This window comes from Xenopus laevis, chromosome 6S (assembly GCF_017654675.1).
Source record: "Xenopus laevis strain J_2021 chromosome 6S, Xenopus_laevis_v10.1, whole genome shotgun sequence".
NCBI classification, from domain to species: Eukaryota; Metazoa; Chordata; class Amphibia; order Anura; family Pipidae; genus Xenopus; species Xenopus laevis.
The window spans coordinates 77,244,317-77,388,495 of record NC_054382.1 but is presented as its reverse complement, the minus strand read 5'-3'; the positions used below and the strand labels follow the sequence as shown (position 1 = coordinate 77,388,495).

At 38.0% G+C, this 144,179-nt stretch overlaps 3 protein-coding genes across 14 annotated transcripts; 2 read left to right on the top strand and 1 right to left on the bottom strand.

Moving 5' to 3' along the window:
• Nucleotides 1-6,988: 6,988 nt before the first annotated feature.
• LOC108704451 (small integral membrane protein 13) lies at nucleotides 6,989-18,404 on the top strand. Of its 8 annotated transcripts, none has more exons than XR_001933594.2 (5): nucleotides 6,999-7,250; nucleotides 9,409-9,494; nucleotides 11,808-12,699; nucleotides 16,952-17,024; nucleotides 18,209-18,404. XR_001933594.2 is itself a non-coding variant. In XM_041567743.1 (4 exons), the coding sequence occupies exons 3-4, from the start codon at nucleotides 9,419-9,421 to the stop codon at nucleotides 11,999-12,001; spliced, it is 270 nt and encodes an 89-aa protein (XP_041423677.1). In that variant the 5' UTR covers nucleotides 6,989-7,250; nucleotides 8,251-8,398; nucleotides 9,409-9,418; the 3' UTR covers nucleotides 12,002-18,404. The 8 variants fall into 8 exon arrangements, 3 of the variants coding, with proteins under 3 accessions (XP_041423677.1, XP_041423676.1, XP_018096494.1); XR_001933592.2 differs by having other exon boundaries at nucleotides 11,808-12,901; XM_041567743.1 differs by adding an exon at nucleotides 8,251-8,398 and having other exon boundaries at nucleotides 6,989-7,250; nucleotides 11,808-18,404.
• A 17,457-nt stretch (nucleotides 18,405-35,861) lies between these two features.
• Nucleotides 35,862-66,314, top strand: elovl2.S (ELOVL fatty acid elongase 2 S homeolog). Its single transcript, XM_018241002.2, has 8 exons — nucleotides 35,862-36,047; nucleotides 51,428-51,491; nucleotides 54,705-54,892; nucleotides 57,136-57,213; nucleotides 59,609-59,774; nucleotides 62,313-62,437; nucleotides 64,822-64,956; nucleotides 65,951-66,314. The coding sequence occupies exons 1-8, from the start codon at nucleotides 35,862-35,864 to the stop codon at nucleotides 66,074-66,076; spliced, it is 1,068 nt and encodes a 355-aa protein (XP_018096491.1). The 3' UTR covers nucleotides 66,077-66,314.
• Nucleotides 66,315-69,138: 2,824 nt separating this feature from the next.
• On the bottom strand, nucleotides 69,139-123,204 carry sycp2l.S (synaptonemal complex protein 2 like S homeolog). 5 transcript variants are annotated; one of them, NM_001088657.1, is given in 36 exon segments: nucleotides 69,139-69,345; nucleotides 69,455-69,527; nucleotides 74,958-75,016; nucleotides 76,595-76,694; nucleotides 77,139-77,233; nucleotides 78,043-78,164; nucleotides 79,347-79,463; nucleotides 81,961-82,042; nucleotides 82,130-82,224; nucleotides 83,292-83,433; nucleotides 83,514-83,566; nucleotides 84,076-84,232; nucleotides 84,515-84,569; nucleotides 88,760-88,809; nucleotides 89,718-89,775; nucleotides 90,901-90,962; nucleotides 92,180-92,222; nucleotides 92,602-92,677; nucleotides 94,720-94,789; nucleotides 96,533-96,642; nucleotides 104,209-104,284; nucleotides 106,496-106,641; nucleotides 106,880-106,940; nucleotides 107,017-107,109; nucleotides 107,185-107,230; nucleotides 109,559-109,611; nucleotides 112,871-113,013; nucleotides 114,490-114,524; nucleotides 115,452-115,540; nucleotides 115,644-115,729; nucleotides 117,199-117,226; nucleotides 117,897-117,992; nucleotides 120,326-120,442; nucleotides 120,535-120,672; nucleotides 121,912-121,962; nucleotides 123,073-123,193. In NM_001088657.1, coding segments are annotated over 36 exon segments (2,934 nt in total). In that variant the 5' UTR covers nucleotides 123,079-123,193; the 3' UTR covers nucleotides 69,139-69,294.
• Nucleotides 123,205-144,179: the final 20,975 nt, after the last annotated feature.

Here is a 144,179-nt window from a genome sequence, read left to right as displayed (position 1 = left end):
TGCTAATAGGAGCACCTTCCTGGGGTATAGGTAAGTGATTACAATTCTGGGGTGGGGGTGCCCAACACTAGGCACCCCCTACATGATCAACTTTTTCCTTCTCCTATAAAGGTGACAAATACCATGTTGAAAAAAACAGAAGGTTTTGTACAGTTGTTACATACACACACACATGTACCTATCCATCCAACTTGCTGTGAAATTGCTCTGCAGGCTCTTCTGAGCACACTTGCAATTAACTTCAAACTAGATTTCATTTTAGCAGCTTTAACACTGCTAATAACATGAATGTATAATAGGAACCACCACTGCTATTCAGTTCAAGCTATAAAACAAGCATAGAAGCTTAATGAGATGCTTCTTGCATCAGTAAAAACAATCTTTTGTGGGGACAGGTGTGTGTCCCTTCAAAGTTATTACTATTCTGCAGTGAAAAATTATTCTGCCATGGGTAAGGGCACACTCTGCTATTTAGGGAGATTAGTCGCCCAGCAACAAATCAATTCTTCTATCGGGCGACTAATCTACCTTAACTGCCTTCCCACCTGCTAGTAAATCGCCGGCGGGGTGGCACTCAGAGCGCTTTGTTTTCCTAAATTGCAGGAAACTTTAGGCGACTTCGGAAAGCCAAAGTAATCCAACTGCTATCCTGCTGCGATTTACATTCTAGCCGGTGGGAAGGCAGTTTGGGTAGATTAAACGCCCGAAGAAGAAGCAATTTTTCAATGGGGAACTAATCTCCCTAAATAGCAGCGTGTGCCCTGGCCCTAAATATGTCTAAGCAGTTAAGCAGTACTAGAAGTCAAAAAATGAAATGCTCTCTGCTTCTTCAGCAATCATGCTTCTGTCCCAACTACATATTGAGGAATATATCTCTTGCAGATAAACAGAGGTTCTAATGGTGGCCATACACGGGCCGATAAAAGCTGCCGACAGACCGAGTCGGCAGCTTATTGGCCCGTGTATGGGGGCCCCCGACGGGCTTCCCCGATCGAGATCTGGCCGAAAGTCGGCCAGATCTCGATCGGATGGGGTTAAAAATCCCGTCGGATCGCGGCCGCATCTGTTCGTTGATGCGGTCCCGCGATCCGACCGCCCGTTTGCGAACGCTAGAGACCTACAGTGTTTAAATGATGGCACAAAATGATAGTACTGACATACTGTACCTGTCACCTGCAAAACACAACACATTAATTGGTAGTAGGGAGGCACCGAATCCACTATTTTGGATTCGGCCAAACCCCTGAATCCTTCGCAAAAGATTCGGCCGAATACAGAACCAAATCCTAATTTGCATATGACAAGGAAAGGGAAAACATTTTTTACTTCCTTGTTTTGTGACAAAAAGTCATGCGATATTCCTCCCCGTCCCTAATTTGCATATGTAAATTAGGACTCCGATTCGGTTCGGCTGGGCAGAAGGATTCAGCCGAATCCGAATCTGCTGAAAAAGGCCGAATCTTGGCTGAATCCCGAACCAAATCCTAGATTGGTGCATCCCTAATTGGTAGCAACATCAAGATAGTTACTTGAAACTTGTTATGGGGTACACACTGTTACTCATATTCTCTGGTGATGTCCTAGAGACCACAGATTTGAAAACTTTTTTGGTGGAAGACCGGTTTCCAGTAGTTTCTAGACATTTTTGAAACCTCCAATCACCCCTGAAGTAAATTTTTTACAGAAAAAAAATATATCAACATACTTAGATGTGATGTGACCTCTGTGATGGGTACCTCATACTGAAGTAATAAACTTTCTAAATACAATCAATTAAATATTCTGCATTGTTTCTGAAATAATCAAGTTTATCTTCACTATTCCACTCTCAGCATCTGTTTCTCTCCATTCTGTCTTCATGCAGCAGTTGGGTGTCAGATGAATGATCCAATATATCTTATAGGGCGCTCCCTTTCCTAGCAAATGTTTTAGAGCTCACTCAAATAACTGTTTCCAGTACAAAAAAAATCTAACAAAATAACTGCCTTTTGCAGAAATTCTGCATGTAGACAGACATGATGTCTGGTGATTTTAATAGAGTGAGCTCTAAAACATCTATTAGGTAAAAGGAGCCCCCCTATAAGACATATTGGATTATTCATCTGACACCCAACTCTTGAACGAAGACAGAATGAGGAGAAACAGATGCTGAAAGAGGAATAGTGAAGATAACCTTGATTATTTCAGAAACGGTAAAGAATTTTTAAATTTATTGTGTTTAGAAAGTTTCTTATTTCGGTATGCTGAAGCTAATATTACATTTTAATTTTTGGGATAGTTCCCCTTTAATATCAAGACTAAGCATACGCCAGGTGTCCAGCTTGCTCGAATACAGAAGGGATCATACTTCAGGGTAGACTGTTACATAAGAAAAGTTTTCATTTTTTTCATGGTCATTGGGGCTCAGTAAAGTAGCAGCTGCAAAGGCAAGTTCCTGCACAATGTTGTGATTCTGGAATAAATATTGTCAGACTTGCCTACAGCAGCCCTAATTAGTGGTTTAGCTAATAGGTGGAGCAAAGAGTTAAGCAGAGAAGGCCATGCACCATGAATTGTAATTGTACATACTCTAAACCAGTACCAATGTTGTCATTTAAACTTTCATTTTTCAATGAATATAGTCTGTGTCGTGGGGTCAACTCAATTGAGCCATTTTGTGTAATATTTATCACTACTGTGGTAGATGCTATTACCATTTAAAGAGGCAAAATGAAGCATTTTGACACTGAACTGGAAAAAATCTTATTGTGAAGTTATAAATCCTCGCTCTGATCATAATGCCCATATCTCTAGATCAGGGGTCCCCAACCTTTTTTTACTCGTGAGACACATTTAAATGCAAAAAGAGTTGGAGAGAAACACAAGCATGAGAACGTCCATGGGGGTGTCAAATAAGGGCTGTAATTGGCTGTTTGGTAGCCCCTATATAAACTGGCAGCCTACAGGAGGCTCTGTTTGGCATCACACCTGGTTTTTATACACCCAAAACTTGCCTACAAGCCATGAATTCAAAAATAAGTTCCTTCTTTGAGGCCACTGGGAGCAACATCCAAGGGGTTGGAGAGCAACATGTTGCTCACGAGCTACTGATTGGGGACCACTGCTCTAGATACTTTATACAAGAACATTTTAATCCCTTTTATGCAGAATTCAAGTAAATGACTTCTGCTCTGGAGAACAGAAAGTGATATCTAAATAAATCAATGAGCAACTAAAGTACAAACAATCAAGAGGTCAGAGCAGAATTTTACAAGGCTATGCTAACAAAACTGGTTTTGTTAGCTGACGTTTCAGAATCTGAGAATGAGAATCATAACTGCCGCTAGATGAAAATCCAGATTACTTCTATATTTCAGATAATTGCTCATTTATGCTGAATTGACTCCCCTCTGGCTCAGTTTCAGGTTTCTGATTTTAGCTGATTTTAGCGAAACTTTAAGTGAAGATGAGCAGTTGGCAATATACTGTATAAAGTTTATCTCAAAGAGTCTCAGGTGGATTTTGCTATGTGATCTCATGTAACTTTTCTTTTATATTGAAATAAAAAATAAAGTTTAAATCACTCAAATTTTTTTTTTTGTTTCAGCATTTTAGTAAACTGATGGACTTACTAGAACATTTTATGACACTGTCTTCCTGTACATGACAGATGTGTCTTTCTTGGCAAATCCAAAGCTGCTTCTCTTGCAAAAATGCAAATATACTGTAAATGATGTGACCTCTTAGATTCCAGTTGGAATATTTAGGAAGTATGTACATATGTTTGTTCCATTATAACTACCAAGGGTTTCAACATTTTCTTTCACTCTTATCTTCTCTGTCAGTTTCACTGAGGATGCATAACAAAACACAGTTGATCAGGTCATGAATATTTTAAAAGCAATACATCTTTCTTGTTGCAGTTTATCACTTTGTGCTTTTCATAACTTTCATAAGCTTGTGGCATTTAAAAAAATGTATCTCAGGGTATATTCAGGGTCTGATAATTAGCTGGTCATTATGTATCTGTCGTATATTTTCTATTAGCATACTTTAGATTTGACAAAACAGGGATAGTACTTTGTTAATTTGACCATGTTTTGATAAAATGTGGCCATGGCAATGCTCTCTTTTACATTTAATTTATAAATAAATATATTAAGTTAACTTCTATCTCCTGCATAATAAACAGAAGTAGTGTTATGTACATAAAAATACACATACTAACCAGCCTAAACATTTAACTGATACAGTAGTTTATTCACAAGATTCTAGTGGCCTCTAGTGGACAGGAATGTGACTGCAATGCAACTTCAACAGGCACATGTAGAGGGAAACATACATACTGCACTAGGCACATATAAGGCACTACCCATCAACTTTGTGCCATTTCTTGGATGAATTTGCATAATCCTCAAATAATCCAAGAAAAGTTAAAGGGATAGTACACCTTTAGGTTAACTTGTACAGGGGGTCTATAGCAGGTCTGGACTGGGAGTCAAAATAGGCCCTGGCATTCCAATACAGAGAGGCCCAATCAACCCACTAAATAGTGACTTTCAATGGCATCTTATGGCAGCCCATCTGGCATTTTCCAGAACCCACAGATTGCCAGTCTGGGCCTGGTCTATAGCATACTCTAGCAAATTAATTGTAGGAGTATGCTATAGACCCCCTAATGTAAGTGATGAGGAGGAGGCAAGGCTCTTGATGCAAATAGAAAAGGCTGCTAGTTTGGGTAAAGTAATGATAATGGGAAATTTTAATTACCCAGATATTGACTGCAGCAACAGTATTACCAGATCAGATAATGGGAAAAAGATTATAAACTTGTTGCATGACAATTTTATGGCACAGGTTGTTGAGGAGCCAACCAGAAAAAATGCTATTCTGGATCTAGTGATCTCAAATGACCCAGAACTTATAGCAAATGTGCAAGTCATTGAACCCCTGGGTAATAGTGACCATAATGTTATATCATTTAATGTCTGGTGCAAAAAACAAATAAACACTGGGGCAACAAAAACCATGAATTCATACAATGTAAGACAGACCTGACTATGCTGGGGAACCAAGACTTTTGCAACATTGTTTAAAAAGTAACAAGCACAAGTTAAGCAAATGCTGCTTTTAATAGCAATTGTTTTTACAAATAACTTTAAAAGCACTGAAATGAATGTATATTGGAAAGTTGCTTAGAATCATGTTTTCTTTTATAGGGCAAACTTTTATTTTGGGGTTGACTTGCCCTTTAAGTACAAGACTGATTGGCACCCATTCTTTACTATTACAGTTTATACTGCACCCTGCCTCCGCACCGTTGAGATGGCTCACCCCGGAGGAATAAAGGTCTCATCCAGAGCAAAATTTAGGGTACAGTTACTACTGTAGAGTAATGTGGCCACTCATTTAACTATACGCTTACATTTATATATAAAATCACAATAGACTTGGCTATAATGCTTTTTCAAGAATTTATAAAAGCCACTCTATTATAATTGCATTAATTGAATCTGCCATCACTACATCACCAGGGCATTCCATAAGCCGGGTGTTTCTCACCACTCTCAGATGGCCTTTTGGGGCAGAAATCAGTAGTACAGAGAGCAAAATTACACTCTCTGTACTAAAAGAGCTTAAACTCAGATTTAAAAATTTGGCTTTTAAAGTTACCAGGAGGCAGTGGAGTAACTAAGGATGAAGCAGACCCCGCAGTTACAAGGGTAAGGGGACCCTAATCATAAGCTCTGCTTCCTCTATATTCTTAGATATTCCCCTCTCACCAGCCACTTTCTTTCCTTACTGGCGTGAGCAGGTAGGAAGCAGGAGAAGCAAGCAAGTGGGCAGGTTGAGGGAGGGCCCAGGAAGGAGCTACTAATAACCTGGACCCCTCCGAAGATTTTTTTGCAAGGAGCTCCCGGCATACATTTTTACACCACTGCCAGGCAGGCCGCCATTAGAAATCGTGGGGCCCCTTACAACAAAATTTCCGGGGCCATCTGGGCCCCGCCCACACTAGCATCCAAGCCCCACCCCAGATCCCACCCACTACACCCAAGCCCCACTCCATCCCACCCAAAGACCACACAGACATCAGCGCTAAAAAAGTAACCCCCTCCCCGCACAAGTTATAAAAAGCTATTGATGGTCAGGGCCCCCTTATAAGTTAAAAAAAAAACATTGGTGCCAGGGTCTCCCTTACAAGTTAAAAAAAAATTGGGGCCCCAAAAATTTATTTTAAAAAAAACCTTGGTGCAACGGCCCTCCTTACATTGGCACCAGGGCCCCCCTTACAAGTTGAAAAACAATTGGGGCCCCCATTTTTTTTTAAAAAAAACATTGGTGGCAGGGGCCTATAGAATATTAAAATTATACATTGGTGGCCAGGGGATTAAAAAAAAACCCACATTGGTGTTCAGTAGAATTGAACTCATGGCTTCAGGACTTCAATTTCGGCTGTTTTCGTGACTTTGGGTCTTTTCGCCGCTTCAAGACTTCAATTTCAGCTGTTTTCATGACTTCGGGTCTTTTCTAAAAGTTACTTAGATATAGCCATTCTGTAACATACTAAAAATTAACTTAAAAATGAACCGCCCCTTTAAGGACCTCTCCTTCTTTTAGCTTTTATATAGGAAAAAAAACCCTCAGTGCTATTAGTGCCCTTTCATTTTGCGTTTCTGTGCACACGGGCAGCATCCCTCATATGGTTTCCTATGTGTGTATAGCGAGCAGCTGTGACTCTGTAAGTGGCTATTTAGTTTGTGGCTGGGTAAGATTCCTGACCTTTTGTTCGACTCTTTGTGTTAAATTTCATCGTCTCAACACGCTACACCGCAGCCAGGTTATGAAGTGTATACCATTCACCCACACTTGCTACACTAAGCCTATCTAACGTGCTTCCTGATGCGAGACAAAGCTGCTCTTTACTCCCGCCCACTTCCCCGCATGGCCCCGCCTTCTGGTCGATCTTGTCCAGTCCAACTCTCCTCCCCAGTGCTGCTGCCGCAGTGACAGCGTTTCATAAACTACTCAAGACAGGGACAACGGGGAGTGGCTTTTTTGGGTCTACCGGCTTTGCCACGTAGCGACTCTGATTGGCCGTCAATCTTTGACGGACCAATAGGCATGAGAGAAGGGAGGAGCTGCGCGATGAACGTGAGATGAGCGGCCCTGGGACAAGGTTCCGTTTCATTGTTTGCGGCTGTTGGACCAGGGAAAGTAGGGATACCAGACGCTGCCGGCGCCTCAGCTCTGATCCAGGCTTCCTTGCTGTGAGTGCGAAGGACCTATTCATCGCCGGGCACCTTACACGGAAACACCGTCATTATGGGCATGTGGCACGTACTCATATACACTCCTGGCGCTGCCCGCGTACAATTTGAGGGTCGCAAAGTGGGATTGTATTTCTCTTTACAGTAACATAGTATCCACACCTCATTGATTCATAGAAATGGGCACCGGTGTGCTCATTGTACAGTCACATACGTGCGAACATGTCTCCCGCCTGCACCCCAACTCAGCAGCAAACTCTATGGACCAGTAGCTGTTTACCACACTGTCGTGCTGCGTTACAACATAGCTCGTTATGAGGGCTAACTATACGTTGTGGAAAGTTCATCTAATATAGAATTTAACGAGGGACGTGTTTAACTGCCTTGTCACATTAAATGCAATACCTATTCTTTATATATATGATAAATATCAATAACTCTGGTTAATTCCCACACAGACTGGATGTAGGGATTCCTTTGTCCTGCCTGGTTTTGTCATAAAGTAAAACTGCTGGCAGAAATGTACAGAGCAGAGAGACATCACATAACTGCACAGTCCAATGAAAACAAGTCAGGGCAGTGCTGTTTGTTAGTCATCCTAGGCTAGAACATTATGCTTTCTCTTTGCCACATTCCATCTTTCTGTGTGGCACGGAGGAATGGCAGCCTCAGGCACTCCATAGCAGGTACATCATAGGTCTAAAGGAGGAGTATTTCAACTTAATATTAACTTTTTATGTTGTGGTAGGCGACAAATGGTCCTCAATTATTGTTTGTATTTTAGAAGTATTTGCATGCTTTGTTCTGCTGCTCTCAGGGGGACTTTAAACTTGTATGTTGTTGCTAGGGGGGTAATTACTCCAGCAACCAGGGAGTATCTTTGATATAAAAATGGAACATGAATAGCACAGGGCCTGGAAAAAAAATAAGCATTATAAAAATAAGAATAGCTCCACAAATGAAGCCTTATAGTCAATCTGGTTTTTTCATTGGTTGCCAGGGATCAGTGGTTCCTGACAAGCAGACAGTATTTTCAGCTGAAGGCTGGAAATACGCAGATGAGGAATGCGAAACTTTATAGCGAAGGGCAGTTGAAATGTTGCATACTATAATCTGTAACATACTATACATTGATATGAACATTTCTGGTATGTATTAGAGGGTGATTGCTTGTGTTTATCTTAAATGGGAATTTACCTAAATTATAGAAGTCTAAAAAGCTTTGAAACGGAATTATTTTAGTATTGTACAAATGTGCTGGGTCCCAGTAACTAGGGATGCACCCAATCCACTATTTTGGATTCGGCCCAAACCCACAAATCCTTTGTGAAAAATTCGGCCGAATACCGAACCAAATCTGAATTTGCTGATGCAAATTATGGGTGGGAAGGGGAAACATTTTTTACTTCCTTGTTTTGTGACAAAAAAACACTCAATTTCCCTACCCATCCCTAATTTGCATATGCAGATTTGGTTTGGCCTGGCAGAAGGATTTGGCTGAATCCTCCTGAAAAGGCTGAATCCTGGCCGAATCCGAACCGAAGCCTGGATTTGGTGCATCCCTACCAATAACAAATAATCACTTGCATGTGTTACAGTGTTATCAAATCCATACTACAGTACTTCTTCAGGCAGTTTTAAAGGGGTAGTTCAACTTTAACTTAACATTTCGTTTGATGTAGACTGTGAAGTCCTGAGAAAATTTACAGTTGTCTTAATTTTTATTTTATAATTTGTGGTTTTTGAATGATTTAGAATTTAGATCTGCCGCATTCCAGTTTAGAATTTTAGCAGCTATGTAGTTGCTAGGGTTCTCTTTACCATAGTAACCAAGTAGTGTTTGAATAAGAGACTGGAAGATAAATAGGAGCAGGTGTGAACAAAAAGACAGGAATGATAAATAACAATACCATTGTAGCTTCACAGAGCAATATCTCTTTAGCTGCCGTGGTCAGGGACTCCCATTCGAAAGCTAAAACCGGCAAAAGAAAAAACAAAGACCAATTAAAATTTTTCTGAAAATATGTCATTCTATAATAAATTAAATGTTAAAGGTGAATTTCCTTTTTAAAACAAATAAGTTGTACTTCACATTATAAACATTATAAACAATATATATAGCACTTACATTCTTAGTAACAATTGCTTTCTCTTATAGAAAAGTCAAAATGTGGCAGAGCGTCGGCTTAACGTTTCTGGTGTTTGTGGCAACATTAATTTGTGTCCTGCTTTTTATGTTATGTGGTAAGTATACTATTTGCCTGTGTTCTATTAATGCCTAAAAGGGAAGGTATATTAAATTTAAAATGAAGGAATGTTGACATCACTGTGGGGTGCCATATGCAGTAGAGTGAAAAGCTGGACTTTAACAAAAAGCCCACTTTTCCCCTTTGCTGCCCATGTGTAAGGCCTAGTGTTCCTCAGTTAACTGCTGTGATGCATGATTAATGCAACCTTTTGCAGGTTGGCAGATCTGTGTAGCATACTTCATAAATCTGCATGCCATGTGCAAAAGGAGTATGGTATTGTACTTGTTTTATGAACTTTTGGGGCTGATTTATCAGAACAACTCAACAAGCAAACTCAGATTATGATACATCTGCCCTTAATAGTAAGTGTGACCGCAAGCATACATTATATGGTATTTTACAGCAGAAACTGGAGTCTGTTTGTTGAGGTTTGCCAATCTTAACGCATGGTTTGTGGCAGAATAGCCATTCTGTTATAATCATCTTTTACAGGATATTACTATTTTACTGATGCATAAAACACCTTCAGCCATGTTATTGTTGCTGTTCTTGTGCACCCCTAATGAGAACTCCATTGTAATAAAGAATATGGTTATTAAAAATGTAATGTAATTGCACTTTTGGTTCTGACTCCTGAAACAATGTAACAAAAGCCAGCTGATTAACAAACCTAGAGAAGTGATTTCGAACCAGAGAACAGAAAAGGATAAATAAATATTTTAATTTGCAGTTACAATTACAAATAATATAAAAAGCATTGACAGCGGAGGATTGCTTAGAATAACATTTTCTTTCATTATGCAAAATACAGTTTTTGGGTGGATAGCCACCACTTCAATTAAAGCATAAGTAATGCTGCTTTGAGCCCTCTGTCAAAAGAAACACTGAATTTCTTTCCTTCCAATTGTGTACACATGTGCTTCTGTATCAGACTTCCTTCTTTCAGCTTATAACACAGCTTGAGCATGCTCAATTTGTTCTTCTCTCCCTCCCTTCTCTCCCTTCCCCTCCCTGCTGTAATCATATTTCAGAACTATGAGCACTCAGGCAGGAAGTGATGTCACACCAAGCTAATATGGCAATTGCTATCCTAAACAAACAGAGAGAGCTTCTAGAGCTGTTTACTCAGGTATGGTAAAGCATTCTAGCTTGCACTATTGTGGCTAATGGAATGGAAATGGAATACAGGTTTCAAAATTCTTACTTTTTTTTACCATTTCCATAGATTGCACAAAGTTTGCAAAGAAAATTACATCCATATTTTATTATGAATGCGGAGCTGTTTCTGGCCATTTCTATCTAAGTAGTCATTGGAAGAGGATGGGGATTGCTTGAGCAAATACATATGGTGCAAGTGTTATTTAGCGTGCCATAAATGTACTTAAAAAGAAAAATGTGTATCTGACACACCTGTATCAGCAACATTATCACAGTTAGTTAAAGAGGAACTCCTGCTTCCAAACCAAAATTTGATGAAGAGGCCCACATAACACAGAAACCCCTAATATACCCAACACAGTTACCGGTTTCTTCAAAAAGTATGAATATGCTGCAATCCAGCTTGTTAACCGTTTTTCTCTTTCTGCATCATTTGAAATCTTGGATGGGGAGGAGGGACTAAACACTGATGTTACAAATTGTAACAACTTCTCCACAGCTTACAGACAGCATGCAGGAACTACATAACCCAAAATGCATTGCACTGTTCTTTATTGAAATCGAGTGTGCAGGGAATTGTGGAGTTTGGAGGATGCTGATACAAAGTAACAGTAGTCAGGCAGCTCAGCAAAGTAGTCAGACAGATGAACTGGAGAGCAGGGGACTAGGCTTGGGGAACTCTTCCAAACCATTAAAAATCATTAAAGTCTGCAAATTTTTTAACTGATGTATATTGCAAAGTTGCTTGAAATTATGTCTACTTTTCAAAAAGCTTAAGTTATGTTTGTGTGGAGTTCCCCTTTAATAAAAAGAAATTGGCACTTGGGATAATCTTATTTCCTACATATCAGAATAGAGGAAAGAATATATGTCATAACTGTTATACATGTTACTGTTTTAGGAACTTGTCTTTTTATTTATTTGCTGCTGTAATCAACTGCTGTTTTCTGCTTGAAAGTTGTCTAAATACATTTGTTTATACTGACCCAGTAAATCAGGGTTCTGTGTTTTTTTTGCCCAGTATAAAGCTTGTTGGCTCGGCAGTGAAGTATAAAATAACTTCTCTTCATCTGCAGGGCAAACAGCTTGTTATGTACATTCCCTGCCTAATTTATTAAGAAAGTGTTTCTTCTTTTGTTTCTTTTCTTAGGCTGGTATGTGGTCTGGCACCTATTCTTATCCAAATTCAAGTTTTTAAGGGAGCTGGTTTGTGATAGTGGTTCACTTCAGGGAGAAAGTGAATCATCTGAAACACCCAGCGACTCAGATGCACCCTCCACTCCTCAAAAACAGAAGCCAAAGTCAACACGACAGAGAAAAATTCCAGCCGAAGAGGCAACTTAAAATAACGGCAATATTGAGGCTTCTCCATGGGGAACTAAGAATTTTTTCAGCAATTGCACTGTAGGAGACAACACTATAACTTTATGAAAATACTTAACTTTTACTATGAAGCTGCTTGATCACATCTAAATATATAAGCTGCCTCATCAATCAATAGGAAACCTTTAATGCATGGCCTGCCTAAGATCTGAAGAGGAAATAGTTTATGGCTGAACCTGCACCAATTGTCTTGTAGGCTTTCACATTTGAATTAAGAAGCATAAACATTCTTTTAAATAATGCTGGCTTGCAGGTAGTTGCAATTGTAGCCTATCTAGTTATGATCACTCTGATTTGCACATCAACATGAACATCAGTAAGAACATTAATGTAATATTGCTGGCATCTATAAGCATCAATTTGTACTCCATGGTTACTTTTGAATTTAGCAGCATCCAGATTTCCTATTGGAAGCACAAAGTGCTGGAATCCTGCCTGGTCTCCTGTATTGTTTGTCTTAATACCATTCTTCACATAAAGGATAAACCGTTGGCTTATCCATTAGAATTATGAATACAGGAAGCATACATATTTTATAAAGCTAATTTATAAGACATTCTACAGGTCTTACGACTGTAGGAAAACATTTTTGTCTTCTTCATAAAGTCAGTTTTTGAAACCGTTTGCTTCATCCCCCTGTGATGGTTGCATATTGAAAAGTAAGAGGATTCTTCTCCAAAGCATTTCCATGCACATGTTTAACAAATGTCTCTGCTCTGAGATCTTGCACTTTATATAACTGAAGACGCTGTAGCTTAATATAAAAAAGTCAGAATACAAAAAAAATTTACTGGATTTAAAAGTGTCACCAGGGAAAAGGATGAACTTTGACTTTGTTATACAACATATTTCAGAGCAGAGGTACTTGTTTCTATATTTCTATTGTATTATTTCCTGTTATAAGGTTTCACTCAAAACACTAGCAGAAAATGACTAGTTTATGTTTGGAATCATGTGTATTATTTGCATCCTATGAAGAGCTGTTTAATTCTTTTATAAATTAACAGGTACATATTGTTTTATGGTATTATGGTTACATACCGTACTCAGATGGATATGAGTAATTGATTCTTACCTAGGACCTCTTTTAAGTTGCAATGGTTACAAAAGATATCTTTATGACTTGATATGATTTCTAAAGCTGTACAGTTCTTATCATAATACTATTTTCACAACTTGCGTTTCTGTAGCTCCTAGTAAGTGAAAAAACATAACATTGAACATTTAATTGAATGTTCCTTTTTAGCAGGATCAATCTGTTTGTTTAACATTCTTCTCAAGCTTCAACACCTGCATAAATGGACTCTTTATGTTTAATTCTCTCTCTTTATTAATGCCTTTTTAAATCCAAAACAATTCACTATGCTCATTTGTAGATACTTACTAAACAATATGCAGAGGAGCATTGAATCAAACCTACCTGTTTGGCTTACTTGGCCAAAGAAATACTGGTTATCAGCATTGTTCTTCCAGAACATGGTGGAATTTCCAGAAAAACCTACTTCTCTTCTAGAGTGACAGGTTTGAAACAGTTGTACTTATTAATCTTGCGTTAAGCAAGACTAGTGTCCAAAAATGAATTGTAAATTAGTCAAAACATTAGTCTTGAATTTGAGAGCTTTATAATAGCATTGATCACAATAATACACTGCTTAGTGCATATAATATTCTTTGTGTTTAACAAGGCTGACATGACTCATACCCTAGTAACACTTATTTCATAATCTCACTGAACCAGATTGTGTTTACATATAGTTTTGTACCACTAGGGCTAGACAGAAGAGCCACTTCTCTAGGGTGCAATGGTGTGGGGTGTTGGGCACTTACCTCTTTTGTCTGCCCTCCCCTAATTCAGACCCTGGAGGATCTCAAATGCCGGTGGTTTTAACAAATCTGGGTTTTTCTACAGGGACATGCACTGGTTGCCTGGGGCGCCCATGTAATTTGGCCTAGCACAGTGTCCCACACTATTTTTGTGGAAGCTTACAGATTTTTGTATAATGTGTTGGGATGGGGGCGTTAAGGTGTTTAGTTTGGTAACACTACTAATGAGAAATCAGCACTTGGGACGCATAGGAGATTAAATAGCTGTTGATATTTCATGCATACCAAATCTCCAGTGTTCTGGACCCAGAGAGTGAAACTTGAACAGTGTAAAGATGGCCAGACACTGGCAGATTAAAGCTGCCAATATCTGTCCTTTAGACCAATTCGGCATTTTATCTGCTAGTGTATGGGGGCTTCTGACGGATCTCCCTGATCGATATCAGGCCAAATATCAAGCAGATATAGATCAGGGAGGTTTGATTTTTTTGGCGATCGAGGACCGCATTGGCTAGTTGATGTGTTTCTATGACCCGTCAGCACCCAATATCTTCTTGTAATCAGATCGTTAGGCCCTAGGGCCGAATATTCAGATTAACCGGATATTGCCCTGCCGTTGGCGGGCATATCTGAGAAAGATCTGCTTGTTTGGCTTATTGTGTATGGCCACCTTAAGTACACACAGGGGGTTGGGATCAACTAGTGGTGCCAGGTGTGTCTGGCCTAGGGGCCACACACTGTAAATACAGGCCTCAGTGCATTGAAAATTGCTGCCCCATGCTGGAATCTGCCAATTAAATCTGGGGAAATCTTTCCGTGACTCACAGCATGAGTGTGTTTGTTTGACCCAAAATAATATTTAAAACGTTTGTAAGGACAAAATGAAAACAACTTGTGAAGTGGATCTATTTGACATCCCTACAGTTTAATGGATTATAATAACAACAGTTCTTGCTCATGCTCTGCCTTTAGCTTCCACAAAGAAAACAAATGAGAGAAGATAAATTAGTGTGTTCACTCTCTGAACCATGATTTATTTAAAGTTGTAGTTCACAGTTCAATTACTTTTTAGTATGTTATTGAATGGCCTATTAGCAAATTTACAGTTAGTCATGTTTTATATGTTTAATTATTTTTTGCTATTCCTGTCCTCTTTCCAACTTTTGGGGCCACTGACCCCAGTAGCCAAAAAAGCTATTGCTCTGTGAGGTTACCATTTTATTTTTATCTTATTATTCAGACCTTTCCTATTAATCTCTCCAGTCTCCCATTTAAACCACAGTTATTATAACTTGGGACATAGAAACCAAATAGCTGCAAAAATTCCAAACTGGAGAGCAGCTAAGCAAAAGTAAAAAAACGTAAAAACCATAGAAATGTAGGCCAATTTCATATTATAAAAGTCTACATAATACTAGGAATTAAAGGTGATTTATTCCTTGTACAACGTCTGGAAACATCATCAGCTAATTATAAAGAGCTATTTACATGTTCCCTCCATGTGAATAATTTTTCAAGACTAATCCAGAAAAAAGTAATTTCAGTCAGTGATGAATGCTTCGTAGTTTTTATTTGCAGGTTTAACTAAGGAATTGGCATAATCTGTTTATAAAAAGCATTGAGATTCAGAAGCCATACTCCATATTGTGAATGTGAGTACTTCGTTCCAGACACCTATTAAATTGAAGTAACTAAATTTTCCAGACAAATCTAGAGTTCAATTTATGCCAATTTCAAGTTGGTGTAAGTATTTCTACGGTATTAATGGTGTTTTGCTGGTGTTAATACAGGTATGGGATTCATTAACCAGAAACACGTTATCCAGAAAGCTCAGAATTACAGGAAGTAAATTTTCCATAGACTCCAATTTAACTAAATAATTCACATTCGTCTTTTCAATTCCCCTTTTTTCTGTTGCAATAAAACCGTACCTTGTACTTGATCCCAACTAAGATATAATTAATCCTTATTGGAAGCAAAACAATTCTATTGGGTTTATTTAATATTTTATTGATTATGTAGCAGACTTAAGGTATGCTAATCCAAATTAGGGAAAGATCCCTTATCTGTAAAACCCCGGTACCTAAGCATTGTGGATAATAGATCAAATTCCGAAACATGTCAAACTGGCAAATTTGCTTCACTGCAGTGAATGGTGCAATGTGGTATAAACAAAGAAATGCCATTTAGACAATTGCAAAATTGAAAAGGAACATATTCGTTCGATTTAGTGCCACATTTGTGAATCGCTCCCAATTATGTTACTTTATTTCCTCTTTATATGTGGAATCTCATTTGAATAAGCTTTCCACTGTTCTATACCATGTTTTTTTCAATAAGAATTCTAATCTATACATAATCTATTTTATTTCACATTAGTAATGTTAAATGACCCCATACATTTTTTGTACGGTATGTATTTTTTATGGCAGAATTTTCATTTTGCTGTAACTTATACTGTATATGTCGGTTTGACATCTTATATTTTGCGTGAGTTACAATATCAGTCTTCTTGTAAAAAAAGTGCAATATGAGATTATGTGCTACAGTTTTTGTAAACCTTGATATGGGTTTTTTTTAATGTCTGCATTAATTATAACTGAATTGCTTGCATTATCTAATATCCCGAAGTCCCAAGACATGCAGAATAAGGGTTTATTTATTGTTAAACATCCACCTCCTCAGAATCTGGATTCAGCTTGGTAGGGAAGCGGTGAGAACACAGTGGCCACTTTCTGCTAGATGTGGGAATAAGTTTGAGGAGCCCTTGTTTTGGAATGTTCCATAATACCGGGATACAGATACCTGTACCAATCCAGAAGAAATATATTTGTTTTAAGCTTTCAGCATTTTATCTTAATACAATTAAAATAAAAATTTTATTTAAAGGGATACTGACATATCTGCTGACAAAAACAGAAGCAGTTTGTAGCAAGGGGCTTTTTTTGCAAACAACCCCACCAGCAGTTGCTTTTAGTTTTCAGTATGTGTCTCCTGTAGCTTTTTGATTTTGTGCCTGCTAAACTTTCATTAAAAGTTGAAAGTACAGGTATTTTCTTATTTTGCTGTATGTCTCACACACTATAGATGAGCACCAGTGCTGAATACAGAATAAACTGACCTCTTCTACTTTATGCATTCAGCATCTGTGGACCTTCATGTGAGTACAGAGTTCTATAGTTCATTCTTTAAGTAGGTGTTTTTAGCTTAAGTGTAAAGAAACATGACACACAGTGGTGTCACCACAAGCCATCCCATAAGTATGAGAAAGGGATGTATGCATCTTGGGTTCTTCAGTGAGTAATTGGAGGCGAGGGAGTCCCCATCAAAATACAAACCAAGAATACTGTGTTCCCAGCTCTCTGGATGCTTAGCCAGGTAGGACAGTTGCACAATTGTAGAACTTCAGTATTGTAGATGGTATCTAAGATTTAGTTTTTTGGGGTTTTTTTTATGTTACTGGGAACTCTGCTTGCTTTAATTATATTACAAATACAAACTGTTTATAAAACTGAATAGTTATCCATTAATTTTCCCCTAAACAGCACTGTGCTGGACAAATAGCCCTCCTTGCTTTTATACAAGTGAGTGGAAGCTACTATATAACATATCATGGCTTAAATCTGACATGCAACTCTTAACATGCAATACCGATAAATTGTTAATCATAAATTAATGTTGTTTTTGGAAAGTTTTTCACACAAGCACCATATACCATTTCTATGTAAAATATGGTAAAATACAAGGTAGGAAGTTTTTTTTTATGTGCTGTATGATCTTTGTGTACAATTGTCAATGCCCTTGTTCTTATTCTATTTAAGATAAAACCAGATCCTACCAAATTTTTCATAAACATCAAATTTAGATGACTGTGACCAGTTCTAAGAAGAATCTCCCTCTATCAAATTCTTCTGCAGATTTTCCCTATGAAGCACCTGTTCGATGTCTTTAGATTAGTAGAGACTGGCACAGTGCTTTTATAGCTGCCTGAGCACATGTAAATCTAGGAGGGAATTCACAAAAGTGGAATAGACTGAAAGTAGAGTAAGAAATAACATTTGTGTTACAAGAACGTCAAATTCACAAATGCCTTAATCTATTTCACAAATACAGTGGTTTTGTACACTTCAGAGTTAAAATGTTATTCCAGAAGACAACTATTACAGTTGAAGTACCTTATTGATGCATATAAATCAGAAGTGCAACTTACACCAACTTGATGTTGGTGAAAGTAAAACTGACACCAGCATAAGCTGGTGTTTTTATCTGATGTACACAAATGACACTTTTGTGAATCTTCCTCCCCCCAAATGGAGTACTTTCTTTTTTTTTCTCTTATTACAGAAGCAACCGTTATTCTTCAGCTGCTAACTGAGGATGCTGGGAGTTGCAGTTTAAAACAACCGAAAATATGCAGAATATGTTTCTTTGTTTATGGTTGTTCTCTCCTAGAATGTTGGGCATTTTGTGTTACTAGGTGGAACATTTGTTTGTCTTTGCCTTGTCAGTGTTATAAACCATTATTAAAGATGTTATGAAATTCATGTCTCATTTTTAAATAAACCAGTGTGTGTGTGAGTTAAGCTTGAACAAAGTAATCTTGTATAACTCACCATGGGCATCAAGCGAGAAATAAAGTACAATTATGGGACCTGTTATCCAGAATGCTTGGGACCTGAAATTTATGGATAAGGGGTCTTTCTGTAATTTGGATCACCATGCCTTAAGTCTACTAAAAATCATTTAAATGTTATATAAACCCAATAGGGGTTTGTCACTAATATTCATGCTGTTGATTTCTGGATAACAGGCTTTCGAATAACGAATACAATTTTTGATTTGATAAAACAGTGGTGAATTTAAAGGGCAACCCCCAATTAAAAATTTGCCTAATTAAAAAAAAACATGATTTTAAGCAACTTTCCAACATACATTTATTAAACTTTTTAGTGCTTTTGAAGTTGTTAGTAAAAACAATTGCTATTGAAAGCAGCATTGGCTTAACTCCTGGTTGTTACTTTTTAGACAATGTTGCAAAAGTTTTGGTGGCCATACACGGGCTGATTAAAGCTGCCGATATCGGTCCTTTAGACCGATTCAGCAACTTATCTGCCAATGTATGAGTGCTTCCGATGGCTCTCTCAGATCGATATCTGGGCAAGATATCGATCGGGAGGTTTGATTTTTCTGGCAATCAAGAACCACATCTGCTAGTTGATGGTGTCCTTATTCCGTTGACGCCCATTCTCATAGTTGTAATCTGTTATCGCCCTGCCATTGGTGGGCATATCAGGGAAAGATCCGCTCGTTTTGGTGACCTTAGTTGCAGTCCATATACTGTACAAATACCATATAACATTTGTAATTAATATATATTGCAAAGTTACTTAGAATTATTATTTGACAAAAAAATATTTTTGGGTTGACATTCTATTTAATACTAACCTTGCCTATGGATCATTAATAAACCTTTTAAAAACCACAACAGAAATTTACATCCTGGTACACTAGTGCAAAAGTTGATGAAGCACTTGGCTACTTCTGTAAATTAACTGTATTTGTACTGGCGCATCCTCCAAACTCCTACTTGCTTGATTGCAGTGGGCTGCCAATTTTAGAGCACCGTAGGCACTGTATGGCAGGTATTCCACTGCTTTAATCCCCATAGTAAAATTTTCAGTGGGCACCCATGCATAGATGTTTGAGGCATCCTAATCTTGGAAGAGGAGTATGTGCAGGTGTGCACTGAGAATGCAAGTAGTCCTAGACAAAGAAACAGAAGCAGAATGCACAGGACTTTTTCTGTGGGGAACAGTATAGAAGCCCGATGCATTACAATAAACAAATATAGTATAGGCCCTTATTTTCAGTAAAAACATGAAAGTTGAATGCAATAGTATTCATAGAAAATATTGATGCCATGATTTTTATGATGTAGTTTTTATTTTTAAATGACACTGTTTACACTGCAAATAATTCACTCTACAATATAAAATTTCATTCCTGAACCAGCAAGTGTATTTATTTTTTTTTAGTTGTAATATTGGTGTGTAGGCAGCCATCTCAGGTTATTTTACCTGGTCATGTGCTTTCAGAATGAGCCAGCACTTTAGGAACTGCTTTCTGGCAGGCTGTTGTTTCTCCTACACTATATAACTGAATGTGTCGCAGTGGGACCTGGATTTTACTATTGAGTGCTGTTCTTAGATCTGCCAGGCAGCTGTTATATTGTGTTAGGGAGCTGTTATCTGGTCACCTTTCCATTGTTCTGTTGATGAGCTGCTGGGGGAGAAAGGGAGGCGGGGTGATATCACTCCAACTTGCAGTGCAGCAGTAAAGAGTGACTCAATTTTATCAAAGCACAAGTCACATGACTGGGGACAGCTGGGAAACTGACAATATGTCTAGCCCCATGTCAGATTTCAAAATTAAATATAAAAAAAATCTGTTTGCTATTTTGAGAAAGATTTAAGTGCAGAATTCTGTTGGAGCAGTACTGTTAACTGATGCATTTTTTAAAAAAAAAAATTCCCATGTCAGTATACCTTTAACTTCTGCATGAAATGAAAGAAACAATGCCAGGACCATGGCTTTTAATTCTTATGAATTGGCATTGTACCCATGAGCAGGTATTCCAGATAAAGAATTTCTTCCAGTAGGTCCCCAGTGCCACCTACCTTAATAGAGACCATTCATGACAGGTGCAGTGCTACCTCTATATTGTGATTGTGCATCAAACTTCAGTGTTATTGCATCCAGAAAAATTAAAGAAAACTAGTGGAAATCAAAAGAGCATTCTGCAGTTTATTTATAAATGACCCTTAATTTTTTTGCTGCAAAAGCGTAGTTTTGTAGAACAATGTTTTCTTTGCTATAGCTAACTATTGGAATATCTAATGATTGTGCAAAATATACCAGTAACACTACAGTACCTTCTCTCACCACTAAATCTACAACTGATTAACGAACTGGTTATCTTATTATAATTCTTATTGCAGAATTTTAGTTTTGATACAATGACCAACAAGCCCTGATCCTGAGAATCACATGAAAAAACGGAGGTGCACAAGCGTCAACCAAATAAGCTAAACAAACAGGAGCAAATCAGCTTGGAAGAATACGCCAAAATCACTTCCAGACAAAGCTGGTACTTTGCCCAATATACTTCAAGTTGTTATTGCCACAAAAGTTGACTCTACAAAAGATTAAAAGATAATTAAACCTTTAAGAATTGTCAGGTACTTTTTTCTTTCAAAACATTTTTATTGAAAAACAATGTCATATTCTCTAACATATCTTATTTTTCTTTTTATGCAGATGGAATATAATTCTCCTGCGCAGAGGAGAGCAGTATTGTCACTTTTCAAGCACATTACAGAAAGCAAAAGAATCAGAACTGTTAGAGTCCTTGTTTTATATATAAGTCTCTCAATGTAACTATAGCAAGGATTCAAATTACATGTCAACAATAATATTGAAATTAACAAAAATAGAATAAAATTTAAACCGTCTAAACTCTTATCGTCATTCTGTTACATATCTTAATGTCTCCTATTAAAATATGTTAGTTGGTCCAGGAATCTCCCTTTTATAGGTTTCAACTCAAATAAATAAATACTATTACTTGTTCTAAATAATTCCATGCCCAGGCTCAATAAACTATCCCATACCGATTGCCAAATCACAAAGTGGTATAAGCAATCCACGGTGACCATATTTTGGCATAAACATTATAATTATCTGTTGTGATACTTAACAATTTTTCATTAACCATTATCCAGTTCATTTTGAGGCGGAACACCGCTATAGGAATGGAACGTTTTTTCCAGGATGTTGCAATGGACTGTTTAGCAGCTATAAAGATAAATTGAATCAATTTTCAAGTAGACTTATCCAAATTGGGTGTCAGGTACTTTTTTAACACTTTTACAATTTACATTATTTATATATTTTTGTTTCAAAGCTGCTGGTCAGTTCCTGTAACTGTATAGTCTAAGAGATATACCATCAGACCGAAAACAGAGAAGCGTTCTGATGTTATTCTGCTCAGGAAGGAGATGGGAAAGGACATCTGAGACTTATTATCGCTTTCCAGATCAGCGCATCATCAGAACACTTCTCTGTTTTCCTTTTAATGTTACAGGAACTGGCCAGGCGGTGGTGCTGTTGTTACAAAATTCACACTAGCAGTTAAAAACATAAATAGCTCTGAAACTGAAAAAAATACATAACAAATGCAAATTGCAAAAGTGCTTAGGTAAAAACCCTAAGCAATTTCACTGTATTTCAGATTTTTGTTAAAGTGTGGGGATTCAATTTATATGCAAGTGTATTTCACTTTTTCTAACATAAAATTGTAACCAGTACTGAGAGTCTTCTTAAAACAGAAACGATTCACATGCCGCATGCTACACACATAGCACTGCTTAAAACCAAAAATGAGAGGCTTTAGCCATCACTTAAGGAATTACTGGTGGAGGAATGCAAATGACTCCTTTATGTCCCTGTGGCCAATTATGTGTCCATGACTGCTAATTCAAAAGCACAAATCCAGCCTGATTCAGAACCAGGGACCCAAACTGTGGCACTCCAGTTGTTTTTCATTTCAAAAAATTCATTTTCATTTTTCATTTCAAAAATTGGAAATTTTTTTTTTGAATTGCTCAAAATTATCAGTAAATGTGTCTGTACCTGTGTGTTTGTGTGCAGTGTTGAATTGGCCCACCGGGATACCAGGAAAACTCCCGGCGAGCCCAGTTGTCAGTGGGCCTTCATGGTGCTAAATATTTCACCTATTTCATTGCCATGCCCTATTTCTATGAGAACAAAGAGGTTAAATAGATGGAATAATAGTTTATAGAATGTAAAGAAAAGAGACTAGGAGAAGAGAGGTTGAGTGAGGAGGAAGAATAATGGTACTGAGAGTGGCCCCTGGTCTAAGGTTTTTAGGTCGACCCTTGGTGTCCCAGTCCGACACTGTGGGGCAGATTTACTAAGGGTCGAATATCGAAGTCGAAGGATTTTTAGCGTATTCGAATTGAACAATTCAAACTATTTTAACAATCGATAGAAGGATTTCTATTCGATGTGCAAAAACTTAGAAAAGTCCTGTGGAAGGTCCCCATATTATTATACACTTCGGTAGCTTTAATTTGGTGAAATATGAAGTTGAAGCTTTTTTTAAAGAGACAGTACTTTGATTATCGAATGGTCGAATACTTGAACGATTTTTACTTCGAATCAAAGTCTAAGTAAATTCGAAGTCGTAGTATCCTATTCGATGGTCGAAGTATCCCAAAAATTACTTCGAAAATTCAAACTTTTTTAACTTCGAAAATTCACTCGAGCTTAGTAAATCTGCCCCTGTATGTGTGTAGATAGAGGGAAAGAAAGATTCACCAAAGAAACTTGGAAAAAAACCTTTAGAAACGTTTTAATATTGGTCATAAAATTCTATTTGTTTCGGTATTCTGTGTGATTGCTTTATTTGTCATTTGCTTTAGAAAATGATAGTATTAACGAGACTGGATGATAACATTGTTGGTTTGGAGCCAGATGGATTGGTTCCTAAAAAGTCCAACCATTAGTGATTAACAAATACACCTTGTTTTGGTGAAAAATTTGTGAAATGGTGCATTTTTCCAAGCTGTTTCCAACCATTTTCTAACAATGAAACCTGGTGACAAATGTTGGCACATTGGCTTTTTTTCCACCTGTAGAAGTGCAGGCAGAGAAATGACTAATCTGCTGCTATCTGCTCCATGATATCAATGCACTTCCAGACACAGCACTGGCCTGTGAGCGCTCACTTGGAGCAGATTTCACCGTGACTATGCATAGTTTTTTTGCATTGTTTTTCCCCTGTGTAAATTTTTTTGTGCATTTTCTTGTAGTGAAAATGTTTGCAATTAAATTTTGCAACAGTTTCATGGAAGAATTACTCGGTGGCTAAACATGGAATTTCACTGCGAATCATGCCTGGCCAAAAATGTCACTCATCGCTAGTTACCAGATTTGTATCAATTGCAAAACATGCCCATATAACCAAAGACGTCTCATTTATAGAACCAAATGTATTTCTTTTTATTTAGGCTTATTTTCAATCTTAAATTCTTAAGTATTTGTTACTTGTATCAGGAGTAACACCTGGTAGATTCATAATCCTTCTTTAGTGGGTTAGATAATTGTTACATTATACTGACATTGTATAGCTATGAGTGCATATTAGTAAATGTATATTGATTAATCAATTTCAACAACTGATGATCTGGTTTACATGTAAGCTGTATAGAATGCACATGTCAGGCCAGAGTTGCTATGGTTATAATAGGGAACAGATCTGACAGATATTTAATTGCTTGTTACATAATTACAGACAGATAAATCTTCCTGTGTAGTGAAATGTAACAGAACAGGTTTGGCCTTGCCTTGGCGCTATACTATTCTGCTAATACAACTACAAAGATAAAGTTATGAGAGTTAAGGTGGCCATACACGATAAGATCCGCTTGTTTGACGTGGTTGCCAAATGAGCGGATCTTAACCCTATATGCCCATCAAAGGCAGGGCGATATCAGGTTAATTGGCCCTAGGGCCAAACATTCAGTTTATAACCAAGTAAATGGGCACCGACCGGTCTTCAACTATCCATTGTGGTTCAGGAAAAATCAAAACTGCCCAATCAATATTGACAAACCCCCATACACAGACAGATAAGCTGCAGAATCGGTCTAAAGGACCAGTACTGACAGCTTTAATCTGCCCGTGTATGGTCACCTTAATTCTATGTATAAGTACGCTTTCAGCTTCCAGGGTGATTGTGTTGTGTGTGTATGCCCAGTGTAGTTGCTTTCTCAGTGACTGAGGGGTGTGTGTCTCCAAGGTAACAGAATATTTTTTCTGAGTGAGTTTCTTCTATGTTTAAATCAAGCACAGTTAGCAGGGTTTGTATCTGTTACAAAACAGAAATTGGTATTGAGCAGATAATCACAGAAAGGAAAATAGCATGCGATGCCCCTGTCAAATGCAAAAAAAAGTAGCTGTAGGGGCCTTTAAAAGTGAGTGTGGTCTGAAAAAATGGAAATGGATCAGTAAAGATTTTCTTCCTGGCAGTAAGTAAACAGCCCCATTCCTTCCCCAGCAACCCTTGTAATGGATCTGCATAAAGCTTCAACCCATACCAAGTGTGCTCTGTAATGGACCTGTGCATATTGTTACCCAACAGCCTCTGCAATGGATCAGCACTACCCATTAGTAATGGAACAGAACTGTTTACTGCCCATGTACAGGTATGGGATCCGCTATCCAGAAATTATGCATAACGCTCTTTATTATGGAAAGGCCATCTCCCATAGACTCCATTTTATCTAAATAATCCAAATTTTTAAAACGATTTCCTTTTTCTCTGTGATAATAAAATAATACTTTGGACTTGCCCAAACTTATCCTTTTTGGAAGCAAAACCAGCCCATTGGGTTTTATTACTGTTTCATTGTTTTTTAGTAGACGTAAGACATGAAGATCCCAATTCCAGAAAGATCATTTATCTACCAAACCCCAAGTTTGAATAGCAGGTCCCATACCTGTATCTCTATAATGGATTAACACAGATTCTACCCATGCAATCCATATAATGAATCAGTACAGATTATTTTTCAGATATTCCAGCTTGTTTTTTAGCAGCCATAGGTTATCTTCTCCAACAGATAAACACCAATTGTGTCCTCTAACGTTTCTTGTAATAGATTAGGGTACTTACTGGTAGCCACATATAATGGGTCTGCACAATTTCAGCCTCACCCTATCGGTAATTTATAATTCAAGTTTCCAGTTCATTGCAAGTTTATGGGGCATGGTTTTGGGCACTTTGGCACTTGAAATGCAATACATAGAGCGCTTGAAGCACCCCAGGTGCCATTAACCTAAAGGATGCCAGCTTACCCTCACCATTGTCAGTTTAATAGCCCATATTTATTATGTGCAAGAGACATCAAGATCTTGAAAACACATTATGCTACTGAGCTGCAATGAAGTCTCTACTGTCCCTAAGATGTATTTTTCCAATATTGTCATTGGAAGTCTAATAAAAAGGCCTGATAAGGATCAGCTCCTACTGAGCATGCTCCCTGACCTCAGGCCTGGATTTGTGGAGAGGCCACCAAGGCCTGGGCCTAGGGTGGCAGGATTTTAGGGGGAGCCATGCTGCCCAACCACACCCACATTGGTTATGAAACACTGGGGATGCACAGGAGATACGATCGTTATTTAAATTTCCTGTGCACCAATGCCCATTGCTCTGGTCCCAATAACATAAATTTGATCAAATAAAATGGAGGGAACGGGGCAACGAACAACAGTGGGCCTAAGGGTGCCCACCATGTAAATACGGCCCTGCCTGACCTTTACTAACACCTGTCACAGAGCAACTGCTCCAACTGATACATTAGTTGCTGACATTCCTCTAATGCTGCTAATAAATGAATCAACCAATGCAGACAGACAGGTATTTCGAGCTAATTATTGATTACCTTAAATTGCATGTATAGAACCTATATATGTTATTAACAATTATTAAAATTGCAAACTGCAAGGTTGTTTACACCTCATGCTAGGAAATAATTTATTTATATTAATATTGTTTTTTACAGAGAGGCTTCCTTTTTACTTAAAGGTGAGTTGTTCACCTTTAAATTAACTTTTAATATGATGTAGAGATAAATATTCTGAGACAACTTGCAGTTGGTCTTTAGTTTTTACTATTTGCATTTTGTTTTAAAATAATTTAACTTCTTGGTCACAGCTCTGCAGTTTAGAATTTCAGCAGCTATCTGGTTGCTAGGGTCCGATTTAATCTAGGAGCCAATCAGTGGTTTGAAAGAGAAAATGGCATATGAATAGAGGAGGGACTAAATAGAAACATAAGTAATAAAAAGTAGTTATAATAAAAATAATATAATAATAAAAAATAAATAATAAAAAGTAGAAATAAAAATAAAACTGTAGCCTTACAGAGCAATAGATTGTATTGGCTTTGAGGGTCAGTAACCCCCATTTGAAAGCTGGAAAGGCAAATAATTAAAAAACTATACAAAACAAAGACCAGTTGAAAAGTTGCTAAATTATTCTATAACATACTGAAAGTTTAACCACTCTACACTGTAGCTGGATTTCTTGCCTTTCAATGCTAACCCTGCAGAATTAATTGCTTTGTTACATAAGAGTCAGGGGGAAAAGAGGTCATTACAAGCAATTTCTGTCCTTGGTTCAGCCTCTTCATCTTCCACTGCTGAAAAGTTCTGGTGAGTGTAAAATGTGTCTGGAAGAGGTGACAGGTTCCAATAGGTTCTGAGACATTGAAGTAGGGCTTTGTACTGTGCCCTTAGGATGCAGTGGAAAGCAGGACCCACTCTAAAGCTGGATATAGATGCAAAGATCCGATCGTTCGGACTTCCCCATCTCCAGACCTGCCACTAACCTTTCAGATCAAAGTAGTAAAAGAACAGATCCGCTGATGTTCTGGCCATAGAGCAATCGTATGGAATTTATGTCCGACAAAAACTAGTGACAATCTCCCACTGAAGATCGTAAGATTGGCAATACACACAGAGATATTATTGGCAGCCGACAGAAATTTTCTAACCTGTCTGATCGACCGAACAACCAATCGGCATAGCACGACAGATGTCGGGTCAATCCACACAAGATTCAAAAATCGTACGATCGGATCTTTGTGTCTATCGCCAGCTTAACAACCAATGAGATTAAGGTAGGGGTAAATGCTTATTTACTATTTTGACTATCACAGGAACTACTACTGCCATTTAGTAGTATGGGTAAAAGTTATTTTCTTACTAGAAGCTTACATACAATTGGTGCATTCTGTCCATTTAAATAGTGTTATAGTGGAGTAGTGTCATAATGAAGTTTCAGGTAGTAATTTTTTTCAGTTATTTGGGGACCCTCTAAAAAGTTAAATTTGCAAATTCTGTTGGAACCCAATGACTTTTTCATGTGGCTAGCATGAAACACTGCATTTCAAAATGTGCCGGACGCGTTCTCATTCCGAATGTTAGCATAAGGCTTCTGTCTGGCTGTTCGCAGGGAAACATAACTGGGATAAAACGTTAAAGTGATACTGACACAAAAAAAATTATTTTCAAAATATTAATCTGCATTAAGGGGAATATTTATCAAGAGTCGAATTTCGAATTGAAAAAACTTCGAAATTCTAATTCAAACCGAAATTAAGTTGAAGTTTTGTTTTTTTGGTCGAATAGGTCAGTTTTCGATCGAATAGGTCCGTATTCGGCTGAATTTGAATTGTACGAATGGATAGCGCATTCGATCAATTTCGATTCAAAGTTTTTCCCCAAAAAAACTTCGAATTTTCAAAGTCAATTGACTCCAGATCTAGGAGGTCCCCCATAGGCTAAAACAGCAATTCGATATGTTTTAGATGGTGAATGGTTAAGGTTGAATTTTTAAAGAGACAGTACATGATAAATTTCGATATTCTAATTTTTGAATTCTTCTCAAATTCAAATCAAATTTGGACTATTGCCTAGTCGAAGTACACAAAAAATATCGCTAATTCAAATTTTTTTCATTCGATTATTCACCTCAACCTTTGATAAATCTGCCCCTAGTTCTGCATTGACTGTTATGCGAACCTGACTGTCCCTTCTTAACCTGTCAGAGTTTCTAATGCTGACGGACTCCTGCTGCACAAATAGTAGACGAAGGGAATACGAAAGGTCATTTAAAAGCATCAGGCAAATACTTTTATGGCAAAATTATAAATAGCATTCAAAGACAATATTATGACAGATAATAAAAAAGATTATTTTCTGATATCGGTATCCCTTGGTTGTATACATGCAGGTGATTATCATCTCAGAACAGAGAGATGGGGCACAGTATAGAGTGTGGCTAAGCCAAGCTGATTCTCACAGGCATTTCCTGGCAGTCAATTATTTTTTTCCTGGGAAAAGAAGTTAAAACCAAACGCCTGAAATAAAGGGTTTCTGCAGTAATACAGAGTTTGCGCACGGGGCGCAATATGGCTGGTAGGTAGCCGTGGGTTACTTTTAGTAGAATGACTTCAAAAGAGGCTATTGCAGCATTTGCATTTTTTCCGCTAAGGTTACGGCAGAAATAAATGTGTTAATGTGAGTTTACTGTGCTACTGTCTAGTAAGGACAGAAAGACGCCCGCAGACGCTTGCTCCCGCTTTCCCAAACACAACCAGCCCTAACTCTGATCGCGCTAAATTGGCCACTCCTCTAAGGAGACGCCAGTCAGCGATGTTTTGCTTTGCTTTGCCATTGTCACACTGCGATTCCTCTACAGGCCAAGCGGTGGCCCCTCCTTGTGAGTTAATACCCTGGACAGCGCTCTCTCTCTCGCTCGCATTTCCCTACACTCACGGCCGCTGCGAGGGAGTCTGCACTGAAACTCCAGTCATCATGGTAAGTACATTGGGGAGGCTGATGATTTTACCCACTTCTTGAATTAAAATATACTTTTGTCTGCTGTGCCAGCACCTTGATGAGTAGACATCTCCCTTCGGCTCCTTTATCTGTGTCAACACAAGATGCTTCACTAGGAATGTACTATTCTCTTGCTCCCTATTTGTATAAACCTGACAGTTACTCCATTCAGCTCCGCGCCGGTGCAGGGGGGAGCTCTCTACAAATGCACCCACAGGGGTCACCAGGTTGGGGGGCACAGAGTCAGGTAGAGAGAATTAATAGGTGCAGATTTAACAAGGGTTGGATTTCAAAGTAATGGGAGTTTTTTTTTAAACTCCCATAACTTCGAAATTCAAATAAAAAAAAGACCAATGGAAATTTATTTAAAAAATCGAAATTTTTAACTTCAAGTGAATAGGCTGTATTCGAATCATGCGAATTATAAGTTTTAGAGCATTCGATCAAATTCGAAAACAATGTATTTGCCCCAAAAAACGTAGATTTTTCAAAGTCCACCAAATGACTCCAAATTCTAGGAGGTCCCCCATAGGCTAAAACAGCAATTCATCAGGTTTTAGATGGCGAATGGCCAAGAGTTGAAGTTTTAAAGAGCCAGTAAATTTCGATATTCGAATAGTCCAATTATTTTCAAGATCAAATCGAATTCTGGACTATTTGAAGTACACACAAATAGCTTGAAATTCGAATTTTTTTTACTTCAAATTTTCACTTCAACCCTTGATAAATCTGCCCCTAAGCATTTATCCCATATATGTGCCATTTTTTTTTGGCAATGCAAGATACAGCAGTACCCGACTTTGTCATGTAAGGAGCACATGAAAAAGTCTCCCTCATCGGTTTGACTGGTGGTGGTGCCACCTTACTGAAATCTATTACTAACACTTTTGCTGTACAATTGTTTCCTCTTGAATTCAGAGAAACCTATTAGAGATAGAAGAGAAGATGCACCCCCTAATTTAACAAGGAGAGGGGCATATCTTTACATAGCCAGTCTTGACTTGCAGTTTACAAGGTGAATAATAACAAGAAAATGCATTAGATTAGGATCCTGACTTGTAGCAACTTAACAGAATACTTATTTCTGCATGTAGCCATTTAATTTATTGGGGGTTATTTACTAAACTCCAAATGCAAAAATTGGACTTTTAAAAAATCACGAACATTTCAGAATTTATTAAACCCCGAGGATGGAAAAGTCAGAATCAGAAAATCCGTCATCTCGGACCTGTTGAGGTTGCATATAAGTCAATGGGAGAAGTCCCCATGATTTTTTGATATGCGCTGGGTTTCGTGCAATACCCCGAAATTCTCGGAGTTTTCGGGTGAAAAATCCAAAAAAAGCATATGAAAAATCAGAAAAAAATCGTGAAAATCTAATTTTTACCCACAAAGCAAATTTTCGGGAAAATGTTATTATAAATAAGCGTAAAAAAAACAAGCGGATTTGATAGGGAGTTTGTAGCAGAAAATACTGAGATAAATTCAGACTTTGATAAATAACCCCCATAGTGTCCAGCCTGCAAACCCTCACCTTTAGTCAGCTGCGGAAACTGGGAGTCGTAGTTTCTGAACAGTGGGAAAGCCACCGACTGGGTATTCATGGCAATTCAGTAGTATGAAACCATTAGGGATTTGACTTTGTCTAGATTGGGCCAGGATTACTAACTCACTGGGTGCCACTGTGTAAAATGAAAGCAGATCCTTCAGACCAGCAAGCTGTCCCACTGAGCTGGAAGATACTTGGCTTGTGCTAAAGCAGGAGAAATCCTACATAAGTGTAGCCAGCAAATTCTTGGCTTAAAGGAGAAGGAAAGCTACGGAGGCATTTTATTGGCAATAGATTAGCTGCAATAGTGCAAGCTAGAATGCTATATTTATTCTGTAGAATAGTTTACCATACCTGAGTAAAAAGCTCTTGAAACTCTCTGTTTGTTTAGAATAGGAGCTGCAGTATTAATGTGGTGTGACATCACTTCCTGCCTGAGTCTCTCCCTGCTCTGGGCTCAGATTACAGTAGAGAAGGGAGGGGTGGGCGGAGAGGAGCAAACTGAGCATGCTCTTGCCCAGGGCAATGAGGTTTAAGCTGAAGGCAGGAAGTCTGATACAGAAGCCCATGTGTACACAATAGAAGGAAAGAAATGCAGTGTTTCTTTTGACAGGGGACTCAGAGCAACATTACTTTGGGGGTTTACTGGTATATTTAGATGGACCTTTCTGAAAAGGCTTACTTAGTTTTAACCTTTCCTTCTCCTTTAAGAGAGTCTTGAAAATGGGAGGAGAGCATGGTGGGTTTAGGAGAAGGGCTAAAAATCCTTGGCTTTATTCAAATTAGAGAGATGCCCAGCAATTTATAGCAATGACCCAGAATGTCTTTCTTCGAAAACGGTTAATGTCTCTATAAGCAGGGACAGCATATGTATAGAAACGGATCCGCACACACTCAAGTTAATGCAGTCAGGGAGTATCCCCTTTTATTTAGTCACCAAACATTCAACGTTTCGGGGGGAGGGTGGTTGGCGAGGGTGTTCCCCCCGAAACGTGGAATGTTTGGTGACTAAATAAAAGGGGATACTCCCCGACTGCATTAACTTGAGTGTGTGCAGATCCGTTTCTATACATATGCGTTGCTAGGGGACCCGGCCGGGTCGACGGAAGAACGCACCACCATTGCAGGACTGGTGTACTACAGGTGTGCGGTAAGAAAAATTACATTGTCTATAAGCAGGGAACGACACCAGATTCTGAAAGCAAAAGCATTTAAATGTCACATTGACGTGCCAAGAGTTAAAGGCACAAACAGTGCTTTGATTTTCATGACCAATACGTAAAGCTCACTACTGATATATAACTCCAACAATGTCTCGTTAGCTAAAACCCTTATTTCCTTAAAATGCTAATTCAAATAAGATCCTAGCTGGATTGCAGTGTCCATTATACAAGGAGCTTTCTATCAGCTGAACTGTAACTTCCAGCATGCTGAGAGCTAGGCATCCTTGATCTTATAAAAGCTCTAACTTTTTTTTTAGAACAACCAGATTTTACTACGACACCAATATAAGAACTGCATTGTATTGCATTGTAAAATATATTTTCTGATCATTAATATCTCTTTTCTTAATCTTTTTTTCCCAAGGCAGATGCATATACCTTTGGACATAATTATTTTTTTTCTAATCATAAAAGTCATTTGTGTTAAGTTATTATTTCAGCATCCTGAACAAAATATCAAGACAATGCTGATAGACAATAGTTAATGTGATATCAGGAGTCAATCAGGGTGAAGATACATGTAATAACAAGTGCAAAGTTTGCTTCAGGTCTTGAAACCCATACCAACCAATCAGATGTTTGCTCCAAGAGCAGACCTCTAAATGCTTCTTGCTGATTGGTCCCTCTGAGTTACTAGACATGAACCAAACTTTACACTTGTTATTACATTTATCCATAGAATTTATTTTTAGTCTGATTGTCTCTAGCTACTGCTGAAATACATATTTTAACATTCCAATAACAGTTGGCTGATTGCTCTGCCCTGCCCAGTCATTTACATCAAGATATACAAGAATGCAATAAAACATAAGTGAGCAACAAACTTAGACAATGTGTCCCCCCAGCTCTGTGCTTTTAGAACTATAGTAACAGCAACCATGCTCCAGGCTCAGCTTTAGTTAGATTTAAGTGATTTAATTAAATTCGCTGTAAATTTCCACGGATAGCCGCCGGCGAATAAATTCACTGAAATTCAAAAAAAATTTTGCACACACGTCGAAAAAGTCGATTGCGTCAAAACCGGTGCGCGTCAACACTATTCGGACACCCATTGACTTTAATAGCGGTGTCAAAATGGATGTGGGTGTCGATTTGCGAGTTTCGCAAATTTGCAAAATGGGAGAAATTTGGCCATCGCTAGTTAGATCGAATAAAAAGTATTGTGCAGTGTGTCACACAAATACACAGCAACAAAATATAGGTCACACACGGTGGTTTAGTGAATAAAACAGGAGCTGTAACCTTACCAGCCAATCAACAAATAATTCTCATAATTAAAGCAGCAGTTAGACAAATGAAAGCAAAATAATTAATTTTGTTTTAAGGGGTGGTTCAACTTTATGTTAACATCTAGTATGGATATATAAATCTAATACAGAATGGACATTTCTAAACAACTTTTCAATTTGTCTTATTTTTTTTATAACAAATCACATTAGGCAGGCACCAATCCGGAACATCCAAACGAAAGTAGATTCCGAGAGCCAGAAAAGTATATATAAATTATGTAACTTTATTTTACATCACATCTAAAAAGGAATAACGCCTGACGTGTTTCGTGTCACACAGGGTCACTTAATCATAGGCTAATTTTTTGCAATTCAGACACAATATTTAAAGAATAAAGAGCCAATAGAAAAACACTTAGGCGGAGTTAACAAAAATAGCCTAAAGCATAGTGATCTCTAGTGGCCACTTTGTAGAACACACAAAATCTATTTAATAAAAAATAATATAAGTTACAAAAGGTGTAAAAAATTCACTAGTATCTCCAAAGGTTCACATGCAAGATGTAAAAATGTTCAAATATAATCAATATAATCAATATGATATTATAAATAGACTGCAATATATATACATCAATAAATACATAAATAAGTAAGTAAAGGGTTTCGTTAGATAAAGCAAGAGATATCAAATTCTGAGTTTAGCCCATTAGGTTGTCTAGTAGCTAGGTAAAAGATCCATTTTGCTTCTTTCTTTAAAAGATCAGAAGTAACACTTCCTCCTCGACTATTTCGGATTATTTTATCTATAGCTGTTACACTTAGAAAGGATAAGTTTCTATTATTACAATTCGCAAAATGTTTAGAATTTTTGTTATTTTTTTATAGTTTTTTAATTATTTGCCTTTTTGCCATCTTTGTTTCCATCCATCCATCTTTTATTATAGGCAGAAAAACATCAGATTAGTTTGTTTCCAAAGCCTCCCTTCCTGCATAACAACATACAAAGTTATAGCAATGGGATATATTGGCAGATACAGGAGCTCTTACTGAGCCGGCTCAACAGAAGTTTATTCCCCCTCCCTTTTTGTATGGGAAAAAACTTGTGTACATCTCAATGCAGTTCTGTTTTTATGACCTAGACCGGGCTGCAATGGGATATATTGGCAGATACAGGAGCTCTTACTGAGCCGGCTCAACAGAAGTTTATTCCCCCTCCCTTTTTGTATGGGAAAAAACTTGTGTACATCTCAATGCAGTTCTGTTTTTATGACCTAGACCGGGCTGCATGGCTTTACATAGAGAATAATGAACTGTAACTAAGGGCTTAACATACTTTAAACACGGGTTTGAGCACAAACACATTCGCTAAGTGAATCCATTATGTTCTGTATGGTTGTACTCATGAGCATTCTGAGTTGTGTTTTTGCGTTTCAGTGTGTTTGTTTAGATGTAGCATGTTTCATTTTATTGTGCTGAAACACATTCCGCTATCAATAGAACAGAAGGTTGCCTTTTGGAACTGGAAAAGAAAACGTATTTAAATGGAATATATGTGGTTTTTCATGGCATGCTTTTCAAAAATGCAGAAATTCTGCAAGAACCCTAAACAAAGTGCTTCTGTGATTAAGGTTTGCACCAGGTACAGCCTGTGGAAGCCTACTGGATGCCCTGATCTATCAGGTTGTGTACAATCCTGTCTTTATATCTAATGGTTATGAGCAAACATTTTAAAATTTTTGTTTTATTATTATTTTTTTTATTACTTATATTTCTATTCATATTCCTGTATTTCATTCACACCACTGCCTGGTTGCAGGGTAGATTGAATCCTAGCACTCCAATAGCTGCTGAAATGGCAAACTGGAGAGCTGTTGGACAACCACAAAAAACATTTTAAATAAAAAATTAAGACCAAATGCAATTTGTCTCAGAATATCACTTTCTATATCATACTTAGTTTATTAAAAGGTGGACATCCACTTTTTTGTGTATGAACAACATCCCTATGTATTACCACATATTTATTACTTTAAAAACTTTCTCTATACGATTGTATAGACATATCAAGTCTCCCTTCAAGTAGTCCACCCGAATTTAGGCAAAGTCCAGTATTTGAAGTCAAGTGGTTAGAGGAGAACAAGGTGCGCCAGAATTAGTTGTAAAGTAACTCACCAAACAGTGAAAGTGGTCCGGGTGCACGAGCCCCAGACCCCCAGCTTCAGGGAGCGGTACAGCAGAAGATAAAGAAGCAGGGCTGACCGGCACTCAAATGGATCCACAAGACCAGAGATATTCAGTTAAAAAATAAATTTATTGGTAGAAAAGTTAAAGTTGTAGCTTCATCTCCATCCACCCTACGCGTTTCACACCCCTCAGGGTGCTTAGTCATGGGCTCCAAGCCCAGTGTTGTTTTTACTCCACGCCTGTTATCTTCCCGGCACATAGGGATATCAAGACTAACCAAAGTTGTGTGGTTGGCAGGTGGGAGCTGAAATGCATGGTAACGCCATGTTTGGTGTTAGAAGAACCAGAATATGGGAAATGTGCTCAGAACGATGTTTAATGGGTAACTTGAAACTGGAGGTGCTGGTGAGGCAGAAGACAAATGAGAAAGAGTATAATCTAAAGATAAGTCAGTATAACAAACCAGAGGTTGGGGGCAGGCTGCAGGCTGATGCAAGTCCGTGTACACAGGCAAGAGGTCTTAGACAGGTGGCAGGCAACACAAGAAAAAAGGAACAGGCAAGAGGTCTTTGGTGATCAGCAGGCAACACAAGTCCGTGAAACAGGCGAAGGGTCAAAACCAGGAGTTCAGATCAAGTAAGGGAGCAGGGACAAGGTATTAACAGGACTGTGGAACAAGCAGGAACAGGGCAAATCAGGAATCAGGAACACTGGCAAAAAGAGAGCTAGAACACAGACATAGGTCAATGATCCATCAATAGATGGCAGGAATATAATAGCTTATATAGGGCATTGATGATAAGATTACGGGAACCTGACCTTAATGAAATTAGGCATGGAGACAAGGAATAGCAGTAGTCTATAGGGACAGTCCAAAGTGTGACCTCCAACTGCCAACAGTGGCTCAGCAGGAGAGCGCACAGTCCAGTTAACATGCAGACCAGGGATTGAATCCTCAACAGCCCTGACAAGGGATGTAGTCACAGTGCTTTTGCCTGACGCGTTTCATCGGAGTTCTGACTTCCTTAGAGGCCTCAGCTACTCTTAAGTGGCCGGTTGCCATAGTGACACGTTCACCCTTTCTGCTGTGAGTGAGCATATCTCCATGGCAACCACCAATTCCGATAGTTTTAGATCCCAATTTAACAGGATATGTAGCTATACCCACAATTCAAACAAATCACCCTCTAATATATTCAACTGTATCAGCTATATAAAACACAATTGAAGTGTCTTATATGAATTAATAATTTAATCAAATAAAGTTAATCTATAATAAATTATCCGTATCTAAAATGAATTATTTCATAGATATTGAATTAAGTATTTTAATACATATATACTTCATAATTTTTAACTGATTCCATCAAATTTGTATCTCAAAATCAACAGACTTTGCATTCACTATTATTAATTCATATCACACTGTACATAAATAAATTAATTCACAATAAATCACAGTAGAATACACTGAAAAATCTTCTGTTCAACCATGAGGTATTAAACGTGATTATACTCTCTGGCTTATACCCACTAAGATAATTACAATTTCTGATAGACATTTTTGTTTTTTGTTACAAAAAAGCCCTAAGATTGAAATCTGTATTCAAAGCCTTAGGTTCTAAAGTGTGTAAAGTATGGATCCATTTACTTTCCCCACATAAGGTGTTGGTCCCCATGTCTCCTCCTCCTCTGAATTTCTCATCCATCCTTTCTATACTCCAATACACCATGCCTTTAGGATTTTTTTCATGAACTAGTTTAAAATGTTTAGAGACACTATGGGGCATATTTATCAAAGGTCAAGGTGAATTTTCATATGAAAAAAAATTGGAATTTCAAGTTATTTTTGTGTAGCTTGACTAGGGAATAGTCCAAATTCGATTCGAATTTGCAAACAATCAAAAATTTGAAATTCGAAATTTACTGTCTCTTTAAAAATTCAAATTCGACCATTCACCATCTAAAACCTCCCGAATTGCTGTTTTAGCCTATGGGGGACCTCCTAGAACCTATTTGGAGTCAATTGGTGGTTTTGAAAAATTGTTTTTTTTTGGGAAAAACGTTGAATCGAATTGGATCAAATGCGCTATTAATTTGATTCGTACGATTCGAATTCGTCCGGATATGGACCTATTCAACCAAAAAAAATTCGACTTAATTTCAGTTGGTCTTATGAAAATTCAAATTTCGAAGTTTTTTCAATTCGAAATTCGACCCTTGATAAATATGCCCCTATGTGATTCTTTTCCTTTTTCTATATTATTTATGTCTTCTCTAATGTGTCACGTAATTTTCTATTTGTTTTGCCAATGTATTGGAGGCGCATGGACACTGTATACAATAAATCACATTTTTTGTAGTGCATTTTATGCACTAGTGTATCTTGTGTTCTTAATTTGTTATGGAGAAAAAAACATGTTTCTTTTTCTGTCCATACCTAAAAGCTTTACAGAAAGCACAAGGGTAGAAACCTGCCCATTTGTCTTTTCTGTGTTTCCTTTTTATATCATCTGTTTCCACAAAGTTTTTATGTAAGCATTTGTTTTAGATTACTCGCTTCTCTTTTAAAAACGTCTGTTGGTTGTTCTGGAATTGTTTGTTTAAGCAGTGTCGGACTGGGACACCAGGGGCCCATCCAAAAACATTAGACCAGTGGCCCACCAAAAACCTTAGACCGGGGGCCAACTCTCAGTACAATTATTCTTCCTCTCCTCACTCAACCTCTATTCTTCTAGTCTCTTTTCTTTACATACTATAATCTGTTATTCCATCATAGAAATAAGGAATGACTAGGAAATAGGCCAAATGTTTAGCAGTATGAGGGCCCACTGACACCTGGGCCCACCGGGACTTTTCCTGGTATCCCTGCGGGCCAGTCTAACACTAACAGTTTAACATATTCCACAGTTTTTTTTGATTATTTTCTCAATTTCTTTTGCTAGAGGGTTATAGATTGTAGAAAAGACTACAGTATCTTTTTCTTTTGCCTACTGATGTTTTGCACTTTCTTAACAGAGCTATTTAACAAAATCTCCTTATATCCCCTTTCTTTAAAACACTGGTTCATAAAATCCATTTGTTTTAATAGTTCTCCTTCCTCAGTATGGCACACACATGGAGCATAGGGCAAGCACAGTATGGCACACACAGGGAGCATAGGGCAGGCAAAGTATGGCACACACCGGGAGCATAGGGAAGGCAGAGTATGGCACACATGGAGCATAGGGCAAGCACAGTATGGCACACACATGGAGCATAGGCATTTTACTGAACGTTATCTCTTGCACCAGACTTTACTTCGCCACTCAGACCAGGCGAAGTGCAATAGAGTAGATAGGGATTGCTTCAAAAAAAGTCTTTTCCTTTTTTAAGGGTGATAGGCTGAAAAAGAATGTAAATTTTTTTGGGGGCACCCTCCTTCCCCCCTACATTTCCTAACATATGGCACCTAAACTATACACTGGGCACATGTGTAGGGCAATAGAACAACTTTATTTTATTTTAGAAAGGATTCCCAGGCTTGTGTAGTGTAATGTATTTGCTGCTACATATACCTCCATTGTACTTTAACTTGGCGCTGTATGCAAATTAGGCATCGCAAGCATAACTTCCTTTCCTTGACGAATTAACGATAGCGCAACTTCGCTACCATTCGCCTCCCTGAGCGCAACTTCGGATTTTAGTGAATTAGCGGCGCCCTGGCGAAACTTTGCCTGGCGAAGTGTGGCAAAGCCTGCGCTAGCGCAACTCCGCAGGTTAGTAAATTTGCCCCTAAATATCTGGAATACAGGTACTGTATTTCGTTATCCAATCCAAGTATCTATTAAATATCTAATATTCATTACATGTATATAAAACAAACAAACTGCTCATATTGCATGACTCTTTCCATATTTTTACCCATCTCGCTGTAGATTGTATGCATTACCAGTGAAAAAACCCTTTGCTTTTCATGAATAGGAAAAATATTTGAGCTTAAGGAATTTGGCAAAGTAGAAGTTCTCACCCTTTGTTAAATTTTCACCCATATGGCCATGTTAGAAAATGATTTATAATGATATATACTACTTATAATGCAGATGATTAGAATTAAATACTGCAATAAATCTATTGGTTGTGTATTACTACCACAGGAGGTGAGCGGGGTAGCTACAGAGGCAGCATACAATGTGATTATGGGGGCTGGCAGTACCCTTGCCCCACTCCTCAACTGGCACACCTCTTGCAATCCTCCAATTCTGCCCACCCCAGAATTATGTCAGTGACACCAGTGCAGGAGGGGGCATGAGGATTATGAGGTGGGTTTTGGGTAAGCTCAGGCATTCTTAGTTATGCCCCTGTGTTATATGATTCTGACTTGTAAATGATTACTGAGACCCATGTGCTATTGTCCTTACAAATAGCAGTATAATAAATGGTGCTTCAACCAGATATCAACCAGATAGTTTAAAAAATCTTTATTAGGACATATATAAGCCTTACGCATTTTGTGCAGTTGCTAATTGCCTTAGAATAATACATCAGATTGAACAGTTTCATTTTAAGTTGAACTATTTAATTAAAATAACACAGAACAGACCATTTGCAGATGTCTTGAGTTTTAGGGTGCTCTGTATAACTTTTTAAAAGTATTTTTATATATAGGCCAGAGCTAGGGGTGGCATACATACCAGCCTGGACAAAAAAGAGGCTTAATCAGTGATGTAAGGAGCAGGATGGGCTGTGATGTAAAGGGGCAGATCTGGATAGTGTCGGACTGGCCCACAGGGATACCAGGAAGACTCCAGGTGGGCCCTCATGCTGCTAAACACTTGGCCTCTTTCATAGTCATTCCCTATTTAAATGAGAACAAAGAGGCTAAATAGATGGAATAATAGATTATAGAATGTAAAGAAAAGAGACTAGGAGATTAGAGGTTGAGTGAGGAGAGGAAGAAGATTGTACTGAGGGTGAAGCCCTGGGTGAATTTTCGAATGAAAAAAAATCTAATTTTGAGCTATTTTTTGTGTACTTTGACTACGGAATAGTCCAAATTCGATTCGAATTTGAAAAAAATTCGAAAATTTGAATATCGAAATTTATCATGTAGAGGCACATTTAGTATTAGTCAAATATCGAGGGTTAATTAACCCTCGATATTCGGCTGTCGAAGTAAAATCCTTCGACTTCGAATACCGAAGTCCAAGGATTTACCGCAATTAGTTTGTTCGAACGATCGTAGGAAAAATCGTTCGATCGAACGAATAAATCCTTTGAATCGAACGTGGTCAAAGTTTTTTAAAGAGACACTAATCCTTCACTCGAATTTAGTAAATGTGCCCTGTACTGTCTCTTTAAAAATTCGAATTTGGTCCCAGGACGTCCCCCGTAGGCTAAAACAGCAATTCGGCAGGTTTAAGGTGGTGAATATTCGAATTTGCATAATACATTTTGAAAATCAAATTTAAGTTTTTTTACAAAAACTCAAATAGAATTTTTACTTTTCCCTTGTTGAATTCGACAAAAAAACGTTGAAAATTCGAATTTGAAAATTTGAATTCGAAATTCAAATTTTCACTTTGATTTGATAAATCTGCCCCTTAAGGTAGGAAGATGTAAATTATGGAAGATCCATTATCCGGAAAGCCCCAGGTCCTAATCATTCTGGATAAAAGGTCCCATACCTGTATTATTTTTACATTTTACTGTTTTATCACACACAAATACATCATTTATTCAAAATAACCCTAACTTAGCTGTATCCTTATGCAACTGAAAGAATAGATATGTGTTGCAAAGAATAAAATGGCTTTCCTACTACTATACAGTTTTCCCAGAAGCCACCTTTATCCCCTGTGAAGGTGAGCCTGCCAAGCTGCTTGATGGAGTGGCCAGTTTTAGACTGGATTAATTATAAGGTCACAGCAGACCTGGAAGAGCATACCTTTAGGGTTGTGGGATAAGGACAATAGGCAGATATTGTTTTTGAGTTCGGATGACAATTTGGGGGTTACTTATCAAAGTCCAATTTTTTCTGGTCAAACTTTCAAGGGGAAAAACACAATCTTTTCGTAGGAAAAAAACACACTTTTTTGGGGATTTGTTAGTGTTAAAATGTCCGAATAAAAAAGCACCCAACTCAGGCTTGCTAAGTTAATGCAGAGTTCAATAGCAGTTGTCCCGTTGATATCCTGATCTGTGCTGAGTTTCATTCATTGATTTTCGGGTGTCAAATCCGGAAAACGTTGCAGGTTTCAGCAACAAATCTGAAAAACTTGTGGTGGTAAATGGAACATTTTCTGATTGGACCAGTGTTGTAAGTGGAGTACTGCAGGGCTCTGTACTAGGTCCCTTGCTTTTCAACTTGTTTATTAATGACCTGGAGGTGGGCATTGAAAGTTTCTATTTTTGCAGATGATACTAAATTGTGCAGAACTATAGGTTCCATGCAGGATGCTGCCACTTTGCAGAGTGATTTGTCTAATTTGAAAAACTGGGCGGCAAACTGGAAAATGAGGTTCAATGTTGATAAATGCAAGGTTATGCACTTTGGCAAAAATAATATAAATGCAAGTTATACACTAAATGGCAGTGTGTTGGGAGTTTCCTTAAATGAGAAGGATCTAGGGGTTTTTGTAGATAACAAGTTGTCTAATTCTGGGCAGTGTCATTTTGTGGCTACTAAAGCAAATAAAGTTCTGTCTTGCATAAAAAAGGGCATTAACATCATTTTTATAGGTCCCAGGTAATGCCTCATCTGGAGTATGCAGTGCAGTGTTGGACTCCAGCCCTTAAAGGAGAATTCAAAAAACCCCGTACCCCACCCCACGTAGACCTCCCTCCCCCCCAGGCTAACTGCCCCCCTGGGGGAAATGCTTGATGCTTTATACTTACCGATCGATGCAGATTCTGGCAGCAGACCTCACTGCATCCATCTTCTGGGTCCTCGGTAAGCTGAGTGGGAGACTGGCATTTTCGGCGCATGCACAGTTGGAGCTGTTTGCCGGTTTGGCATGCGCCGTATTCTACGGAAATTTGCCAAAGTGCCAGAAGAAGACACGAAGACCTGGAAGATGGATGCCGTGAAGTCCGCTGCCTGAATCTGCCTGAATCCCTTATCAAAACTGTTGCAAGGATTTGGCTGGCTCTTTTCTGTTTTCCCACTGTGACACCATTCAACCTTTTCTTCCCTTACATAGCCATTCTGATTTTTAACCTTCAAAAAAATTGGACTGCCACTATGCCATCCTGCTGTGAGTTCTGTGATATTATACACGGAATTGTCTTTGTGCCATCTTCCTATGAGTTCTGGGGTATAATACTCTGAATGACTTTTGTGTTATTCTACTATGAGTTCTGTTGGTATTATACACAGAAATGACTTTGTGCCATCTGGCTATGAGTTCTGGGGTACATTATACATTAAGGGGCACATTTACTTAGCTCGAGTGAAGGATTAGAATAAAAAATACTTTGAATTTCGAAGAAATGGCTACTTCGACCTTCGACTACGATTTCGACTTCGAATTGAAAAATCGTTCGACTATTCGACCATTCGATAGTCGAAGTACTGTCTCTTTAAAAAAAAACTTCGACCACCTACTTCGCCACCTAAAACCTACCGAGCACCAATGTTAGCCTTTGGGGAAGGTCCTCATAGGCTTTCCAAGCTTTTTTTGATCAAAGGAAAATCGTTCGATCGATGGATTAAAATCCTTCTAAACGTTCGATTCGAAAGATTTAATTGTTCGATCGAACGATTTTTCCTTTGATCGTGTGATCGAAGGAAATGCGGTAAATCCGTTGACTTCGAGATTCGAAGGATTTTACTTCGACAGTCAATTAACCCTCGATATTCAACCAATAGTAAATGTGCCCCTTTATGTATGGATGAGTACAAAACCATTGTGTGTTTACATGTGGGCTGCTTTGATTTTTTTGCCCAGGCTGCTTTTTACTCCCTGTCCGGCCCTGCTTAGGGTAGAAATGTTGTACATTATGTTATTGGCTTCTGTACCAGCCCGAGGCAACCACAACCCTTTAGCAGTAAAGATCTGTGCCTCCAAAGATGCCCCAGTAGTTCTCCATCTTCTTTTCTGCTGATTCACTGCACATGCTCTGTGCTGCTGTCACTTACTGAACTTAGGGACCTACTAAAAATATACAGTATTAGAATGTAAATGTCACAATATAAGGCTGATTAGTAATTAATACAGATAATTACTACATGGCAGCACAAAAACCAGTGCAACTAGTGCAACTAGTGCAACTGCATATGTAAACAATTTTCCTATAGCTGAAAAGTATTTGCCTTTCTCTGAGTTGGAGTCCATCAATTCCATTGTTTCATATCTACTGACTGTACAAAAGCATTACATAGAATATGTGACAGTGCACTATTACATAAGTTGTGACTATAGTCCCTATCTGACTTCATCAGGGCTTTTATAGATAGATATTCTATAGAATGGCTTATAAGTGGTCACACAAATTTCACCCAGGTTGGCTTTTAGAATGGAATTTCAGAAATATCTTGAAGAAAATGAGCATTCATGCCAAATTTCATCCATGTTGGACTGCAGACTGAGCACCCACTTTGTACCTATCTAGGGGTCTGCCTTACAATTTGTAAACCTAAATGGACCAACTTGACTTTGTTTACTATATGCATAATTAGTACTTGTTATCTTACCTACTAAAAACATTGGTGACATGCCATTTACTGCCAGTTTTGCAACTAGTTATTGTTGGCAACTGGAAGGCCACATTCCTGGTGTTATCAATTGATTATAGATTTAGGTGACTTAATTTCTATTATCGTAAAATGCTTTTTATGTAAAAATTGCTGTAGTTCGGAATTATAATTTAATAATTTGTATGTAGGTTTAAAAACTGCTTTAAGTACAGTCAGCATGTTTTTTATAATGTGGAGACTGCTCTAAAAGGCTGATGCACTAAGTCAAGGGCAACGACTTTGTGAAATTATGTCATTGTATCGTTGTCGACTGGTGCAAACTGATTATACATCTGCAATGCAATATAATCTCGTGGAACAGGAAGTGATGAAGCTACAAAAAAAGGAACCGATGTATATTTTTGTTATACAGTCGCCATCGTCTGCAAAGTCCTCGCAAACAAAACTGTTAACCGCACAAACGGCAGAAATCACAAGAGAACATTGTACCATAAGGCCAACTTACTTGAATTGGGTAATAAATCCGGCAAACTCTTAGCTCAACTGGCAAAAGATGTATCCCAAAACACAATTATACCACACATACTGCTAGAATCTGGTCAACTCACCACGCAACCTGACCAAATAAACCCACTCTTTTACAAATACTATTCTGGCTTATACCAGTCCAAACTCAATGTTGGAGAGGCAGAACTAAAGACTATTTACAAAGCATTGATATTAAGGGCCTCAATGAGGATATGAACAGCTCCTAGAGGCACCAATCACTATACAGGAGGTACATGATGCTATTGGCTCATTTCCTTCTGGCAAGTTGCCTGGGGTGGACGGACTCCCTATAGAGTGGTATAAAAAACATCCAGATACTTTGGGACCATGCTTGTCTAAAATGTATAATGCAGTGGGGACTCTCTGCCTCTTTCTACACATAATTCCCTAATAATTCTGTTACTGACACCAGGCAAAGACCCAAGTAAGTGTGCCTCATATAGGCCGATCTCTCTAAATGTAAAGAGTTTTGCTAAAGTCCTAGAGCGGCGCCTAAAACGAATACTACCAAACATAATTGCTTCGGACCACACAGGGTTTATACCCTATCGCTCCACTGATAACTTAAGCCGCCTCTTTACTAACATCTCTATCAATAACAACAACTGGTCAGAGCATTGTGGCAGCACTAGACAATGAGAAGACCTTTGACTCTGCCTTCATTGAATAGCCATACCTCTGGTCCATACTGCAACAATTGGGTTTTCGGACAAATTTCATGAAATGGGTCAAAACTTTATACGAGTCACCTACAGTCTGTGTTAAAACAAACTACATAGTGTCCCCCACCTTCCCGCTCTTTAGAGGCATGAGGCAGGGGTGCCCCCCGTCCCTTTCCTTATTTGCAATTGCTATGGAACCTCTAGCTTATCTATTTAGAGCCTCCCCTTAGGTATCAGGTCTCAAACTTGGGCCACATGCAGAAAAACTATCTGTTCTCAGATGACACATTATTATACTTGGCCAACCCACACTCTGACCTTACTTCTGCACTAGTCATAATCAACAAACATACTAGGTACTCAAGTCTTATCAAGTCTCATCGGTTATATTCCCCATATATGTACAACAACCACAATTAGCTTCCCTACCTGGAGATTTACAATGGGCCCTCACATTTAAAAACTTGGGCATAAATGTCCATGCTGACCTCAACAAATATATATAGAGCTACAGATGAAGCCACTTGGATTTGTGAGTTAAATGCGTCATGACTCAGAGTTAATTGAAGAAACTGTGTTATCTAAAGTTATCTTAACTCATTTAATGCATTTAACCTTTTCATTAGCATACCAAAGCACCATTGTTCACAATGGTGAATGCTTTAATTAGATGGGATGTTGTGACACAGTTTTCTGTGTTAAATGAGATAAATGGGATATCTGTGTTTAGTTATTCTGTGTCAAACAGACAAACCAAAGTGGCTGCATCTGTAAATGTTTCTCCAGTACTGGACACCCTAGAAAACAAGGTCAAAACTTGGGGTAGACTACCATCTTCTGATTGAGACATGCACTCCAAGCTCAAATACGGGAGGGAGAGGTAAACACCTAGCACAGTATTGAAACCCTAGCACATAATCCCCAATTTACAAAAACCCTCTGCAAATTTTACTCACACCTCTTACAATCAAACTGCTCCAGCACAGCAACACCCTTCAATAAATGGGTGAGGGACATCCCAGTCATTACTGAAGAGGAATTGCCAGATATTCTAGAAACGCAAGCCACTTACCTGGTGAGCTCAAAAGACAAATTATTGCAATTTAAATTCCTACATAGAACATACCTCACCCCATCATGCCTACACAAAATCTCACCCACCCATTCTATTGAATGCCCTAGATATAACTTGTCCCCAGCAGACTTTATTCATATGACCTGATCCTGCCACAAAATTCAAAGTTTTTGGGGTTCCATCTGTAGTTTTATTATGGATTCCCTATTGATACCGATTCAATTAGACCCCAGTGTTATGCTCCTCTATCAGGTGGAAGCACTGACTCCTACCAGAGTATCCAGAACACTACTAGCAATCATTCTCACAATAGCAAAAAAAAATGCATAGTCCTCCACTGGAAAGCGCATAGACCACAACCTTGTCCTTTTGGCAACAACAAACAAACTTAACTTATCAGACGTGGATGCCCAGAAAAAAATGAAAAAGTATGGGACGCATGGACAGATACTATGTAAAGAAAGGTAACCCTTCACATCCGCAAAGCTAAACCACTTCCATCACCATTCAGACTCAAACAAAAGGAAAGACACGATTTGGTTAATAGATGTTCTCTTTTTATTATTGATGCTATATTGTATTTCACATCGTTTATTTCAAACAAACAAAACAAATGTAAAACTCAAAACTCAAAAGCAAACTCCAACACACTTCCTCAGTCAACAAATATCTCCCCTTCTCCCCTATTTCTCCCCCTAGTTGTGTTTAATCAAGTTGTAATAAGTGTGTAACTACTATGTTTCGAGGGGGGCACAACAGGCGGGCAACTGCCAGACCACAAAAGTGCACTCCCACTAAAGCACATTTGCAATTAATGTAGTAATATGTGACATATATTCATATGCATAAATCTATACTCTCGATACCGTATGTCTAATTGTTTAACTACACCCTGCAAGATGTCATGTATCACATGTACCGCACTACTACATTCACTGATAATGTCAATTTTTTTGTGTTCAAATAAAATTGAATAAAAAAATATAATGTGTGACATAAGCCTTTTGGTAAAAAAAGGACCAAAGGCAATGTAACATGTATCTATTTTGATACAGTTATTTGCTTTAAATGACTTGCTAAAAGAAAAGAATAGAGTTCCTTGTAGGTGGAGCAAATTTAAAGGATTCACCTTGTCTAACCTCTGGCCTGGGCACCTCCAATCCTTTGGCTGAAGGGTACTTAGTTACAGTGTGCATTCCCATAGTTTTTTGCTAACATGTTTTCCTATAGTTCTACACTTTCCCCAGTATCCTATACATTTTTCAAGGCACAATGCCCAAGCTGCATAATTCATTCCAAACACAATGTTAGTGAACAGTGAACCATAATTGATTTTTCTAACTCTTCACCTACTAAAATATAATTAATGGCAACAGATTCTTGCGAAATACTTATTTTGCTAGTTACACCCAAAGAAAATACACATACTCCTTTTATATAGTTCTATTCCAGGCTTCAGTGATAGTAATTTTAGTACACGTGATTTTGTGAATTATGTATTTTTAATTTATTCATCCCAAACATATGTGCATCTTCAATGGTTAATATATATAGTTTTTCTTAATATAGTTTATTATGGTTTCAGTATCAGAGATCTACTTTCATTTCTATAAGGCGCTCTATGTAAGACTGCTTTAAAGAATGGGGTCTGAATTCATCATCATATATTTGTAATTTCTACACTTACATGTCCAAATAGTTATTTATGTTACATTTTCCATTTAATATTATTGTTTCTCTTTTCACAATATTTGGGGGGTTATTTTTCTCATGTTTTAAATAAAAAGTTCCGACCAAACTAGAATCCATGATTTACAAAACCATGAAAAAATCGGATCTGAGTAATTTTCAGATTGTCATACGAAACCGTGACTTTTTCGGATTGTTGCACAAACAATCCAGATTTTTCGGATTTGACACCCAAAAAGTCTTAATTTAGAAAGAAATCGGCAGAAAATCAAAAAATGTTCGAATTATTATACAAAAAACAGCGCAGACTGTAATATCTTCAATTTGCAAATAGAACCTCTGCTATTGACATCTACAGGACCTCGACAGGTTGAAGAAGGAGTATTTTCGGATGTATAGGGGCATGACTGTGCCACGGAGGGGTGTGACTGTGCCACAGAGGAGCGGGGCTGTGATATTGAGGGGCGGGGCTATGACGCGGTGATCGCTGATTGCCTGATTGTCGTGTCAGTCATGGGGAATCCTTCCCTGATTTTCCTTATTAGGTCAATTCAGTTTAGATTGGGCAATTATAATCAGGCCAATTTGTAGCGTATTGGCTTGCAGAAAAGGTATCACTTGGAATAAAAGAAATGTAATATTACAGTTTAGGCAGAAGGGAAACAGAATTTGAATTCATTTCTAAAAAAATATAAAATATAAAATAAACTGCAGACTTTGCATAAAATTTAAATGCTACATGTTTGACTTATCCAAATTTCCATCTGTTTGAATGATCATGGAAGAACATACACTGAACATTCTATTAAGTAAAAGCTTAACGTATGTTTAATAGTTCATTCTAATATTGCTGCAGATGTGTCCACAAATGATCTGCGCTAGTTGGCTGTTTAGTTGTCAACTTTCTATTCAATTGATCCCAAATTGAGCTAAGTATGTTTAAAGGAGAGGGAAAGGATGAATCACTGAGGGTGACTATTACCACCGACCAGTGTTCCTGTTAGAGGAAACCATTGGCATGGGGTACTTCTGAGCCAGCACTACAGAGTGTTGTCTCTCATGTGGAGTGAAAAAAACTGCTTTTTGCTTAAAGTTCAGCATTTCACTCTACTGTACATGCGCACCTGGCACAAAGAAGAAAGATGCAGTTTTCTGCTAATAGGAGCACCAGTCCGAGGTATCAAGTAAGTCATTATAATCACTGGGGAGTTCCTAGTGATTTAACCCTCCTTCTTCTTTCACGCTATACAGGTCCCCAACTTTAGAGGCAACAAAGCACCCCCAAACCATAACGCTACCTTCTCAATTCTTAAGTATTGCGTTTAAACATACTAAAACACTTCAAGATGACTAGAACATTTTAAACTTGGTTTCATCATCATCACAAGTGACTGTGTGAGCAGGTCCGCATGTTAAACTTGCCACCCTAGACTGTGGTTATGGTATGTGTTTTTTTAATTTCAGAGGGTACTTTACACCAGCAATTGGCAATTGATAAGGGTCTGTTCATTTCTGAGGTGTGATTGTGCTGCAATTCTTTTCAAATTACAGCAAAATCTTGATCACTGGTTTTTATTTGCATTAGTACCCCCTCACCCACCCCTCATAATCAAGGTTGTTTTTTTTTCATACGATAAACATCTTTGCAAGTTTTAGGTGGTCAGAATTTTATGGCTTAACCAAACACACATTTTTAAAAAGTAATTCAGAATCTTGGCAATATTGCAAATCAAAATAAATTTGCCTCTAAATCTGACAGAGCCAATAATAATTTGCACCGAAACAGCAAAAACTGAGATCAGTTCTGTGGATTATATGTTTTTTTACTCTTGATAAACTATAACTGATTCCCATATCTATAATTATCTGTTGAAATATGTAAACTGATGCCACAAACTTGTCTATTTACTGTAGAAAGATACGCATCAATGGCAGCTGCTCTCATTACCTAGAGATTCAGACACTATTATCCTAAATTAGGAAATGTGAAGTTTATACATTACACTATTTTTCCTGTTATGTCAGCTTTTTATAGAACTGCACTCACCTCCATATACTTTCATTTTGAAAGTACTTGGTTCTTTTCAGGATTAAGATAATGGTAGAAGGTTATGACAAATGTGCTAGGAAGGCATTGACTGCTATGGTGCTCCTTGTTATGCTAGTTTAAACCTTTGAGTCTTAAAGGGACTGCTGCTTTGAGTTTGATGCTTTAGGATAAAGCAGGAATGGGTTAAGGAGGATCATGTATAAAAGGTTTGCATTGATCTGCTTTGTAAGTAAAACTGGTTTGCTACTATACAAGCTTGTAAGTCAATAAAATATTTAGCAAATAGTGTAATTAGGGATTAATAATCGTTTGTTTTATATTATGTTTCAGTTTAATTGGGTAGTCATACTCTTTATGTAAACTCAAATGAGTTTTCTGGGAGTCCCCCTGTTATGGCTAGGATTGCCACCTTTTCTGGAAAAAGATACCGACTTTCTATATATTTATCTTTTTTCCCTATTAATATCATGGGGATCAACCATCATTTTTACTGGCCAGGCTGGTAAAATAGTGGTTGTTATGGCCCCCTCAGTAAAACCCTTTATCCTGCTCCCCATAATTTTCACCCAGATTACTGTTTAACACCCAAATGAAAAGGCCTAATACCCACCTGAAAATTCAATTATTATATAACCAGGAAGGGTCATAATGGGACTTTGTACAACAAGGGTATAAAAGAAAATACACAACTTTATAAATACATCTGTTCTCATTAATGCATGATATGAGCAATCATGATGAATGACACAAAATTCCATATGGAGAAATGCACAGGGGCTTAAGGTGGCCATACACGGAGAGATCCGCTCGTTTGGCGATATCGCAAAACGAGCGGATCTCTCCCCGATATGCCCACCTTGAGGTGGGCAATATCGGGCTGATCCAATCGTGGGTCCTAGGGCCCAACAATCAGATTCTATAGAATAGTAACGGGAGGTCGGATCGCAGGACCGCATCAATGAACAGATTCGGCCACGATCCGACGGATTTTTAGTCCCATCCGATCGAGATGATCTCGATCGGGGAAGCCAATAAGCTGCCAACTCGGTCTGTCGGCACGTGTATGGCCACCTTAACACAGATCAAGTACAAATATCTTTTTTGCATTTCAAAGTTCATGAAGAAATTAACTGAATAAATATTTACTTTAGTTTTGTTAAAGTTGTTAAAGTTTTCCAAATCTTTCAGGAGCACATAGAGAAGCTTGTTCAAGAAATAAATGCCTCTGTGGAGTATTTGTTTGGACCAAGAGGTAAGCTTTTACTTAAATTGTATACTCGTATTTATGACCATCCTCTACACTGTAATTGTAAATATTGCAATATTTTGCATCACTGCAAAACAGTAGGTTTTACAGGCAAATGCCGGATTTACATTAAGCCCTGCCCTAGAATCCTGCACCTGGCTTACTGAGGTGCCACCAGAGAAAAGAACATTAAACTTTCATTTTGGAAAAACCGGAAATGGAAAGCAACTGAAAAAAGTCTTTATGTACGGTGAACAATCTAAAAAACCAAAAAGTGTTAGAAGGTGTATAACATCTTTAAAATCGGCGCAGACAGTAGTGGTGGGTCTGAGCATATACTGAATTATTATGTGTGTACATATAACATTTTCTGTGTGCTCCACAATTTGCTGTGTGTGTACTGTTACACACTGTATGCACAAAGCTATCGGTCTTAGATTGTTAATACTTATTTTGGTTTGGAAATGATCGATACATGTGGCATCAAACTAAAAATTCACTTGTTTACTAATGTGCACCTTTTGCATTTCATTCAACATTTTAACCAACATTATATTCATTTGAGCTTTTTCAAAATTCCTATTTTGCCTTCCAGGACATATATTTTTCCCAATCAGCTTCTTCTTCTTCTTCAGCACTAGATTTGCAGACTGCCATAGCCTAGTCTACAGAGATGGGAAACCATACTTGTAGTGACAATGGCATGAGCAGGCAGGATTTACCTGCTTCTAGCTCCGACCCCCCCAGAGTAAATTATCATACCTTGATATGATATGCATGTTTGGGGTATGATATGATAAGTACAGGTTTGGGGCAATTCACCTATTTGATTAAAAGTACTATGGCACTTAAGGGACAGATCTGGCAGTGGGGAGCCAATATAGAGAGTATAGCAAAGAGACAGCTTTTGCTGCTGTGTTAATGACTTTCAGTAAGGGCAGATAAGCTGTGTGTCCTTTTTCGATAAAGCGTAAAGGGATACTGTCATGGGAAAAAAACATTTTTTCAAAATGAGGGCAGAGGGTTTAACAGTTAAAGGGATCCTGTCATCGGAAAACATGTTTTTTTCAAAACGCATCAGTTAATAGTGCTGATCCAGCAGAATTCTGCACTGAAATCCATTTCTCAAAAGAGCAAACAGATTTTTTTTATATTCAATTTTGAAATCTGACATGGGGCTAGACATATTGTCAATTTCCCAGCTGCCCCAAGTCATGTGACTTGTGCTCTGATAAACTTCAATCACTCTTTACTGCTGTACTGCAAGTGATATCACCCCCTCCCTTCCCCCCCCCCAACAGCCAAACAAAAGAACAATGGCAAGGTAACCAGATAACAGCTCCCTAACACAAGATAACAGCTGCCTGGTAAATCTAAGGACAACACTCAATAGTAAAAACCCATGTCCCACTGAGACACATTCAGTTACATTGAGAAGGAAAAACAGCAGCCTGCCAGAAAGCATTTCTCTCCTAAAGTGCAGGCACAAGTCACATGACCAGGGGCAGCTGGAAAAATTACAAAATGTCTAGCCCCATGTCAGATTTCAAAATTGAATATAAAAAAATCTGTTTACTCTTTTGAGAAATGGATTTCAGTGCAGAATTCTGCTGGAGTAGCACTATTAACTTCTGCGTTTTGAAAAAAATATGTTTTCCGATGACAGGATCCCTTTAACTGTTAATCCCTCTGCCCATACTAATCTTTTATATTCTTCTAAGTACTTGATTCCTTTTCTGTGACAAGTAGCATGCATTTTTCAGCAGATGGTTATCATCTGACAGTAGCCAAGTCATAGCCAAATTGCCTCCCTCTTCATAGATTTAGCAGGTATAATTTTAACTGTAATTCAAAGAGGTTGCTTAGCAGCAACATATTGCTATCCTATAAAATACATACCATTTCCAATATTATTTTTGGTTTTTCACCCTATTATTTATTTTTATTATATTATGCTCTAAGGGCAACCTTTGTATACCATATGACCATACAACATAATGGCTATAACTCCCTGAAAGGGCTTGGCACATCTATTTTATTCCATTTTAAATTCAGCAGAGCAGTAATTTTAGACTGCGAGGTAGTGGACACCCATTGCCCCCCTGGCATGGTAACCCAAATAAGTGAAACAGAGGCTGGCATTTGGGTGAATGTCAGCCACAGCTATATTAGAATGTTTTATCGAGTGCTTCTTGGCCACTCATATAAACACATATTTGTATTACCAGAGACCATTTATTTAAAACCATTCAAACAAAGCAATGTCGGCCATTGCAACAGTATTTTTTACCAATAAAAATATAACAAGGCAGGAATAAAAAATTCCACTGTGACAATGTTTATAATCAAAACAAAAGGGAACACTATGAAATAATGTGTGAGAACAGCACAATAAAATCCAACCTGTGTTTTAAAATAAAAATAAAACAATTTGCTCCTTATATAAAAAACTCTTTTCATGCATTAATGAAGGGTGGGCTGGTGGCACACTGCTGGATCTGCACTACTCCAAGACGGCGCTTGTTGCTAGTATCAGTCCTCCATGTGCGAGGCAAAGAGTTGCATGTTACTTAATTTGTTTACTAGTTTAAGGGAAAAAAAGCCATTCAAAGCCAAAAAATCCAGATAAATTTATATAAAACTCTACAGTATATCAATTGGCTAGATCATGCCCCTTCCAGCACAGACAAGTGGCTTACTACATGCAGTTTTTTGTTTCAAAGTGTAAATTAACAGTGACTCCCAGAATCAAGTCATTTCAACTCCCCAGGCTCAATGACAGCATCCCTTAGGGCCATGGCTGACGGGGACATTTGTCTCCTGCAATAAATGCTTCGCCTGAAAATACCTAATACCACTGGCAATAACTGTATTAATGCAATGGGGCTCACATCCTACCGTCATTCAGACGCACTAGTTAGGGAGCTATGGAGGATGGGGGACACAGGCTGCAATTGTACCTTCTAATTACAGGCTTTCTAATGACTGTGTAGTGCAGAGCATAGCTAGGCCCCGGCAGTTCTCTATGCGTGAGTACTAAGGGAAACGCATTTGTGTTCTTTAGTGCTCTTGCCCTTTTCGCCCGGGTCAAAATAAATGACCCCTATGGACTCTTGTACCTGAACTTTTCATGATATACATCATAAGTCATGGTAAAATACACATAGATACAGTATGACTGATCCTTAACTTCATATATCTTTTCTTCTTGATTTACAGATCCCAGGGTTAGAGGATGGTTGATGCTGGATTCCTACCTACCAACCTTTTTCCTGACACTGCTGTATTTACTTTTCATATGGCTGGGTACCAAATATATGAAGAACAGGCCAGCATTCTCTCTCAGGGGTCACCTTATTGTTTACAACCTTGGGGTTACATTGCTGTCTTTATACATGTTAATAGAGGTAAGGTTACAGTAGTTCAAATATTTTGGGGGCACAAATCATTGCTTAGGCTAGTCCCTGTACAGCGTCCATGTTTATACATAGGCATGATTAACAGCTCAGATATTTAAACACCCTTATAACAAGTATGATTGCTTTAATGACGCGTTTCGTGCCCACCGGCACTTATTCATAGGCATATGAATAAGTGCCGGTGGGCACGAAATGCGTAAGGCGGAGCATCAATTGGTCTGTATGCCTACTTTTTAATATTTATGCTGAATAAAGAGTACATTTTTAAACTTTGAAAGAATATTTTGGAATATATTTTTTTGGACTTGATGTATGTGCCCTTTTGAGCTGGGGGCTATATTCCAGCGTTTTTGGCCCTTTTTGACAGGCCTCTATAGACTGCAGCAGTTGACTAGTAATTTTGAGTGTAATATAAAAGCACATACTGTTCTACTTGTAAAATGACAGTGGCTACAAATCTGTGGTTAATAAACTAATATAAGGAAAAAATATGAAATCAAATGTCCTTTGACTTAAGATAATTCAAGATTGTTATTAAATGCTCGTAAATCTTTTAGCCTTTATAATATTATGACTTCATAATCACAGCATACAAATAAATCTTATGGTGCATCCCCCTTCATTATTAAAAAAAAACACTTCTTGGGGAGAGGTAGAAAGGGGGATAGCATCTGCAAGTTATTTGCTAGATCAACAAGCTTATCAGGTACACTGTATGAGCAAAAATGGAGAGAACCCAGTTAAGCAGAAGATGAGGCGGCTGCTTTACATGATGACTGCTAAGACAATGGGAGTATGGTAGCGGTATTGGGGGGTCGGGATTTTCAGCGTTGGTCCAAATTCAAAATAGTAGTGGAGAGATGGGTGGTTCAGCAATGTATACATCCATGTTGCCATCCAAATAATTGAGTCAGTGGTGTAACTATATGTTATTGGGCCCCACAGCAAATTAATTTTAGGGCCCCCCAAAACTCCAGTGGTTGTCCTGTTTACCAATATATATTGAAATTGCTCATTAATTAGAGCCTCATGGGGGCCCCCAATACCTCCTCCCCCCCCTGTGACCGCAGGGTCTGCTCCCTCTGTAGTTACGCTTCTGCCTTGGGTATTGCCTAATTATGTGCAGCTTAATGAAGCCCTATAGGTCCAAGACATTGATAGCAATATAAATGCAGAATACGTTTCTAGCAGTGGGTCAAATAGCAGCAACAATGAATTCAGGGAAGGCGGAATACTGTTCCTACATGACGCACTGGTGACCTTAAGTCATCAACTTCCTGGTTTTAAACGAGAGTCAGATGAATGAGAATATTATTGGTTTTTATGAAGAATGTAATCGGACTCACTAGAAATCCATGTGCGCTGCCAAGATATCCTGTTCTATTAGCTCAAACCTCTAGCTTTCAACTGGTTATAGGGTTTTTTTCTTTCTGCATCTCAAATGATCATTCCAGTTTCTTTTATTGCATTCAGACATAGCTGTGAGACAGCTGCGGATTATAATGTCTGTTAAACTGAACATATGATATTTATATAATACATTTATATATATTTATTTAATAAATGAGCTGGAAGAAGTAACCTATGTGTTAAGGGAAACACTGAATATTAAACTAGAGCAGGGATCCCCAACCTTTAGAAGCCGTGAGCAACATTCAAAAGTAAAAGTAGTTGGGGAGCAACACTAGCATGAAAAATGTTCCTGGGTGCCAAAATAAGGGCTGTGATTGGCCATTTAGTAGTCCCTATGTGGATTGTCAACCTACATTGAGACTCTGTTTGGCAGTACATCTGGTTTTTATGCAACTAAAACTTGCCTCCAAGCCTGGAATTGAAAAATTAGCACCTGCTTTAAGGCCACTGGGAGCAACATCCAAGGGGTTGGAGAGCAACATGTTGCTAGCGAGCTACTGGTTGGGGATCACTGAACTAGAGTTATAAGCAACCAGATTTACAGGCAACAGGCGAGCCACGTCTGCACCCCCCAACCCCCATGTGGCTGTGCTGAAACAAGGATGCTCGTGTGCAAATGAAGACACGGACGGGCCTTAATCTTCTTCAGTGGTTTGGGGCCACTGGGAGCACGAGCAACTGGTTGGGGATCACAGATCTAGATCATTCTATAAGATAAAAATGCTCAACATCCAATGGTAATTTCTGCTTCTGAAACCAATCATCTGAATGGCAATTTTTGTAATAAATATTTTTTGGTGTTATGTGTTTTTCCCTAGCTTATTCTTTCATCATGGCAAGGGGGCTACAATTTACAGTGCCAGAACCTTTATAGTGCGGGAGAAGCAGATGTTCGGGTGAGTTGGAACCTGTACAGTATTATTGCCAGCAAACATACTAGCTACTCCAAACTAGTCAAAACTAGGGATGTAGCGAACGTCGGAAAAAAAGTTCGCGAACATATTCGCGAACTTGCGCAAAAATGCGAACGGTTCGCGAACCCCATAGACTTCAATGGGAAGGCGAACTTTAACATCTAAAAAAGACATTTCTGGCCAGAAAAATGATTTTAAAGTTGTTTAAAGGGTGCAACGACCTGGACAGTGGCATGCCAGAGGGGGATCAAGGGCAAAAATGTATCTGAAAAATCTGCCTGTGTGTGCTTGGAAGAGATAGTGTAGGGGGAGAGCTGTTAGTGATTTCAGGGACAGATGATAGTAAGTTTGCTGGCTAGTAATCTGCTTGATACTGCTCTGTATTGGAGGGACAGAAGTCTGCAGGGATTTGAGGGACATTTTAGCTTAGGTAGCTTTGCTGGCTAGTAATCTACTGTTCTCTTTAAACAACTGCCATACGTTGACCTTGTAGGCATTGTTTGCCCAGTTTTTTTGGACGCAGCCACTGAAGCACAGTTGCCAGAAAAAATATGCCATATAAATTCTGAAAATAGTAATTTTTCGCCATACGTTGACCTTGTAGACATTGTTTGCCCAGTTTTTTTGGTTGCAGCCACTGAAGCACAGTTGCCAGAAAAAATATGCCATATAAATGCTGAAAATAGTCATTTTTTGCCATACGTTGACCTTGTAGGCATTGTTTGCCCAGTTTTTTTGGTCGCAGCCACTGAAGCACAGTTGCCAGAAAAAATATGCCATATAAATGCTGAAAATAGTAATTTTTTGCCATATACGTTGAGTCAACGTATGGCAAAAAATGACTATTTTCAGCATTTATATGGCATATTTTTTCTGGCCTCTGTGCTTCAGTGGCTGCGGCCAAAAAAACTGGGCAAACAATGCCTACAAGGTCAACGTATACACTACTACAGCGGTGGATACGGATTACGTAAAATATATGAATGCTGCTTGAAAAAAAGTAACTCAAGTGGTTTTTCTAGAGACGATAATATTATCAATATTTAGACAAAATGTGAACAAGCTCACACAGCTAGATGGCGGTTTGAAGAAAACACTGTGCAAATACTGCCCACAAGATCAACGTATACACTACTACAGCGGTGGATACGGATTACGTAAAATATATGAATGCTGCTTGAAAAAAGTCACTCCGGTGTTTTTTCTGGAGACGGTAATATTATGGATATTTAGACAGAATGTGAACAAGGTCACACAGCTAGATGGCAGTTGGTTGAATAACACACTGGGCAAAAAATGCCTACAGGGCAAATAATGCCTAAAAGGTCAATTTATACACTAATACAGCGATGGATACGGATTACGTAAAATATATTATGGCTGCTTGAAAAAAGTCACTCCGGTGTTTTTTCTGGAGACGGTAATATTATGGATATTTAGACAGAATGTGAACAAGGTCACACAGCTAGATGGCAGTTGGTTGAATAACACACTGGGCAAAAAATGCCTACAGGGCAAATAATGCCTAAAAGGTCAACTTATACACTACTACAGCGATGGATACGGATTACGTAAAATATATTATGGCTGCTTGAAAAAAGTCACTCCGGTGTTTTTTCTGGAGACGGTAATATTATGGATATTTAGACAGAATGTGAACAAGGTCACACAGCTAGATGGCAGTTGGTTGAATAACACACTGGGCAAAAAATGCCTACAGGGCAAATAATGCCTAAAAGGTCAACTTATACACTACTACAGCGGTAGTAAAATAAAAAAAGTAAAATAAAAAAAAAATGAATATTAAAAAAAAAAAATTGTTGGTGCTGCTGAACTACTAGGAGCAGCAGATTAGCACACCAGTCCCACTCCCCAACACTGCTAGACTAATAGCACTGGGCTCTTATAGTAGTAGTAGTAGTAGTAGTAGTAAAACAACAAAAAAATAAATAAAAGCAGTCCTTACAAGGACTACTGTTATTGCAGCAGTCAGCAGATGAGATCAGAAGCAGGACAGCTGCCCACTGCAGCTACATACAGAGCACTGCAGTAGAAGGTAGATTACTAGCCAGCAAAGCTACCTAAGCTTAAATGTCCCTCAAACCCCTGCAGACTTCTGTCCCTCCAATAACAGAGCAGTATCAAAACGATTACTAGCCAGCAAACTTTCAACTGTCCCTGAAATCACTAACAGGCAGCAGCTCTCTCCCTACACTATCTCTTCAGCACACACAGGCAGAGTGAAAAAACGATTTTCAAAGTAATCATTTTTGCCTTTTTGTTAGCCATTTAATCTTAAATGTACATGCCCTGCACATTTTTTTTTATGTTGCTACACAATTAAAATTAAGATTTCTTTTATAATGCTTATTTGCAGGTGGCCAAAGTATTGTGGTGGTACTATTTTTCGAAAGCTATTGAGTTCATGGACACAATATTTTTTGTTCTACGGAAAAAGAACAGTCAAATTACATTCCTTCATGTATATCACCATACCACTATGTTCAATATATGGTGGTGTATAATGAACTGGATCCCATGTGGTCATGATATGGCAAAATAGCTTTACTGAATTGCCATAAAAACATTTAAGTGTAACAGGCATATTCTGTGATGTTCTCTTACATATGCCATCACTCCTAAATTACTGCCAAACTGGTCAGTCCTACTTATCTGCATTGAGACTGGTGGGGGGTTAGCCACAATTCACCTATGCAGTCCAAGGGGTATATTTATGAAAGAGTGAAGTTAGAGATCACCACAGCCCACTAGAGTGAGATACCGCCTCTCTCAATTAATTTCTATGGAATTTTTAAAGGCATATGTATCAAAGAGAGAAAGTGAAAGTTTACCATTTGATAAATACATATTTACAAATCCCATAGAAATAAATGGATAGAGGCAGCATTTTACTCTAGCGGACTGTGGTGAACTCTAACGTCACTCTTTCATAAATATACCACCAAGAGTTTAAGGGCATTGTCCCACACAGACTGATATTAGAAAATCCCCCCCTTAAAGAAAAAAAGAAGAAATTATATTAAGTAATTCTTAATCAATTATGGTTTTAGCAGATTAGCTTCTAGACACTTTTGCATTCTTTAGTTTTAAGAACTTTAAAGGGGAAGAAAAGCTATGGAAGCATTTTATTGCCAGTAGATTAGCAATAATAGTGCAAGCTATAACATTATATTTATTCTGTAAAATGCTTTACCATACCTGAGTAAAAAGCTCTTGAACAAAAAAAATGATTGCGATGCACTGGAAGTCTCCACAAGGGCCTACCTTACAGATGTGGGAGCGCCACGTTGATAAGAGTATACCCTTATATAAATTGACTTATATAAAAAGAGGTTGTCCCGGTAAATTTCAAAAAGTCTGGGATATCTGGATAGATGATGATCCTGAGGTAGAGCCCGCCTAGAGAGTTCGTGGTTTATCCAGGTTGCCCGTAAGGGGTTGCTGGACTCCCATGGTTGGCTCCACTTGGGGGGGTGGGGAAGGTACACTACTCAATAAGGATAGGTTTCTTTTTTACATTGTGTTCTGATCTGTGCTCGGTTACACTGTGCCCTAAGAAGATTGTGGGTGGGGATGAATGAAGACACCATGGTTGTTTCTTTGTATATATTTGTTTTATTTTCTTTTAATTTGTTAAATGTAATAATGACAAACTGTATTACAGTTTCTGTGCAAACAATGATCATTTTACTGTCTTCTACCTCCTGTGTCATACTGTACTTGTTTGCTCAATAAAAGAACTGTTAAAAAAAAAAAAGCTCTTGAAGCTTTCTTTGTTCATTTAGGATAGCAGCTGCCATATTAGCTTGGTGTGGCATCACATCCTGCTCCCTCATAGATCTGGGCTCAGATTACAGCAGAGAGGGGAAGAAGGAGGGGGGAAAGGGAGAGGGAGAGAGGAGCAAACTGAGCATGCTCAAGCCCTGCCCTGGGGGTTTATGCTGAAAACAGAAAGTCTTATACATTAGCTTATGTTTACACAATAGAAGGAAAGAAATGCTGTCTTTCTTTTGACAGAGGACTCAGAGCAGCATTACTTTGAGGGTTTACTGGTGTTTATATAGACCTTTCTAATAAAGCTTACTTAGCCTTTCCTTCTCCTTTAACAAGAAATGTGCATTAAAGCCTAATTACTTTGTTCTGTAAAGATGGATCTGCCCTCCCTGTGCAAGTACTGTATGAGAAAATCTAAACATAAGGCAATGCAGTGGTTACCATTGTCTGATGGTTCTGTTGCAGTGTTGCAGTGCTGTGCAGGCTGCTCCATACCCACAGGACCGGTGGGTTGGGTGGATTTTGGCAGGCGCAACATTCTTTCAGTGGTTGCGGTCAGGTTAAACTCTGTTCAACACTGCCAAACACATCAGTATGCTCTGATTTTCCCTTAGTCTTTCAGTCATGGATGTTAGAGAGGATCCGGCTCAGGTATAAGTAATGATGGCACATTGAGTCTAATTAGTTTTAGGGTTGGAAGAGGGTGGGATAGGTCTGTGTGCAGGCTGACATTGTGACAATGCATCATTGTAGTATCTCTCGGTGTAGGATTATGGTAGCAGTGTGGGAAATAAACAAAAATTGAGTCTTTGCTATGGCCCCATTTGGCTGACTGAGCTTCTTTTTCGGCTTCACTTTAGGGGTTTCAAAATAATAGTAGCGTCAGGGATGATAGTAGCTTGGGAACCCAAGAGCAATGACAATCGTCAACTTGAATGCAAATCAGATCTTCATAATGAATGTAACTTGCCCGACAAGCACTTTTTGGCCTTGCCTGTCAGGTGATAAGTGCCCAAAAAACATATATCCCATATTCTCTCAAGAGAGAAGTTTGTGCAGTACAGAAGCACTTGTCAGGCAATTTAAAAGTCTATGCAGGGCCGCTTCAGCTTCATACTGCTGTGCCCAAAGTAGCACCATGTTCCAATGGCCTACAAATACAAGCCAGTAATCCCTTCATGAAAATGATGGTGAATAAATGAAAAAAATCATTATTTATATAGAGGATGTCTACGCAAAACAGATTGTAATATTTTTCCTACTAACTGTTAAAAACTTTATTTCAGGTTTTTTTGGACCAACGCTTAATAGCTTTATTCATTTTCTCATGTATTCATATTATGGTATGTCAGTTATTCCATCCATGCATAAATACCTCTGGTGGAAGAAATACCTCATTCAGGCACAGCTGGTATGTAGTGTATATGTATATATCATATGGTACATTGTTGTATATATCTGTTTCTGTTCTGTATCTGATTTCCCTTTATTTTGTGCATAATATTTAAAGTATTTTTTGCATATTTTCTGGTGCTAATTGATGATCTTGCTTTACTCTTTATACTTTAGGTGTGTATGGGGAGGCACATTTTATGTTAAACAATGTTAAATATGTAGACATTTAGGGGCAAGTTAATTAACATTGAGTAATCTTATTACTGAGCTCAAAATTAGAAAATTTCATGCATGTTTGGTTGCTGTGTACTGTTAGGAAGCCCTGTCTTATTTCCATAGAATGTAATACCACACTCGCACTCCCTGTCTCTCCATCAGCTGAATGCCTGGTGCACAGTAAAGGAGGAATCAGTAACCTCCCTTTACTAAATTGCAAAGCACTTCTGCAATAAGCTTTGCAAGGGCTTGTCCCTGCTTGCACCTGTCGAGAGTGCTATTGAATCTTCTTTTCTGTCTTATTTCTACCAGATTGCAGCAGGAAAAAAAAAGGCGTTGATTTATTATTTTTAAATGCGTGGTACAGATACACACAGTCATAAAATCAGGGTTGGACTGGAGTCTTGGGATCCCACCAGGGCTAAAAAATGAAGGGCCCTCCTGCCAGTCCCCAGGAGCCCCCTCCCAACCTCCAAATTCTCGCACCCATGCGTGAACTTCACCGCGGAACAGGAGCAAGTATTTATGGGGCAGCGAGGGGAGCAGTTCTGGGCCAGCGTGGGCCCTGTGCGACCCTGCATCAAATCACAACAATTCTTGTTTCTTTTGAGAATTAAGGACTGGAGAGGTGTTAGTGCTCAGTGATAGTGCTGAGCAGCACTGAGCAAAAACATCCCTTCAAATTCATGTGAGCAACTTAAAAAATTCAGACAAAGTAACATATCTTCTTTAATGAATATGTCACTTTGTTAACACTTTCCTGATAGTCAGGAAAATGTTGTTAAATTGGGGGAAAAGAAAGATCAAACTCCTGGAAATCCTTCTGAAATTCTCTAGTTCAATGTTTTGAGAACATATATCAAAAATGAAAACTAAAATCCATACTCATCATTAAACACTAGGCCTGTTCCTAATATTATAGAAACAAGGTTTGTGCTACTGCCACATTACAGCAAGTATCTGTGTACCACTCAAGGAATAAATATTAAATCAAAAATACAAAATTGTGGTAGAAATAATAAAGGAGAATACACTCACAGTTCACCTCAGTCCCAAGGTGCAAAGTCCAAAAACACTGTATCCAAAAAGAATGTGAGGATCTCTAATAATAAAGAAACAATTGTAAAAAGTAGAAAAATTTTCTACTTTTTACAATTGTTTCTTTATTATTGGAGATCCTAACAACCTTTTTGGATACACTGTTCCTAATATGCTTTAGTTAAAAAATTGTTTACCTTCATAAAAGTTTCTCCCTCACTACTCACAGAGGACTACTGGGGGCCTCTGGACTCAGAAAGAATGAACAAGTAATCATAGTTCTGGATTGCAGGAAAACATTGTTATGTTTTAGAAGGATGAGTAGAGTGCTTTATTAGCAGAGCCATGCAGGCATTACACAACAGTAAGCTTCCACTTTAAAGCTACCAGGAAGTATGCACAGTATAGGTATGAGCACAGTGACATCTACAGGCCATTTGCATGAACACCACAAACATCATGCATATATATTTCTTGCTTTCAATCAAATAGGTCAGTTTTTGATCAAAGTCGAATCGTACTAATCTAATAGCACATTCGAATCATACGAATTCCCCCCAAAAAACTAAGATTTTTCAAAGTCCACCAATTGACTCCAAAAAGGTTTTTTAAATGGTCCACAATTTTTAACAAAAGCATACTGGAAATAGGCTTATATTTTAATAAGGAACTTGGGTTTCAATTTAAATTTATTGATGAAACGCCCCCTTTAAAAGGAAAATCAGCCACTTGGGGCAGATTTATCAAGGGTCGAATTTCGAATTTGAATAAGCTCGAAATTGGAATTCAAAAAGACCAACCGAAATTAAATCTAAGGTTTTTTTTGGCCAAATAGGTCAGTTTTCGATCAAATAGAATCATCTAATTTTATTCAAATCAAATTTGGATTATTCCCTAGTCAAAGTACACGAAAATTAGCTCAGAATTCAAATTTTTTTAATTCGAATTTTCACTTAAACCTTTGATAAATCTGCCCCTTAGTGGAAATAGTCTATATTAAATTAAATATGCACATGAGGAATTTTATAAGGTCCAAAGCAAAATGGACTTACAGTAATTGTTTAATACACAATGAATTCTTTGTTGTAACTACATTTTTCAAACTAATGGATAAACTTTAGCAAAATGTTGGTGCATTTATTTTAGGTGCAGTTCCTGCTTATAATTACACACACACTGAGTGCAGCAGTTAAACCCTGTGGGTTTCATGTTGGGTGCCTCATGATCCAGACCTCATACGTGACCACTCTGGTTATACTTTTTGTAAACTTTTACTTAAAGGTAAGTGGATAGAAGGCTCACCATCAGCCTGTACATATTCATGGATCATGGCAAGGTTTTCAATGCAGAACAATCTGAAGTAGTTAAAAGTACTTAGATTTGCATAGTGGTTTCCATTATCATCCTTCAGACTCCACTCATAATTTTGCTTGATGGCAGTGCAGCACTACCGTACTAAACCACTTATTGATATGCTCCTATTTTAGTAAAGGTATTCTGGTACCCTGTGCCAAGGGCAGCCTGTCCTGTCAATAGATTGTTTGCAGTTATGCAAGTTTTACATTTTTTAAACAGCCATTGCATTTTTGTGACATTTGTGTCTTTTAAAAGAATATAATCATGTATGGAATATTTTAACCCTTTATTCATATTAACCCATGTGGAAAACAAAGACTTCAAAAGGGAACAGAGCTTCAGGCTGTGCTTTTATACAAGCTGTGGAACTCAAGAGATGACTGCCGATATCCTCATATTTTACAAGAAGGGGTACAAGTTTCAGTGAACCATGTGAAAATTTAGATCATTAGGCACCAATTGATTATAACTAGTGACATCACTAATCACGGTTGATAAGGATATTTTACAAGATATTCTTGGTCCTTTTGTATGGTTCTTTTGATTGATATACTGTAGGTCATCACTACAAAGCTACAGTTTTTGTACCATTCAATTAGGGTTATAATGGCACTTTTTAATTACCTGTTGCTAATTGCACGTAGTTAAGATAACTTCTTTCACTAAACAGACTTAATCCTATTATGTGCCATATATATTAGAGCACAAAATGCACATGAGACAGGAATAACTACAGTGGAAGCAGACCCTGCAGGGTGGCTTAGGGTCCCATTGAGGCTCTAATTAATAACCAATTTCAATACATATTTTGTTTTTGGGCCCTAAACTGGATTTGCTATGGGACCCAATAATATCCAGCTACACCATTGATATTAGAGATACCCCTAATATTTTTGTTTGTTTCCTTTGGCTGCTTTAGACGTACAAGAAAAGACCTTCCAAATCAGATCCAAATGGATTTCCAGCTGTGACTGAAATGAAGAATGGCGATCACAAAGAATTATTAAATGCAAGCAACGGAATACTATATAAGAAGGAGCAATAGTGTACTATGAGGAGATATAAAAATCCCAGAATGCTCAATACAGACATACGAATCCTCATACCTACTGACCGAATTCTACTTGAAACAATTATGAAAAAAACTGCACTGAAATATTAACCTGATGACATTTAGGGTTGGGAAATGTGCAGCTGAAGCTTTTGTCTAAATACCACTTTAGCAATGATGCAGATGGAGAGCTTTTTTTTTTAAACTATAGTCCAGAAAATGCCTTATGCCCTCCCACTGAAATTCTTTTACATTATTTTTTAACAGTTTTAAATATATAACATAGGGCATTAGAAGTGCCTGTGTTCTTTTAGTTCTTGTGCAGATGACATGCTGCTGTTGGCCAAAGTCAAAAAAATATTCAGAAAAAACTGACTGTGACCGAGCCCTTTTTGGCTTTGAATACCTCCAATTATACTCTACTGCTATATCCTTACAGCACTTTTGGAAGAGGATTTTAAAGTGCTACAATAACATGAAACTGTTTAGTAAAGTCTTTTAAAGGGTCACAATAATTGTGTTAATTCAGCACACTCTTCAAATGTTAAACCCATTAAATTTAATGCCCTCAATGCATTGTTCACAAGGGATTATATTCATAAACATTTGGAATAGTATCCTACCAAAAATATTTCTAGTAGTATAAACATAAGACAGTAGTCCTACTGTTACCCCATCACTTTAACTCATGTTGCCCTTTGTGACGTCTTCCAGGAGACTCTAAAACAACTTATCTTGCAGGACATTCCATTTTAGTCCCTCTCAGTTTTGATATAGAAACCAGTGACAATGGAGTTAGTGTTCAACCCATATATATTAAGAATTCAAACATGAAGATACCTTTTACACACTATATTAAACATAATTATTGTTCTGAATGAACTGGTCTGGTAAAAGTCCTCAAACATATTCTGTAGAATTTAAATTCTTAGCCAAAATTAAAAATTCTAGATCTTGGAGGATCATGTAGGTTTGATCATTCTCTTATTCTGCTTGGGGATTGGTGTTGAAAGGTTTACAATTGTCATGGTGTAAGATCCCTGGCATTAAGGGAGTTATTTATCAAGGTCCGAATTTATCTCAATATCGGCTGCTTCAAACTCCGATCTAACCCGCTCGGGTTTTTAACGCTTATTTATTATTAAATTTTCCTGAAAATTACCTTTGCGGGAAAAGCTCAGATTTTTTCGTGAATTTTTCTGAGTTTTCACCCAAAACCCCCGAAAACATAGTGGAATTGCCCAAAACAACCAAAAATCAATGAGACTGTTCCCATTGACTTTTATGCAACCTCCACAGGTTTGAGATGCCGTGTTTTTATATTCAGGCTTTTTAGCCCTCGGGGTTTAATCAATTCCGAAAAATTCGTGATTTTTTTTTTTTTAAAAGCCTATTATAATAAAAAAACAAAACAAATTTTTCAGATTTCGGGGAATTTTGGGTATTTAGACCTTAGTAAATAACCCCCTAAGTGTGTCAAGGACACAGTCCCAACAACCATCCGTTTTAATTGGAGAAAAATAAGCACATGTGACAAGGGACTTTGACGGATTTCAGTCTCAAGCGACAAGATTATTTTAAGAAAACTGAATACACACAATACATTGTGCATATGGAAAACTCATTGGTTACAACAGACATTAGTGGGTGGTTAACTTTTAGTATGTTGTAGAGAGTGAATTTGCAATTAGTTTATTTTTTTTTATATGCGAGTTTTGAGTTATTTAGCTTTTTATTCCGTAGCTCTCCAGTTTTCAATTTTTCTGATTGCTATAGTCCAAATTACCCTAGCAAACATGCATTCATTTGAATAAGAGACTGGAATATGTATAGGAGAGATCCTAAATAGAGTAATAAAAAGTAGCAACAACAATACCTTTGTAGCCTTACAGAGCATTTGTTTTTAGATGGGGTCAGTGACCCCCATTTAAAAGCTAGAAAGAGTCAGAAGAAGAAAGCAAATAACAAGAAAACTATAAAAAGAACAATGAAGACCAAATGAAAAGGTGCTTAAAATGGGCCTTTCTGTAATGTAACAAAAGATAGCTTAAAGGTAAACCACCCTTTAACAAAAGACAACTGTATAATCACTGACACAGCAACAACTACCAAGTTTTCCAGCCACATTTTTTTAAAATGTTGGCTTATATAAAAAAAATTTCCACCCTCCTTCTTTTCTCTGAAATATTGGGGTTTACTTAATGCTTAAATTATTTTTAGCAGACTAAAGGTATAGTGATACAAATTACTGAAATAGTTAACCATTATCCAGAAGACCCTAGGTCCAAAGCATTCCTATACCTGTAGAAACTATAAAGGCTGTATCTTTAGGGATTCTGTCATGATTTTTATGATGATGGTTTTATTTCTAAATTACATTAGTTTACACTGAAAATAATTCACTCTTACCATGTAAGATTTCATTCCTGATTTCATTCCTGATCCAGCAAGTGTATTTTTTTTTAGCTGTAATATTTGTGTAGGCAGCCATCTCAGGTCATTTTGCCTGGTCATGTGCTTTCAGAAAGAGCCAGCACTTTCTGGCAGGCTGTTGTTTCTCTTACTCAATGTAACTGAATGTGTCACAGTGGGACCTGTATTTTACTATTGAGTGCTGTTCTTAGATCTACCAGGGAGTTATCTTGTGTTAGGGAGCGGCTATCTTGTTACCTTCCCATTGTTCTGTTATTAGGCTCCTCTGGGAGGGCTGATATCACTCCAATTTGCAGTACAGCAGTAAAGAGTGACTGAAGTTGATCAGAGCACAAGTCACATGACTGTGAGCAGTTGGGAAACTGACAATATGTCTAGCCCCATGTCAGATTTCAAAATGAAATATAAAAAAATAAATCTGTTTTTTGAGAAATGGATTTCAGTGCAGAAGTCTGCTGGAGCAGCACTATTAACTGATGTGTTTTGGAAAAAAAACTTTTTTCTTATGACAGCATCCCTTTAAATAACATAAGCCTCGGTAACATTGTTGCTTGATGTAAGCATTTTGGAGTCCATTGAGCAGTAAGACCATTGTAATTGATACTTGAAATGATCTTTATTCCTTTTTTTTTTTTTTTTTTTTTTTTTTTAATTGTTGCCCACTCTTAACAGAAATTCATTCCAACCAGTTAGAATATTTACAAATCAAAAATAAAGAAGAAACTCTAAACAAGACAAGCTGGACTGGAAATTGCATAAAGCATGCATAGTGGCTGGTTTCATTTTAACAACTTGTTTTGAATATGTTCTTCAGTATTAGAAACTTCTTCCTGAAAAAAAGAAGAAAAAAAACAAATGGCTCCATTCTGTCAACTGATTCAACTATTACTTTTACACAATCATTTTAAAATAATATTTTCCATATGTTTAGAAGAATACCTTTGTGGTTTTCTGAATTACATTTTTCAAGTTGCTTATTGTCTCCAAAATGGCAGAATCCATGGTTTTAATCCTGGAAAATAGGTAATTGTTACTAAATGCATCTATGCCATTTACTCCAGCTTCTTTCAAGACTTAACCATATAACTCCGAATGAGGAGGAGATATCTGAATCCCAATTTGCCAGATAAAGTCAACACACGACAAAGGAAATATTCAGTGCACTTGCTAGCAGGAAACAGTAGAAAATGGAGACACAACAAAGCAACTGTTCTAACACTTTCTACTAGTCAAACGGGGCCGGAGCTAGGGGTAGGCAGAGTAGACATGTGCCTAGGGCGCAAAGCTTTGGGGACGCCCGGCATGTACCTTTAACTGCTGTCTACCCCAGTCCAGTTTGAAGAATTCTGTGCTTTACAAGACCACCTACGGAAGGGGAGGGTGGTGTGTGCAGTAACATGACCTGTCATTGGGCATGCTCCCTTACGTTGCGCATGCTCCCTTACGTGTTTGTGCACAGTGCAGGGGGAGACAGGGCCAGCCGGTCTGGCCCGGCCCTGTAGTCAAAAACACACTGCAATAGTGCAAAGAAAATGTGTTTTCCTAGTCATCTATTATGTAAATAAGAGGTTAGTTATATTAGTGAATGGGTATGTCATAACATTAGAAGATACAGTTGTGTTCAGAATAATAGCAGTCTGACATCACTCACCGGATTATAAACTGACTAACCTGTTTTTGGTAGAATATTTCTACATGGTAAATTTACTAGTAGGTATAGTAGAGGAATAGAAAACAAAGACCCAACAGTCATGCCATGCATGCTACTGATTCTGTCTAATCAAATTATTAGTTAGGCTTGTTCAAATGATAATAGATTAATCCAAATAATAGTGTGGAGTTCAATTAGTGAGGTCATTCATTCTGTGAAAAAACAGGTGCCAATTATGGCTCTTATTTAAGGAAGGAAGGCAGAAAAAATTGTGCATGCTGGTTATAGTGCATTTCTCTCTGAAAATAAAGTAAAATGTAGAGTAAAATGGGCCGTTCCAGATGTTAAAAAAACAGCATACTTTGATATCTAGTATAGGTCAATCTAAAAACAACTGGACTTGCTGAGTAATCAATGAAGACGTTTCACTACTCATCCGAGCAGCTTCTTCAGTTCAACTGACTGGTGTGGGAAGTTTTTGGCATATAAACTCTTCAACTAATCCATTTACAATGGCACATTGGTGACACCTGAAGAAATTCACAGAGGTGTAGATTCTGTGTAGTTACTGTGATAGGATTATCCAATGTGTCATGCAACTCCTAGATGCAGGCCTTACTTGTGAGAGTTGCATGAATGGATGTGTGAAGTGTTCTGAATCCAGCGGGGTAAAGATGTTAGAACAGCATTGCATGTAGCAGACAGGTGGTGTCGAAGGCCCCCGCCTCTGTTCAGATATGGTCTCTCCACCTTGACATGAATCGCCTCTTTCACGCCTCTTTCAAACCAACAGTCTTCTTTATCCAAGATTTGGACCTTGCTGTCTTCAAAGGAGTGTCCCTTGTCTTTTAAGTGTAGAAAGACAGCTGAGTTTTGCCCTATAGAGTTCTCCCTCCTTTGCTGAGCCTTTTCGCTTGGAGAGCAGTTGTTTTGTCTCCCCAATGTAGAGATCTGTGCACTCCTCGCTACACTGGACTCCGTATACCACATTGCTTTGTTTTTCTTTTGGTGTTTGATCCTTTGGGTGTACCAGTTTTTGTCTCAGTGTGTTGTAAAGGTTTGAAAAACACAGGGACATGGAGTTTGTTGAAAATCCTCCTGAGTTTCTCAGACACTCCAGCTACATATGGGATGACTATGTTTCACCTACTATGTGTCTCCGGGCGGTTATTTCTATTGGTGTTCCTGTTGGGCTTGGTTGCTGCTGTTTTGACAAAGGCCCAGTCTGGGTAGTCACACGCTTTCAAAGCTCCTCTGAGATGTTTTTGCTCTTTGTCTTTGTATTCCGCCCAGTGGTGCAGGGTTCGAATGACACCCAGTTTGTGTTCCAGCGGATGGTGGGAATCAAACAACAGATATTGATCCATATGAGTGGGTTTCCTGTATACTTCCGTCTTTAAGTTTCCGCCCTCTTGGATGCATATCAAACAGTCCAAAAAAGCAAGTTTGTTCTCGTGAACATCTTCCCTTGTGAACTTTATGTTATTGTCCACTGAGTTAATGTGTTCTGTAAAGGCCGCCACTTCATTGGATCTGATTTTAACCCAAGTATCATCCACATACCTGAACCAGTGAGTCGGTGTAGTTCCCTGGAAAGTAAGTAAGGCCCTCCTTTCCACTTCCTCCATGTACAAGTTTGCTACAATGGGAGAGACTGGAGAACCCATTGCACAGCCATGTTTCTGTCTATAAAAAAGGTTCTTGTACTTGAAGTATGTGGTGTTAAGGCACAAATCTAGCAACAAACAAACTTGGTTGGGACTGAGCATAGTGGTTATCTTGCAGTCATAGTGAGTTGCGTTGAGCACAACTGTGCATCGCCCTTTATCTGCTGGCAGGATAGTGATGTTCAGGTCCTTACTCAGAGAGCTGAGTGCTCTCCTCTCTTGTGTACTAAGGTTAGAGGGAGGTGTTCTGGCAGTTGACAAAGCAGCCGACACTTTTAGCCGGAGTTGTTCTGCTTCTTCCTTTTTCAAGTTATTATTTTTGATAGCAGATTCTGTGGCTGTGATGATTTCAACTACTGGTATGTGTTGTGGTGTCACTGCATAGTTTAACCCCCTGGCTAACACATCCTTTTCAGGCTGGGTTAGTACCCTATCTGATAGGTTCCTAACCCAAGTGTCTTTGGTGTTCTTTGGTGTCTCATCTTTCTGCCTCCAGGTTAATTCTTCAGTCCTTTTCCAACTGCTGCTTTGTGACAGTAATGTGGTGAATTTGCTTATATGTCGCTCCTTACTCTTAATGTGTTGGGCAATCTGTGCATGTTCAACGAACACAACCACCCTTTCCAGAGTTCCATCAGGCAGCTCTTTTGCCAGACTCCATTTCAGATGTTTCGACTTTCTGCTTAAGGGCATCAATGGTAATGTTGTTCTGTCTGACTCGTTCATTTAGTAGATGTTTTTGGGCTTTTTGTAAAATCTTGTTGGCTCTGTGACTTTTTTCTGTGGAACCCAGGCGCAGGCTACAAGGGGTGAGTCCCTGATGTCGGCATCTGAGGTTAAAGCTTAGATGGTTTCGATAGTCTGCCACTTTTCTTGCTGTTCTTTCATATTCCCAAACCAGTTTTAGAGTATTCTCTCCAAAATGAATGGCAATATGACTATGAAGATTTTCATTCAACCAGGTCATGGTATATCTAGTATAGGTCAATCTAAAAACAACTGGACTTGCTGAGTAATCAATTGATTACTCAGCAAGTCCAGTTGTTTTTAGATTGACCTATACTAGATATACCATGACCTGGATGAATGAAAATCTTCATAGTCAGCATACTTTGATTTAAAAACATACTTCATACTTTGAAGAAAACATATAAAGCAGTGTAGAATATGATAGGCTGCTCAGCTCAAATGCTTTAAAATGGCAACCAAATGTGCAAAGACTCAGCTCATTATCAACTCCAGGAAGATCAAAGAAGGTCTAATGTTACCTGTGAGTACTGTTACAATTAGAAAAGCCCTATATTAAGCCAAGCTATTGGCAAGACGTCCCTGCAAAGTCTCTTTATTGAAAAAAAGATGTGCTGAAGAGGTTACAATTTGCCAAAGATCACACTGACTGGCCTTACAGAGAAATGGTGCAACACTGATGAAAGCAAGATTGTACTTTTTGGGCCTTACAGAGAAATGCTGCAACACTGATGAAAGCAAGATTGTACTTTTTGGGTCTATGGGCCGCATACAGTTTGTCAGATGACCCACAAATGATGAAATCAAGACACAATACACAGTGAAGACAGTGAAGCATAGTGGCAAAAGCATCATGATATGGGGAGGTTTCTCATACTATGGTGTTTATACTATTTATCACATACCAGAGATCATGGATCAGTTTTCAATACATAAAAATACTTGAAAAGGTCGTGTTTCCTTATTCCAAAGAGAAAAATGCCCTTAAAATTATTGTTTCAACAATACAACGACCCTAAACGCACCAGTAAACGAGCATCTTGGTTCCAGGCCAACAAGATTGACGTTATTGAGTGGCCAGTCCAACCCCCAGATCTTAATCCAAATGAAAACTTGTGGACTGACGTAAAAAAATGCTGTTTCTGAGGCAAAACAAAGAAATGCAGAAGAATTGTGGAATGTAACAGGTGCCAGAAGTTGGTTGACTCTAAGCAACACAGATGTGCAGCAGTTCTCAGAAACACTGCTTATACAACTAAATATTAGTTCAGTGATTCAAATGAAAGCAAATCTTGAAATATTTTTCAAGTTTATATAGTGAATATTTGAGTTTGTAAAGAAGAATGCAGATACTGTTATATTTTGGAACAGCCTAATATTCCCTTTTCTTCACCTTCTGTAAAGGAATAATACAAATTTGATCTTCATGTTTTGATTTGGATTTGGATCAAATCAAGCTGATAAAAGGTCCGGTCAGAGAGAGGGCTTCATCACTTCGCCAATGTTGTCTTCATGTGACAGAATTTTTAAACCTGAATGATAACTTTCTTTATCCTTATTGCAAGAAGTTGCCTTTTGGGAACATTAAACCCTAAATGTGTATTCATTTCTACATTGACTCTATGAGGTACAACCTACAGTTTTAGTCTTTCCTAAGCAGACACCGTCTTACTGTACAGTCACCACAAGCTTATTTTCCTCTTCCACCGTGCCCTATTATGTTTAGAATTCTATTACAAGAAGATGGGAATGGGTGTGCAAGGAACATGGTCATCCAAACCAGACCAAAAAGTTTGAGTACAATGGGCCTTTAAGGCAGAAGCCGTAGGACTACATTACTCTTTACTTGTATACTGCACATGTAATGTTCCTGAATAATAATGGTGTTTCTCATACTATGGTTGTTGGGCCTATTTATCGAATACCAGGGATCATGGATCAGTTTCAATACATCAAAATACTTGAAGAGGTCATGTTGCCTTATGCTGAAGAGGAAATGTTCCTGAAATGGGTGTTTCAACAAGACAATGACCCCAAACCCACCAGTAAACAAACAACATCTTGGTTCCAGACCAACAAGATTGACATTATGGAGTGGCCAGCCCAATCCCCAGATCTTAATCCAAAAGAAAAAAGGTTGAGTACAGTGGGCCTTTAAGGCATAAGCTGTAGAACTACATTACTTTTTACTTGCATACTTGATATATCATATTGTAACATTACATAACAGTCCATGACACTAGCCCTAAGATACCCCGAGGGCTAAAGTGAAGACACAACATAACTTTACCAATGTCATTAAACAGTAAGGCAATACAATCTTTAAATATTTGCAATTAATATACGTTATATAAGGTTAGACTGGAATCCAAAGTACCTTTGCGTCTGACTGCTGCAAAATGTGTTCATTTTTACATACTGATCCTCCCAGAAATCCTAATAAGGTCAAAATAAATATAACAAAAATGTAATCAGTCCTTAAAGCAACAATGGCCTGGTAATTTACTGGAAACCAGTACATCCCAAATTAGAATTCTAGAATTAGTATTCTTATGTTAAACTTTTCCCATGTCTATAACATGAGCATCCACAGTATTGAACACACACAGGGCCTTACTTACTTTAGCAACACTATCACATCATGATATGCATAAACAATTATTGATGGGTAAGAAAAAATGAATAAATAAATCACAAATGCGGATCCACTTTAATAATTGCCTACATGTTTGGTCCTTGTGAGGTAGATTATTCCTAGTGCACAGATAGTCCCCCAGCATAAGGAGCTCCTGCTAACAAAACAGGGGAAGGGAGGAGGTTGTATACTGGTAATCCAATTATCTGCATTGCATGGATTTTAGAAACTATTCTTTAAGATATATGTACAGCTGGAGCCTGGGCAATGGCAATACTGAGTAACTGTTCATTCTAGAGTATCACAGTTCATATGTCCTCATTTCAAATGACTCTGCTTTATACTTTCTTAGCTATATTTGATTGGATATCAAGCCTTGGCCAATATAATGTACAACAGGGCCCCTTTCTTACAGTTCATGGGTTTCCTGGGGAAGGCATTGTATGTTGCACATTGCACCTGGTATGTGTGTGTATGTATGTATGTATGTATGTATGTATGTATGTATGTATGTATGTATGTATGTATGTATGTATGTATGTATGTAGAGAGAGAGAGAGAGAGAGAGAGAGAGAGAGAGAGAGAGAGAGAGAGAGAGAGAGAGAGAGAGAGAGAGAGAGAGAGAGAGAGAGAGAGAGAGAGAGAGAGAGAGAGAGAGAGAGAGAGAGAGAGAGAGAGAGAGAGAGAGAGAAAAAATTTGCACCACACTGGCCTTTGAACAAAATAATGTTGTTTGATTGGTATGGTCTCTGCATCTGGATATGCCTATTTAAGTATACAATATGATCTCTAGTTGGATCTCATTTTTTCTATCCATGGTGGAAAACAACATCAGTACCTTCTCTTGTTAGGTCTACATTAGAAGGCAATCAACATATTGTATGAAAAATTGTAATGTACAAGTGCATTCTAATCTTTTAAATATAGAAGGAATTTGCTTGTTTTGGGCTGCACTTTCCACTTCCTGCACTTTCCTTCTGCGGATGTGCAGGGGAGCCAGTGGCACTCAGCACATTGCACTGTAGAATAGGAACCAATCAGCAGTCAGACTGACCTCATAGGGAACTGAAGCCTGTGTGACTGCAGGGCTTCATTGGCTATACTCCTCCTACTGTGCTTCTGGCAGGGATTGTTAGGACATGCTCACCCCTCATCTGAAACAGAGAGACTGTAGCAGATCTATAGGGGGCTTCAATAAAGAAGCCATTTTAAAGAAAATATTGACTTATAGCCCAAAGTGAAAACAACACCATATATTATTAATTATTGCCTATTTATGATATGTCGCCTTTAACTGTCCATGGCATTACTAATAAACTCTCTCATGCTCCTCCTGCTCTTTTACAATTAGTAATTTTAGATCAGACCTATATACTCACCAGTGTCTCTTTCTCAAATTGTTTCAGTGCTTGTACTTCAGCCTCAAGGCTAGAGAGTTCATGCACAACTATCTTATTAAAGTGATTGATTTTTTGTAATCTGAGAAAAAAAATGTAAAAAACAACAACAATTCTTTATAAATCATATGGAGTAATGCCATAAAATCATGACAGAATCCCTTTAAACTAGGGCTAGTAGTCCATAGCATCTAATTGGATATTTTCTTTGAAACAGGTGACCGACAAATGCTTACTGTATTCACTTAGGATTCTTAGGGACATGTGCAATGACCTCTATTTTCTCACCACCTAAATATAATAATATATAAATATAATAATATCCCCCTATAATTCCATACAAGTGAATCCCCTCTAGCAAACGGTCTAGACAGTCCCCTGGTGAAGTAAAACAATTTTTTTTTGTAAGCTAGAAATTCAGTGTTAAAATTATTTTGAAGATGTTGGCATCAGTTTAATTCTACAGATGTACTCCCATCCTACTTAACACTATGAATTGCTTTTACTGCCAATGTTGATATCTTACCTGCACTGATGTATTTCATTTAGCACAGTTGAAACTTGCTGGTGAGAAGATTTCAGCACATGGTTCGCCCTGTTTTCAATCCTTTTATACCTTGTCTGGATTAACAATACATTAGTTTGCAGAAGAAATATTCTCTCGATAGCAATCATTAACTTGCTACACATAAAACAGTATAAAAGACACAAACACAAATGCCTTCACAAAAACACCTTAAAATGAAGTACATATTATCTGAAAACCCATTATCTGAAAGCATCAAATTACAGGGAAGACCATCTGCCATAGTCTCCATTATAAGCAAATATTCTACTTTTAAAAAATTATTTCCTTTTTCTCTGTAATAATAAAACCGTACATTATACTGCAGTATATATTATCCGGAAACCCGTTATCCAGAAAGCATCATATTATGGGAAGACCTTCTACCATAGATTCCATTATAAGCAAATAAATCTATTTTTTAAAAATTAATACGTTTTTCTCTGTAATAATAAAACAGTACATTGTACTAAGATATAATTAATCCTTACTGGAGGAAAAACAATCCTATTGGGTTCCTTTATTGTGTATTTTTTAGTAGAATTAAGGTATGGAGTTCCAAATTACAGTAGGATCCCTTATGCTGAAAACCCCAGACCCTGAACATTCTGAATAACAGGTACCATACTTGTATTTGGTTAAGAGATAATTGAAATTAGTGTGTTAATAGCAAACTCTTATTCAGACATGGAAAACCCTCTACTTGTAAAGGCCACGGCACCTAATTAAATATAAGAAAATCATTTTAACAATTCATCTGACCTATAAAATTGATAATGCTGAAGCAATTCAAATATAATTTAAACTAAACACATGGATGGGCTTGTGTTTTAAATGTTGCATTTAATGTTAACAGAACAGGTACCAAAAATTTCCTTTTTAGCTCTTTGGTAAAGCTGTCGAATGCAGAGAGAACACTGGCTTCTGCAAGATCTTGATCATGCGATTCAGAATAAAACACATCTTCTGAATCTTCAGAATCAGCAGCTGTGGGAAGAGCACAAGCCAAAGCCCAAAGTAAAACATACACAAATAGGTGATTGCAAGGAACACTAAGTAAAAATACATAAGTACAATGGCAGTGTGACCGATTTGGCCAAGGTGACTACACACATACAAAAGAGAGGGGTTTGATCAATGTACATTCCCTCCTCTCCTAGTTCATTAGTAATTTATTATCTATGCAAATGCATATATTTGCAAACCAGAGATTTTTAGTTACATAGTTATGTGCATAGAATCAAACCCCTGTCTCTTGGCTTGCATGTTTGCAAATAAACATGTGTGTTCATTCAAGGTTAATAGATTTTTTATAAAACTCTGGGTGATCAAATGATATACCTGTAGGTTCCCAAATGAAAGTTGACTGTCTTTGTATGACTTGAGATTATGCTGTTAAATGGCATATATACTAATTATGATTTCATGTCTGATAAATTGGAGTATAGGTGTAATTGAAAGGTGTCCAGTTAGACATGGAAGGTTTGCCAATCCTGATGTACTTGAACATTGTTCTGCATGTTCCTACATGTTTCTATAAAAAATACTCATTTAAATAGCTGAACCATTATTGCAAAATTTGATCTATCAACCTTTATAACTTTTTACACCCTTGTCAGGATAATTGCATGCATAACAAGCTGCATTTGTCATGGTGTGGACAAATAATATACAGATTTGGCTCCCTGATGTTGATTCATCTGCCAGATTTGTGGTGTTGCTGTAACATAAGGTAAACAAAGATGAGGGCATAAATGGGTGTGGCCAAAAATCTCTTGAAAGCCACTGCTTGGAAGCTGCTCTGACAAAGTCAAATAATTGTGTTTGTATTCTAAATGCCACAGGCCTGTGCCCCTTGTGTCTGGATCGTTCAGGTCCTTTGACCTTAGATCTAAAGGAACTATTATTGCAAAAGGCCCTAGAGTTGCTCCATCTACCCCAGTGTTTATGAGGGCCTGTACCTGCAATAATAAACACTCTGAATATTTTTATTTGTGTTATTTGCATTGGTTTTACCCTGTTTCATGCTGGGCTATCTAACAGAGTGCAAGGAGGAGGGAATAAAACTTCACATACTGTGCATGGATATTGGGGGGAAGCATACGCATAATGGTCTGAGAAAGTCTAGTGTATATATTCTTCTTACATGCAAGCCCATGAATATCTTACCTGATCTATTTACATTCTTCTCAGTTGAGCTAAAAAGTTTTCGTGGTTTAAAAGGAATTTCCTCCCTCTCACAGGTTTTATGTTTTCGTTTCCCAGTTGCATGTTGTAATGTATCAGCTGAAAGCATACAATGTTTAATGGATGGTTAACACTGTATAGATTAGAGGAGTACTGGAGCCAGGCTTCAGTTCAGCATTCGGCCCGGATCCCATCACTGTGTATAAGGTTTGCATTTGCCTAAATCCTTTGGTCAAACAGAATATAATTTAAATACAAGGGGTGGTTCATCTTTAACTTAACTTTTAGTATGTTATGGAATAGCCAATTTTAAGAAACTTTTCAATTTCTTTATTTTTATAGTTTTTTTAATTATTTGCCTTCTTCTTCTGACTTTTTTCCAGCTTTCATATAGGGCTCACTGACCCCATCTAAAATCAAATGCTCTGCAAAACTACAAATGTATTGTTACTTTTGATTACTCTTTCTTTTCAGGTCCCCACATTCATATTTTAGTCTCTTATTCAAATCAATGCATGGTTGCTAGGGTAATGTGGACCCTAACAACCAGATTGCCAAAATTGCAAACTGGAGAGCTGCTGAATAAAAAGTGAAATAACGCAAGAGCCACAAATAAATGAAAACCAATTGCTTATTGTCTCAGAATATCACCCTCTGCATCATACTAGCTCAAAGGTAAACAACTCCTTTAAAGCTCTGGAAAGCTAAATGAGACAATGTTCTCAATTTTGAATATGCAAATGAGGTTGTGTGGTATTTACCCAACTTCTTGTGGAGAATTTAGTATTGCGGTAAATGAAAAAAAGCAGAAGCGGTATTGTAATATTGAGTTAAAAAAAAAACTGGCAAGGATTAAAACCCAAGGCAAACAAGAAATTCTGCCTTTGATCTTGACCAACATGGACCCAGCTGAACTACTGGAAAAATTATTAAAGGAATTGTTCAGTGTAAAAATAAAAACTGGTTAAATAGATAGGCTGTGCAAAATAAAAAATGTTTCTAATATAGTTAGTTAGCCAAAAATGTAATGTATAAAGGCTGGAGTGATTTGATGTATAACAGGTCAGTCAGATGACTACTTCCTGCTTTTCAGCTCTCTTGGTTTACACTGACTGGTTACCCTGGCTACCAGGCAGTAACCAATCAGAGACTTGAGGGGGGCCACATGGGTCATATCTGTTGCTTTTGAATCTGAGCTGAATGCTGAGGATCAATTACAAACTCACTGAACAGAAATGTACCATGTGGCCCCCCTTCAAGTCGCTGACTAACTCAGAGTTATAGAGCTGAAAAGCAGGAAGTTGGATTCTGGCTGTTTTATTAGACATCCATTCACTCCAGCCTTTATATATTACATTTTTGGCTAACTAACTATATTAGAAACATTTTTTATTTTGCACATCCTATCTATTTACACAGTTTTTATTTTCACACTGAACTATTCCTTTAAGACCTGGTGTAGGCAATACTAAGGGGCAAATTTACTTATGGTCAAATATCGAGGGTTAATTAACCCTCGATATTCGACTGTCGAAGTTAAATCCTTTGACTTTGAATATCGAAGTCAAAGGATTTACCACAATTCGTTAGATCGAATGATTAAATCCTTCGAATCGTTCGATTCGAAGGATTTTAATCCATCGATCGAACGGTTTTTCTTCGACCAAAAAAAGATAGCAAAGCCTATGGGGACCTTCCCCATAGGCTAACATTGACTCTGGTAGGTTTTAGGTGGCGAACTAGGGGGTCGAAGTTTTTTTTTAAAGAGACAGTACTTAGACTATCGAATGGTCTAATAGTCAAACGTTTTTTAGTTCGAAACGTTCGATTCGAAGTCGAAGTAGCCAATTCGATAATCGAAGTAGCCAAAAAAACAATCGAAATTCAAAGTTTTTTTATTCTATTCCTTCACTTGAGCTAAGTAGATGGGCCCCATAGTGTATTAATCTGCCATCATGTGGCCTTTATTTATACTGTATTTTGTTTTTTTAAAAATTGCAATAGAAGCGTTATTAGAATAGTGTCCTGAGAATAAAGTGTGTTGCACATACACTTAGATCAAGTTGTTTTAAATGATAGACAAATCAGAAGCTCTGGACAGAGATGATAATGAAATTAACGCAATAATAGGACCTGTTATCCAGAATTCTAGGGACCTGGGGCTTTCTAGATAAGGATTTTTCCATAATTTGAATCTCCATACATCTATTTAGAGATCATTTAAACTCTAATTTAACCCAATATGATTATTTAACCTCCAATAAGGATTAATTATATTTTAGTTGGATTTAAGTACAAGGTACTGTTTTATTATTAGAGAGAAAAATTATTTTTTTTAAAATGTGAATTACTTGATTAATATGGAGTCTATGGGAGATGGCCTTCCAGTTATTTGGAGCTTTCTGGATAACGGGATTCCTGATAACGGATCCCATATCGTTATACCGCAAAAGTTACTTCTTCATTACCTGACTTGCCACAATGTATAATTTAGAAAAAAATGGTGCTGCAGAAATTATGATAAAGAAAACTATATTATAGATTCATACGCAGCATGAATTTTAGAAAAAGCTTCACATGTACAGAATAAACATACCTGCATGATATATGTTGTTGCCATCAACTGATCTATTTAAAGGTCCACTAGCATAAACTTCATCATGGCCATTTTTAGGTTCCTTAAAGAAAAACAAGGTGAAATGCACCATTATGCACCATTGCATTTTCAGTAAAGAAAATTAAGAATAATTAATGCATTATTTTACCTTATTATGGTCTATTGACATTTCTGGAGAGGAAGCTTCTTCTACTGGGTCCATGATATCTTGATCATCAATTGCAGACTGATACCTATAGTCACCTATTTTTTATGTAATAAAGTTGGTTAACTATCTGAACCAGCAAAAAAAAAAAAATACACACAAAACCCCATTTTGAAGAACACATTTTGAAGACCCCATTTTGAAGACAACATATGAAATCAACATATGAAATGATTTTTGAAAAATGCTCATTTTCAATTTCATGACACCAACACATTTTAAAACAATTGCGACAGGGGTTTCCTACTGTTTTGCATCACCTCTTTTTTCAGTAACAATCTGTAACGGTTTGGGAACTGGGGAGAACAATTGCTGAGTTTTAAAACTGTAATGTGTCCATGAGTTCCAAAATAAAATTTTGCTTTGTCAGACCACAGGACATTATTTGTTTGCTCCATGGTGCTGTCGAATTTAAGAATTTTTAAACTGTCATATTAGGAAAGTCACCCATAGACAAAAAAGCAGATCACTTTAATAGGAGAAAGAAAGCTACCAAAGCAGTTTATTGCCAATGGATTAACCCCAATAGTGCAAGCTAGAATGCTATATTTATTCTTTAGAATGCTTTTCATACCCAAGTAAACCGCTCTAGAAGCTCTGTTTGTTTAGGATAGCAGCTGCCATATTAGCTTGGTGTGACATCACTTCCTGCCTGAGTCTCTCCCTGCTCACTCATAGCTTTGAGCTCAGATTACAGCGGGAGGAGGGATGAGGGAAAAGGGAGGGGGAGAGATGAGCAAACTGAGCATGCTCAAGCCCAAACCCTGGAGGTTTATGCTGAAAACAGGAAGTCTGATACAGAAGCCCATGTATACACAATAGAAGGAACGAAGTGTGGTGTTTCTTTTGACAGAGGACTCCGAGCAGCATTACTTTACTGGTTTACTGGTGTATTAATATAGAGCTTTCTAATAAAGCTTACTTAGTTTTAACGTTTCCTTCTCCTTAGAAGGAAACGTTAAAAGGAAATAAAAGGTTAGAAGGAAATAAAAAGGAGAAGGGATAGTATAATAAAGCATATTATAATCGATTATACATTTTATTAACCATGTTTCACACTATTAAGTAGAAAATTTGAGAAGGGAATTATGAAATGAAAATGTACTTTTACTTTGGGAACGAGAATCTCCTGGAGTTAGGAGAGCTGAAATCCCAGGGAGTTTTAGTTCAGCTGAATGAGGACTTTTTGGATTGCCGTCCTCTGGTCTGCGCATTTCTTTACGAGACATAAACCTGGAGACTGTTTCCTTTAGCAAAGAAAGAAACAACATAAGCCATGTTTTCATATGATGATAAGAAGAATTTAAAAAGGAATAGCAATACATACTGTAGTATCCACCTGTTTTTCATCATCACCAGATTCTGAAGCTAAGGGCAACACTAAAAGAAAAAAAAGTATTCTCATTATTATTAATAACAACAACAATACTAATCATCACTGCCATGATTATACCTAAGCAATAGATCATACTAGAATGGGACATATGAACTTAAGAGCCTTCCATGTCCCAATATATTATGTTATAAAAGAACTTGTATAAAGCCAATCTTAATGATGGAGCTGCCCAGTGAAAATATGTTGCGTTCAGAACCTGCATGATACCTTTAGTATAGGGGCTGACCAGACAGGTGCATGGAAAAGGTAGTTTAAACAAGGCACATGGAGGTGTACAGCATCCTTAAATGTGTAGATAAGCTTACTTAAGATAGCATACAGAAACCCTATATAACAAAACATAATAGGCAGGCAAATTTTTCTTAGGGGTGCCAAAATTCCCATCATATAATTGTCAGAAACCCATAATCTCATTAGTAGTTTAGTGAATGAAAACACATTTGGAGTAAGCCAGAATACTATGCATCAGAGTTAAAATTTAAAATGAAAATACCTTTGCGTTTACTTTTGTTTCTAGTCTTTGCACAGCTGTAGTCTGCAGATTTCACTGCGGATTTGTTTTTAAAATCTTGGATCCAACTCCTCTCGCTCTCTGTGTTGCTAGTAACTTCATTACTTTCACAGAAAAGATGGCTTCTGTATGCAGAAGACTTACAGTTGGAAGAATGAAAAATGGCATATAGTTAATATATAGAAATATTTCTTTAAAACTGGTTAAATATGGCTGTACCATTCCATGGGACTGCAGCAAAATGCCAGCTAACATGGGCACAGCATCCCCCATTAAATCTGCTACAATAATAAACAAACCATTACTCTTAATTAGTGAAGGAAATCTAGCAGTGCTATATGTATTTAACAATTACTTTTACAGTGGCAATTGAGCTTAAAATCAGGCAGTTAATGAATACCATAATGCGGAGTTAAAATACCGTTCTCTGAAGAGGACTGTTCACGGAAGCTCTATATCTGGATGCTGGTGTAGCTCTGAAAATAAGAAAAGATGACATCTAAAGTAAACTCAAATGTATAAATGTAATTTAATCATGTGTGGATTACTATAATGATCTTATAGAGTTGCAGTTTTTAAATTGCTCCAGCCAGCTATCATATTTAATATGGTTCACAAGCTAAATAACACAAATGCAAATGTTTACTGGGGAATCAAACAGCATTTTAGAGTTTAAAAAACCCCACTGGCAAGTTACCAGAACTGACTAGCCCTGCATTGTTGCACCTCAGATTCAGGCTTTAAAAACCCAGTATTGTCCACACCTATACACCTATAAGGATCTGTATTGTTCACATTGTAAGAACCTGCATTGATCACACCTCAAACTGCCACATTGTGCATATATTCACACCTCAGACCAACTGTAGGAACATAGGCGGATTTTCTTTAAAGCTAAAGCTGACACTTTTACAAGTGTAAAGTAAAGTAAAAAAAAAAAACCCATAAAATCCTTTCCCTGACCTTTTCCTACAGAGTGGTGAGCAGTGGGGGGAGGAAGGGCCAGTGTTACTGATTGGTTTGCCCTGATAGTTTAAGTCCTGGCACTACTTCTGGGCACTTTGATTGGCTTGTATGTTAACTTTGAACCTCGCTCCAACCAATCCAGTTCCCGCACTACAGGGTTACCAGGTTGGCTGGTTTTCAGCCAAATTGGGCTACTAATTTAAAGCCCAGGCAGGTTGAAAAACCCACAGTTTGGAAAGTATAAACTAGCCAAGGTATTGATTTGGGCAACTTTTTGGGCCTTTGGCTAGATTTTACTTTGGAAACCAGCCAAAGTTTTTTGTTGCCCTAATGTGCCAAGGATTTGTCTCCGAATGCATGTTGGGTAATGTAATTTTTGTTTAACAATTTGCTGACTGCCAAGTTTAATGTAAGACTACAATATCCAGCATGCATTGGGACTGACTTGTGTATAGGGTTGCCGCCTGGTCGTTTTTTTTACTGGCCTGGCTGTTAAAAATGATGGCTGATCCCAATGTTAATAATAGGGGGAAAACAATAAATATATAGCAAGACCGGTATTTTTTTTCTAGAAAAGGTGGCAACCCTACTTGTGCAGAAGTCGGGAGTTACCAGATTTTGTGCTCTGTTTCCCAGTCTCCTGTCCCTCTTAAAGGAGAAGGAAAGCTACTGAAGCAGTTTATTGCCAATAGATTAGCCACAATAGCGTAAGCTATAACACTATATTTATTCTGCAGAATACTTTACCATTCTTGAGTTAACAGCTCTTGGGGTGTTCTCTATTTGTTTAGGATAGCAACTGCCATATTGGCTTGGTGTGACATCACTTCCTGCCTGTCTCTCTCTGCTCACTTACAGCTCTGAGCTCAGATTACAGTAGGGATGGGAGGAGAGAGGGGGAGAGGAGCAAACTGAGCATGCTCAAGGTTGTGCCCTGGAGGTTTAAGCTAAAAACAGGAAGTCTGATACAGAAGTCCATGTATACACAATCGAAGGAAATAAATGTGGTGTTTCTTTTGACAGAGGGCTCAGAGCAGCATTCATTTGAGAGTTTACTGGTGTATTTATATAGAACTTTCTAATAAAGCTTACTTCATTTTAGCCTTTCCTTCTCCTTTAAGCATTCTCGCGTTTTCTGGTGACTTTTCTCAATTTCAGACAATTTTGGGGCAAAAAACTGCTGGCCATCAAAATGTCTATAGGTTCAGGCCCAGATTTGTGGAAAAGACACCAAGGCATGGGCCTAGGGCGGCAGGCTGTCCAACCACACCCACATTGGTTCAAAAACACTGGGGATGCGCAGAAGATAGGGGCTCCCGCTATGTAAATCCACCCCTGTATAGGTTGACCTGTTTTACCAATATTTATATAATATATGAATTAGGGCCTCATGGGGTCCCTTTACCTCCTGGGCCCCCCTCTGTAGTTACACCCCTAGTGACGGGCAAATCTGTCTTATTTTACTTTATGGAAACATTTGCAAATCAGTGAAAATTTGAAAAAGGTGTATATTTATTTTTTTCGATTTTTTTTCCACTGCACATATTGTGCTATTTTTCGGCTAGTTTCAGGCTGATTTTATATCTGATTTTGGCTGGTTTTGAAAATTAGACCTGGCAACCCTCCTGCACTAAGACTTAGATTTTGAGGGCTGAACCAGCAGCATGGAGAGGAGATGCCACAGAAATCTGGAATTTCTGTTAGATTTATAACACAGTGGTAATCAGCCCTACACCTCCCTGAACGATTATTGCCATAAATAATGGCAGTTTCAGATCTTAAAGAGGCAAATGCTTTGGGAATCTTGTTTATAAAACCACTACTTTTTCTGCTTTCTTTCCCTAAACACAACATTTATTTAGACTAATCTTCCAGCCCCTATGTGCTTGTGGCTTTGTAGCTTCTCCTACCTTACCAGTATTAACCCTTCTCATGTCATAGCAAACCCTGCTATTTTCTAACTTAAACCCACCGCATGTGAATTAAACATTGGTTGGATTACACATTAGAAGCTATAAATACAAGATAGAGAGAGAGATAGTGAGACAATTTGCAGTTGGTTTTCATTATTTATTATTTGTGGTTTTTGAGTTATTTAACTTTTTATTCTGCAGTTTTCCAGTTTGCATCATTGGCAATCTGGTTGCTAAGTTCCAAATCCCCCTAGCAACCATGCACTGATTTGAATAAGAGACTGGAATAGGAGAGGACTGAATAGAAAGATGAGGAATACAAAAATAGCAATAATAATAAATGCATAGTTTTTATAGCATTTGTTTTAGATGAGGTCCCCATTTAAAAGCTGGAAAGAGTCACAAGAATAAGGCAAATAATTCAAAAACCATAAAAAATAAATAATGAAGACCAATTGAAAAGTTGCTTAGAATGGGCCATTATATTACATACTAAAGTTAACAAAGGTGAACCACCCCTTGAACCTATGATTTTACTGAGATTATTAGTTCATATAAAAGGAATTAGCATTGCATTTAGCCTACATTTTTTTCTGCTGGCATAATAATAAAATGACCCAGTTTTCAGGGGGCATTTCAAATGAAACTGGCAACTCATTTACCCTGGATGCATCTAACTCTAATGTTTCTTCATCCATTAGATAATGTGCCTGGTGTACCATTACTCGCTATGCTGGAGGGTGTCAATGCCTACTGTCTCACACTATATATAATATACCTGCGTGAAATTATCCACCGCGTCTCACCGGGTGCTATAGATAAGCTGGTTAGGTAGGCAGTCAGGCAGGTTTCATTTAGAGAAAAGGTTAAATTGATAGATGTGTCTTTTTTTCAACCTTAATTATCATTTTACTATATCAGTGCACAAATGTACTTAGGGTTTAAGCACTGCGTCTCACAGTATGTAATGTACTTGGGGTGCCATTTCCCATTACTCACAGCCTTATATTCATGAAAGTTAGTCTGTGTATGGCCACCTTAAGCCTCCCCAAATAAAAAGAGTCACACTTCGCCTATATGTAGGAGCAGTACTGGCATTGTCACTATATATAGTACAGTACCTACTGTTCATCTTATAGTGGTCCTGATAGGTTTACCCGTCTACCCTGCCTGTGTGTGCCATACTCTGACTGTCCTATGCTCCCTGTGTGTGCCATACTCTGCCTGTCCTACCCTGCATGTGTGTGCCATACTCTGACTGTCCTATGCTCAGTGTGTGTGTCATACTGTGCTTGCCTATGCTGCCAGTGTACCATACTCTGTCTGTGCATTCTATATTCTGCCGGTCCCTGTGTGTGGCATACTCTGCTTGTTCTGCCTCTGGGAGATGAACATAGTGGAGTATTGTTAGAATTTGGATATACTTGTTAGGGGGTCCCTAAGATCTTTAATCATGTGCCAGGAGTATGTCTTAATAGGACACACTTTGTCACATATGAATGAGGAGTGATATGCCTGCAGTGAGCACCAACCACTTTGTTTTTTGGTGTGCTGCCACCATTAATGTAGGTTTTATCTTAATACTGTATTTCTTCTGTTAACAAGTATGTGGTTTAAAATGGGTGTAGTTTAAAAGGGAGTGGTCAACACCGGCTTCCGTTATCAGACCTCCACCACATAGGCCAGAAAAAAAATCAGGCCCTCTGTACCACAGAAGTTGGACAGTACTTATAAAAGCAACCACCACTGTATGTTGTACAGCAACTATATAGTTACACAAATAATACCTCTCTGTTGATTGTTTCGGTAGCAAAATTTTCTTTTTAGCGTCTGACACCTTTAGGACAAAGACAAAATGGAAATATTTCATATGTAAATATATGGTATCACACCCTAATAAATTAATTCACAACTGTTTTACGGACATTGCAGAGTTCTATGATCTGGATTAGTCTCAATGTACTGGACAGTCTTACAATATTTAGATGCTGATAAAAGTTCTGTGCTATATATTCACATATACCTAGAATTATTTTTCCTCAACAATCGCAATCACTTAAATGTCCTCAGTGGTTACTAAAGAATAAATGACTCAGAGATAAATGAATCAGTGCTCAGAGATTAAACATTTCGGGGGGTATTTATCAAAATCCGAAAAGTTCTCACTATTTTCTGAAAACGACTCCAACCAAATCTGCGTGGACTTTTCCCCCTCTATTTATCAGTAAATTTTCAAAACATTTTCTTGTGCAGAAAAAGTCATGATAAATCTGAATCCGGCTTTTTTCTGATTTTGCTCCCGAAATCTATGATTTTTTTCGTAATTGGGCCAAAAGCTGATTTTTTTCAGAAACCCAGCGCAACGGCAGGTTTGAGTTGGAGTACTTTTTTCATTTGACTTTTAACAACATCAGACTTTAATAAATCTATGAAAAAAATTGTATTTTCCCCTTTAAAAGTCCAACTAGAAAAATTCAGAGCGTAACAAATAACCCCTTTGTTTAGCAGGACTAAACATTATTATTGGGAGCACAGGACTGGATAACAAGCTCAACACAATCCTGTGGCCCTGGAATAACTGAGGAAGTGTGTCAGCTTTTTATCAATATGTGAACAAAGATTGAAAACTATTTTAATCCTGGCTGAAGTCTCCGACCGTTGGTGTGCACTGCTAAAATTGGATGACTGTAGACGATCTACCCTCCCTGGCTATATATTTACTTATTAAAATCCCAAACAGCTTACCTGGTCAGATGCAAGTGTGTCAGAATAACCTTGAAATTGAAAAATACCCTGGGTTTTCCTAAAAGGGGTAAGAGTAAATGTGTTTTTGTGTAAAGATTTTAAAAAGATTTAAGCCCCCAAAATGATCTACCTATCTCTCACAAATGAACAATGTGACATCACTACATGTACATCACTACAGTATGGAAAACAAACAAAATGGTATAAATTAATAAACAAGGCAATTATAAAATGCCTTAATATTATTTTGAAAATAGCCTGTAAATGGAGATGCCCCTGAGGGTTTTTTTTTTTTTTTGAAGACTAGTCGTTTAAGGAGAACTAAGCCCCCAGTTAATCAAAAATCCCCATCCCCTTCCGGCCATTGCCCCGCCCTCACTGCTTTCTCCCTCCTTAGTAACTCAGTGGAAAAAGTGTCCGTCATGTACCTTGGCATATTCATGCAGAGTAGTGCAAAGGGATCTCCCTGGTGCCATCTTATGTATCTTCTGGTTCCTCACGGAATCGAGTGCCGGCACAGAGCTTTTTCGCGCATGCACAGTTGGCACCATTCTGGTATTCGGGCCTGCTGTGCATGCACGTAAAGATCCAAAGATTGCCGAAGGAAAAGAAGAGAATCCGAAGATACAGAAGATGGCGCTGGAGAGCTCTGCTGCACTACTCTGCATGAATATGCCAAGGTACATTATTAACACATTTATTTTAGAATGTAAACTATTGGGCAGGACTCAGTAATTGATTATATGTAAATCTGTATGTTTAATGTATTCACCCATATATTGTACAGTAGGCCGGAATATGTTGGCATATACATATCTTATAATAAAAATGTATAAAACAAAAAAAATATTGAAGGTCTGATCTTAAAGCTCTTAAGAGGACAAAAAGTCATGCTTACTAATAAATGCAGCAGTGAATGATATTTAAAAGTTGATGCATTTTAAGGGTAATGTTAATAAACTATTAAATCATATCAGCTGAACCTACCACTGAAAAAGACCTGGGAATATTAGCAGACATATGGCCAGATTGCCCTGATTTAACTGATTTAACGGAGCGATTTTAATGTCCTTGTCTAGAACCAGTCTGAATAATTATGACTAAAGGAAACTCTAAGCTCAATATTACACACATTCAAAATGAGAAAATATGCTTATTTATCAGATTAAAAACAATATTGTACTTTGCTGCAAACTCCTTGTCAGCACTGGCTTCTGTTATTATTATTATTTCTTGACTTGAATCCTGTAACAACAAAAAAATGGAAGAAGTTAGTTGTGTTTTTTCAAAGAGAAAATCTTAAAACCATCTAAAAATATGTTTGAGTTACAGCATACTGTATAGTTCACTTCAATATCACACCCAATAATAGCATTTGTTTAAAGTACAACATTCTACATGAACGTCAAGAGGTTTTTCTTCATTGTGAAGTTGCGTGAAGTGATTTGAAATGGCTTCAAAAAAGGTAGACATCAAGGATGACAATAGGCCTCACAGGGCTCTTTATCAAGGCTTCTGGACCTTATGTATACTCTTTTTTTGGAAACAATTAGGTGATCAGTATTTCCTTACAAGATAAAAAAAAAAAAAAAAAAAGAATTCCAAAAGTAAAATACAGAACTTATTTTGCTTCTGCTAAAGAAAGAAAGAAATGCAGATCATTCTAAAATCATACATTTCAATTTTCTCTACTCGTTCACATAAATACTTGATAACCTATTTCAAATCTAATATCCCTCGGACTCCTAAAAGCCAAACCATATTAGGATAGTAAGATTCCATATGAACAGACATACACCAAGGTGGTTATTTATTAAAGTATAAATTCCAAAAACTCGAAAAATTCGAAGTGGGAAAAAAAAGTTTTTTCGAATTTATAAAAAAATGTATATAAAAATTATTATGAAAATGTCAGGATCCAGAAATCCGGCATCTCAGACCTGCCGAGATTGTATACAAGTCAATGGGAGAATATATATATAATATAGATATTTTCGGATTTTAAAAAATAACCCTCGTAAGAGTGAGCTATTTTAAGGACTCCAGTTTCACAGAACTACAGCTCCCATCACTACCTGGCTAGCTCATTTATGTGGAGCATGCAGGGGCTATTTTTTTATGCAGTTTTGCTCATGTTCAACCTAATTGGAAAAAATGTAGTTACTATTTGGGCCAATAAAATTGACGTTCAAAATAAAATGTTTTTGGACATTGCAAAATATATTTTAGATCATATTCACATCAGCTTTTCCATTTATCAACTGTAACAGCCTTTCAAGCCTCCCAGTGATCCCAGCCCCTTGTAAAAGTCAAAAAGGACCAAACTTTCGCAATTTGCACCTCTCCACAAATAGTCATTGAGAAATAAGTTCAGCTGTCTGTATTTGCCTCTATACGGTTATGTTTAAAGAAAAGATTCTGAAACAGTGGTTCTTAACAAAAAGTTGCCTTCCCTGTTGTACCTTTGCAGGAACATCAGAAGCAGCCCCTTGAAAGATTGCGTCACTAGAAAAGAAACAGTGAATAAGAAGAAATTATCCACAAAGTCTGGAAATAGTTTAGACAGTACAACAGATATGTCGAGCTGCTCTCTAGTGGTTGAACTACAGCTCCCATTTCTTAACCTTGAGAATACACCTCTAATAGTTATGCTGTAGAGGGGAAAAATGGGCACTCATGCTTGCACGCCATGGTAGGCAATTTAGTATTTAATTGCAGTAAGAGACAAAAATATATGAATTTGGTGCATTCCTAATAAAAGTAATAATAAAGTAATAAAATAAAAATAAAGAAAGCAGGACAAAATAAATGGAACAGAGCCCCTATTATAGCTTACTGTATATGCACAAGCATTTCGAAATGAAATATTGTTAAATCTACTCACTCCATGTCATCTTGGAATTGTGCTGTATTTGGTTGCTCATCAGCGATAGTTATAACTGCCTCAAGTGGAACAGATTCTAGTCACAAAATAAAATAAGTCACCAATAAGTGACAGAGAGAAGTGGTTAGAAGTACTAGATCTACAAGTTACACAGCGCTTCAAACATTCTTGCCCCTTTGGATGTCACAGGAGACAATTTTTAAATTGGTAGGGGGCTAGGTATGATAAGTCGCTATTTACTAACTTCTGATAATGTTTCAACTAATTATTAAGGGCCCTTAACCCCCTCCCTATATCTCATATACACTGCCTTCAGCTTCTGATCTAAGGCTATTGACAAGTGATGAGTGAATGGTTTCACTGCAAATTTCTTAGTTTCACCTCCAGAGAAAAATTTCAGCCTCCAAGAATTCTCTACACAGTCAGTTTCGCAGGCAACAAAAAATGACACATGGTAGACAAGAAAACACCCTTGCATCTTATTATCCTCCCGTCTCCTTTCACATTACTTCAGGGGATTTGAGCACATGGATATCTGGTGGTTGGATTTATTAGTTGTGCTTGTAAGAAAGTAATATATAAACTGTAGGTGGTACATTTTGGTTAAACAGCAAATAGATACTAAGAGGCTGATTTAGTAAACCAACTTTTTTGGATTGGTCATTTAGACATCAAAAATGTAAAAAAAGTTGCAGAACAAAAGCACAACTTTTTCAGGATGTAGTATGCGACAAAACTGCAACAATTCCGAATACGAAAATACTCCAGCTAAAACAGTCTATGTCATCAATGGCAGATGCCCCTTTTACAACTGGTCTTTTAGATCTTTTAGTTTGTGGTTTTAGAGGTTTTCAGGTGTTTTTGGTGCTGGCTTCTGTGCACCAATAAGAAAAATAGTTATTGTGTGACAAGTCAAAAATTCTGCAGTTTTCACAACTTTTCCTGTGCATTTTCTGTTTTGCTTTTTTTATTTCATGAAATTCATAGTTTTAGAAAATGTGTGTTTTGTCGTGGTTTCAAAAACCTCTAAAACCACTAAAATGAGACTGTTGATAAATAGGCCTCCATGCAGCGGCGTAACTACTGTAGATGTTACTGGGCCCCACAGCAAATGAATTTAAGGGCCGCCCAACATATCCACAGGGTGTCCTGTTTTACCAATATATGTTGAAATAGTTAGTTAATTAGAGCCTCGTGATGACCCCTATACCATCTGGGCCCCCTGCAGCCACAGGGTCTGCTTCCTCTGTAGTTACACCCCTGCCTCCACGTGTAGTAGTAGATGGACCAGTTGTAATGTCAAAAATCACAGAAGTTTTTAAGGAAATTGCACAGGAGCCTTTTTTCTGTTGCAAAAGCAGTTGCAGCCTTATGAATAGAAGATCTTTTAACAACGTAGGGCATGTGTGTAGCAGTAAACTAAGCGAGAAATGCATGTGATTTTGCCTTCCAATTGACTCAAATGCAATAAAGCTAATTTTGACACCAGTTTGGGAATTTTGATGTAAAGGAAAACATGGCAGTTTCTCTTAAGAGTCAAAAATACTTGAAATTTAGTAAAAAAATGTTTTATTGGTAGCCCAAAAGTATAAAAATTGTGTCACAATAAAACACCCATAAACTGTAAAAGTATTTTGCTACAAAAAAGTTTGCCATAGACTAACGTGTTTTGTGAATTTTTCGCCGTTTTGCAAGCTTTTCCGTGGTTTCCCAAATTTTTCACTACTGTCACTACTATCGACAACTGACAATTTTTTGATACATCTCTTTGTTTTACCCCATTATAACCACATAATGGTTCAAATTCATTCCAATTTTTTTGTTGAGGATTCAGTGATCAGCAGAATCCAAAAGTTATAAATTTGATGGATCCCTAGTTTACTGTAGTATGTGGCGGCAAAATAGCAAAACTGGTCTGATTCAATTAAAAACTGGCTTCGGGAAAGGGGGGGGGGACGACTATAGCACAATAAACTGTCTTTGCTTCAGTCTTAAAATGTCTCATTTGACTGATACTGGAAGTTTTGTACATTTTGTACAGTAGTTCATGGTTTGCAGAATTAAAAAAAAAGGACAAAGCCAAGATTTGTCATAATATCTGACCCAGTTGCTACCAACCTATAACAATTTCATGTGAATCAGCACTGCTCAAGCTCTTCTGGACTGACTGGTTTGCAGAGCTGGTTTTCTAAAGGAAAAACAAAAAAAAACACACAAAGATAGCAAAAGTAGCATAAAAAGTAGACCAGTATGGGAACAAAAATGGTAATAAAAGTAAGATTCAATTTTAAGTAAAGTCAGAGAAATACAAAAGTAAGTATGTGTATATACACTCTATTCATAAGGAGAATTTGAATATTACATGTTTATATAATAGGAAAACATCATCAGACTATGGCTAAGTGTCCCCATCAGGTTTTTTTTTTTTTTTAATCATGGAAAATAAACGCATTCTTTTAAACTTTAACATTTTGCCTGACTGGTTTTCAGCTACATATGAACGTATGTGCCTGCCTGCAATGATGTTTTCCTGTGTATACTCCCTCGGCTGAAGGTCTGGGGTAAGTGCACCCAGATCCACCATATTTAGCGGTAAGCATTTACTTTGAAATCCCACAACATTAGTTATCTTGCCTTTTTTATATATGTTCATATAATACTAAGGGACAATCTACAATTTTCAGTGCAAGTAAAAAAAAAATGCTTGTGTGCTTTGAATTGTTTTACCTTGTGGCTCCAGTAGACACTGAGTTTGTAAATTCATCTCCACCTCTTAAGAAGCAGAAGAAAGTTCTCAGCTGTCTATAGCACGGCAGATATGCAGGATATGCTGACACATGGTGGACTCCAAGGGGCATATTTATCAAAGAGTGACTAGAAATCACCATAGCTCACTAGAGTGAAATTCCGCCATTCTCCATTCATTTCTATAAGATTTTTAAAAGAAACGTTCACCCTTTGATGAATACGCCTTTAAAAATCCCATATAAATTAACAGAGAGTGGCGGAATTTCACTCTATTGGACTGTGGTGATCTCTAAATATACCCCCATGTGTGCTCTGATTGGGGACAGGGCTCTTGCTAATATGCCACAGAGTTTAGGAATGTGCAGTAATTGGATCTTGACACCCTTTTTGTGCCCATTGCCCCATGTAAATCATCAAGTCTTTGGTGGATTGGTTGAGCTTTACTGGAGGTTATAAGGGCCTGACACAAGTCAACTCTGGGAAACAAACAAGTCACCCTGCCACACAAGCAGTGATTTAAACCATAAAACATTTCCGATTATTATATCACCATTAAGGTGTCTAATGAGAGCTCACCTTGAATACTGGGCTCAGTTTTACAATTCCGTCTACAGAAAGTCTGCATTGCCTTGTCAAATTAGGCAATGAGGAGTTTGTCAATAAGGACTTTGCCTAAGCCACTGCAGGACATTCAACTTTTTGTTTTGAGCCACATCTATGGTTAGTTTGGCATCAATGTCCTGCTAATATATGAACTTTGGCCCAAGCTATAGTCTTTTTAGCAGACAAATATTTTCTCTTGCAGTTTTTCCAGTATTACTGACCATACTTCCTATTGTCAAGTTCTCACTAATTGAAGGCATGGTGTCATTTATATAAATAAACCTACATACATACACACATATATATATATATATATATATATATATACACATATATATATATATATATATATATATATATATATATATATATATATATATATATATAAATAAATAAATAAATAAATGTAGGTATGATGTATATGTGAGCGAGCAGTGTTAGATTTGTGCTACATATTACATACACGTATGTCATCTGATCTCAAAAAAAATATACATTGTAAAACTGATAAAAAATGTTTTTGCTTCATCACGGCCATGTACAGAAGAATGGAAAAGGAGGAGTGATCACAGAAGCTCACAGTTGTTGAGGAATGCTCACTGGTCTGAGAACCAAGGATGTCAGATGCAGAATCCATTTTGTTTGCTTGATTCCTCTTCCACTGCTTAAAGGTTGTGGCTGTTGTTATTACTGATAAGACATCCAAAGAAAAGAAATCATGTAGAAAATATAAAGGATTTCTATGTTTCCGTTTAGAATAATATTAGAATGATACTTAATGTTATTAATTCATTATAAGACTGTAACTCTGTCCCACAGTAGAGATGACGCATGCCCCAGAACACTGTCTTTAACGTGATACTCAGACTTCTGAACTTAAAGGTTCACCTTTAAATTAACTTTTAGAATGATATAGCATGGCTAATTCGAAGCAACTTTTAAATTGGTTGTCATCATTTTTTTTATAGTTCTTAAAACTCTATCCATTTTTCAGATAGGGTTCACTGACCCCGTCTAAAAACAAATGCTCTTTACGGCTGCAAATTAATTATTTTTGCTACTTTTTATTACTTCTCTTTATATTCAGGCCCTCTCCTATTCATATTCCAGTCTCTTGTTCAAATTAATTCATGGTTTCTAGGGTTTTATAAACTCTATCAACCATATTGCTCTAATTGCAAACTGGTGAGCTGCTGAATAAAAAGCTAAATAACTCAAAATACACAAATAATAAAAAATTAAAACCAGTTGCAAATGTTCTCAGAATAACATTCTCTACATCATACTAAAAAATATTTGAAAGGTGAACAACCCCTTTGAGATATTTATGGCTTTTAGTATACAGAATGACATACCCCTAGGCAAGATGATTTCTAAAGAGTCCTGAAGGGGGTTCAGTTCATTGTTGGATGCAGGGTATTGTTGAATTATACTTATCCAGTATAATTCAATAAATGGTCTTCAGTGGTTCTTGAACTGAACAACAAAGGGTTTATTAACTGAATTTTACACAAACATCACAAATGAACGTAGTCGTTCAAGTGTATCAAGTCAGCATGCAGACCTTTGAAATGGAATCAAGGTGGGACTGTTTGAACTCCTAGATATATACACATTAAGCTCAGGCTGCTCACTCACTACCCTACTTCTATGTATCACACCTGGTGTGATTCATGAGTCTGACAAGAGCATATCCTATCCCGACTCTCCATTTATCTAATCTTCTCCGATAAAGATGTCCATAAAGATGGAGCTCAGGAAAAGAAGAGCCACAAGCATGTGTGCTTCAGCTCATACATATACCTGAACATCAACAACTCCTGGTCAGTTGCTTAACTACCAGGAGCATCTTTAACCTAAAAGGAGGATACTACCTCATCTAAACTAAGGACCCATTTAACGGTCTAAGCTTTCTGCTCCTGCATTACTATGAAAAAAGTGCTGAAAATACTTTTGTGATGAATTAAAGGGGATTTTTGTCTTACCTGTAAAATCCTTTTCTCTCCTCATCGAAAGGGGGACACAGGCACTGGTGGGTTAACTTTACCTTCCAGGAGGAAAGGACACTAAAATAAACAAAAACTAAACAGTCCTCCCAGGAGGCCAGCCCACTTATCCCAGCAGGCTACACCCCCTCCGGGAGGCTGTCAATCCGCAGAATGTTTAATAATATATATAGAAAAAACGATGAAGAATTGGAACTGGCCCAGGATGAAGCCTGGGCTAACTTTACAGACATTGTCCGCAGTGCGAGAATGTTGAGAGCCCTAAGGGTACTGGGGTCTGGAGGCACCACCAGAGATACAGGAGAAACCTGCTCTATGCAGGTAACTGCTCCAAAGGTCACTATCCACCTGGCTTGATGTCACAAGGGATATGCTTGTCTGTGTCCCCCTTTCTATGAGGAGAGAAAAGGATTTTACAGGCAAGACAAAAATCCCTCTTACTCTCTCATCTCAGGGGGACACGGGCACTGGAGGGACGTTCAAAAGCAGTCCCAAGAAGGGTGGGAAGATCAAGCCTGAGATTGTACGGCAGCCTGTAGCACCTTCCTGCCAAAAACTGCCTCTGTGGAGGAGGCTATATGTACCTGGTAAAATCAAGTAAAGGTATGGATAGAAGACAAGGTAGCAGCCTTGCAGATTTGTTCCACGGACGCCATGTTGCGAGCCGCCCAGGAAGCCGCCACTGATCGAGTTGAGTGGGCTATGACTCTGATGGGAGTGGGTTTGCCAGCAATCTGGTAAGCTCTAGAAATCGTGGCTTTAATTCATCTGTAAAGTGTGGTCTTTGAGGCCCTGAGACCCCTGCGTGGACCTGACGGGATGACTAGGAGGGCATCACATCTCCTAAAAGATTGAGATCTAGGATATAGTATTTGAGGGCTCTAACTACATCCATAGAATGGAGTGCAGTCTCCTTTGGACACTTGGGATGTGGACAAAAAGATGGAACCACAATGTCCTGGTTTAGGTGGAAAGCAGATACGGGTCGGAGCACGGCCTTGTCCTGGTGAAATGTCAGGAAGGGTGAACGGCAAGATAATGCTGCTAGCTCAGAAACCCTCCGGCAGAAGTGATAGCAAGGAGGAACAAGGCCTTCCAGGTGACCAAAGTATCTGAGGCCTGAGCAAGAGGCTCAAAGGGCGGACCCTGGAGGGCTGATAGCACCAGGTTGAGGCACCAGGTTGAGGTCCCAGCCTGGTTGAGGTCCCAGCCTGGAACAAGAGGGCGAATGGGTGGTGTGACGTGAGCGACACCCTGAAGGAAGGTTCGGATGGGCGGGTTCCACGCTATCTGCCACTGGAAGAGCACGGACAAGGCTGAGATCTGGGTCTTGAAAGAGGCTAGGCGAAGACCCTTATCAAGGCCCTGTTGTAGGAAACCAAGTATGCGTGTAGTGCAAGTTCATGGGTGGTATACCAGGTAATGTAGGTCCTCCAGTTTCTGTAATAAATCCTGGAAGAGGATGGTTTCCTGGCGGTGATCACGGTTCCTATTACCCTATTGTCGAAACCCTGTTGCTTGAGAATTAAGGTCTCAAGATCCAGGCAGTCAAATGGAACATTTGAATATTCGGGTGGAACACTGGCCCTTGACTGAGTAGATCCCGACGTAGTGGAAGTGGGACGGGCTCTGCTTCTGCTAGATTTATGAGGTCTGCAACCAGGCTCTCCTGGGCCAATAAGGCGCCACAAGCAGGGTCCTTACCCATTCTCGTTTGATCCTCTTGATGATCCTGGGAAGGAGAGGTAGGGGAGGGAAGACGTAAACGAAGCTGAAAGGCCATGGAACCGTGAGAGCATCTATCCCTATGGCGCTTGGGTCTCTTGAACGAGTCATGGAAGCTTGCCGTTGGCCCTGGACGCCATCAGGTCGACCTCGGGTGTGCCCCATAGATCGATGAGGGTCTGAAACACCTCTGGATGAAGAGACCTCCCCCTGGTTGAGAGTTTCTCTGCTGAGAAAGTCCGCCATCCAAATCTCGACTCCTGGGATGTGTACTGCGGATATGGCCAATACGTACATTCCTGCCCAGTTTAGGATGCGCAAAGCCTCCTGCATGGCACCTCTGCTGCAAGTTCCTCCCTGGTGATTGATATATGCCACTGCCATGGCATTGTCTGTCTGTATCTTGATGGTCTTGCCTGTGAAGAGGGATGTCCAATGAAGGAGAGCTAGACATATGGCTCGGAGTTCCAAGACATTGATCAGGAGTGATGTTTCTGAAGGAAGCCATCTGCCCTGTGCCGTCTGGTCTTGACACACCGGGCCCCTACCCCGGAGACCGGCATCCGTGGTGAGGATGGTCCAGTGTTGGATTGCAAATGACTTGCCCAGGTTGAGGTTGGTTGGTTGCAACCACCGCCTTAGAGACCTCCTGGTCTGGGTGGAGAGGATGATTGGAGAGTCCAGAGATTTTGTCTCTGGATTCCAGTCTCTGGAATGGTGTCTTATCGCAGTGACCATCAAGCCCAGTACCTTCATGCAAGATCTGAGGGAGGTGCATGGGAGATCTGCTTGGGACTGAGTGCGCGCATCAGGCTCTGGACCTTGTCCGAAGGAAGGAAGGTGTGGCAGCGTTGTGTGTCGAAGAGGGTCCCCAGGAAGATCATTCTTTGGCTGGGTGTCAGAGATGACTTCTTGAAGTTGATGATCCAGCTGTGTTGTTGAAGAGTCTGGATCACAAGTGAAATGTCAGAGATTTCTCTGGGCTGATGGAGCCTTGATTTGAAGGTCATCCAGGTAGGGGGTGATTGAAACCCCCTGGGAATGCAGAAGGGCTAGGACTGGGGCCAGGACCTTGGTGAAGACCCGGGGAGCCATTGCCAGACCAAAGGGAAGTGCCACCAACTGGAAATGACTTCCTAGGGTGGCAGAACGAAGGAAGCGATGATTCTGGTGGATGGGGATATGCAGATATGCGTCCTTGATATCGACAGAGGAAAGAGTCTCTCCTGACTCCATTGCTACAATGACTCCATCCGAAAGGAGAAATTTCTGAGGCAACAATTGAGTCTCTTGAGATCCAGAATGGGACGAACCCCTCCGTCCTTCTTTGGGACACAGAAAAGAATGGAATAGAATCCCTGCTTCTCCTCTTCCTTCGGTACTGGTACAATGACTCCCGCCTGTTGGAGGGAGGCAATTGCCTTCCAGAAGGCTGCCTTGCGTAATGGATGGGACGGTGGAGGAGAAGAAAGAAATCTCTCCAAGGGAAGTTGAAGGAACTCGATGGAATAACCCTGCCCTAGAACCTCTTGAACCCAGGCATCTACGAAGGAGTGAGACCAGATCTGCCGAACGGATAGGAGACGCCCACCCACCCTTTCGAGTCCGGTGGTGGCCAAACCTTCAGGACGTGGAGGTCTTATCACTGGAAGGCTTCTGAGACTGTCTTCCAGAGGACCAGGCAGGTCTTTTCCACTTTCCCCTGAAGGAGGGGGTCTTTTCCGTTGGAGGAACCCTTGCTTGTTTGGAGCGAAAGGAGTGTAATAGAGAGAATCGACGATTGGGAGTCTGCTGCTTTGGCTTGTTCTGCGGAAGCAGAGTGCTTTTGCCCCCTGTGGCCTGGCTGATGATCTTACCTAGCTCAGTACCAAAGAGTACCTTCCCTGCAAAAGGAATGGAGACCAATGACTTCTTGGATGTTAGATCTGCAGACCAATGCTTGAGCCAGAGGAAGCGTCTGGCAGCAATGGAAATGGCAGAAGACCTAGCAATCATCTTGGCAGAGTCTGGCAGAGGAGCTGGGAAGCCTCCTTGAGCTGTTCCGCAGGATGCAAAATGGAAGCCTGGTCAGATCCATCTATGATAGCCTGGAAGAGTTGATTCGCCCAGACCTCAGAAGCGCGGCTAACCCAGGCCATAGCAAGAGTTGGTCTGAGGGCTGCACCTGAAGCAAAGAAAATAGATTTGCAGAAGCCCTCCAGCCTTTTGTCGATGGGGTTCTTAAACCCTGCAGCATCAGGAAATGGAATGGTGGTGGACTTGGCTAGTCGAGAGATCGGAGGATCAACTGTGGGGGAGCCACACCAAAGGTCAGTGTCTTCCTTGGAAAATGGATAAAGAAGCGATGGGAAAGATTGATTTTGCGCTCAGGAGAAGCCCATTCATCCTTGACTACAGAAAAAAGTTGGTCATGTGAAGGGAAAATCTTCGAAGTCCTTTTCTGTCTCTTAAAAAGATCTTTGGAAGGATCTGAAGAAACAGGTGCAGAGACGTTCAGAGTCTCAAGAACAGATTCAATCAAACTGTCTATGTCTGAAATGACTCCTAAAATGGATCTTGCTTCAGAATCCCTGTCTGAGATCTGCCCATTCTCTGCAAGTTCCGACTCCTCGTCAGAGTCTGGAAGCAAGGGGGCATCGAATACCTTGCGTTTTCCGGTTACCCCTGAACGGGTGGGAAGCAAGCTGAGTGAGAAATATGTCCAGGGACTCCGGAAGCCGCGCAAGCCCCTGGAGTGAGAAAATGGAGTTAGCCAACCCTCTTGCCCATGAAAGTTCTAGTACTGATACAGTTGAACCTTGAATGTTAGCAGGGACAGGAGCTGCGTGAGCCGAGGGGTGCGAGCATGATGCACAAAGAGACTCAGCGTGACTTGGGGGGAGCCTGGCGCAACAACGGGCTCATGCCAAGAAGAAATCTTGGAGGTGGTAGGAGCCTTGCCAGTTGCCTGCGCAGAGCGCAGCTTGGGGCCCTCCCTGGTGGGGTCAGTCATGGCACCCTGAGTAGAGAAGCTTCTTAAGTAAAAAACGTTTCTCTACGGTTTTTTTTTTTTGTGTTTTTAAAAAAAATTTAAAAAAATAAAAAAAGAAAATGGCTGTAAAATAAGCCCAGGGAGAATGTAAGTATATATGTATACTGGCCTCAGGGAGGTAACATCCTTCCCTAGAGATGCAGCCTGGTAGTGTGACTGGGAAAAAACCCTTCCAAATAAGTCCTTTTCTGCCCAGAAGCGTTAAGCCCTGTAGTGCCTGTGTAGAAAGCAGCTTATTCTGTTCGCAATGGAGAGTCTCTGACTTCACTCCTGAGATAGTCCGAAAAAGAAAAACCCTGAGGCAGACTCCATGTAATGGCTGCTTGGAGTCCGGGAAAAAACGGCGCAAAGAGAAGGAGTAAAGCTGAGCGGCTCAGTGGGATGACGTCACCACAATGGCGCAGAATTTAAAAACTAACCTAGAGAAGCCGGTGAAACTTGTGCGCATCTGAAGTAAAGTGATACAGCAGGGGCGAGAGCTGCGGTCTGCCATGGGAGGACTGCCGCTTGCTCTTCTCCTCCCCCCCGCTTATAGAACTGAGCAGTAGCTCCTGTCTCCAACGTGACTGAGGGCGCAGGGAACAGAGTAAATACTCCTTGTCCCTGAATGCAGCCCTGACACACCCAGGGCTGATCCAGAGTTCCTGGTCGGGGAACCTGAAAGAAAAAGTAAAATAATAAGTTGGTAAAGCGTCCTCCTCCCATGAGGACACTAAAAGAACTGGGGATTGACAGCCTCCCGGAGGGGATGTAGCCTGCTGGGATAGGTGGGCTGGCCTCCTGGGTCCTTTCCTCCCGGAAGGTAAAGTTAACCCACCAGTGCCTGTGTCCCCCTGAGATGAGACTAATGTATTTTTTGAGTTTAAAGTCTGCCAGCAACATTACTCCTATTTTAATTGATAACAGGTTGTAGCTATCTGTATAACAGAGCAGAAAATGACAGGAGTTAAGCATCCACAGTTTCATTGGTTCCCAAATTAGGTCCTACCATGAAGTGCATGGTAACAGCAGCACTGGTAGATCAGTAATGCCAATGGCATACAGATTATTATTAGCACATGACATATACTGTCGATTTTGGCACAGAAAACACATGAAGAAAACCTCTTTGTATGTACAGATAACATGCCTTTCAGCACACATTCAGGGAGAGAAAGGCAATAGGATCAAACATCCTGTGTGCCATTAGCCTAAGAGGATAGGCAATATTAACAGTTGCCTGGTCTGCTGGACATGCATTGTATGTGAGGCCTGGGGATGGGTTTTGGGATCACAACTGGAAACATTTAACCGAGAAGAAAGAAAATTATGTTAATATGGATAAACAGTACATTAGCTGTCCTAGATAGATGCTATAATAGTGGGTTATGAAATTGCATTACGTTTTAAGAGTTTAGTGCATTTCCAGATTAGCTAGGAGACCAAATTGAATATTATGCAGTTTTTAGAATCTCATGTGTTACAGAAGTAACAAAGGGACCCAGTTTTACTTACCAGTATGAGAAGCCAGGCTGTTGCCAATATCAATTAAACCTTCTGTTGAGTCTAATTCCACAGGGTTACTGTGGATCTTAGAGAACAAAAAAATATTAGGTTAGTAGAAAAACCAGTATATATGCCAAAACTTAAATGGTTTCTACAGAGTTAAGGAATTCTAGTACAATCACTTAAAGGTTAAGCGCACCATTAGATAAACGGGGTTATTTACTAAAGTCTGCATTATTCTGGTGGGACTTTTAAAGGGGAAAATACAATTTGTTTGTAGGAAAACATTTTTTCATTAAAGTCTGTTAAAAATCCGATTAAAAAAATACTGCAACTCAGACCTGCAGAGAATATGTAAAAGTCAATGGCAGATGTCCCATTGACAATTAGAAGATTTACTAAGTTGCACTTGGTTTCTGAAAAAATTATAACTATTGGGAGATTTTACGGAAAAAAAATCATAGCTTTCGGACGATTTTAGGGAAAAAATCATAGCTTTCAGGCGCAAAATCTGAAAAAACTATTACTTTTTTTCACAATCTTATTGTGAATTTTAAATTGTTTAGCTTCTCGTTTAACTTGCTAGGTTCCAATTTACCCGTGATTATGTCAGAAACGGTACAGACTTTTTAATCAATTGTATTTAGAAAGTTTCGTATTTCAGTGTGATGAACCTAATATTAAATTTTCATTTTCACAATGATTTCCCTTTAAGGAATTCACATCTATATCTATCTATATCTATCTATATCTATCTATATCTATCTATATCTATATCTATATCTATCTATATATATATATATATGTGTGTGTGTGTTTGTCTTCCCCTCTTCTCTACAGGGGAGCTTGTCACCCCCTTATGGCAGGGATAACAGCTTGGAATGATAGTGGGCCCCGCGTAGGAACACATACCGATGCGCCGGACATCCCATGGAAGGTACACTATAGTGGCTAGCTCAAGCACATAATATATATTTTGTTCGGTCAGCATGATATTTAGGACACGGACTGATTTTCCATATACCCTGCACCACCTAAACTAGTAACTAGCTGGATTCATCCCCCGGAATAGGTACTCTAAAGGTGGCCATAGACACACAGATCCTATCGTACGAATCAAGGATTCGTACGATTTTCGGATCGTGTGTGGCGTGTGCCGACATCTTTCGTCAGACGGAGATCGTTTGGTCAATCAGTCAGGTTTGATTTTGACCCGACCGATCCCGCCGGAGCCCACGGCACATCGTAATCGGATTGTTCGGCCATGTGGCCGAACAATCAGATTACCGCCGATATAGCCATGGCATATCGGGCAAAGATCCGCTCGTTTGCCGATGTGGCCAAACGAGCGGATCTTTGCATCTATGGCCACCTTAAGATGTGGGCGGTGTAGGCAGGGTAGGTGACTTACTGCACCTTGCATTACACTCATGAGTAAAGTCAGGTGGAGATTTTCGCATGGCCAGTGAGTCCCGAGTGACAGTGGTAGCTGAAATGGCTGTTCAGACTGCCCTCCATCGTGAGGGCGGATGGGACAGCCTACCGGCGATAGCTACGGTAGTGTGCTGTTCCTTCCTTTTTTGTACATACACACACACACACACACACACATATATATATATAAAATGCAAAAACGCACACTCAGGGCTTTTGGTGAAAAACAAAAACTTGGCTTTATTACGACGTTTCGGCTCCTAAACTCGAGCCGTCATCAGGAAGTTTAGGAGCCGAAACGTCGTATTAAAGCCAACAAGTTTTTGTTTTTCACCAAAAGCCCTGTGTGTGCTGTTTTGTTTTTTGCGTTAACGATACTTGTTTATAACCAGCACCCAGGCATTATTATACAGTGATCAGTGCACCAGCTCTGGAGGAGGCCGAAACGTCAGACTCGCATGTTTTAATAAAACTTTTTTGACAGTATTTAAGACCTGAGAGTGCGGATCCTTCTCTTGCTTGGTATATATCTATATTTTGATACTGCACCCAGGCGACTCAAACCTTTTATCGAGAGTGCTGGCTACCTCGTGGACTATATATATATATATATATATATATATATATATATATATATATATGGATAGCATTAGAATTTTTTTTCTATAGTAGTAGATATACGCTCCAGTTCCTCCAACAGTATTTGGAGTTTGAAATCTGCAAAAGGATATAAAGTGCTTAGCACCATGTAGCCCGATACTCAAACTCCATTAAATGCAATGTACACAAATCGTTCGTTGCAATCTAACTTGGTATCCCCACTGCTATCAGGAAATTATATATAATCATAACTGAAATGTACCTCATTTATATCTTCAAACACTCTCTTGATGGCGCTCTTGATGTCATGCTTGGGCTCAAAGTAGATCTTTACTTTTGTTACATCATTGGTATTAATAACCTGAGGATCTTTTAGATATATGCCCAACATTTGTTGTCCATCATTTTCTATGGGAACAGGGAAACTATTTAAAAAAAACTATTTACTAAAATAAAATACTAGCAGAAGCATTCAATATGTTATAATATTGAGGTTTGCCAAGAGATGGAAGCTTTGCCTGTTATGAAATACTGGATAGCCCTGAAAACAGATTTACATAAATGATCATTCAATATTATATTCCATTGTAAAACTAAGCTTGAAACATATGACCAAACAAGACATAAGATCAACAATGTTCACTACCTTTCAGGATGTAATTGTTAACAGACTCCTTAAGCAGCCTGACGGAATCCCAAAGAGAACCCTGCGACACAGAAAGCGGAAGTTTGTAACATTTTAGACAGTAAAGGCACATCATCTCCCAGCACTATCAAACTTACCTCCGTGTTATGGATGTAGAAAGACACACATTGACTTCCAGCATTAAAATCGATCCAGAAGTTTTCCATGTTTTCGTCCTGTGGTTTTTTCAGCTATGCATTGCAGCAAAACAGAGTTGGCAGCAATAAACACAACACATTATAAAGCACCTGTTAGTTTTGTCTTACCTCATCCAGATCAGTGAAAACAGTGATGCAAGGAAATGTGTAAACCCTAAAATGAAGAAAGGCACAAATCATTCACGTTCATTTTAATATATATATATATATATATATATATATATATATATATATATATATATATATATATATATATATATATATATATATATATATATATATATATATATATATATATATATATCTCTATATATATATATATCTATATATCAATACAGTTTGATTAAATATACATAGTGGCCTGCTGCTGCTCAACAACTGACATCGCTACTCTTATTCCAAGTGTTGCATTGCACCAGTACAATAATAACTATGTCAGTGTTTAGTCTTGCTTGTCTATTGCATGTAGAATACTATAAGCTAAATGTTGGTGTAGATCACCATAACCAGGAAAACATTAATAAAAGGTTATTCAAGGATAGAATACAAAGATGATGACGATGCTTCTTAACAGTGCACAAGGAATACAATAACACATTATTGGGCAAATTTGCCAGTAATCTTTTGGAAAAGTAATGGTACTTGTAATCAGGGAGGCTGATTTACTCTTCCCAGCACCACAGTGGTAACATACATGTTAGTTATTAATAAACTGGAGGTCCACACATTGCTTAAGAATCTTCTGTGCACAGCCATGGTCTCATGACCTTATCCGCCTTACTTTGTTGTTGTCAGATATTATAAGAGTATACAGTGCTACACTGTAGCTCACCCTAATGGCACTCCCCTTCAACAAGGCCTCTACTGACCTACCAATATTCTGTCTAAGTTGTTTGGTTGACCTTGAGTGTGTCAGCCAATGAGGCCCAGAACAAGTCCAACCTGGTTTTTATCTAAATGCCAGGACAAGCTCCTCCCCCACACTAACACAGAAGGACTACCTCCTGTTAGAACCTATAGGGAGTTCCTGCACTACTTGCAGAACAAGTCCAACCTGGTTTTTATCTACATGCCAGGACAAGCTCCTCGCCCCCACTAACAGAGGGACTACCTCCTGCTAGAACCTATATGGAGTTCCTGCAGTACTCTTGCAGTACTTTGTTAACAAATATAGAAATTATATCAACCATACAAGTAAACTATTAACATAAAATTGTGCCTAAGTTGGATAGGGCAAATAACAAGTAAGCTGTATAAAATACAATACTTTTAGTTTTAACATAGAGGAGGAAGATAGGTCCAATGTCATTCTTGGATCTCTATAAGACTATATAATGCAAGCTTTTCTGATATAAAATAGGATAATTGTTGTCAACAAATTTGTTTTTAGGTCCTGGCAGCTGAGACTATTATCCTCTTAATTTCTCGATCTTCTTTATATTCTAGGTGCACATGCGCAGTTGAGTAAAACAGCTGAACAAGGAAGCAAAAAAGCATTTTTTCATACTACTGCACATGCAAACCATGCAGTGTAGCACTCCTACATAAAGCACTCTAGGTCACTGCAGTTTTCAGTGAACAGCAGCATTTACTCAGGGTATTAGGAAAGAGATTATCAGGGCTGTTTGAAGGCCTTGGTGGGACCTGGACAAGTTTCAGATTGGTGCCCCCAGCACAACACACACCATTCCCAGCCACCACACTTGGTCCCACCATTAATTTAACCTGAGGCTGAGAGTTGCCAGACAGTCAAGGGATCCAGCTTGGCATCTTATTTCCATGCACATCAAGAGGGCCATGTGCTCAGTTCTGCTTTCCCTCAGTAGATTAGCAATCAAGCTGAAATGCAGTTTAATCAGTTATCTATAGAGAGATCTGACTCCGACCCATACAGACATGCAGGCAGTGCCCTACTCTGCAAAGGTTTATTTGTGGGCAGGGAAGAAAAAGAAGGTGAGTAGGTGGTGCAGGGGGCCTCAGGAGGTCAGCATTTTAGCCTTCACCATGAACTTGTGTCCCAACCAGGTGCCTATCATTTGACATCCCCCAGTGATCATTCTTCTTTAGATGTAAAAAAACAATGCCTGATTTGCTAACCATTAAAACATAAAGCCATTACCTGAATTGACAGAACATAAAATGGACGCAAATAAAAATAATGCAAGAAGCACCATGAGAATTTTTTTTTTCTGACAAAAGGAAACGTTAACATTTCCAGAACATCACACAGTTCATAACAGTAAATATATAATCTGTCCAGTGCACCTTGATGTGAAGACACAGTGGTCAATTCATTCAAGGAATTCAGTTTGTTTAAATTGTCATGATCAGTAGTTGTATGGCAAAAATGTATACAAAGAAGCTTTCAGCACCACTAGATATTTCTCCACTTATGAACATACACAGGGGAAAATACAGAAGTGTTACACTGTCCTAGTTATATTTTTTAAAACAATTGTTTAACTTCATTATCCATCCATACCCCTTGTTGCTTTGATGCCTAGAATTCAAGCAATTCAAAAACTTTCTGCAGTCCTGGAAAATGGAAACAAAATAGTGAGTCACTCCAGATGTATGATCGCTCACAGGCTGGAATTTTATGTATTTACAGAAGAGGAGGAAGACATATTATGGAAGCAACTCATTAGCAACAAAAATTCTTTTTTTTGTGTCCTCTGTTTAAATATATTTTATTTGATTTAACATAAACAAGAAAAATCAAAATGACAGCATATATGAAGCAGACTTAAGAGAATGTGCTGCAATAAATACAGTGGCATGACATTTTCAAACATTAATAACATTAATTGTTAAATACAGAAAGATTTAACTAAACCAGTGGCTGTAAAGATAAATAAAAAGAAAAGAAAGAAAGAAAAAGCCCATTGTTCAGGAGAATGAGATTGTACAGTAACCTAATTAGATTTGGATAAACCTTGAAACTTGGTCTTTGGTATTAGAAACACATGACTCAAAATAAGGAGACCATATAAGTTTAAAAGATTCTTTAGAGCTTTTTTAGATTTTGCTTTTAAAGCTTCCTGCCAGCTAAGTTGGTTCATATAAGAAATGGTATCTGACAATGAGGGACACTCTTTATGTAACCAAAAATTTAATAAAGCTTTTTTTGGCAGAAGCCAAAAATAAACTTGTCAGTGTCTTATTTTCATGGGATATAAATTTTGGTTTGGAAGGTAAAGAAAAACCATCACTCTCTAAATTTAATAGAACAAAACACGGAGATAATTGTATCTTAATTTTCAATCTATTATTCAAAAAATGAGTGAATAATTTAACTTTAGGGCAGGACCACAAATTGTGGAAAAGAGAAACATTAGTCTCATTACATTTTGGACAAAACAGGACAGGAAAAAGTATCTTTAGAATTTTTTTTCCCATAACCTAAGTGTACTAGCTTCAAATGTTGTAACCTCCAATGTTCTGCTAAGATTAATTTATTATAATTACTTAGAGACTTCACCAAATCAGAAGGGGATACTCGGCATTGTAAATACTTGGACCATTTTAAAGAAACTTCTAGTAGTGGATTTGGGCCTGAACCATAATCATTCCAAATTTTTAACAAAAATACTTGACTATTTGTACAATGAACATTTCTGTAACTCAAATAACAAACATTTTGTCATCAACATAAAGGGGCCTAATTATCATGCTGTGCAAAAAAGTGGAGCGAAACATCACCGGTAGAGCTGCCCATAGCAACTAATCAGATCTTTGCTTTTGTTTTCTGTTGAAATATAATTTCTGCTTAGTTACTGCGGGACATCAGTGATATTTCTCTCCACTTTCTGCTGGCTAAACGTATTCAAAATATATGGGGACTATTTCTATTTTTACCATAGCCTTTGACTAGCCTACTTGTGTAATCTTTACTAGCTTCCTAGCTTTATAGTTCATTCCTTTCTTGATGGTGCTGGTGTCATGATTAATGGGGCCATAATCACAATGACATATCTTTTAATAAAAATAATAAATCAAAGGGTAATACATTGCTTATACTCATTAATACACCAGAAGATAGGCTGGGCTGGCAGCAAACATGTTCTGCCATACACTTCTGGGGCCAATGTACTGAACTATTTTTATTTTACAAATAAACTGTGTTAAAGTGGACCTGTCACCCAGACACAAAAATCTGTACAATATAAGTCCTTTTCAAATTAAACATGAAATCCAATTTTTATTTTGTATTAAAGCATTCATAGCTGTTGTAAGCTCATTTAAAAATCTCAACTGTCAATCAAATATTGTCTGCCCCTCCTCTATGCCATGGGCATAGAGGCGGGGCAGACAATTACTTTCACTTTCCATTCAGCACTTTCTTGATGTCACTGCTCTCCACATATTCCCCCGTTCTCTTTACCATTTAATTGTGTAGCCAGGGCATGGGGATGGACATCGAGTCCCCCATTCTGGTGCACAAACAAGATTCTGAGATGATGTAAGGCTTTCCTTAAAAACTTTGTCCACAAAATGGCTGCTGCCTGCTTGCTATAAATATGAATTCCCAGACTGATGGAAACAAGATTCAAATAATGTATACTGTGTAATTAAATTTTATTTTCCTTGACTAATGTGATAAAATATTATTTGGAATATTTTTTTTGGGTGACAGCTCCCCTTTAACTACATTGTAATGCAGTCCAGCAATACAGAATATATTGTTGCTTAAAAAATACATGTTAATAAAAATAAAGGTAAAATTACTCAGTTCATTTACATTTATTGCATATGCTATTGGAAGAGAAATAAGGATCTAACCCCATTGATTCAGAGGGCCAATGTAAATTAGAAAAGTAATATGTTGCATAATTTGAGCCCTTTTAGACACTAACTATCAGACCAAGTACTGACTGCCCCCTCCTCTAACCAAGCCTGACACCTGGGCAAGGAACAAACCATTTGAGGAATAGGATAAGGAGCAGGAGATCAGTAGAGTAACCTTTGCATTTTAAAGGTCCCTGCTATAGCAATCTGATTGGCACATTACTTGATCAATAACCTAGAGAACCAGATTGATGACAGTGAGGGAGCCATAAATCAATGGTTTTTAAATGTCTCAAAATGTCATACTCAGATTACAAAAGAAAACACATGCAGAATCTATGTAATTAATGGAGGAGTCTTCTCCTTGGCCATCAAAGGTACTCATAAGGGAACAAAAGAAAGTGCTAACTCCATACACAGGCTTCTGAAAAGCAGAGATGAAATGTACCGGTATTAAGTTAGTATAAGGCTTAATTTTGAATAAAGCCTTATATTCTAAAAAGATGCATAATAGAGAGCTCATTTATAAATGTAGTAGCGGGGGCCTACGAAGGAGCATCTATTGCAACCAAACAATGCACCAATATGGATACAAATTATCATCTGTTATGGTAAAGTGTGCAAATTGCTGCACATGTTTTTCTAAATGTATTTGTGTGTGAATGGCTTCAGCATATGTCCTCAATAAAATTGTTAGCATCCGACTTATAGCTATTGATGCAACCTGCTATGGTTTTGCTGTACTGCTGGACTAGGCTGATGGTAATTCCAAGGTTCTCCAGTGTGCACAACTGTTCTCAACTCATACGAGCAGGCTCGAAATGCGCATTTGTGCTTACTTCAAGTTACAATGTAATCTCTGAAATTGTATCAATAGACACTTTTTGTGTCCATGTTATCTCTTTGCACTTGCGTTTTTAAATGAAACCTATGACCTTGGCTACTGGCTATTCCTGAACTCAGCATATGATTTATTTGCACATTGCAGCAATGGTCATGCACATACCGTTTCAAATTCTTTATCCTTAATTTCTTTAAAGGCGTCAGCAAGAAAATTATCCTCAAACCATTGATGAACAAAGCTGTCCCTAAACTTCTTTCCCATCATCCGGCACAGTGCTTCTGAAATGGCTACCTGGATATCATAGTCTTAAAGATAAATGAATGTAAGCAATTAAAATATCATGTTAACAGTTCTTCTCCTGCCAAAAAATCAAGTTGGTAGTTAAAATCTGCTAGTGTGTAAATTGCCAGCAACACATAATTTGGCGTAGCTGGTTTAGTTTTTTGGGGCAGGCTATGATCAACAAGCAGGATGCTCATCCTGCAGCAGAAAGCGTTGTATCATTTATATCATAGTATCATTTTCATGAGTCTCCAGTCAGCCACCTCTATGGTACTATCAAGACTATGCGCCATTGTCAAACATCGCATCCAACAGCTTTTGTAAGGGTACAATTCACTATTGTAGGGCTGTGTCTGTTTATAATAAGAACTGTACATATTTAAGTATGAAGTGAAATATGGAGGTGGTAGTATTATGCTGTTTTCAGTTGCAAAATCTTGTGAATGAAATGGTGAAAATACAATTAAATACAATGCAAAATAACTTCTCTGTTTAAAGAAACTTGGGAGAAAGTTAATCTTAGAGCAGGACAATTATACCAAATATTAGGCAAAGTAACACAGGAGTGACTCAAGAACATCTTCTCTTAACTTGTTTTATTATATAGAACACAATTTCTATCATTTCATAAAATGATAGAACTTTTACAAAACATTATATATATATTTTTTTTTATGAGCTAGTTCCTAAGCTGACATAATTGGCAGCAGCCCAGAGCAATGTGCTGTAAATCAGGAGAAAAGATGGAGTACTACTGAACAGGCATCTGTAGCAAGAAAGGGGTCAAAAGTCAGTAGGGGCTTGGACTGGTAAAGATTTCCAAAACTTTAAGTTGTACTGTTGCATGTAGCCAGTGGCGTAACAAGATATTACTGGGACCCACAGCAAATTATTTTTCAGGCCCCCAAATTGTTTAGAGGTTGACTTGTTTTACCAAAATGTATTGAAACTGTATATGAATTAGGGCCTCATGGGGCCCCTATACCTCCTGGGCCCCCTGCAGCCGCATGGTCTGCTTCCTCTATAGTTACGCCCCTGCATGTAGCCTTCCAGCAAGTTCCAATATACATTTTTAAAGGTACCAGTATGGGCCATACTGATAAAGGCAAACTGAGGCAACATATTCTACTGGTTTCTATCAAAATAGAGCAAAACACAAATCCCAAGAAGCACAAACACTGCAGCCATTCAGCTAAAATCCTGTGGTTTGTTGTGTCAAACAGATTACACAATGTCAGGCAAAGGAGCAGGCCCTGAAAAGCTGTATTTTCTATTTGACACAAACTACAAGGGCTCCTGTACTGAATGGCTTGTGTGTGAGAGCTTTGATTTGCATTATACTATAGACTAAAGGGGTGTTGATCCCCCTGAAAACTGTGCTTCCATCAAATAGATCCATTTTGCCTTAATGAATATGAAAGATAAACAGAACTAAAATCTTTAAAAAAAAACAAACAAACAAAAAAACCTTTGTAAGAGTAAATGAGAAAGAAAATCACCTCCAGCTTCTTGAATTGTTCTTGCTAAATCTTTCCTGAAAAAAAAAAAAAAAATTCTGATAAAATCATTAATATAGGATCAATATGTTAGTCTGTATGCTTCCTATTCTATAAAAGAAAGAAGGTTTACATTAGCTACCAAGCTTGCCTGTGACCAGTTCCCACACGTAAAAACCTATGACATTTCTGTCTTTTATACATAAACATTGCTGCACATTTATCACCAAGTGTGTCCTGGCACATGTACCTCACCAAAGGTGTCTAATGTACCCTTCTTAAAAAAAAAAAAAAAATCACTGCTGAGATTGCAAGTCATGTAGCAAATGTGGCCACTAGAAGTCATCCTATGAAAGCTCCTGTATGATAGACTCAACGGGGGTTATTTATCAAAATCCGAATTCATCTCATTATTTTCTGAAATATACTCTGACCAAATCGACACAGGTTATTTCCCATTATTTATCAATACATTTTCCGGAAAAAATTCCAGTTCGGGAAAAAAAAATTGAAAAAAAGTGAAAATCATCCAAAAATTCAAATTTTTTGGATTTTCTGCCCAAACACCACAAAATATTTGGATTTTTGCACGAAACCCAATGCAGATCAAGACATCTCCCATTAACTCATGTACAACCTCGGCAGGTCTGAGATGCCGGATTTTTGGATTCAGATTTTTTCCCATCCTCGGGGTATAATAAATCACAAAAAAATTGGATTTTTCACGTTTTTTACATTCGGACTTTAATAACCAACATATCAATAAGGTATTTAATATCTTAGATGAGAGATTTCACTTGTTTCTTGTGAAAATTTTGCAGAAATATGTGCAAGCAAGGAAATACACACTAAAGCATCTGCATTCAATATCCACACTACCCACAGCAACACAATGGCATGTGAATGTGCAGTATACAGTACAAAGCTATAATGGAGTGTCTTTTGCAGATTTAGCAGACACTTACGTGAGCTCACACAAGTCTTCAGAGCAGTGCAGTTTCTTCTTGTCTTCCCGTGAGATGGAATCTAAAATGCAGTTTATAGTCCTCAGAGCCTTTTCCAAGATTCCAGAGTTTGGTGCCCAACAGAAATATGGAATTAAATGTTTTAAAAGTGGGAAATTACTTGCTTCGAACAGAATACAAATATTATTTTACCTCCAAACGGAGATGGCAAGCAACCCATTTCTCAGTGACAAGATGCCCAAGTCTGATTAAAAAACTATCCAGCAGCTGCCTTTTACCTAGAAAAGAAAATTAGAGATGTAGCAGAAATTAATAGCAAGTAAACACTGCACAAGCATGACTACATTTATCAGGTTTTTAAAAAAATTGTGGCAACTAATCATCCTGTGTCATTGCCCTTATAATAATGTACACGAAGAGGTGCCTTGCAGTCTATACCCACACATGTAAGCACAGTATTTTATCATTATCATGCTGCATTTCTTTGCATTGCAAATTTAAAGGAATTGTTCAGTGTAAAAATAAAAACTGGGTAAATAGACAGGCTGTGCAAAATAAAAATATTTCTAATATAGTTAGTTAGCCAAAAATGTAATGTATAAAGGCTGGAGTGATTTGATGTACAGTATAACATGTCAGTCAGGACACTACTTCCTGCTTTTCAGCTCTCTTGGTTTACACTGACTGGTTACCCTGGATACCAGGCAGTAACCAATTAGAGACTTGAGGGGGTGCCACATGGGTCATATCTGTTGCTTTTATAACTCAGAGTTATAGAGCTGAAAAGCAGGAAGTTGGATTCTGGCTGTTTTATTAGACATCTGTTCACTCCAGCCTAAATACATTACATTTTTGGCTAACTAACTATATTAGAAACATTTTTTATTTTGCACAGCCTATTTACCCAGTTTTTATTTTCACATTGAACTGTTCCTTTAAAGCCTTTCCAATGTCATAAAGAGATAATTAAGTAGGGTTTTGTGTATATATTTAAGCTTTTAATAGGTTTAGTTTTAGCCAATAGTTCCTATAACTGTCATTTAATAAGTCCAAGACGCCCATATTTACTTTGAAACATTTTGTGAATAATGGGAACCAATGAATTGCTGGCAAAAGGGTAAACGAGACTGTTAACAAGTATCCAGTCAAAGAGACAATAATCCTGCTAGTCATGGTTGTGATAATCTATTGTCTTTTCCTTGGAGGGCTCATTGCTTTGCCCTGATTTATAGGAACAGTTTACACCAAAAAATAAAAGTGTTTTAAAGTAATTAAAATATAATGTAGTGTTGGTCTGTGCTGGTGAAACTGTATTTTTTTCAGAAATGTTTATATAAACAAGCTGCTGTGTAGTCATGGGGGCAGCCATTTGAAGTGGAAAAAGAAGAAAAACTACAGGTAACATAGCTGATAAGCTCTGTAGTATACAGTGGGATTCTATACATCTTATCAGTTATCTACTGTGTATCCTGTGCTTGAATGGCTGCCCCCGTGGCAACACAGCAGCTTGTTATATGAACTATAGTTGTGTCTCTGAAGCAAACAAGCCACTTTTACTAGTGCAGAGCAACAGTACATTATACTGTCATTTCTTTAAGCCACTTTCATTTTAAGTTATTGTTCCTTTAACATCTGGCTTAACATTGTAGGAACTTTACTTACTGCCATTAACTATGGTGGAAGCAGACAGTGTTGGAAAAGAAAGCAAGAGGAACAATAACAGATTTCATAGGGATTTAACACTTACCATCCTCACAGTTACATTTACAAATCACCTAAGATGTAAATAGAAAAAAAGTATATTTAAATAAAGGTAATGTTATATAACCAAAAACAAGTCTAGGCGCTCTTGTACATTCCTACTCTTGCACATATATTTGTCTGCAAAAATGGGGGGGGATTGTAGTACAAGGTACAAAGATTACCTAGGTCCCACAAGCAACCAATCAGCAGACACTTGGCATTTTGCCCACGGCTGTGCTCAGGCTGAAGACAGTAGCAGTCAAAATATCACTGCTTATTAATTTCTATCTGCAATGAAACATTCTCTGTAATGTAAAGAACACTCTCTAGAATCAATGCATTTCATTGCAGTGACCTCCTTTTATGTATAGTTTTTCTTTTGTATTCATACAGTTTTTATTTGAGAAAGTTTCTTACACAAAATGTAATGAATAATATGATACTAGCATATATGTAAAATAAATGATTCATAAAACATAAAAAAAAGGAAAGGAAAGGAAAAGGCAAAAGATAAGGGAAAAGAAGAGTGATCTACATTTACATCATTCAGAAGCAGCTGTAATCCTGAAAGCTGTTGGACACATAAATGTTGTTCTTTCAAAACTAGCCAACCCTTGATAGCAAACAAGACTGACCCAATCTCAAAAAAAGTGTTCAAGCTAATTTAAGGAAAAAAAAATACATTGAAACAGCCCAACTTACTAAGGCAGAATCATAGAAATCTTCGACTAGAGTCAGCAATGTTGCTTCTTTAGAAATTCTCAGAAAATCAACAGTTCTTTCAAACCACAGGACCATGTAGTTAAAGGAGACACAAAAATGGTGCAATTAATCAAAATGTAAAATGGAGAACTTAGACTACAAATAAACATTCAGTAACATACAGGCTTTAGCTTCAGAAGTTGCATTTCTTGCGACCACATCTCAGATTGCTTCATTTATCAAACATTCAATTTTGTTCCTCTCCATTTGGAGACTGATTAATAATGGCATTTTCCTGAAGTTTGCTTCAGTGGTTTCTGAGCAACGTTATGCATGTTTTCCATTTATCTCTATGGGTTACAAGTGAAAAGGGGCTTTTTGACTTCTGTTTTCTCCACAAGTGGAAAACATCTCTTGTACCATAGGCCTTAAAGGGGTGGTTCACCTTTAAGTTAACTTTTAGGGGCAAATTTACTAAAGGGTGAAATGACTAACGCTGTCGAAAATTCACCAGCGTGACTTTATTTCGGCACCGTCGATTTACCAACGGTCGCTGGTGTAACTTCGCTAGCGAAGGAGATAGACTAACGGTATTCCGCTCTGACGAAGGGATGTAACTACGCAAATTCACTAAGATGTGGATTTTACTGAACGTTACCTCTTGTGCCAGACTTGCCTTCGCCACCTCAGACCAGGCGAAGTGCAATAGAGTAGATAGGACTTCCTCAAAAAAAAGTCTCAAAAATGCTGTATTTTCCTTTTTTCAGGGTGATAAGCTGAGCATTTTGTGGTCACCAGTTTCCCCCCTACATTTCCTAACATATCGCACATAAACTATACACTGGGCTCATGTGTAGGGCAATATAACAACTCTATTTTGTTTTATTAAGGTTTCCCGGGCTTGTGTAGTGTAATGTATTTGCTGCAACATAAACGTCCATTCAATTCTAACTTCTCGCTTTATGCAAATTAGGCAACGCTAGAGCAACTTCGCTTTGCTTGGAGCAGTTACACTAGTGCAACTTCGCCAGCGTTTGCATCCTTGGACGCAACTTCGGATTTTATTGAATTAGCGTTGTCCTGGCAAATCTACGCCTGGTGAAGTGTTGCACTGTGAGCGAGGAGGTTAGTAAATTTGCCCCTTAGTATGTTATAGAATGGCCCATTCTAAGCAACTTAAGCAACTAAGCAATTAGTTATCATTTATTTTTTTATCTTTTTTAATTGTCTTTTTCTTCTGATTCTTACCAGCTTTCAAATGGAGGTCACTTACCCCATCTAAAAACAAATGCTCTGTAAGGCTACAAGTTTAATGTTATTGCTACTTTTTATTACTTGTCTTTCTATTCAGGCCCTCTCCTATTCATTTTCCAGTCTCTTATTAAAATCAGTGCATGGTTGCTAGGATAATTTGAACCCTAGCAACCAGATTGCTGAAAACGCAATCTGGAGAGCTGCTGGATAAAAATCTAAAAATAGTTCAAAAACCACAAATATTAAAAAATGAAAACCAATTGCAAATTGTCTCAGAATATCACTCTCTACATCATACTAAAAGTTCATTTGAAGGTGTACAGCCCCTTTAAGGATTAGCAACTATTTGATCACATTACCACACATGCCATGTGGAGGAAAAGTAAGCTGCAAAACTTAAACCTGTATTTGGCCTGTATGTAAACTTATTGATAAATCACATGCATATATGATAAGCTCAGTCTGTCATTTCTAAAACAGTACATAAACTTTATTTTTTATTCACTAATCCTTTTATTTTCTGCAATCAGAAATGCAATGTAGTTTTCTCAGCAAATATTTGGAAGTGGGAATCAAGAACATCCACACAATATGTTAAGGCACGACGGGCCCTTACTTACTTCAGAAACATGTCTTTTTGCGTGAGTTCTTGATTCCATCTTGAGATATTTGCTGAAATTACTAAAATGACCAGAACATTATAGGTCCCCGATTCCTAGATTTTGTGGCCTAATGCTCGTCAATGCCACTGGGTTAAACCACAAAAAATCAAACTTTATTCTGAAGGGGCCAACAAACAACATGACATGCAGGAGATGACGGGTATGGATGAGTAAGTGTGGTGGGATTAAAGAACAGTTGTTATTCGGCATAATAGAAATGAGTCATGCACCTAATTCTAACAGAAAGGCCTCTTTGAAAGAGGAGTGGAAAAGTGGGAACCCAGGCAAAGACTAGGCAAAAGCAGAGTAAAAATACAACCACTTGTCTGCCTCCTGTGACAAGACTAGGCAAAAGCAGAGTAAAAACACAACCACTTGTCTGCCTCCTGTTGACAGATCTTTTCTGCATTTTTTAATCAAAAGACAGTCTGGTTGCTAGGCTTAGTTGGACCATAGCAACAAGATAACACTATAGAAGAAAACTAGATAAAACAGATGATAAATGTTGCTTATCTTTGAAACCAGGCCCTGGTGAATCAATGTTGAACTTTCTTGGCAGTCATTTTTGCAGAAGTGCTGAATGCATTTCATTAATACGGAGACATGTTTAAATTCATTTCGATCCAGTTCCTACAAGATGGAAAAAAAGGCTGGAAACTCAAAAAATAAAAGTATGAAAAAAACACAGGGAACAGATTCCAAGAGCAGTGCTTAATACTTGCCTTATTTATAAGTTTATCCAGTTGACTTAAAAGTAACTTGTTATGGAACTGGGATGAGAAAATGACTTTGCCGTCAAATAATTCTATGATTTTCTGAAACCCTTTGCCTTTCAAGGCATCAATGATTAGACTTTCCAACTAAAAAAAGAAAAGGCCCAATCATTATTCATTTATTACAAACTCAGCAATATCCTGCAATATCCTGCCAAGCCATAACCAGCAAGCACCCCAGATGCACACACCATTCATATACAACTACAGTCCAGTAAGATTTTTTCAGGCAGATTTGCGCCAGATTGAGTGTCCGATGGGCCCTGCGGACCCTGGTGCAATTGCACCTTGTGCACCCCTGTCATTATGTACCAATCTGCATCCAATAAGAAACAGCATATTTAAGGACCTAACATGATGAATGTTTAGCCAATGTTTAGTGTCATAGTTTACACCATGGCAAAAATTGGAGCTATGGCCAATGCATCAGCCTATTTAAAAGGGTTATTCACCTTTAAATTAACTTTTAGTATGATGTAGAGAGTGAGACAATTTGCAATTGGTATTCATTTTTTATTATGTGTTTTTTGAATTAGCTTTTTATTCAGCAGCTCTCCAGTTTTCAATTTCTGCAATCTGGTTGCTAAGGTCCAAATTACCCTAGCAACCATGCATTGATTTATAATAAGAGACTGAAATATGAATAGGAGAGGGCCTGAAAAGAAATATGAGTAATAAAAAAATACCTAAAACAATACATTTGTTGCCTTACAGAGCATTGCTGTTTTAGATGGGGTCAGTGGCCCCACATAAAAGCTAGAAAGAGTCAGAAGAAGAAGAAAAAGAATTCAAAAACTATAAAAAATAATGAAGACCAGTTGAAAAGTTGCTTAGCATTTGTCATTCTACAACATGGTAAAAGTTACCTTAAAGGTGAACCACTCCTTTAAGTAAAGAAATTGAGTTAAAGTGCAAAAATTCCAGTTTTTATATGTATTTTGGCAAATACAATTATTATTGAGCGATACAGTGAATTTGCTAAGTTGCTCCTTCTATGTTCTCTTTTGCATTTGGCTGCAACTGCAGCAACAATATCAGGATGCAACCCCATTGCCATGCAATTGCATACAGCTATTAGGTGTCACATCTAAAATGTAAAAGGAAACGTGCATGGTAAATATCTAACTCCATGCTACTCCATGATGATTAATGGAATTAGATCACCGAACTGAGATGTGGAACAGATAATTGCGAAGTTATGTTGAGATTGCATGGCATGTATAGCTGGATAGGACTGCCATCTCACTATCATGATGCCTTAATTTCCTTACACCAGATCCCAAAACCAAAGGAACAGATAAATATGAGATGATTTGGCATACTTACATAATACTGGGTATGGGTGTCCATTTTTTCAGCTGTCTGAGCACCATCCTCCTAGATAAAAAAAAATACCTGCTGGTTATTGATCAGTAAAACCACAAGAGGGCGAGCTTACAGCATTGAAATCCAAGCATTTCTACTATCTGCTAGCAGGCAAAACAGAGTGAACATTGTCACTTCAAGAATTGTGCCTAGTCTATCATCCACATTGACACCAACTCCCTCTCTTGCTCAGTCCTGGAACAGTCTGGACATTCATTCAGGATAACTGTCAGGTAATACTATAAGCACTAGCTCATACATCTCTCTTAGTTTATTTCATTAAGTGCAGTTACACGCTCAGTACCGGTACTTTTTAGATGGGAGAAAAATTACACAAGTTGGAGTTTCCAACAAAGTTAACAAATTTGCAGTCATTCTCACACAAAAAAAAGTTGTTAAAAATATAGTATGCCAATTCATTAACATGATCTGACGTGGCATGCAAATTCATAAAGGCGGTGCAAAAAAGAGAGAATTTAATACTAAAACTTACACAACATCTTTTTAGGACAGGTTTTTGTTTTGCCAATAATGTTTCTTATCCCCCTTTGGACCACAATTTTTACTATAGTAAACAATACTTTCTATTTGTACACAGTTTTGTTTTTCAATGACTTAAATGGGTTTAACAACTTTTAGTACACTACAACTCCCAGCACCCTCCCAAGCGGGAGATAGTTATGTTAACTTCTAAGTGTTCTTTCCTATTTCCTACCATATTTCTTTTTCTGCTCAGTTTCTGTTGCTGGAAGATAATGTAAACTTTGATTCCCTTAATATTGCTTATAATAAAGAATAACGCAGCCGGTGACTATAAATTGTAGGTTATCGGGTTATATCATTTGGCCAAAGCCTACAATTTACAACAAAGAACACTGTACAAAGCCAGAGAAAGAAATACTACATTAATTAAAAGAGGGATCATTTCTCCCTTAAATCAGTGTTTAACAAAAGAAACATCATTTTGTACTACCAGTTTTCAACAGAACACAAACTACTAAGCATTCCATTTTAAAACACTGTCATGCACAAATTATTTCCATGCATCAATGAAATCAATAATTCACAAAATGAACAATTTTAAAACTGCATAACCAGTACATGGTGCACTCCTTCACTTACACTCATTGTGCTTGGATCCAGTATTATAGAAATCTCAGCAGGTAGATCTCTGCTAGGCTCCCATAGCTGGGTGTAACACATGATCCCAACCCACCTGCTACTAATTCCACTGAGCACTGGGGGAGGTGCATTTCTTCCACCTGTACTGGGGAGCTGCTATGCTGCTTGCATTATATCAGAGTCACTGTACTTAAACTAACCAAACAGGGAAACAGAACTAACCTTATTATATAAAATATTATTGTTTAATCGTGGTATTGATCCCAAACTTCCCTTTGGAATAGGGATTCTGCAGAATTTTGTGCCATAGAACATCGTTAGAGAGAACCGTAAACAGGGTCTTTTAAGTTTAAAATTGCACCCCAATGATTCAGACTGAATCCATAGCAAAATGCAGGTTTGCTTAAAGCCTTAAGTGTATAGGAAAATGTATAGGAAAGAAAACACGTGGAATTGACTCTATTAACTGTAATGCTTAGGACTTAGGCAATAATATTTTTTAATAATGCAGAGCACCATGCACTAAGGCTACTAAATGACAATTGCAAATGAAAACAAATCAATATTATGGTTTTGCATCAAAACAGATGTATGCAGCTTAGCTGTACTCTTTTATTTTTACTGAAAAGTCCAAAAGAAAAATTTTTTTTTAAGGGCTCATACAGACAAGGGATCAAACCTGCACTCCCCAGCAATGCGTTTAAGGGAAATGCAGGAAGTGAAATCACGACTGTCAGATAAATGTAGTTCTTACCTGCAATTTCTCCTTCACTTTCTGTTATCTTCACAATATCCCACACGTTGCATGCGTTTCGTCACATGGCGACGTGTCGGCTACAGACGCATCGTGGAGCTCCTCCATTAAAGCATTCAGCCACGCATTCCTTCCTGTGCTTTAAAATGCAACGCAGGGGAGTGCAGGTTTGAGCATTTGTCTGTATGAGCTCTTAAGAACAATTCTTTCTTTTGGACTTTTCAGTAAAAATACACAGGACTCCATGGCAAATGGGCATTGCTGTATTTGGGAACTTTCTGTATAATAGAACATACGTGTTGTGCAAAAATTAAATCTGTGAATGTAGTGCCCATGAAAAGGGCCCCCAGCAGTGGGGTATGAGGGGTTCACTACTTAGGGGCCCCAAGAGATGGAATGGTGCAATTAGTGGGAAGCAAAATGAGTGAGGCTTGCAGGGAGTGAGTGGGGTCTCAATAGATCATCAATGTAATCATGGTTAACAAGGGGTATGGCCTTGCACTTTTCACTAAGGACCTCATTGTACTTGTTGGAAGATGCTTCACAATATTGTTTACCCGCATCAAGCGCTTGCCCACATATCCACCAGAGTCGCTAAACTTAATAACAATACACAATGTGATAACAATATGGCAGTGGGTGTGCAAAAACTTACGCGTTTCGTGCCTCTGCACTCGGCACTTCCTCAGAGTAAACTTCACTAAATGATGCAGTGGAGGGGAGGTTGTGAGGTTCTGATGCACTGTTTTGTCTGGGGAATTAAAGGAAGGAAGCAAAAAGATACATAACATGACCAGTTTGAGCATGTTACATGTACAGGTATGGGACACTGTTATCTAGAATGCTGAGGACCTGATGCATTCGGGATAAGGGATCTTTCTGTAATTTTCAATCTCCATACCATAAATCTACTAAAAAAATCAGTTATTAGCATTACATGATATGCTATTAACATAACATTTATTAAACCTAATACAATTGTTTTACCACCAATAAACATTGTCTTCTTATTACAGGGGGGAAAAAAATGAATACATTTGAATTATTTGATACAAATTGAGTCCAACTACCCTAATTTGGAGCTTTATGGATATCAGGTTTCCGGATAACAGATCCTATACCCGTACTGATCTTTGCCTGCTTTTCTACTATTCTCTCAGTTCTCTTCACTATCTCCCATTCCCTCTCTTTTATAGTTGAAAAACAAAACTTATTTATAATATATCTATTACATTTATTTTAAGTATTAACATATGCTATGGTGAATATTACATGCCTAAATTGATGCAGATGCACAGTATTTATGGATACATCATTGTTATATAGCATATAGTTACATAGTTAAATCGGGTTGAAAAAAGCCCAAAGTCCATCAAGTTCAACCCCTCCCAATGAAAACCCAGCATCCAAACACACACCCCTCCAATAAATTCTATATACCCATACCTACACTAAGGGGCACATTTACTTAGCTCGAGTGAAGGATTAGAATAAAAAATACTTTGAATTTCGAAGTATTGTTTTGGCTACTTCGACCATCGAATTGGCTACTTCGACCTTCGACTACGACTTTGAATCGAACAATTCGAACTAAAAATCGTTCGATTATTCGACCATTCGATAGTCGAAGAACTGTCTCTTTAAAAAAAACTTCGACCACCCATTCACCACCTAAAACCTACCGAGGTACAATGTTAGCCTATGGGGGAAGGTCCCCATAGGCTTTCTAAGTATTTTTTTATCAAGGAAAATCGTTCGATCGATGAATTAAAATCCTTCGAATTGTTTAATTCGAAGGATTTTTCCTACGATCGCTAAGGAAACTTATCTTGATTTTTATAATAATTCTGCCAAGTGCATAACCTGCATTTATCAACATTAAACCTCATTTTCCAGTTTGCTGCCCAGTTTCCCAACTTAGACAAATCACTCTGCAAAGTGGCAGCATCCTGCATGGAACCTATAGTTCTGCACAATTTAGTATCATCTGCAAAAATAGAAACAGTACTTTCAATGCCCACCTCCAGGTCATTAATAAACAAGTTGAAAAGCAAGGGACCTAGTACAGAGCCCTGTGGTACTCCACTAACAACACTGGTCCAATTAGAAAATGTTCCATTTACCACCACTCTTTGTAGTCTATCTTTTAGCCAGTTCTCTATCCAGGTACAAATACTATGTTCCAGGCCAACATTCCTTAATTTAACCAGTAACTTTCTGTGTGGCACTGTATCAAATGCTTTAGCAAAGTCTAAGTAAACTACTGCTTTCCCAGAATCAAGGTCCCTGCTCACCTTCTCATAAAAAGAAATTAAATTCTATTACTCATAAAACCATGCTGACACAAATTCACAGTATTATTATTTGCAATGAAGTCAAGTATCTTATCCCTTAATACCCCTTCAAAAAGCAATACCACCACTAATGTCAGACTAACCTGCCTATAGTTTTGACTTGAGGCTGACAACAGGATCCATTTTTGAATAGAGGCACTACATTAGCAACTTGCCAGTCTCTCGGCACTATGCCAGAATTCAAAAAATCCTGAGAAATTAAGTAAAGAGGTTTGGCAAGTACAGAGCTAAGCTCGCTAATAACCCTGGGATGAATACCATCTGCTCCCGAACCTTTGTTTATCTTAACATGTTCTAGTCTCTTTTGAATTTCCTCATGTGTGAACCATGGAACATTAGTTTTACTAGAATTGGGACTATTAAGAAGGAAACCTTCTGGTTCCTCATTTGTATAGATATATGAAAAATAACAGTTCAGAATCTCATTTTATTTTCTGTTCTCAACAACCAGATGACCCCCCTCTAATATTAAGGGTTCCACCCCTCCCTGCTTAATTTTTTACATATTTACATATTTAAAAAAATATTTTGGATTATTACTGCTTGCTGCAATATCCTTTTCCGTCTCAAGTTTAGCTTGCCTGATATATTTTTTGCATGATTTATTGGCCTCCTTGTACCTCATAAAAATGATTCGGCTGTCCCAGCTAACTTGAAAGCCTTAAAAGCATGTCTTTTCTTACCCACCTCAACACCAACACTTCTATTGAACCAAAAAGGTTTTGCTTTGCAACGACGTTCCTTGCTTACGAGGGGAATATACTGACATGTATATTTATTAAGCAGCATTTTAAAGACCCATTTTTGTTCTGTGTTTAACCCTGTGAAAAGCATTTACCACTTAATATATTGCAGAGATGCCCTTATACTGTCAAAGTTTGCATGTCTGAAATTTAGGGGCAGATTTATCAAGGGTCGAAAGTGAATCGAGGGAATGTTCCAAGTAAAAAAATGTAAAATTCAAAGTAATTTTTTGGATATTTCGACCATCGAATAGAATACTACGACTTTGAATTTATTTCTAATTCGATTCGAAGTAAAAATAGTTTGAATATTCGACCATTCGATAATCGAAGTACTGTCGACTTCAATACTTTGCCAAATTAAACCTGCCGAAATGCTGTTAGCCTATGGGGACCTTCTACAACCATTTTGTAAGTCTTTACACATCGAAGTAAAATCGTTCAATCGTACGCTAAAATAGTTCGAATTGTTCAATTCGAACGATCAAACGATTTTAATTCGATCGTTCGATGGCCAAATTCGGTGAAAAATACTTCGACCTCGATATTCGAATTCAAAGTATTTCAATTCGATGGTCGAATTTCGAAGTATTTTACACTTCGAAATTCAACCCTTGATAAATCTGCCCCTTAGGGGCCGATTCATGAAGCTCGAGTGAAGGATTCGAATTAAAAAAACTTCGAATTTCGAAGTGTTTTTTGGGCTACTTCGACCTTCGACTCGATTCGAACTAAAAATCGTTCGACTATTCGACCATTCGATAGTCGAAGTACTGTCTCTTTAAGAAAAACTTCGACCCCCTACTTCGGCAGCTAAAAGCTACCGAAGTCAATGTTAGCCTATGGGGAAGGTCCCCATAGGCTTGCCTGAGATTTTTTGATCGAAGGATATTCCTTCGATCGTTGGATTTAATCGTTCGATCGAAGGAATAATCCTTCGATCGTTCGATCGCAGGATTTGCGCTAAATCGTTCGACTTCGATATTCGAAGTCGAACGATTTTAGTTCCTAGTCGAATATCGAGGGTTAATTAACCCTCAATATTCGACCCTTCATACATCTGCCCCTTAGTGTTTTAGTTACTCCCTTATAGAATTACTTCTGCAACAGAATCTCAAAGGAGACCATGTTATGATCACTATTCCCTAAATGCTCACCCACACAAATGCTAGAGATGAGTTCAGTATTGTTGGTTATTACAAGGTCCAAAAGAGAGTTATTCCTAGTAGGTTCTTGAACGAGCTGGAATAAAAAGTTGTCATTCAGCATATTTACAAACCTACTAGCTTTTTCTGTCTTAGCAACCCCATTACCCCAGTCAATGTCTGGATAATTAAAGTCACCCATAGTAATAACTTGAACTAGTTGTGAAGCCGCTTCTATTTGTAAGAATAGCTGGGCTTCATTCTCGTCACGTATACAAGGTGGTTTATAGCATACACCAATGATAATTTTCTTTGTAACCTTTTGCCCAGTCAAAATCTCTACCCAGAGGGATTCTACACCCTCACCAGTGCCAGCTATTGTTATTTCTTTAGCGCATGGCTTTAATTCCAGCTTTACATACAAACACACTCCTCCACCCTTTCTAACCCCTTTGTCCCTTCTAAAAACAGTGTAGCCATAGCAATGACATCTGTGACAGTTGGTACTAAAATGCTTGTTTTTATTTGCATATTTTACAAGTTTGTTTTGGAAGTTTGTGGACCAGAAGACTAGACAGGAAGATAAAATTACATTATGTTTCTTCAGGTTAAGAGAAGCTCTGTCCAGGTGCTAACATGGGCAGGCACAGATTTTTCCATTGACGACAAAAATGCTTGGATCTCCTTGCACACAATGTAATGCCCATCAATCACTTTGGCAGGAACAGTGGCAGAACGAGTCAAAAGAGGAACTTTCCCAAGAACACTTCTACTGGTTAGTTCATTCACTTAGGATTTGTATCATCAGAGAACTCTGATCTCAGTAATTAGCCAAGAAGAACACAAATAAACAGTAAAACTGCAGCTGAAATTCAGATGTTGAAAGGAAAATAAAATCTTATATTATATACTTCAAAGGTGTATAGTTGCTATAAAATATATTTATTTTTTATTCACTTTTATTTGAGGCAATTAAAGTGATACACTGTCCCAGATTTGTTTAAATTTCCAGCATTGGCCCACAACATTAAGATGGTCATAAATTCCACTGTAGAATGTAGTGCTATCTTGTAGGACAGGAGAGGCAGATGAAGACTTGGGGGCCGATTCATGAAGCTCGAGTGAAGGATTCGAATTGAAAAAACTTCGAATTTCGAAGTGTTTTTTGGGCTACTTCGACCATCGAATGGGCTACTTCGACCTTCGACTACGACTTCGACTATGAATTGAACGATTCGAACTAAAAATCGTTCGACTATTCGACCATTCGATAATCGAAGTACTGTCTCTTTAAAAAAAACTTCGACCCCCTACTTCGGCAGCTAAAAGCTACCGAAGTCAATGTTAGCCTATGGGGAAGGTCCCCATAGGCTTGCCTATGTTTTTTTGATCGAAGGATATTCCTTCGATCGTTGGATTAAAATCCTTCGAATCGAAGGATTTAATCGTTCGATCGAAGGAATAATCCTTCGATCGTTCGATCGTAGGATTTGCGCTAAATCCTTCGACTTCGATATTCGAAGTCGAAGGATTTTAGTTCCTAGTCGAATATCGAGGGTTAATTAACCCTCGATATTCGACCCTTCATACATCTGCCCCTTGGTCATTTTTGGAATAAATTTTTTGACTTGTCTGTGGAGATGGAGTGCTCATTAGTAGTGATGGGCGAATCTGTGCAGTGCAGAAAAATTTGCAAATTTACAGCGAAATTCGCAAAACTGAGAAAAATTCGCAAAATGCATTGAATTCAATTATCAAAATAATTTTGGCGCATGCCAATTTTGACACGAGCATCAATTTTAACACAAGCGTCAATTTTTTTCCAAATGCATTAAAGTCAATGGGTGTCCAAATAATGGTGACGCACAACACATTTTTTTTGACACGGCAGATTTTTCGCTGGCGAATTGCTGCTTATTTTCGGGAATTAATTTGCAAAACACGGAAATTCGTAGCAAATTCGTGTCTGCGGAATTTATTCGGCCATCACTACTCATTGCCAATTCTACAGTTATCTTGTTGGCATGTTTGGGGTTAATATACTGATTATCCATTTTATTTAGTAACAATGCTGGCATTTCTGGGGTTAACCTGCTTGTTATTGATTTATAAGTTTGACCTTGGACTTGTGCTAAAGGTCATTCCCCAAAAGAACAGCAGAGAAATACACACAGTTGTTTGCTTAGCACCTGACTGCCTGTCCGAATGATTATAATTAGCTAGCATTCAACTATGGAAAGTATTGGGTTCTTACAGCAGTCCTGAACTACTTGAGTAGCCATCAGGAAGGGCTGGTGGTAGTATTAAAGGAGAACTAAACTTTAAAAATGAACATGGCTAAAATAAAATAAAAAGTACCAATAACAATAAATATGCAGTCTAACAGAGCATTTATTTCTAGATGGGGTCAGTTAACTTAAAGATGAACCACCCGCATAAAGGATAAATAAACCCTAAAAAATGAATATGACTAAAAATGCCCTATTTTATATACTGAACTTATTGTACCAGCCTGAAGTTTCAGATTCTCACTAGCAACAGCAGTGATCCAGGACTTCAAACTTGTCACAGGGAGTCACCATTGTAGAAAGTGTCTGTGACTCACATGCTCAGTGGGCTCTGAGCAGCTGTTGAGAAGCTAAACTAAGGGTTTGTCGCAAATTATTAAGCAGAAAATGAGGTTGGCCTGTAATATAAGCTGATGCTGATACTGGAAGCATCTTCAGAGGTACAGATCTTCCCTGCTAAAGGGCTGTGTTTACCGTGGGCTGGTATAGAAGCCCAAAACACAATGTACAATATTTCTAGTCTACTTCTTTAGTTAAGCTGTAGTTCTCCTTTAAGATTTGGGAAAATTTTCAGTATAGAAGAAAAAAATCTAACATTTAAAGAGATATTCCTGCTATTTAAACGGTATATTATGCAATAGTAGATACTTCCTGATTTTCTATATCCATTTTTAAAAGCCATGAACCATGTTTAACCTTATCTGAAGTTGACCTAAAACCAAGCTGAAATGTAGGAAAAGGTTATTTCACCAGATCAGAACAGAATTGAGCTTATTTGCGTTATCTCTCTATTTAAATTTAAGTGATAAAATTTTGAGGCAACCACTCTTCCTCGAGTTTATTCTGGTCTCTGTTTCATTGTGGAAGAACTTACCTAATATACTGTATATTGTACAGTCAGTGCACTAATAACACAACTGAATCACTAATTAATATAATGGAATTTTAAATACTCCAGGTGATCTGTCTTGACTCCATGTATGAATATAAGTAAAGTGGCTTATCTCTGTTTTATCATCACAATGAGAGTTATTTATATGTGAATTGGTGAAGTTTAAAGCCAAAGGTGCTTTTTAAACTTCATTGTACTTGGTTGACAAAGAACATCTTCAGCTTATGCATTGTACATGTTCTTGTATTTTTACAAACACTGCAAAGCTCATCTTGTTTCTGCTTCCCGTATCATCACCTGTATATCACTAAATCAGCTTTTACATATCACTTGAACTATGCACATGATTTGACTTTTAGGCAGGAAGGATACCTGTCACAGTTACACAGCTATTAGGCTGAAAAGGCATTCATCCATTAAGCCAAACCATTCTCTGGGTAATAACTTATTTCCTTTCTACACATTCAGCCAAGCTAATGATACCCTCCCATCTCTCATTGTTTAGCAATGGATGTTGGGGCCACTTGTGTCTTGCTGTAGGAAGAGCAATGCTAGTTATAACAAGTAAGCATAGAATACTCCTTAGAAGAACTCTTTCTATCCTTATAGGTCGGAGGTGTTCATGCTGAACTAGAAGTAAATCTTTCTCTAAAGTACAGTGTGTTGTGTTTTGGTAGTCACAGTGCATGATGGATCTTCATTAAAAAAAAAACTACAGGGATCTTGTTTCCACAGGGTATTTTTTTCAATTGATTAATTAAGAGATAGATTTTTTTTTTTGGGATTATTATTGGTTTCCGGATGTTCAGTGCATTAAGGTTGGACACTATACACAATTTTCTAATCAATTGCTATGTTGGCAATTTAATTGTATGTTAATTAATATGCAGTATGGAGAGTTTAAATGTTCACCATGTGGTGTGGTTTGCTTGTCTGACGAAGGGGTACGCCCCCAAAACGTTACGTTGCAATAAACTAACAGGGCTTGGCCCGCTTGCATGCAGTCCTGAGTGCCGGTATATCTCCTTTCTATTGTGGTAAATTGAAGGTGCCGATCACTTTTACTGAGCACCGGATCAGCTTTATCGTGAGAAGCCAGGGTGTGCTGGTGGGTTTGGACTTAGACTGCTAGTAGCACCATTTATCCTTAATAAGGAAAGCATTTGAAAAGGTGGAGAGGCAATATATACAGAGCAGTGTCTTATTCATTGGCCTATTAGCATATTAATTCGAATTTCTAATGTTGGTATACAAGCTAGAGCTACTATATTACTAATGCCCAGTGCATTAACAGTACTTTTATACTTTCAGAAACAACATCAATGGAAAATAACCAGACGTGCCAGAAGAAGTAGAAGACGAAAAAGAAGGAAAGATGCTAAAAGGGTAGATATCCCATAGATACAGTACATCATAGGAACGTGTAAATTCTATCACCCAAGAGGGAGTTATACTTTCAAGAATTGGTCTTTTGCAATTAATACCTATAGTATAAGGCTGATCCAGGGACTATTCTGATTGCCATCTTGTCAGTCAGGAAGGAATTTTGCAGCAGCATCAGAGGGCGTTTTGCCTTCCTCAGGATCAACTAGAGGTTTAATTATTTGAGAATTTCTTTATACCTTAATATTCATTTTCTGTAGAAAAGGCAAATGCGTTATACATTTATCAGAAAATAAAAACCGATTGTATCAAGACTTTGTGTCATTACTTCATTGGACTAATGAGAAGTCACTGGTTGAACAAACAAGGGAGGAAGACAATATTGAAGCAATGAGATAGATAATTAGAGATGGATGGGTTGGTGGTGAGTGACTGTGCAAGTGACATGACAGTTGTAAGTCAGATATGTTGTGTTCAGCATCCCCCAATATTGATACCAATATATTTGCTTCTTGGCTAAAGGCTGGATTATAATCTGCCTGTAAATTTTTTATTTTAGAAAACAATTGCAGTTGATGCATCAATTAGTACAACTGTGTTGTGGCGACTGACACAGGCCAATGTATGAACCCCAGAGCTTGTGCCTGGTTTTGACACAGAGCAGCTTGTTGGTACTCACTGTCTGTACTCAAGGCACTGGTGAAAGCATGTGTGTGATAAGCCCACGTGATTTGGTGCATTTATGCATATTTTTTTTTAAACTGGAAATCTCAATTTGTAATAAATATGCCCCAAATTGTATAATTATGTAGGGGATCAAACAAGTCCTTCCCTTTTTTCTGTCTGTTCAGATATGAGTTTCAGCCTAGAAGGAAATGTTGCCCTGCATTCCATTCAGTGGTTGGATGCCAGTTGCAACCCTATACCCTAAAGGAGAGGTACATTGGGGCAGGTAGCACTACCTGGGAAATAAAGAGCTCTGGGGAAAAGGGAAATTTCATTTGAATTGAACTGTGTTGTCCGGAGTGGAGAGAGACTGTGCTTGTTACTAGACAGAGCCACGTTTCCCCAGTGTAGAAATATATTTGCATTGTACTATTTTAACCTATTCTTTCCTTTATTCTTTATTTAAAGTTTCTCTTGGTTTAATGCAAACGGTGTGTTTTTTTTTCCTGGTGGAATTCCACTAAGCTGTGATCCTCAGTGTTCCCTAAATGGAGGCACTGCACTGTAAATCTCAGTTCCCAGTATCTTTCATATGCAAAAAGAACTCAGGGCCCTGGATTGCAATGGGTTAACTGCTGTTAAAGAGTGTAATCCAATTCTACAAGAAGTGTGCTAAGGAAAGGTTTACAAATAGTATTCTAACCAATGAGCAGTTTGTTACTATGACATGTGATCGTTACCTATATGTGTTAATTGGGTATACATATTACATTGTACCATCAGGCTCCTATGTCTCTCTCTCAGATTTTTTCCTCAAATAAAGATTTCTTTATCATTTAAATATTTGTCTCTCCCACCTTTTTGGGCTTTAATAATTTGGAACTGAATTAACCCTAGAAGCGAATAATCTTTAAGGGTTGGAACATAACCTGCTCTTGGATCCCAAAACCTTTTCTTCCCACACTCCAATCGAAATCCATGGAGTAAACCCAGGCTTAATGGGATGACTGGTGTCTCAAAGACCTATGAAGATATCATTTTTATAGTAAAAGGGCATATTTAGCCCAGATATTTATCAGTTCTATAATGTGTGTAATTTATCATTTCATATGATAAGGGTGGTTTCAAAAGATTCAGTATGTCTCTAATTGGCAGGTGTCTCATTTGTTTCAATCAATCAGTAATTTTGTCAGGGATGAGCCAAATCTACGATTTTAGAGTAGGACTACCCAGGCGATTTCGACGCGATCCAACAAGCTGAGCAAAAACGCAGGCGCTCTGACGCGACCCACATTGTGCAGCGTCTGCATCCGACAGTCGTGTCTCGTCGGATCAATGATGCGACTTCATCAAACATTTGTATGTCTCACCTTATTTCTGTCGCATCCGACTTGACGCCTGCGTTTTTGCGCACGGCGTCGGATCGTGTTGAAAACGTCCGCGTAGTGCTACCCTTAGGTTCTGCCAGAATAGTACCGATTCAAACCCAAATCTATAGTTTTAGGTTCTGCCAGAATAGTACAGATTCAAACCCAAATCTATAGTTTTAGGTTCTGCCAGAATAGTACCGATTCAATCCCAAAGCCTAATTTAAAATGAAAATTTGCATTATATGTGAATATAAAATTGTCACATTCATTTGCCCAGAGATGTAGTCACATGACTTTAAGGCTAGAGATTTGATTCAGTTGAACTCTTAGAAATCAGCCAAATCAAAGTAGCAAATCCTGGATTCATCCCAAGACTGTGAAGAAGTTCCAGGGTAGTATTTGAGAGGCTACGGATGGATCTGCTGATTCATTAGTGCTGTCTTAGAACATTTGCATTTTATAAAGACTTTGGGTAGAACTGGGATCTATTCTTTTTTATACAAGTCTATGGGGGGAATGTAATATTGGTCGCTAGAGAAAAATCATTCACAATTCATTTGCAAAGTGAATGTTTGCAAAGTGAACAATGTTGCCTTTGCAAACACTTTGCCCCTCACACAATTGCAAACCATTTTTTGCGACAAAATATTTAACGAAACTCCAGAGCAGATGTTAAAGGTTCACAATGCGCAATTTGCAATGCAAGAAAAGCCTAACAAAGAATATTACACTGCAACAGGCAAATTTTTATTTACAAAGTTTTGCTCTTTGAGAATTTTATTACATTTTATTACATTTATATGTGAAATTGATAACATGGGGGCACATTTACTAAGGGTCGAAGTGAATTTGAAGTGAATTTTCGAATTCAAAAACTTTGAATTTCGAAGTAATTGTTGGGTACTTCGACCATCGAATAGGCCAAATTCAACTTTGACTCAAATTGAAATTACTTTGAATTTTGACCATTCGAAAATAGACGTACTGTCTCTTTAAAAAACTTCGACTCTGACACTTCGCCACCTTAAACCTGCTGAATTGCTATATTAGCCTATGGGGACCTCCTAGAACCTATAGCCAACATTTGGCTAAGTTTTTAGAAGTCTAAGTTTTTTTTTGAAAATCGTTCGATCGATTAAATCGTTCGAATCGTTCGATTCAAACGATTTCTACGATCGATCGAACGATTTTATTAATTTAAAAAAAAACTTTGACTATTGAATTTTTTCAATTCGATGGTCGAATTACTAAGTTTTTTCACTTCAAAATTCGACCCTTGATAAATCTGCCCCTTATTAATGGGCAGTTCATCGTCAAATTAACTTTTCATTCAGTGATTACTTTTACATTTTTGAATTATTTGCCTGCCTATCTCCAGCTTTCAAGTGGGGGTCACTGACCCAGGCACCCAAAAACCTATTTTTAGCTTAGGCTACAATTTTACTGTGAAATAGAAGTATGTCTGGGTTTAAACAGTAACAATTGTGTTGTGGTATAATGGTTTTGCTTTTATTATCATGTGGTTTGGTGCATCTATTGCACAATATGCACCTCACCTGACATATTACCTAGAATTTCCAGTTTGGCCACGAAAGAGGATGCAGTGTTTTACTCGGAATTCTATCTCTTGTACTGCTGCTTACATAAAATGGCCATAGAACGATATGAAATGGCTTTAGTGCTGGTGGAGCTGGAAGAAAATTGGGCACTATTTTTTAAAAACTGTTTTAAGCCTAATAAATAAAAATATATTTTATAATAGGCAATATAGATGTCTCTGACCATGCCCCCATTTTTGCAACCATTAAATTCAAGGTACCACAGGCCAGATCCTACAATTGGAGGTTCCCGTCCTATCTAGCAGCCAATGAGGACTTTCAATTATTTTTAAGAACTAGCTGGGCGAATTACATTGATGATAACATTGACCATTGGGATAACCCACAGTTATTATGGGCGGCGGCTAAACCGGTGTTACGGGGACAGATAATCTCATACTTAATCAAACTAAGGAAGAGTTATGAGGTGAAATATGATACCTTACGAAAACAACTTACTAAACATTATATGGAATTCAAAAAGACCAACACACAGGAAGACAGAAATAAATACAAAGAGACAAAACAACTTTTTGACACTTTATTATCAGAAACAGCTTACAAAACTCTTAGTCATACAGCGAACACTTTTTATAGACATGGAAACAAATCAGGCAAACTTTTAGCACAATTGGCCAAACGCAACAGTCGACACACGTTCATTCCAAAACTAAAGACATCAGATGGATGGGCACATGATCCTAAACAAATTTCTAACATACTAACAGATTATTTTAAAAACTTTTATGACAGTTCTACGGATGATCAATGTGATGGTTTACGATTTCTTAGAGAAGCCAACTTGACCAAATTGACTGTCCAAGACAGGGAAATCCTGGACGAACCTATAACTGAACAAGAAATATCAGACACAATTAAACAATTAAAAAACGGGAAATCACCAGGACCAGATGGACTCACCGCAGAATTTTACAAACAATTGACTACTGACATCACACCTATATTAGTCACATTATACAATAATACACTGAAAGGTGAACCTCTATGGCATGAAGCAAATGTAGCTAGAATAATATTAATCCCTAAAGAAAACAAAGATCTAACTGACCCAGCCTCATATAGGCCAATATCACTTTTGAATCAGGACATTAAAATCTTGACAAAAATCATGGCAGATAGGCTACAAAGAATACTACCCCATATACTTACCGAACATCAAGTAGGTTTCCTTAAAAATAGACATCCAGTACAAGCGCTTCGGCAGATCATAACAGCTGTCTATTATAGTAACCTGGAAAAAAGAAACCACGGCATGTTAATAAATTTAGACGCAGACAAAGCTTTTGATAGAATATCACATGCACACCTTCGACGTATATTGAAATTCCAACATTTTGTCTTAAATATATTTAATCTGTATAAAAATCTATATTGTGCGCCCACGACATTTTTGACTATAAATAACTTAAACACCGACAGATTCCTAATCAAAAGAGGTACACGTCAAGGGTGCCCCTTGTCGCCCCTTTTCTTTAATATCGCCATTGACCCATTAATAAAGCATATAATCCAAAACACATCGTTACAGGGTATCCGAATAGGACACACGACACTGAATGTCACAGCTTTCGCGGATGACATCTTTTTATTTCTCGGACGACCAAAAACTGATATACCCGTGATATTGCATATCATACAGAGATTCGGGAAAATAGCAGGATTCAAAATTAATCTAAATAAATCAGAAGCACTTCAACTTCACCACTCAGACCCCGCCGACTGGCTTCCCCACTTCCCCTTTAAAAAAACCAAAAACCACATTAAATACCTAGGAATCCTGATTTCATCACACCATAAACATCTCTATGCACTGAACATAAGGAAGGCAATTGATGAAATACAACGTGAAACACAACAATGGAAACACTTAAACCTCACCTTTCTGGGAAGAATACACTTAGTTAAAATGATTCTTTTCCCTAAGCTTTTGTATCCAATACAAATGCTACCATATTACATCAAACCCACTGATATTAAACGAATCAACCATATATTCCGAACATTTATCTGGAACAGAAAACGACCTAGGATCAGCTTGTTCAAACTAGAACAACCTAAAGCGCAAGGGGGAGTTAACCTCCCCAATATTAAAGAATATAACACCGCGGCATTATTGCGGTATGCAGGCAACTGGCTTCTTCATCAAAATCAATATGCCACACCGTCCTTAGATCAATACTTAAGTAAGGATTACTCTCTGAATTACCTATTACACATGCCGCTCGCAGATACCCTACCAGACGTACGAGACAATCCTCTATTCATAGACACATACAAGGCATGGCACGTAACAAGGAAAAAACAGGGTTTATCGCCATACCTGTCTCCATATTTAACTTGGATAGGGAACAAACAATTCCCAATAGGCATACGAAATCCAATACTTCTGCAATGGCGCAATAACGGCCTTCATACCCTCAAAGACTTACTAGGCAGTGACCATGCACTACTCACTCAAACTCAACTCACAGAAAAATACCCATTTACCACTCCGCACATATTTCTAAGACTACAACTCACCCATTTTGCCACCCAAGCTATGACCCAACTATCAGATAAAGAAAAAGATGACCCGCTATACAAATTATGGAAAACCGCTACCACCAGCCAGTCAACATCACATCTATACCAGACTATACGAACAGTTATAAACTTAGACGACGCAGACGACTCATCCTTCCAATGGATCAAAAATATCCCTGACGTGACAAAATCGGATATCTTACAATTCCACGCAAAAATAATGACAATACTCCCGGCAAGCAGATACCAGGAGATGGCCCTCCAAATACTACATAACTCTTACCTTACTCCAATTCGAAGACACAAAATGGGTAATCTCTCCGTTGTTTACGATGCCACTCACCAAGGGCAGATTTAATCCATACCCTTTGGTCTTGCTCCAAATTACGAACTTTTTGGCACGAAGTAGCCGCATATGGCGAACAGATAATCGGGAAACCTATCCAATCACAAATTGAATGGGCGTTATTCAGCCATGCCTCAAATTATACCCAACTGTCAAAATCAGAGAAAAATGTCATAGGTAGACTTGCTGCAGCAGCTAGGAAGGCGATATTGCAACAATGGTTGAGTCCAGACCCCCCACCTATATTGATGGTCAAACACAAACTACACCATTTATTCCATATGGATTGGTTGGAAGCAATAACCAAAAAGTAACACAACATGACAAAATTCTTTAACACATGGATACTTTATATAATGACACTCCCATACCATACCAGATATCTTACGGTCTACACATTTCGGCAAACGACATGGTATGACGAAGAATCACTCAGAGAACACCCGCTTGTGGTGGCAGCATCCCAATACCTCGACAACTGGCAATGTGAACAAGAACTACTGGTCTTCGCACCCCCCAGGAGTCATCAGATAAATATATTATTGGCATCTTATCCACTGAGTCCCATATAACACCTTTAACTATATTATGAGCTGTATGTTTTGTAATGTACTTGTATGTTATTGATAATACTATATTGAAAATTGTTAATCTTACGCAATGTTCACTTTTACTATTCATTTCAATGCACAACGAAGACAATTTTTACCTGTTTAAATATAAATAAAAACATGTTTGAAAAAAAAAAATATATATATATTTTATTACTTAAGTCTTTTCCCCCCCCCATAAAATGAACTACTTTATGTTTAAATAATGCCAACGTTCTGGTTTTAAAAGGGTTGTTCACGTTTAACTTTTAGTATGATGTAGAGAGTAATATCCTGAAACAATTTGCAGTTGGTTTAATTGTTTTATTATTTGTGTTTTTTTATTTATTTAGCTTTTTATGAAGCCCATCTCCAGTTTGCAATTCCAGACATCTGAGACATCTGGATCACAGTTAGATTTGAATAAAAGACTGGGATATGAACAGGAATGGGCCTGAATAGAAAGATGAATAATAAAAAATAGCAAAACAATATTATAGTTAGCCTTACAGAACATTTGTAGTTAGATGGGGTCATTTAATCCCACTTGAAAGCTGGAAAGAGTCAGAAGAAGAAGGCAAATAATTCAAAAACTATAAAAAAAATTAAGGCCAAATAAAAAGTTGCTTAGAATTAGCCATTCTATAAAGTTCTAAAAATTAACGCAAAGGTGAACCTTTTAATGTTAAAATTAACTTTTAGGGGGTTGTTTATTCAATCCAATGTTTTTCTGGTTTGACTTTTAAAGGGGAAAACCACAATTTTTTCATAGTAAAAAAAAACTTTTTGGGGATTTATTAAACCCTGATGGTATTAAAAGGCTGTATAAAGTACTTCATCTCAGACCTGCCAAGTTCATGTAAAAGTCAATGGCAGATGTCCCGTTGATATCCTGATCTGCGCTGGGTTTCGTTCAATAATCCGAAGATTTCAGGGTTTTTGTGCGTCAAAAAAAAAAAGTTGCACGTTCGGTGGCAAATTCAAAAAATTTGTACAATTCATATTTTTCAGAAAACTGTATTGTTAAATAGGTGGAAAAAGTATGTATGGATTTAGTATGAGTAGTTTTGGAAAATAGTGAAAACTTTTCGAATTTTGATAAATAATCCCCTTAGTAAGATGTAGAGAGCAATATTCGGAGACAATTTGAATTTGCTTATTGAGTTATTTAGCTTTATATTTATCAGTTCTCCAGTTTGTAATGTCAGCAATCTGGTTGCTATGGTCCAAATTCCTTAGCAACCATGCATTTATATGAATAAGAGACTGGAATATGAATAGAAGAGGACCTGAACAGAAAGATGAGTAATAAAAAGTAGCAAAAATAATAAATTTGTAGCCTTACAGAGCATTTGTTTTTTCACAGCTGTGAAAGCTGTGAAAAGACAGAACAAGAAGGCAAATAAAAAAGAAAAAGACCAATTGAAAAGTTGTTTGGAATTGGCCATTTTAAAACATACTAAAGGTTAACTAAAAGGTTAATCACCCATTTAAGTATGTATTTAGTTTGTTCTGCCTCAGGTACACCTCTTACCTTTATAAGTTTTGAACAAGGCAGAGCCTTACGTCAGAGCCCTCACATGTTAAACTGAACAGCTCATTTCAGGGCTCAGGGAATAGGTGTGGAGGTCTGATTTACTGACACAGAGATTAAATGGGTTGTTCACCTTCCAAACATTTTTTTTCAATTCAGTTGATTTCAGATTGTTTAATAGAAATAAATTGCTTTTGATTTTTGATTTTTTGCCGTTTCTCCAAAATGTAACTTTAAGGGGCTGATTCACTAAGGGTCGAATATCGAGGGTTAATTAACCCTCGATATTCGACTTCGAATATCGAAGTCAAAGGATTTAGCGCGAATAGTGCGATTGTACGATCGAAGGATTATTCCTTCGATCGAACGATTAAATCCTTCGAATCGAAAGATTCGAAGGATTTAAATCCAACGATCGAAGGAATATCCTTCGATCAAAAAAAGTTAGCCAAGCCTATGGGGACCTTCCCCATAGGCTAACATTGACTTCGGTAGCTTTTAGATGGCGAACTAGGGGGTCGAAGTTTTTTTTTAAAGAGACAGTACTTCGACTATCGAATGGTCGAATAGTCGAACGATTTTTAGTTCGAATCCTTCGATTCGAAGTCGAAGTCATAGTCGAAGGTCGAAGTAGCCATTCGATGGTCGAAGTAGCCCAAAAAAAACTTCAAAATTCGAAGTTTTTTTACTTCGAATCGAAGTTAGTGAATCGGCCCCTAAAACTTTAGGGGGTTACTTATTAAAGTCCTGAATGCAAAAAACTCGAAACATTCGAGTTTTGTTTACTATAAAATCCAAATTTTTAGTGAAAAAAAACCTAAAATGTTTCGATATTTCTTATACCCCAAGAATGGAAAAAGTCAGAATCCAAAAATCCTACATTTCAGACCTGCCCCTTTCCTATTTTGAAGTTTCTATGGTCTGCACTGGATTTAGCCCGAAAAAAACACTATTTCAAGGGATTCTGGAAAAAAATCCGAAAAAAGTACGATTTGAATTTTATCAATTAAAACTAGCCCCCTTCTCTCCTGCTGATCTGTCTGACTTCTTTGCTGAGCTGGCTGACTACTGTTACTTTGTATCAACAGGAATTGATACCAGACATACAATGGCTAGTGTAGCAGGGTTAACCCCTGCACGTTTATTTGCGTCAGTGATGTAATGTTTCGGGGGGCGTTCCCCTTCGTCAATCAATTCCTGATTACAGTGGGAGAGGTGCCGACCTCTCTAACCAGTGTCGGACTGGCCCGGTGGGAAACCGGGAAAAAACCCGGTGGGCCCGACCCTAGTGGGCCCCCACCGGTGTCAGACCCCCTCTCCCAACAGTTTTTCCAAAAAAAAAAATTTCACTTTTCAGCGCATCACAGCGCCGTTTACGCATGGGCAAATATGACGAGTGGCACCTTTGCATCACAGTAGGGGGTGGGGGGGTCAGAGGGGGGCCCTATACAGCAGTCCCGGTGGGCCCCAGGCCCCCTTCATGTTGTCTGTAAGCTGTGGAGAAGTCGTTACAATTTGTCAGTGTTTAGTCTCTCCTTCCCTGCCAGGATTTCAAATGATGCAGAAAGAGATAAAGTGTTAAACAGCTGGATTTCAGCATAGAAAATGGCATTTATTCATAGTTTTTGAAGAAACAGGTGATGGGTATATTGGGGGTTTCTGTGTTATGTGGGTCTCTTTATCAAATTTTGGTTTGGAAGCTGGAGTTCCTCTTTAAGATGTCTCAGTGCTGTAGTAATACTGAAAACCTAATACTATAGTTTTAGTGGCTGTGCATTTTCTGGAATTTAGGGGGTTATTTATCAAAATTCAAAAAGTACTCTACTAAATCCCTCCTAATTATCAATACATTTTTCTAAAAATTTCTTGTGCAGGAATAAATTTGATAAAATTGTGAAAAAATCTAAATTGTCCAAATGTTTCACATTTGTTGCCAAAACCTGCGATTTTTTCCACTTTTGACACCAGAAAACGATGAAATCTTTGGATTATTGAACAAAACCCAACACAGATCAGTATATCAAAGGGACGTCTGCCATTGACTTTTACATTAACTCAGTAGTTGGAGTACTTTTTTATTCAGACTTTTAAAACCATTGGGTTTTTTCTATGAAAAAATTGTTTTTCCCCTTTAAAAATCTGACCAGAAAAAATCGGACTTTAATAAATAACCCCCCAATGTATATGACTATGAAGATTTTCATTCATCCAGGTCATAGTATATCTAGTATAGGTCAATCTAAAAACAACTGGACTTGCTGAGTAAACAATGAAGACGATTACTGAACTGAAGAAGCTGCTCGGATGAGTAGTGAAACGTCTTCATTGATTACTCAGCAAGTCCAGTTGTTTTTAGATTGACCTATACTAGATATACCCCCAATGTATATATAAAGCAGACTGTCTGACAGTTCGGCACTATATAGATATTAATATATTTGCAAATATTAAAAAAGAAAAAGAATAATAACGTGAAAATAATTCCACCCAGTACAGTTTTGGCTGTATAGTGGCAAGAAGGAGTTTGTCTGGACACCCATCCCACACAATTATGACACCAGCAAACTTGTTCATTTGTTAGAGTGTTTGTATAATGTTCATTGTCCATTAAATCATTAATGACTATCTAACTGGTTTCTTGATCACAGATATATAACAGTTAAAAATGAATTTAAAATATGAAACAACAAAATAAGTTTGTCTGAAATTAAATTGCAAGCACTTCACTTACAAACAGACGCAAAACAAACACATTTCTCAGCGTATTTCTAAATTAATCCATCTTCCGTCTGTATTATGGAACACTAAAAAATGAGCAATAACAGAAATGCAGATGGGATTTAATTATAAATATCCACCAATATTACAACAACAGTTGTTTTACCAAATCAGCTTTAGAT

Excerpts from the sequence above, each read along its gene's own strand:
- elovl2.S (XM_018241002.2), top strand. The coding sequence starts at position 35,862 with ATGTTTGGTGTTAGAAGAACCAGAATATGGGAAATGTGCTCAGAACGA. Across the intron at positions 36,048-51,427 it reads ATGCAAGTCCGTGTACACAG|GAGCACATAGAGAAGCTTGT; the intron begins GCAAGAGGTCTT and ends CAAATCTTTCAG. Across the intron at positions 64,957-65,950 it reads TTGTAAACTTTTACTTAAAG|ACGTACAAGAAAAGACCTTC; the intron begins GTAAGTGGATAG and ends TGGCTGCTTTAG.
- sycp2l.S (XM_041567095.1), bottom strand. The coding sequence starts at position 123,153 with ATGTGTTACACCCAGCTATGGGAGCCTAGCAGAGATCTACCTGCTGAG. Across the intron at positions 121,963-123,072 it reads TGGATCCAAGCACAATGAGT|GAGGATGGTGCTCAGACAGC; the intron begins GTAAGTGAAGGA and ends TTTTTTATCTAG. Across the intron at positions 78,165-79,346 it reads GAAGAATGTAAATAGATCAG|CTGCTGATTCTGAAGATTCA; the intron begins GTAAGATATTCA and ends CTCTTCCCACAG.
- LOC108704451 (XM_041567743.1), top strand. The coding sequence starts at position 9,419 with ATGTGGCAGAGCGTCGGCTTAACGTTTCTGGTGTTTGTGGCAACATTA. Across the intron at positions 9,495-11,807 it reads CCTGCTTTTTATGTTATGTG|GCTGGTATGTGGTCTGGCAC; the intron begins GTAAGTATACTA and ends TTCTTTTCTTAG.